The sequence below is a fragment of the Notechis scutatus genome, chromosome 4 (assembly GCF_049901735.1).
Source record: "Notechis scutatus isolate UNSWTSFEM ecotype Mainland chromosome 4, rNotScu1.2, whole genome shotgun sequence".
In the NCBI taxonomy this organism is placed as follows: Eukaryota; Metazoa; Chordata; class Lepidosauria; order Squamata; family Elapidae; genus Notechis; species Notechis scutatus.
The window spans coordinates 99890935-100017636 of NC_142012.1; the positions used below are offsets into that span (position 1 = coordinate 99890935).

The 126702-nt window shown below is 38.0% G+C and overlaps 2 protein-coding genes and 1 long non-coding RNA gene across 9 annotated transcripts; 1 reads left to right on the top strand and 2 right to left on the bottom strand.

The window, feature by feature from the left end:
* Window positions 1–22105: 22105 nt before the first annotated feature.
* On the bottom strand, window positions 22106–45154 carry KIF11 (kinesin family member 11). The gene is made up of 22 exons (XM_026670746.2): window positions 44762–45154; window positions 40947–41079; window positions 39104–39201; window positions 38950–39028; window positions 38589–38774; window positions 38369–38493; window positions 37900–37987; window positions 37111–37353; window positions 36291–36386; window positions 36018–36106; window positions 34237–34324; window positions 33438–33626; window positions 30443–30650; window positions 30095–30267; window positions 29397–29519; window positions 28485–28643; window positions 27450–27589; window positions 25939–26218; window positions 24187–24409; window positions 23883–24022; window positions 23592–23699; window positions 22106–22420 (listed from the first exon to the last, which is right to left on the bottom strand). Exons 1-22 carry the CDS (start codon window positions 44827–44829, stop codon window positions 22295–22297), a joined length of 3162 nt encoding a protein of 1053 aa, XP_026526531.2. The 5' UTR covers window positions 44830–45154; the 3' UTR covers window positions 22106–22294.
* A 10376-nt stretch (window positions 45155–55530) lies between these two features.
* On the top strand, window positions 55531–121632 carry IDE (insulin degrading enzyme). 7 transcript variants are annotated; one of them, XM_026670733.2, is made up of 26 exons: window positions 55531–55715; window positions 60781–60946; window positions 72737–72921; window positions 73781–73988; window positions 76005–76174; window positions 80460–80582; window positions 81834–81946; window positions 82173–82335; window positions 84430–84522; window positions 85796–85887; window positions 87798–87878; window positions 89584–89687; window positions 93160–93262; window positions 94733–94855; window positions 96628–96710; window positions 102100–102244; window positions 105032–105142; window positions 105860–105980; window positions 108477–108568; window positions 109669–109780; window positions 110502–110669; window positions 113216–113488; window positions 114341–114402; window positions 117664–117736; window positions 119490–119557; window positions 120779–121632. In XM_026670733.2, the coding sequence occupies exons 3-26, from the start codon at window positions 72762–72764 to the stop codon at window positions 120872–120874; spliced, it is 2937 nt and encodes a 978-aa protein (XP_026526518.1). In that variant the 5' UTR covers window positions 55531–55715; window positions 60781–60946; window positions 72737–72761; the 3' UTR covers window positions 120875–121632. The 7 variants fall into 7 exon arrangements, with proteins under 7 accessions (XP_026526518.1, XP_026526519.1, XP_026526517.1 ...); XM_026670732.2 differs by lacking the exon at window positions 55531–55715 and adding an exon at window positions 55739–55973; XM_087964222.1 differs by lacking the exon at window positions 55531–55715 and adding an exon at window positions 55949–56125.
* On the bottom strand, window positions 105099–112623 carry LOC148130842 (uncharacterized). Its single transcript, XR_015749359.1, has 2 exons — window positions 112556–112623; window positions 105099–105190 (listed from the first exon to the last, which is right to left on the bottom strand). It is a non-coding gene; the product is annotated as an uncharacterized LOC148130842 (long non-coding RNA).
* Window positions 121633–126702: the final 5070 nt, after the last annotated feature.

Here is a 126702-nt window from a genome sequence, read left to right on the forward strand (position 1 = left end):
GAAGGAAAACCGATTAACTAGACAGGTTATCCTTTGAAAGGTAAGGTTTCCAGGGCATCCTTTTTGGGGAATAGGGATAGAAAAGAGAAATGTTTGTAGATTAAAAAAAGAAAATAATTCAAACCTTGGAATCTCATGACATTCTCTTGCTTCTAAAATAAATCAATAAATTCAAAATGTAAAAAAAATGATAATCCCTAAAATGGGAAACAGTATTGTGTAGTTGTTACATAGATTTTGGGCTGTGGGGCTTTTTTATGGACTTGCCACCTGGGAGTAAATTATTAGTATATAAGGCAAATGAAGATTTATAGGACAGTCCTGTATTAGTAGTGGATTGCTGCTCTTGCAGATGATTAGATTAAAACTGCTATCCTGAACCTGAGGAAATCTATAGTTCAGGTTGCTAGGTAGAAGGAAGGAAAGAAGGAAAAAAGAAAAGGAAAAGGGGGAAGAAGAGGAAGGGAAAGAAAAGCCCCCCTCCCCGAGTCAAAGTCAGCTCTTGATTCTGGGGCCTATGTAATTTTCAGAGTTATCAATGTGGAATTGGCTTTCACAGCCCGCTTCAATTTTTTTCTATCTTCCCACTCAAGCCTACAAGCCTAGAATTTCCTAGTGGTCTCCCATCCAAATATTAACAAGGACTGGCCCTGCTTATCATTTTGAGATTACTCAAGTTCAACTAGTGTCTCTCATATATTTTTCCTAGTGCTACTGTTCTTTTCACAAGCATTGTGTTACAATTGCATTGTGGTTCACACAACATGCTAAGCCAGGGGTTTTCAAACTTGACAGCTTGAAGACTTGTGGACTTCAACTCCCAGAATTCCTCCTCCAGTCGTGTTAGCTCAGGAATTCTGGGAGTCGAAGTCCGCAAGTCTTAACCTTGCCAAGTTTGAAGACCCTTGTGCTAAGCCATAAACTGTGCTTTAGATTGCGGTGGTGGCTGATCTATAATCAACCAAGCAAAAACCAAACCGATCACGTCATGACTGAACTTGCTAAGGCTTTTCCTTTCCCTTTCCAGATAGCCCCAAATTTCTGTTGCCAAGACAGTTGCTAAATGGATTTTGCCCCATTTCAGAGCCTTTCCTGCCACAGTTAAGAGAATCGCTGCAGCTGTTAAGCTAGTAACACAATTGTTAACTAAATCTGGCTTCCCCATTGACTTTGCTTGCCAGCAGGTGGCAAAAGGTGACCCCCGGGCATTGCAGCCATCATAAATGAGTGACTGCCAAGCATCTGAATTTTTATTACATGTGCATGGGGATGCTGCAATGGTTGTAAGTGTGAAAAAGTCATGTCACTTTTTCAGTGTTGTAACTTCAAACGGTCACTAAATGAACTGTTCTAAATCGAGGACCATTGCTTTCTGCAGAAGGAAGAAACAAGTAGATTTGAGCAAGCACAATATATAAGTATAAACAAAATAAACACAATTATGACCTACCGTTACAAGTATAGAATCTGTGAATCTAGAGCACATGAACTTAGGTACTAAAGGTTTGTGCTGGCTGGGGAATTCTGGGAGTTAAAGTCCTCATATCTTAAAGTTGCCAAATTGCTCTAAACTCTCTCTCTCTCAAAAAAAAAGGGGTGAAAGGGTTGTTTGTTTGTTTTTCGCAAATCAATGGCCAGTCTTTCCAGACAGTCATTTTCACATATTTATAGAGTAAGGATGCCAGTTTATCTGTTAAGATCATTTTAACTCCGGCTCAGGGGCCTCTGTCAAAAAAAAAAAAAAAAAGGAAGCGTCTTATCTTTGCTGTTTAGGTCCTATCTTGTCCGAGACTGGCTCCCTTCCTTTCCAGAGCAAACAATCTACCTGACTAGGTGGTGCCAACTCATCGTGTTGACTTTCTCCTATAATTGCTGGTTTATCAGCTTTGCTCCTTAAACATCTCAATCCGCCGCAAATTAAAAGCAGAATAAACGAAGGCACAGGTGTATGCTCACACGCACGCACCACAGTGACGAAATGATCAACTAATTGGGCAATGTAATTGGAAGAGATGGCCCATATTCCTTCAATTAGAGAACCTTCCTGTTATGGTGAGGAGGGATTTGTGAAAGTATTGGCTAAGAGATTGAGTCAGTTATAAGAGGGTTCGTTTTCTTTCAGACAAAAAAAGCTCTCTTGCATCAGACTTTTTCTGATCACTCACTCACACACATGATGGCCAGAGATGAATGTCAGGCTTTAGCAGTTCAATCCCCAACACAGGCAGGTAATATATTTGACCCTGAAGATGGCTAGAGGGGGGTATTTGCAAAGGTTAAAAAAAAAATTAAGAATCAGAATAGAGCTGGAAGGGACCTTGGAGGTCTTCTAGTCCAGCCCCCTGCTCAAGAAGGAGATCCTATATATACCATTTCAGACAAGTGACTGTCTAGTCTCGTCTTACAAACCTCCCACGACTTCTGAAGACAAGCTGTTCCATTGGTTGATTGTCCTCCCTATTAGGAAGTTTCTCCTTAATTCCAGGTTGCTTCTCTCCTTGATTAGTTCCCATCCATTGTTTCTTGTCCTGCCTTCTGGTGCTTTGGAAAGTAAATGGACCCCATCTTCTTTGTGGCAGCCTCTCAACTACTGGAATACTATTAATCACATTCCACTGTGGAAAATCCCACTGAAATTATCACCATTCCTCCAACCCAAGGAAACTGAAGCCTGCCCAGATGAATATAATGCTTTATAGACTGTTCCTAGAAGATATGCAGGAAAAAATACAAGAAAAATAAAACAGAATAGGACTCGACCAGTTTTGTGCTTCTTAGCTATTTCCAGTTATGTGGAATTTTTGAGTGGCTGAATATTCCCCATGAAGATCAATTGTGAATCATGTCTCTGGAATAAGCTACAATTGGCTGAGTTTGTGTAGGTTAAGCTAAAGTCAGAGAAGCCATATTATGAATTAGTGCAATCTCTTAATCCAGTGGTTGCCAACCAGTGGGCCGGGGACCATTGGTGGTCCAGGAGAAAATTTTGGTGGTCCACAGAGAAATGTCACCCACAAAGCACCCCCCACAAAGCAATTAATCCAGGCTGCATGGAAACATAAGGCTGTGCTGCCCACATGGCCCATGGGAATGCCAGGCTTGTGTTCCTTGCATTGTGAATAAATGACTTAGTGAGGGAAGAAGGGAAAGGGCAGAGGGAGGGAACTTGCCCCACTCACCCACGCACCTCGCCTGGCCACCTGGCTGCTTCTTTCTGCTTCTTTCTTCTGCTTTTGGCTGTATGCAAGGAAAGCAGCAAAAGTATTTCTTTCTCTGCCCCAAACTCTGCCAGAAATGAATCTTTGGGATCCTGCAAGGCCTCCTGCTCCAAGAGGCTGTGCCGGCAAAGACTCATTTCTGGCGGAGTTTGGGGGAGAGAAAGAAAAACTTCTGCTGCTTCTGTTACTTTCTTTGCATGAAGCCAAAAGTCTCTCCCTCTCCCCGCCCCGGAGAACGGAGCTGGAGATGGTATCCTGCGATCCCAAATAAAGAATGATCTATCGGTAGGAAAATGGGGTGGGGAATTTTCCTGCAGACTTTTTTGGGGATTTTATTTATTTTATTTTATTTTATTTTATTTTATTTTATTTTATTTTATTTTATTTTATTTTATTTTATTTTATTTTATTTTATTTTATTTTATTTTATTTTATTTTATTTTATTTATTTATTTGATTTGCCAATTGTTTACAAGATAATAAGTATAAGTGTATACATAGTTGTGAATACATGAAATGGGTACATATAAGAAAAATAAAAGAAGAATAAGAGAAACAATAGGACAGGGACAGTAGGCACGTTGGTGCGCTTATGCACGCCCCCTACAGACCTCTTAGGAAAGGGGTGAGGTCAATAGTAGACAGTCTAAGGTTAAAGTTTTTGGGGTTTGGGGAAGAAACTACAGAGTCGGGTAGAGTATTCCAGACATTGACCACTCTATTGCTGAAGTCGTATTTCCTGCAATCAAGTTTGGTGCGGTTAACTTTGAGTTTGTATCTATTGTGTGCTCTTGTGTTGTTATGGTTGAAGCTGAAGTATTCATTGAAAGGTAGGACATTGCAATGTATGATTTTATATACCATGCTTAAATCAGACCAAAGACGGCGTAATTCAAGGTTTTCTAGTTCTAGAATTTCAAGTCTGGTGGCATAAGGTATTCTACAACGAGTAGAGGAGTGGAGAACTCTTCTTGTGAAATATTTCTGGACTTTCTCAATTGTGCTAATATCAGATACGTAATGTGGGTTCCAGACTGATGAACTGTATTCGAGTATTGGTCTAGCAAATGTTTTGTATGCTCTGGTTAGTAGTGTGATATTACCAGAGAAAAAGCTACGTAGGATTAGGTTAACAACTCTTAATGCCTTTTTGGCTATGTAGTTGCAGTGGGCTCTAGCACTTAGATCATTAGAGGTGAGTATTCCAAGGTCCTTTATAGAGCTTGGGTCATCAACAAGATCTTGACTATTCAGCTTGTATTTTATTTTCTGATTTTTTTTGCCAATATGTAAGACAGAGCATTTATTTGTTGAGATTTGAAGTTGCCATTTGTTTGACCATTCTGATACATAGTCAAGATCTTTTTGTAGGGTAGCAGTATTGTCTGTGGTATTGAACAGCTTTACATCATCAGCGAAGAGAACGCAATTGCTCTTAATATGATCACAGAGGTCATTTATGTAGAGTATGAAGAGAGTTGGTCCTAGAACACTGCCTTGGGGGACACCACTATTGACAGGTACTGAATTTGATAGGACGCTCCCAATTTTGACTATTTGTTGTCTGTTTGACAGGAATGCTTCTATCCAGTTATTCAGTTGTCCAGAGATACCATAGGATTTTATTTTTAGGAGTAGTTTGTCGTGTACCACTGAATCAAAGGCTTTACAGAAGTCTATGTAGATTGCGTCTATTGCTTTGCCCTGGTCGAGTTGTGTCGTCCATATGTTTTTGCAGTGTAAGAGTTGCAGATTACAGGATAGTTTTTTTCTGAAACCAAATTGTTTATTGGAGAGTAGGTTATTTGTCTCTAAGTGGAGGATGATGGATTGGTTAATAATTGATTCCATGACTTTACAGGTGATGCAGCATAAGGAGATTGGTCTGTAATTTTCAACTAGGCTTGGGTCTCCCTTTTTGAAGATGGGGATGACTGTGGCTTGTGACCATAGTTTTGGCAAGGAGCTGGTCCTGAAAGATTTTTCAAAGATTATGCTTAGAGGTTTGGCTATGGCAGTGGATAGCTTTTTTAAGAAGTAGGCACATATTCCATCCGGTCCAATAGATAGAGATGGTTTTAGATTGCGTAGTGCTTTTCCCAGGGTCTCTGGTCTGCGGGATTTAAAATTATGTGTTTAGTGGTCCCTGAGGTCCAACAGGTTGGCGACCCCTGAACCCACTTAAAAACCAATTCTGGCATCCATGGGAGTCAAGGTCCAATATCTTAAAGACATTCAGATTCAAATGCCTTCATTGGTTGCTCCCAAGAGTGACTTCCCATTAAGAACACAGGGAAATAAACCTGATTTTCCCATAATAGCGTTATTTGAAGGATGTTAACACAGCCTCTAGCAATAGCTCTCAAACAAAGAGAACCTCACTGGCCACTGATAGTTACAATGGAAGTGTTGCTTGCTTTGCTTACATTATCATGGACTCTGCTGGAAAGGTGTCCATCCGTGGTGATGTGAGTGACCTCTTGTGGTAGGTTTTGCCTTGATAAAGTGAGGCCAGATACTGCTCCTTTGGTTCACTTTGGAAGAATGCCAAAAGAGAAAAATGCTTTCCAGAAGCAGAAGTGAGCAATTGGCCATCTCTCCCAGAACTGGATGGTCCAGAAGAGGCTTACACGATACACTGAGGGAACAGAATAATGTATTTGCACAATCTTTTGCTGCTAAGAAGACTGTAAAACAAAACTCCTGGCTAGTTAACCTCAAGCATGAAAGGAGAGTTTTAATTACATCAAATTAGCCAGTTATGCCTCTTGTCTTATCTAAGAGGACTAAAGTGATGTTTTGTCAAGACTACTGCATTCTGGTATTTTGTTACGGCTTCTGCATATTTTATTCTAGATTCTCTTTGTACTTCTCTACACCACGCTTTGATCATACAGTTGCAAATACCACCTGGATTTTTGACCACTTCTTCCATAGAAAAACCTAATGGTTATATCTTAATTGCTGAGGTGTTCAACTTTTAAAAATCTCATTTACATTGCTATTTTTTAAAACTAAAATATATATTTGCCTGCATATATTATGCTGCAAAGTAGACCATACATCCATGTAAAGCTGTCCAATTCTAGAAATTAAAACTTTTTCAAAGAGAACTTCTGACATAGGATTGCTGCTAGGGCAAAATCCTTCCAAATCCTAAGATTCTTGGGGGAAGCCAAGATAATTAAGACAATTATGAACTAGTTTTATTGTACTTAGTGGACTTAGTGGACTTAGGCATCAATTTATTAGACCAGCAAGAAATATATTTCAGACTATTGTAATTTAAAACTAAATTACACATTCTTTTTAACATTATAGTATCTGTCTTTTTAGCATTATATATGTAGCCTAGCTATGTTTGCATAATATACTGAACTGAAGTCTGATAGTGTACATTATTTGTTTAATTATTCCAATTTTCTGGTTTCATTACATCCATTGAACAATACATTAAGCTTTCAGATGTGCTAAAATGTGCTTTATCAGGCTGCATCTGATTTTATTGGTTTATTTAGCCAGTTAATTATTTTTTAAAGGTATAACTACACTAAGTGATTACATATATAATTACAGAGGAATCAGCTAGGAAATTTAGAAATCTATTAGAGGTAGTAGTGGCTGCCAGATAGAATTTATTTTTCATTAATTGCTTCTTCATAGTTACTTATAATTTTGAGAAGTGAAATAGAAAAATCTATTTATGTATGTATTTATGTCATACATTTGTGTCTTATCCTCATCTGAAGAACTCAAGCTGGGCAGACATGCTAATTTTATAGCCACAGGTGGGGGCCAAGTTATTGCATTGGATCCAAAGTAATCAAATATGTTATTTAGTTATGTCACAAATGGCTGTGGATCTTTCCATTTAACATTAGTCCAGATTAGTTCACATTTCATGTACTTATTTCCCTCTAGTTATAGTAATTTATTTGTTTATTTATTTTACTTAAAACCTTTATACAGCTGTCCTTCCTTCAAGCAACTTTGGTTAGCTCCCAATCAAAGATTAAAAAACATAAAATCATACTGAAACCATAAAATTAAACCAATTAAAAAAATCAACAACAAAAATTTAAAAAAAAACATACAAACCACCCTCACAAATAGCAAATATATCATCATGGGTTTTTTGTTTTTGATATTGGATGGTTGTTAGTTTGTTTCTTCTTTTTTCTTTGTTTTATACTTTAACTTTGGAAATAAAAAATAAAAAAAATTATAAAAAACAAAAACCTTACACCAAACCAAACTTTTAATGTGTGATTATCTAGTCTTTTCCAGCCCTTGGGGGGCCAAGGCAGGTCCTCAAAACCTTTCCCAAAACGAAAAAGATGGTTGCAGAGTGTTCCATAGGGCTGGGGAATGGTCTTTATTGAATCCTCATAGTGTTGTAATACCGACACTAAAGCTAGTGTATGTTACTCCAGTTATACTATCATCTTAAAATGTTGGCTGAGTTACCCCATTTTCCTAAAGAAAAGTGTGTTAACTTGAGCCACTAAGATTTAAGGCATGGCTTACATATCATCACAGTGACTGATTTGTTTGTTTCAAAACCTTGACATGGTCTTTTGGCTTCATTCAATGCATGGTGTGAATCTAACATTGTAACGGCTTATTCAACAAACTAAACTAAACGTATTTTAGTTGCTGTTTAGCTGTACAGGGTGCCCCAAGGACAGAGCAGGTGACAGTGCTGTGTGAATTGCATTAGGTGCTGGTTTGCTTCTGAGTCCAATTCAAGGTGTTGACTGTGACCTTTAAAGCCCTAGATGGCACGGGCCCAAGTTACCTGTGGAACCATCTTTGCCCCCATTATATAGACCAGTCCCCTCTGGTCAGGCAAGGAGAGTATGTTGTGGACTTTGTCAGTTAAGGAGTTTTGACTGGCAGGGTCAAGGAAGAGGGCCTTCTCTGCTGTCACTCCTGCCATTTGGATATTCTTCCCCACCTCAGAGGTGAGGTCCCCCCCCCCCACACACACTCTCCTGGCCTTCCAGAAAAGGGTGGAAACATGGCTCTATGCCCTTACATGTGAGAAGCCCAGAGGAGCACACTGCTGTCGGGGTTGGTTTAGTGCCTTCGAGGGCCTCCTCCTGTCTTTTTAACTTTAACTGTTTAATTTTTTTTTAATTTTAATCATTCTATTCCTGTTTTAATTGCCTCCCACTGGAGTATAATGTTTACATAACGTTTTTTATGTTTTAATTTCACACAGTTCAGAGTTGCTCTGTGAGATATTTTAGGTGTGTGTATGTGTGTGTATGTGTGTGTGTGTGTGTGTGTATATATATATATATATATATATATATATATATATATATATATATATATATATATATATATATATATATGTTGTGATTCCGGCATCTGCTACAGGTTTTTGAATGACAGCTCCAGCGAGGAGGACTTATATGAATCAGCAAGTTCTAACGATGAGGAGGAGATGAATGCATTTGATTTGCAAGATCGGCTTGAACCTTCAAACTCCTCCACCCTTCAATTAGGTGGTCAGCCGGGAACGGGTGATAATGAGGAACAAATGTTATCTTCAGGTGAAGAAGATGATAATTTGGATGATTGCTGGGTAGATGTCAGGACAAGACGTCTCCTGACAAGGAGGAACCAACGAGGATACAGTAGGAGAGCAGACCAGCAATTAGACTAATTAGTTACTCTATAAAGGGAGAGATATGACTTTGCACTTTGTCCGGAACAAAGTGTCTATTTGCAAGAGAGAACTGAAGAGCACAGTTTGGAGGATTTTGATCTGAAATATCTTGTTGGGATTTGGATTTAATTCGTTGGAACTTCTACTTATTGGAATTATTTTGTGAAGGATTTTGATCTGAAGAATCTTGTTGAGTCTTGGATTTAGTTCGTTGGAACTTTTACTTATTGGAGCTATCTGTGAAAATTCCTGTTTGCTGCCTTTCTTTACAAGGACTGTTGCTTTCAGCCTTATCTGTTTACTTTAAAAGGTGGGACATAACATTTTCCTGTTTGCTGCCTTTCTTTACAAGGACTGCTGCTTTCAGCCTTAACTGTTTATTTTAGAAGGTGGGACATAACATTTTTGTTCCGGACCTAACAGACCATCTTTGCAACGATGGATTCAACTCAAATGCAACAATTGGTGGAGCAGCAACAGATGCAAATAAATCAATTACTCCAGAGCAACGTATCCCTTCAAAATCAGGTAACACAATTATTATCGTTCGTTGCCAATTCTCAAACTGTTTCAGCTGCAGCTGGAGTTCCCCCTGCACCCCCTGTGAGAAAAATTCCGATAGCTATGCCAGATAAATTTTCTGGGCAAACGGACATGTTTTCAACATTTTTGGGTCAGTGCCAATTGTATTTTTCTGTGAGGCCGGAGGATTTTCCAACCGATCGAGTTAAAATTGGCTTTATTATTAGTTTGTTAACCGGGCAGGCTGCCAAATGGGCTACTCCCTTATTAGTACAAGATAGTCCATTACTGGACGATTTCAGGGTTTATTCAACAGATGAACGTTATGTTTGAGAATCCAATTAAATCTCAAACTGTGGACAGAAAATTGAGGGATATTATTCAAGGTAAACACTCATTGCAAGAATACGTTGCAGAATTTCGCTTGTTGTGTATGGACTCCACCTGGAATGAACCAGCTCACATGGCAGCATTCCAAGAGGGTTTGTCCGACATTATCAAGGATGAACTAATTCATGCAGAGCGTGCTTCAACTTTGGACACATTGATTACTCAATGCTTACGTTGAAGCTCGCCTACAACATCGTGGGTGTAAACGGACCGTTGCAGAGCCACCTGTGTTTCCTCGTTCACGCACCCCGTCTATGAGGGTTTTCCAATCCAGAATTCCAGCAGAGGGAGCCGATGGAGATAGGCGCACTCCGCCCTCGTTTAACAGTTCAGGAGCGATCGAGAAGATTTCAGGAAGGTTTGTGCCTTTATTGCGGGGTTCGGGACATTTTGCAAATTCCTGCACTCGGAAGGGGACTCGTGGACCTGTATCAAAACCCATTGCTGGTCCGTCGGGAAATGGGGTAGGCCCGACCTCAGGGAAACCCTAGGTCGGGCACAGTATTCACTTTCATCTCAAATTGCTGAAGTTAATTCTGGCCCTCCTCGACATTTACTTTTGGACACTCGCATATTCTTGCAATCTCGGAAGGAGGAATCCCTGCCGTGGCATTGGTGGATTCAGGGGCTACGACTAGCTTTATGGATTATGATTTTGTAAAACATTTCAAAGTTCCTTTAGTGCCTGTGAATCCCCCATGCAGGTGGAAACCGTAGATGGCGCGAACTCAAGTCGGGACCTATTCGCTGCCACCCAACCACTGCGTATGCGTATTGGGGATCACGAGGAGGCGATAAGTTTTTATATCACTTCAAACCTCCATCTTCCTTTGGTGCTCGGAGTATCCTGGCTGCGTCTACACGATCCGTTGGTGGCTTGGGCGCAGAACGCTGTTTCTTTTCCAAGCCTGCAATGTGTGGACCACCTGAGACATGTCTGCGCAGGCCAACATATTGTCGCTTCTGCTGCCTCGATTCCTTCAGAGCTGTCGGATTTCCCGATGTTTTCAGTGAACAGGAGGCAGATCAATTACCACCACATCGTGTTTACGACTGTCCCGTGGATTTGATACCGGACGCTCCATTACCAAAGGGGAGTTGTATTCTTTGTCTGAGCCTGAACTAGTTGCACTTCGAGAATTTTTGAATAAAAATCTAGCTCGGGGATTTATTCGACCTTCGTCATCCCCTCTTTCAGCACCCGTTCTCTTTGTCAAGAAGAAGTCGGGAGAACTTCGTCTTTGTTGTGACTATAGACGCTTAAATGCTATCACTGTGAGAAATAGCTATCCTTTACCGCTCATCTCCGAATTGTTGGAGCGGTTACGGGAAGCTACAATTTTCACGAAACTTGACTTACGTGGAGCTTACAATTTGGTTCGGATGCGTAAAGGGAGGCGAGTGGAAGGCGGCTTTTGGCACTCGTTATGGTCATTTCGAGTACACCGTTATGCCATTTGGTTTGACCAACGCTCCTGCTGTATTTCAACATTTAATGAGCGATATCTTTCGAGACATGTTGGATAAGTTTGTTGTCATATATTTGGACGACATTTTGATTTATTCAAAATCTAAAGAGCAACATCTTCAGCAGGTGCGTCAAGTGCTTCAGCATCTTGGGAACATAAACTTTATGCTAAATTAGAAAAATGTTTCTTTTTCAGTCGTCTATCGAATTCTTGGGACACATTATTTCTCCTGTGGGCATTGCTATGGACCCCAAAAAGGTTGAGGCGTTGTGTAGTTGGGAAGCTCCTCGTCGGGTTAAAGATGTGCAACGACTTTTAGGATTTGCCAACTATTATCGGACTTTCATTCCAGGTTTTGCGAAGATAATGGATCCCATAACCCAGCTTCTTTGTAAGAAGGTTCCATTTGTGTGGGGCCTCCACAACAACAGGCTTTTGACACTTTGAAAAAGCATTTATAACTGAACCCATATTGAAGCATCCTGATCCGGATCGCCCATTTGTGGTCGAGACAGATGCTTCTAATGTCGCTATCGGAGCAGTGCTGTTACAAGCTTCGGAGGATGGCGCTCTTTTGTTTCCTTGCGCTTATTATTCTAGGAAGCTTACAGCTTCGGAGCGCAACTATACCATTTGGGAAAAAGAGTTGTTAGCTATTAAGGTTGCTTTTGAGACTTGGAGACATCATTTGGAGGAGCTCGACACAAGGTGGAGGTTCGGACAGATCATAGGAACCTGGAACATTTGACCACGGCTAGGAAATTGAATCAAAGGCAGATTCGTTGGTCGTTATTTTTGCCAGATTTAATTTCTCGGTTACTTACGTTCAAGTGGTCAGAACCGGAGGGCGGATGCATTATCTCGAAACCGGAGTATACTTATGCCGAAGATCCTCTTCCTTTACGGACAGTGTTACCACCGAATCTCTAGCCGTACTGCAGGAACCGGTAGATTTACGGGCCCAACTACGAGGCGCAACGTTTGGATGTGTGGGCGCAGCAGAGACGGGAGGACATTGGCCCAACTTCTCCATGGTCTTTTGAAGACGATCTGCTTCGATATCGGGGTTTATTATATGTGCCTACCAGACCGTTGAGGGCTCTCATCATGACACAATGTCATGATAACCCAGCCGCTGGTCATTTTGGATTACACAAGACCTTGCATTTGGTCACTCGGACTTTTTGGTGGCCTCGAGTTCGTCATGATGTGTCTTCTTACGTCGCTTCTTGCGTTCAATGTAGGCAGCGAAGCAGCATCCGGTGCACCTCCTGGACTTTTGCAACCCTTGCCGACTCCAAGTAGACCATGGGAGCGATCTCTATGGACTTTCTGACACATTTACCGTCTTCATCGGGGTTCACAACAGTGCTTGTGGTAGTGGATATGTTGACTAAAATGGCCCATTTCATTCCCTGTCGGAAATTACCATCGCGTCGCACTTTCGGCTCAGTTATTTTTGCAACATATCTTCCGTCTACATGGACTGCCTGATAGAGTGGTTTCTGATCGTGGGGTCCAGTTTACGGCAGAATTTTGGAAACAGTTAATGGCGGCTTTGCAAGTGAAAGTATGTTTAGCGTCAGCGCACCATCCGGAAACTGATGGCGGGACGGAGAAGGTGATTGGGATTCTTACTCAATATTTGAGATGTTTTGTTAATTTGCGACAAAGCGATTGGGTGAAATACCTCCCGTTAGCAGAATTCGCGTTTAACAACTCGCAGCATACCTCCACCTGTGTCACGCCATTTTTTGCAAATATGGGTTATCATCCGCGTTTCTTCCCATTAACTATGATGGATTCCCGGTTCCTGAGACCCGAGAGTTTTTGGAAGAACTACACGCAGTTCGCCTCTACTGATACAACAATTGAACAAGGCAAAAGAAGATTATAAGCGGTTTGCAGATCGGTCCCGTCGAGATACACCTCCGTTAGTTGTGGGTGATAAAGTGTGGCTATCTACAAAACATCTGAAGGTCGATCGCCTATTAGAAAACTTGATCATCGGTTTATTGGTCCGTTCCCGATTGAGGCAGTTATTAATCCCGTGGCATACCGCCTCACTTTGCCACGATCCATGCGTATTCACCCGTCTTTCATCGATCTCTTTTGATTCCTGATTCTTCTGTTTGTCGATTACGTGATTCTGCTGAACCGGGTCCGTTATCATTGCCTTCTGAGGAGCCTGCTGTTGACGATACGGTGGTCGGCGTCCTTGATTCCCGTTGGCTCAAAGGTCGCTTCCAGTATTTGGTCAGGAGGAGGGTAGATGACTCGGAGGTTTGTTCCTGGACGGATGCGTCTACACTTCATGCTCGGATCTGCTTCGAGACTTTCATGCACGCTTCCCTTGAAACCGCATCCGGATCGCCAGACCCGGGGAAGGGCCCTGCGGTGAGGATAGTGTTGTGATTCCGGCATCTGCTACAGGTTTTTTGAATGACAGCTCCAGCGAGGAGGACTTATATGAATCAGCAAGTTCTAACGATGAGGAGGAGATGAATGCATTTGATTTGCAAGATCGGCTTGAACCTTCAAACTCCTCCACCCTTCAATTAGGTGGTCAGCCGGGAACGGGTGATAATGAGGAACAAATGTTATCTTCAGGTGAAGAAGATGATAATTTGGATGATTGCTGGGTAGATGTCAGGACAAGACGTCTCCTGACAAGGAGGAACCAACGAGGATACAGTAGGAGAGCAGACCAGCAATTAGACTAATTAGTTACTCTATAAAGGGAGAGATATGACTTTGCACTTTGTCCGGAACAAAGTGTCTATTTGCAAGAGAGAACTGAAGAGCACAGTTTGGAGGATTTTGATCTGAAATATCTTGTTGGGATTTGGATTTAATTCGTTGGAACTTCTACTTATTGGAATTATTTTGTGAAGGATTTTGATCTGAAGAATCTTGTTGAGTCTTGGATTTAGTTCGTTGGAACTTTTACTTATTGAGCTATCTGTGAAAATTCCTGTTTGCTGCCTTTCTTTACAAGGACTGTTGCTTTCAGCCTTATCTGTTTACTTTAAAAGGTGGGACATAACATTTTCCTGTTTGCTGCCTTTCTTTACAAGGACTGCTGCTTTCAGCCTTAACTGTTTATTTTAGAAGGTGGGACATAACATATATATATATATATATATATATATATATATATATATATATATATATATATATATATATATATATGTGTGTGTGTGTGTGTGTGTGTGTGTGTGTGTGTGTGTGTGTGTGTGTGTATCTATATCTATATCTATCTGTCTGTCTATCTATCTATCTATCTATCTATCTATCTATCTATCTATCTATAAATTGAAAAAAATAACATATAGTAAGTCATCCCAGATGCTGTTTTCTAAGCATTAGAAACATTGGAAACAAGGCCTACAAATGGATACTATTAAAACCTGGGAAGTCTCCACATTCCTGGATCGCTCATCTGCTCCACTTGCCAAACTCTTTTTCATGGGAGAATTCTCCCTACCCCAATTCCTAAGAATCCTGGTTGCGATGTCAGATCTGGGAAGTATTTTGCTGTTTTATTCTCTGAGAGTTTAGGGACAGGCCTACCTTACTGTCTCGGTCATTGTGCAAATGAATATTGACACTAGGCAGGCACACCCTATAAGATTGGGTGTTGAAGTAGTGCAAATGCAGTGGCAACAGAGGCCATCCAATCTGCTCAAGAAGAGACAACTCAAAGCCGGAGTATACAATAGGTCTGTGACTTTGCTTCAATCCGATCGATTTTGTCCCATTTTTCAATCTCCAAACTTTGTACTTCTTCCCTGAGCTCCCGCGTTCATGCCTAATTTACCTTCACTGTAAAGAGCACCTATATACATACCTATATACACACAGAGATTTATATTTTGATAGGCAGGCTTTTCCCAAACTTTTGTAGATCCCCAACTACGGGAGAGTGACAAAGAAAAGCAAAGGATAACGCAAGAGATTCTTTACACTGTTTTCCTCATGCAAGAGAAATACACGTCCAGTATGAAGCAAACAAATTTCTGGCAGAAAATGGCAGCAACAGGGAAAAGAGGAAAAGAAAGAAAGGAACCCTTCATGTTTCTATATATAATAAGATAATTTCTGCACTTTTTGCATTTACGATCCTACCACTGGTTTATGAGAGCTTTACAGCTGCACACCAACCTTTATGACAGCAGCCATGCTTATAATTCGGTTTAATTATCTTTATCAAATTGCAGATGATAAATGTCATAGTGCGGCAGTGCAAATCAATTGTCAACATAAGTTATGGATAACATCTAATAAAATAGCCCTTTCAGTTTATGAAGAATAAGATTAGCTTCCGCATAATCAAATGTAATAAAATGTCCCCTTGCATTCAACCTTTTTTTTTAATGTCTTCCTTTATTTGAGATGATGCTCTATAATAAACTAATTCACTTTTAATCACTGTTGTTAGGGTGACTGTATATTTGAAAAATGTTTTGAAGCTTAACATATGTTAATATCAAGGGAACTGCTGGACTGACATTATTTTTAATGTTATCTTTCATCCAAGTCTATAGCAACCTAAAAATATTTAAAAAGGAAAGTTGTAGATTTCTATTTTTCAGTATTATTATACTATTTTAATCTTTTATAATATTGTGTTATCAAATGATAAACTGCTCAGAGTCGCATGATGGAGAAATAGTTGGCATATACATTTAATAAAGAAATATTTAAAAAAAAAATTAAGCCAAGAGGGATATATAGCTATGCCCTTCACCAAGGTTGCTGAATTAACATTTTTCATACCTTCCCATTTCTCAAGTTAGCTGACATGATTTAATAACTCCTTGGGAACCATGGATTCTTCTCCCAGATTTAATTATACTTGCGTGTTACATCACAAAGCAAAACCAAAAAGATGGAATTGATTTCAAGGTGTCACATTTCATATTTTTGGTGTCTTTTGGTTAGAAACAGATCAGACTAGCCTGCGGTTGATCTGTTGAGTTTGCATGGCATGTCATATAAAACCACCACTTTGCTTGCAAGTGGTATGGGTTACTCTATTGTTTTAGTACCAACGGTGGTTCACTTGATGAACTGTGAGAAAATAAACAGTAAACCATAAGATATGACTTACAACCCGTGATGGTTGGATTTGCACCATATGTAAAGAATCTCTTGTTGTGACAAAACTGATCAAGCCGCTCAATTGCTTAGTAGAATGTGGGAATGTGAAAAGAAAGCAGGAACCGTTGCTGTCTCCTTAGAATATAACAACCCCATAAGGGAGAGAATATTGCACCCAGGCTCCAGTTATGATGACTTGTGAAGGCAGTTCTGATTTTGTGAAGGCAAGCTGCTACTCTCAGTAAAGAGGAGCACCAGTGCCCTGAATTTTTATTGACTTATTTATTACATTTATATGCCATCCATCTTACCAAGCAGTAAGACTCTGGACAAGACAGCAAAAGCATGAATATAAAAACATTAAAACATTAAAATTAAGAGATTAGATACAACTAGGAGCCAGTACATGAGTGGAAAGGAAGTGGGGTCTTTTTTCCTTTGTCCACTTTATCCCCCTCCAGGGTGGTATGCCCCCATCGGGCCCCCAAACCAACCAGCAAAGCAAGGTTTTGAGGCCCTTTTTGGAAGGCTGAGGGTGAGGAAGGTCCCCTCTTTGGTGGCACAACATTCCAGAAGGTGGGGATCACAACAAGGGGGGAAAAAACCTCTTCTCCTGGACCATGCCAGCCAAAGTTCCTTAACTGATGGGGTTTGCAGCATGTCCCTTCTACCAGAATGGGTGAACTGAGCCAATCCCATTGGGGTTGAAGCAGTTCCCGGGCCCATGCTATGATAGCAATAGCACTTACTTATATACCGCTTTACAGCGCTAAGCAGTTTACAGAGTCAGCATTTTGTCCCCAATGATCTGAATTCTCATTTTACTGACCTTGGAAGGATGGAAGGCTGAGTCAGCCTTCAGCCTGGCGAGATGTGAACTGCCAAATTGCAGGCAGCCGGCAGTACTGCACTCTAACCAGCCAGTTCGCACCACTTCGGGAGAACCAGTTGTTATCTTTCTGAGCAGTTTGGTGAACTGTTGTTGGAAAAAATCATTAGGGCAGAGAACTGGTTGTTCAATTATTTGAATCCCACCACTGACACTAAACACTGCGCCACTGTGGCTCATGGTCTTTAAAAGTGATAACCAACATCTTGAATTTCATTTGGAAGCAAACTGGCAACCGATGCAGCATCCATTGCTAACATGTAAATGTTAAAAAGGAGTGGAGAGACCCAGCCACAGGCCGCAAAGGAATGGCCTTTCCTTCCCTATCAACACCAATTGGGAGAAACAGTGGAGAAAGAAGCCAAAACAGTGCAAAACTGCTCTGCCCAATCACAAATCCCGCAGCCAGCCCCAAAGGATACCTTGGTCAATGGTTCTGAAAGCCACTGAGAAGTCAAAGAGGGCAAGAATGGATGTACTAGCCCCATCCCACATTCACCAGAAATCATCAACAAGTGCAACCAATGCTGTATTTATCCCATAACTAGGATGGAAACCCAACCCAAGAAGGGTGGGTGATCTGGATAGGTCCATGGCTGCCATGAACTCTTGAGCCGCTTCTGAGGCCAACCCCAGGGTGGCAGGTTGAAGTCTCCTGGGACCATCAGCCCAGGGAATTCCACTGCCAACCCTGAGATGGCCTCCAGTAGCTCAGGCTGGGAGGTTGCTAAACATCAGAGAGGCTGGTACAGTAGCAATAGACCCAACTGATTCCACATGCCCAGCTTCAAGATCATGGTCTCACAGCCAGAAACCTGGGAAGCATGGCCCCCGGAGGCTAAAAGGGATTTCTGGATGACCACTGCTACCCCTCTTCTCAGTGGTCTTAGTGGTACCAAACCCTAAATCCATCTGGACATATCTCTGAAAGGGGACTCCTTCTTCCAGAGTCAACCAGGTCTCAATGGTGTATGACAGGTTGACTTGTTCTTTCACAATAAGGTCACAAAAATGGGGAGACTTGTTATTAGCTGACCTGACCTTTATCACTGTTTGATGACGAGAGTTGCAGAGGCAACACAAGGCAGAAAAATCAGTATTGAGGAAGATAATGAGTCTATGCGCCATGTGCCGACCTGTTGCCTGACAACCCATAGTATCTTGTGGCTGGAGACCATCACTTCCAGTGTGTAGTTTGGCCTCTGATCCTGACATACGGAGCTATTTACACATTAGGGCTATCAAGCAATAATAATATTAAATGGATATAAACATAGCCACAACAACAGGTGAGGATTGAAAGAGCCACCAAGCCAATAGCAGGCAACTTTTGGCTTAAGGAGCATATTTTCTCCACAAAAAGAATAATCCAGGTTGGTGCAAGTTCTGATCTGTTCACATAAACATGACTGTTATTAATGTCAAACAGGCAGATGGCAATGATGACACAAGGATAGTTATTAGAATTGTTGGTCAAGATCATCATATGGTCTTTGTCGGCAAGGTTACAGACTTACTCTAATTGTTCAGATTACGTGCAGATTTGAAAAACGCTTAAAGTTGGAAGTCTGAAAAGAAGAACAAGCCAAGCTGTAACTGACCGTCCCAGAGTATAATAGGAATGAAAATAAAATAATAACAACAAATGATTCAAAGTTTTGTAGATACCCAACTATCTGAGTGTTATATTCAACAATCTGCACCTCTATGGGATATTCTGAGTATTTTTAAATGTCTCTCTTTTTGTACACGCAACAAAATCAGTTATGAAACTTTTGATCCATCTACACATATACCCCTGCCGGTGGCCATCTTATTTAGCATGGACATGGCTTAGCTTAGACTAATATCTAGATCAGAGGTCTCCAAACTTGGCAACTTTTAAGACTTGTAGACTTCAACTCCTGGCTGGAGAATTCTGGGAGTTGAAGTCCACAAGTCTTAAAAGTTGCCAAGTTTGGGGACCCCTGATCTAGATTATAATTAAGCAGCTATTAGTCCTCCAAGAAAACAAAGGATGCTGGGTTGACTGCAAAGCAGACCCAGTCTTGCAGGGAGCTGTATATTGCTTTACTTTCATTATCACCTTGCATTAGAGTGATACATTTACAGGTTGTTTTTTAAATGAAGGGTCGAAATGAAGTGTTAACTTCCTTTACCTCTTCACACTGTGGCTTCAGACCTGATTGGGCCAATGTAAGAAAACCAGGGAACAGAAATTGGCCATCCACCAGTTGGTGTACAACTGGGATACTGGAAAGAAGAGGCTTTCAAGTTATGACTGTCATTTGCTATCAGTTGACTCAGATTTCAAGACTCCCTTAAGTTTATCAACAAGATGAATTGACTGAGCCAAGCATTTCCTGTGAATAAGATGGAAGAGTTGACACAGCTAGGTAAAATCCATAGGATTATTTTTTGGAATGGAGTTTAATTTGTTGGAAAAAAAAATAACGAACTCAGAAAACAAAACAAAAAGCTGGTTGGTGCCATCTGGAAAGTTTTGTTTGTTAGTCACTTTAAAAAATTGTGGTATAATCCATATAATATATATAAAATTCAATTTCAGGGCTAGGGCTCCATATATTACTCTGGTTCTGAGTCACAGCTGATTCCATAATGGTCATTCAGGTTGCTTAAAAGCCCAATCAGGACCACAGTTCATTTGTAAATAAATAATAATGCCAGGTTGGTGAGATAGGAAATCCTGCTGTGAGCTTAGTTGTTTTTCTTGTAGACGTTTCATTACCCAAACTAGGTAACGTCATCAGTGCTAGTCTAGCATATCACAAACAGTGATGATGTTACCTGGTTTGGATAATGAAAAGTCTGCAAGAAAAACAACCCAGTTCAGAGAGCACCAAGAACCCCCCATTTCAGCCGAGTTACAAATATTTTCCTTTATTGGAATCCTACCTAAGATGTCCCTCTTGATGCCTAGTGAATCATCCCAAAACCAGCTCACCTAAAATGGTTAATACTATGCGTGTCATGTGAACCTGGTCAATAGGATTCAGAAGCAGAGATTATAGCAATGATGGTTGTGTTTTTTGGAGTGTTTATCAGGGTATTCCCTTCAGCAGAGCCCTATGAAGATTCAACAAACTGAGCTAGAACAGAAATGCCAAGGGCTGCAAATTGGAACTCAAAAGCTTTGGGGATGCGGTTCAGAGACTCCAAGTGTAGTTGTCAAATTGTAATATTTAATATAACAAAAGAGGGAACTTGTTAAAAACATGACTGAAGAGTACCAATATCATTCCTTCTTAGGCGAATTACAATAATCCACATCAAGTGATCATTTTATGTAGTCCAGAACTTGAGAACTGTTTTGTTGAGATAAGCGATCCTAACAGACTTTTGCAGGTCTGTTTCCCCCCCACCTCCCTTTGCTTTTATGTGCCATGAGTGAAGGAGAAACCAGCCAAACCCTTTCCCGGGGTTCAAGGAATGCTCCTGGTCTTGTTTTTTCTTGAATGGTTTCTAGCATCCATGAATATCAGCTAGTAGTCAGAAGACACAATGAAAACTCCTTAATCTCACAACACAGACTCATCAGTTTCACCTGGGAAACTGTTAGCATCGTATTCCGAGCCAAATGCTAGGGAATTCCTGGAAGCTTGGCATTCAGACAAAATCAGCCACCAATTGATACACAGAGAGAAACCATATTTACATTCAAAAAAAGCTAAAAAGGAAACAAAAAAAGACTAGAGCACAGCTTCTCCAGCAACTAACACTTGGATAAGCAGGGACTCACACCAACAACCCAGCAGAAAAGAACAGTCTAATCAAGGAACTACAAAGGAGTCAGTAGTTTTTGCCACCTACCAGTTCCTCCCATCCTTTTGGCCTTCTAGAAGGGCATTAAAATTTGGCTTTTACCAGTTTGGCCTTGGGGCGGGAGGCTCACTGCTGGAGGTGACAAGTTAAGACCTTATCCCCATCTTGGCCATCTTAGTCATAGTAGTTTTTTAAAAAAATTAATCTGTGTAATTTTAATATTTTAATATATTTCAATTATTTTTCTCTTTCTTTTCTAACCTGCAAGCTGCCCAGTCACCTTACAGGAGAGATGGGCAGCATAAAATTTTAATATAAATAAGTGTAAATAATAAAAATAAAATAAAGCATGAGCAACGGAGCAAAGGTCTCCGATCCAGGTACGGGTTTAACCAGCGCACAACATGAAGCTGTGCAAAAGAACTCCTAACTCTAACCTCATGGTGGACAGACAAGGAGAAAAGGCCGCTCCACCTCTGATTACATGGCACTATCCCAGAAGCAGGCGCCATTTTGAAGAGGCCACAATTCATTGCAGCTGTTCCCCAGACACCTATTTCCAAGATCAAGATGGTGAGGAGACACGAGGCAGGTAGGAAAACAGGCCCAAGGCCTGCAGGGACCCTGAGAAGTGGGAAACAGAGCATAGAGTGCTGAGTGGGTAGGGAAGGTCTTGGGAGGCCCTGGGCAGACCACATGAAATTTGGGGAGGTGCTGCAGGATGGGCTTGGGCCAGGCCTGCCAGACCCTCCCCCCCACTCCTGAGGGTCTCCGTGCACCACTTAACAACTTATCGGGGAGAGCAGGTATAAGGATTGTTAAGTGAGGCTATCATGTAGGCACCTCACTTAATGACCGTCATGTCTTGCAGCCATAATGGACAGGCTCCATTACTGTCATAAATTATAAAGTGTTATTTCCCCGTCCCACTTATTACAAGTAATATATATAGTATATATATGAGACACATTTAAGAGATCTCTGCTCCTATCCCAGCTCTAGGTGTCAGCTGATTTTGCAAAAAGAAAAATAATGCCAAGACTACTAAATAATGTTAGTTTTTCTTTATTACATTTCAAAATCTGCAAACCATAAAAATAAAGCAAATTACATTTTATAAAAGGCATCCTGTGTTGATCTCTACCTAAACAATCTGGGACATTAACTACAAAGCCACGTGCATAACTCAAGCTGAGAAAGCTACCAAGGATGGAAAGAAATAAAAGCAAGATATTGTACATTATTAGTTGAGGGCTCTTAATGGATATTTTGATTTTGGGAAAGATGGAGTTCTTGAATCCTCTTCCTTGGCCTTTTCCAGGAAAAATGCTGCTTTGTTCTCTTTATCCTTTTTGATACTTCTTTTATGCTGTAAAGTTAAAGAACCTGCATTATTATTACTTTTATTAACTGCTGGATAAGTTTTATATATCAGTACCATTTTATAGTTGTGTCATCATTTTGGCAAAAATACATTGCCTCAGACAGTTTACTGGCAAACAGAAATACTCTTCAGAATACGAAAATGTCAAAACAACTTATCACCGAAAGTTTTTCAGGAAGCAAAACTTTTGGAAAAAAAAAGTTGTCCAGTGTAATTAGAAAGATCCTCTTGTTTGGGAAAATTCAGTTTTATTTACATTTCAGTGCAAAATATCTTTGAAGAATAAATTACTAAAGCACATGATGGCTTGATCTCTGGGCGTGAGAAGTGATGGAGCTTTTTAACTCTTTACTGGAAAATGTTAAGATGATGGCCACATTCCTTTGAAGACAACAAAAATAGACTTGGAGATGGACTTAAACATTACAACTTACAAGAAAGAGATGGATATACCGGATCTACAAGTGGAACTGAATAATCAGTCACAAGTCAAAAAAAGCATACAAATAATGTAACCAAAGAACGATGCGAACCATCCTTTTAAATTGAAATATAAGACATTTACTGGAATTACTTCATGGAAAGTAAAAACGGTCTTAGATCAAGATGGTAAGAACTTAAAGAGAAAAGCAAAGAAACTAGAAGAAAACAGAATTTTATCCAATAGATTTAAGGATGGCTGAGAGGAAGAAGGCAAAAAAAAAAACTATAAAATTGATTTATATGATTGTGGTAAAATAATGAGTTGCTATCATTGGTGATGTTTGATGATCATCTGGATTGGATTATTTCTCTTTTGGAAATGTTCAATGGTGTAATGGATGAATTTGTAATATTTAGATAGGAGACCTAAAGATTTAGTGATAGAAAATGTGGCGAGGCATGGAATGAAGATTTGGTTGTTATTTAAGAGAGCAATAAATTATTAATGTTGAACAGTATCTAGCTGCAGATTTTGAGGGAAGTTTTCTTTTCTTTTTCTTTTTTTTTAACCATTTTTGGCGGTGTTTCCTTTCTACACTATCTTTGAAAAAAACAACCCAACACATTCTTGTATTAGATTCCTTGTTAGTTTTATCTGTATAGTTCTTAATAAAATTTACTGAAAAAAAATATACATGTCTCGATCAACAGTCAACACATAGACATAAATTACCTGGAAGAAGGGCACACCATTAGTCTGAATACACAAGCTAGTCTCCAAGTAGGATTTTTCACTGCAAAGGCTCTCATTAGTTTCTCTTATCTCTTCGTCCAAAGAATCCTTGGGACAGACAACAGTTAGCCAGTTGTGGCAGTGTAGATAAACCATTTCTACAAGTTAAATACACAATAGAGAAGGAGCACTCCTCTGCACAGTTAATTTACTCTACAGCAACATAGCAGTTTAAGCACCACCTACTGGGAGAAGCAAGCTATTCCTCCATCCTTTACTATCTGTAGTTACCTCATCCAAGACTTCAGTAGCCTTTAGAGTAGCTGTCAGCTCCATCTGCTTTTGCCTTAATTTTTCAAGCAGCAGATCGCGTGGTTCTGTTTTCACCACCGTTACTGGGTAACAATAGTCCTTCCGCTGTGGAGTATTTCCTTTAGGTAAAGATCCATTTAAGAGATAATTAAAGCAGTGCACTACAAACTAGGGCCACAAAGTCACCCTTTTCTTATTGGATTTCAAAACTGATTTGAGGTAGCTCTTCCTCTTTTCTTGGCTCCCTCTAAAGTCTGCAGGGCTAATTCCCCCCTCCAAATACCTGTGGGGAGATCTGTTCTTAGTTCTTCAGTCAGGAAGCCGTTAATCTGAGTTAAACCATCCTCTGCTTTTTTAAGGAGCAGGTCTTTCTGTTTGGTAAGCACCTCTTGGTCATTCTGCAAGCGGTCAAGAAACCTCTTGAGGGCAACATCTTCAGCCTCTTTTTGTCCCCTCATGTGCTCTGCCACTTTGGCTTCTGATGTGTTACACTTGTCATGGAGATCCTGGAAGAAAAACATCTTAAGGTACTATGTTAAGAAACCAGATCTTCAATGTTATAAACTGCAGGTTTGACTGAATGAATCTTATTACTCAATATACGGCAACAATTTATGGTCCTTTCCAAGTATATGAACCACCATTATTTCAAAAAAGAGACTTTTGAGTGTGGGAAGACATGGATTGGGTCCTTCTTCCAGGCTTCCCTGATTAAAGGGAGACAGCCATCCGTAGCCATTCCTGGAAGAACACATTGTATCATATGGTCTAAAGCACGGGTATCAAACCCGATTGCGTCACAGGCCGAATCGTGACATATCACAATGTTTTTTACCTTTGAGGAGCTGGGGTGGGCGTGGACTGCGCGTGATGTATCCAGCCCATGGGCTGCCAGTTTGACTGGCCTGGTCTAAACCAGTGGTCCGGGGACCACTGGTGGCCCGCAGAGAAATGTCACCCCCAAAGCAATTAATCCAGGCTGTGGGAAAACAAGGCTGCGCCACCCACATGGCCCATGGGAACGCAAGGCTTGCATTGCGAACACGAGGTAGTGAGGGGAAGGGGGGAAAGGGCGGAGGGGGGGAAACTTGCCCCACGTACCTCGGCTGACCACCGGGCTGCTTCTTTCCGCTTCTTTCTTCTGCTGCTTTTGGTTGCAAGCAAGGAAAGCAGCAAAAGTCTTTCTTTCTCTTTCCCAAACTCCACCAGTAATGAGTCTTTGGGACCCCGCAAGGCATCCTGCTCCAAGAGGCTGCACCAGCACGACAAGTCTCACAAAAACTCATTTCTGGCGCAGTTTGGGGGAGAGAAAGACAGCTGCTTCTGCTGTTTTCCTTACATGAAGACAAAAGTCTCTCTCTCTCTCCCCCTGAGAACAGAGCTGGAGACGGTATCCTGTGATCCCAAATAAAGAATGATCGATCGGTAAGAAAACGGGGCGGGGGATTTTCCTGCAGACTTTTTGGGGGATTTTCCCAGGGTCTCTGGTCCGCGGGATTTAAAATTATGAGTTTGGTGGTCCCTGAGGTCCAAAATATTGCTGACCCCACTCTAAACAATTATATTAAGGTAGTCCTTGATTTACAACCATTCGTTTAGTGACTGTTTAAAATTACAACAACACTGAAAAAAGTGACTTGTGACCAGTTTTTCCACTTACGATTGTTGCAGTATCCCCAGGGTCACATGAACAAAATTTGGATGCTTGGCAACTGGCATGTATTTATGACAATTTAGACTGTCCCAGGTTCATGCGATCACCATTTGTAACCTTCCCAGCTGGGGGCGGGGGAGCCAGATTCACTTAATGACTGCATGGTTCACTTAACAAATGTGATTTACTTAAGAACGGTGACAAAAAAAGTTTGTCAAATAGGGCGCAACTCGCTTAACAACTGCCTCGCTTAGTAATGGAAATTTGGGGTTCAATTTTAGCTGTAAATCAAGGGCCATCTGGATATACCTGTCATAAAATTCTACGTTTAAAAAGTCTTTGATCATTTAGGTGTCACCAGGTGGTAAGATTTAGGATTACCTTATGCATGTTTTGTAGGTGTTTGTTCTGGCTGTTGAGAAAAGCTCTCTGTTGATCAACTACACAGCCTATCTCTGCAGTTGCCGTTTCAGCCCAGCTAGTTGCTTCTTGGCATGTGTTTCTCAAACCACTGGCCAGATTTTTACAGTGGTTGTCTGATTCCAGAAGTATCTTAACATTATCATGGCTGGATTGCCTGATCTCTTGGGAAAGGTCATCCAGAGCTGGAATCATCTTGTTCTGCTGGGAGGTGGTAGAGTTGACAAGGCCAATAGTCTGCCTAAATAAAAGGATTTAGCCACAGATTATTCGAGCATTAATCTTTGTGCTTTATTACATAGGCTAAGACTGAAGCAGCAGTCAAATAAGTGTTATACCTAAACTGCTAATTTCATTGAATGTTATTAAAGTCATTCTGGAAAAGCCCTCTATGACACTATCTTGGAGTAACAGTGGGGAACATACAGTATGCCATTTTTTCCCCAATCAAAATGCTAAAAGCAAATGCATGCAAGCCTTACTTTAACACCCTGAAATATATTTTGTAAAAGTGCTGCCCAATCCCTCAAAGATGTCCATCCTTGCCTTTGATTCTCAAAAGTGTTACTGAGATGGAGATCAAAGCCATGCAGTGCATAAAGGTAGTAGCTGTTCGTAAAACTGACATTAGTCAATAAAGGGGATTGGCAAAAGAGTCTATTTTATTTCACTCAATTCATTTTGACTGAATAAAATTCAACTTCCCATTTCCAAATATCTACCTTGACAATACAGTTATGCAGGTTTAGTCTGAAGCAGGGCTGCCCCATGGATGCTTGAGTCAATGATAAGGAATGTGATGAATCTGACTCCCAAGCACTGCGGAATATTAGAATAATCCTTCATATTTCAGAAAAAAAAGTACCATATTTTTCAGTCTATAAGACACACTCCCCACCCCAAAGGGGGTGGAAATCTCTGTGCGTCTTATAGACCGAATGTTGCCGAAAGCCCACCCACCTGCCAGCCCCCACCCGCCGGCCTCTGCCTCCCAGCAATTTGCCTCCTTGCAGCAAACAGCCTGGTCAGCTTCAGCACAGCCTGAGTTAGCATGAGCAGCTGATTGTCGGTTGGATCGGCCTTAGGAATACCGAGGATCAGCTGTTCCAGGTTGCGGGGATTGCCGCTGCCGATCGCCGCCTCTGTGCATCCCATTTCCAGCCTCTGCGCATCCAGTTTTCAGCCTGTTCCAGGCAGCAGGATCCCCGCCGCTTGGAATGGGCCAAAAAGGGTGGCAGCAATCCCTGTAGCCTGGAATAGCTCATCGTCAGTATTCCAGGAGGCTGACCCAACTGCCAATCAGCTGCTCGTGCTAAATCAGGCTGTGCTGAAGCTGACCAGGCTGTTTGCAAATTTCTGAGAGGCAAAGGCAGATTTTTTTTTCTTGCTTTCCTCCCCAAAAGCTAGGTGTGTCTTATAGTCCGGAGCATCTTATAATCCAAAAAATACAGTAAATTTAAAAGTTTCCTTACACAATTATATTTTCTTGTACATCATTAATATTCTTCTTTAGGTTTCCACCTTTCTCTAGGATTTGGCTGAAGTTCTGCTCAGCTTGGTGATCGAGCATGATTAGTTGATTTTGCAGCAAAGTAATAAGTTGGGCTGTACCCTAGTGTGAATCAAGAAAAATTGAACAAAAAATATTACTAAGGAAAAGTATACAAGTAAAATGGTTTGAAAACATGCAGGAAGCTCAAATTTATTCAAATGTACTTCAGATGCATTTTTCAGTTAATACTTAATGCAGAACAATAATTCTAATAGAGTTGAATATTTTGTTTGAGAGACAGTTCAGGGGCAAAAAATCCACCATTCAGGAGATACATGGGATGAAAGATTCTGCTATATATGGGCAAAACTCAATTTTCTGTATCCAGTCCACTTCCTGGAAGAAGCAGACTCACAACCCTAAAATGAAATTTATGGACAAAGACAACTCTATTTCCAAGTTACTATGAAGGATGAAACAAATATATATAGTACTGCTTATCCTGATTAGCCCCTTTTCAATAAGCAGATTTTCCCCTTCTTAGGGACAGCCAAATTCCTCTCCACACCTACATGATGTGCACAAGAAATGACACATTCACGTTTCTCCTTGATCTACTTGAACACATTTGACTTGGTATGTATATGTGACTTTAGAGAACCCGCTGTCCTCCAATTATTTTCAAGTGCAACTCTCACAATCTTTTATGTCAACTGGGCACAATAGCAGTAGAAGTCCAAAAAACTAATTACCTTTCTCTTAAGAAAGTCACACTGAACCATATGTAACATGCAATCATAATCACCAGGATAGAGAAAGGAACCATAGCCAGCAGAACCTACCAGTGTTCCTTAATCAGCGTAGCAATACATATTTCTCTAAGATCATTGTACTATTACTACTATTATTATTACTACTACTACTATTACTACTACCACTACCCTGTCACCCACTTCTATTCTAATAGGACCTCCTATTGGCTTGATAATTCTTGTGCCACAAATGGAAGAAATACCATTTTCTGTGCCATCTTGGTCAGTTCCATTTGTTCTTGCAGGCTTTCATAACTATTCTGAAGTTGAGAAAACATTTGGGAACTGTCTTTGTGTAGCTCACTCAAAGCAAGAGAATGATCATGGAAGAAGGTAGCCATTTCTTCTTTGTAGCCTGTAACCTTTCAGTCAGAAAAAGAGTTCACGTCAGTTTTCAAGGGCACATTGATATTGATTGACTTTTTCTAAACAATACTAGTCTGATATGTATAAATGTGTTGGAAGTTTTGTTTTTGTTTTTTTAAAAAAACCATGGCAAATTCTCTTTAGGTGGGACCACAGATGTCACTGCATGATAGCATATAAAGACATGCATGGCAACATCGTAACACAGACTCCAGATATAAGCATATGCGTGACAGGGGTTTGTGTTGTGATGTCACGATAATTTGTCCTCCTGCCAAACACCCACGAGCAGATCATCAACGACCTGGTGATTTCTCCAAAGACAAGCACGATTGAGGGAACTCTGTCTGAATCATCTTTAAGCTCCACCACTCTAGACAGCTGTGACCGTTCAGTGCCTTTCCCAAGGGGGCAAAGCATGAAACTGCTGAAACTGGACTACAAATGGTTTATAGTGCAAGAGAGGGAGGAAGGGCCCCAATGAAGACTCTGGCAGCTTGGGGTTGTTCTCATGGATTGGATTAAGTTGAAAGGCCAAAGCAGTGGGGGTTTTTTTCCCCAACGTTGGGAACTTTTAAGATGTGTGGACTTCAATTCCCAGAATTTTTCAGCCAGCATGGCTGGGGAGTGCTGAGTGTTGAAGTCCACACGTCTTAAAAGTTCCCATGTTTGAGAAACGCTAGGCTAAAGGTTTCTAATCCTTGCACTGGCATGCAACAATTATAGTACTTCAAGGTATGTTTTATTACCATTTCTGCCAAGGATAAATTTTTCTTGAAGTGTTCCTGCAGCTGAGAGTTTATACTCTGCACAAGTTGTACCACAGGAGTCAGACTACTTAATGCCTTGTCCAGTCCACATGCATGTTCCTCCTAGAAGAGCAGACCAGACAGTGAACTCATTGCTTCCAACAAAGAAGACATTTGAGATCCAAACAGAAAACAGAATTATGGCAAGTCTAAAGACATTATAACTGCTCCGAATTAGCTATTGTTTCTCAAACGTTAGGTATCGATAAGATCAACTTAGTGCCAAGCTTCCTCCAATGTAAGTTGCTTTCCCAAGAGCTGACATGGCACTGAATAAATCTCCAGTGAAATGTTATTGAAGACAATAAGCAAAAATACTCACGGATGTGCCAAATACACAATATTCTGTTCCTCCTGCAGAATTGCTTTCCAACAGCATTCTTACTTGCATTCTGCTGTAACATAGGGACTTGCCCCAAGTTTCTAATCATCAAATTTCCTAGCTTTTATGCTCATGACACTGGATGAAGAAAGGCTGTACCAAAATCAATCTTATTGTAGTCATGTCTACCTTGTCTTCATTTGAAAAATACACGGAACCTCCAACCCTGGGTAATAGGATCCTTCTTTTGTTTCAGGCTTATATTTTAATAGCAAATAACCAAAACATTATTCTACTTTATGTTACTTGTACTTACAATCATTTTCTGCAGGTCATCTTTATTTTTGGAGGTCAGCGTGTCCTGATTCAGCATTTTTTCGGCAACTAGGGACACTTCAGTAGAAACCATTTCCTTTACTGAAGTGAATGCTGCATCTATAGCTGCTGTGGTGACTCCAAATGCTGAAAAACTGGTGGACAGAAGATCATCTAACAAGAAAAAGATGTGTTATAACTATTTAGCCCAGTCCTCTTCTTACTAGAAGGCAACAGTGATTTGGTAACAGCTTTGATTTTTCAAACAAGTCTGAATCAAGGTTTTGGCAGGTCAGGCATAGTTGTGTGTTAACTTTATTGCCATGTGAAGTTGAATAGAAACACTTACTAACTGAGGAGGAGTAAGAGTTTAGCATCTCCTGCTGATTCTGATAGTTCTTTCTCACAGAGTTCTGGATTTTGTCAAAGAATGTATTCATGTGGCCCATAAAGGTCTTTTGAGCTTCCACATTATGCTGCTCAACTGCTTTCTTCCGATCTAATTTTGCATGCAAACCGGATACATCACCAGTAGTTTCTTTAACTGTAGTAAGCAGCTAAGGCAAGAAAAACAAAAAACAAAGATTGATAGTCTTCAAATATCACATCTCTCTGTCTCTGTCTCTCTCTATATATATGTTTTCTTAAGTTTTTGCGGGTATTTATATGTATGGTATTCAGCTTTGTTCGGGTATTTTCCCACGTCATTATAGTCAGACTGAAATGGCTGTGAAAGTCTGACTCACAGACGAACACAATACAGAAGCCTGATTATGGCAGATGAGATTCTGCCGAAACGTTGCTACAACTTTAAAAGCACAACTATAATGACGTGGGAAAATACCTGAACAAAGCTGAATGCCATACATATATATATCCGCAAAAACTTAAGAAAACACACACACACACACACACACACACACACACACACACATATATATATATATATATATATATATATATATATATATATATATATATATATATATATATCTGTGTTCTTGGCGTGTGTCAGCTTGTTTGGTTTTGGGGTCGGGGGGTGCGACAACTGGCGCAGCAGCCGTGGTCTGTTTTCTGGATGGTGGTTGTCCTTCGTTTATAGGATGGGCTTGGGCCTGGGTCTGATGAGGGGGATTGGCGGTGGTGTCCCATGTTGTTTTGGGTCTGGTGTTGGTTTTCATAGCTGGGACTCGTTTGTTGGTGAGGGCTAGCTTCCAGATGTCTGGTAGGCGGGAAGTATTGTCCCGTCTATTCATGTTATGGAGGTGTTTCTCTATCTCGATGGCTTCCCTGATTATTCTCTTGCTGGAGTGTTCAGTGTTGGATATTAATTTGGTTCCTTCGGAATTAATTTTTGTGTTCAAAAACGCAGTCAGAAGAGAAGAAAATACTTCCTCTCTCTTCCAGCACCTTAAAGCCACAGGACATGACCAGCCCTCACCAACAAACGAGTCCCAGCCACAAAAACCAACACCAGACCCAAAACAACATGGGACACCACCGCCAATCCCCCTCATCAGACCCAGCCCCAAGCCCATCCTATAAACGAAGGACAACCACCATCCAGAAAACAGACCACGGCTGCTGCGCCAGCTGTCGCACCCCCCCCACGACTCCAAAACCAAACAAGCTGACACACGCCAAGAACACAGACCCAGAACCCAAAGTCAAAGCCAGACTAAAACCCAGAATGCTACATCACAGCCACCCGCTCAGGATATCACATCAGAAAACTCAGGAAATTATACCACAAGAACTCAAGACGTTGCAACACAGCAAATGACTCAGGATATCACAGCACAAGACCAAGAATACCACAGCAATAAATCTCACAAGGTCATCACACAATCCATTACCCAAGCCGTTACTACACAGGAGGCTAATGGAAAAGAGATCAAAACACAAATGACCCAGGAGATTACAACGCAGGACCCAGGATACCACAACAAAAGAACTCGCAAGCCCATCACACAACCCATTACCCAAGCCGTTAAAACACAAGAGGCTAATGGAAAAAAGATCATTACAAAACAAACGACCCAGGAGATTACAGCACAAGATCCAGGATATCTCCACAACAAAACTCACAAGGCCATCACACAGCCCATTATACCAACATCAACTACATCAACCAATCAAGAGGCAGCAGCGCAGCCAACCAGCCCAGCACACCAGCCCCCCACCACCAGTATTTATAGAGACGGCAGCTCCAATCACACACTGCTTGCAGTGGCATGAAGCAGCACCAGCCTGAGGATGGCAAGTAGGACCTCACCGAAGCGTCGCCAAGATACTCTTAACAGGCATGATATTCCTCGGGGCCGGACAAAGAGACCCCCGCCGCGGCCCGGGAGCGCCCGCTGCTTTCCTCGCCGGGACCGGGCGTTGCAGGGCTGGTCTGTGGCTGGCCCAGCTCCCTTTCCTGCCGCTCAGCGGCCTCCGCTCCCGCCGGGCTCTGCTCAGGTATCCGGCTGGGGCTGTCAGGAGTTGCTACCGCCGGCAGCTCCATGCGGCTCCAGTCCGCGTTGCGGGAAGGGAAAGGCAAAACCAGGAGCCGCTGCTGCCGTTGCAAGCGCCGCCGCGGCTCTTCCTTTGCCTTTCCTTCCTGAGGCAACGCGGACTCACGTGAGCTGCCCAGCAACTCCTGACTCGGGCCTCAAGGAGGGGAAGGAGGAGAAGGGGTGGGGGGAAAGGAGGGCGATTCCCAAAAAACCGAATTCGATTTTAATCGGAAGAATATCATGCCTGTCTTAATCTTACATGGGAAAAGACCGAACACACCTAGACCTACATCCATCTATCTATCTATCTATCTATCTATCTATCTATCTATCTATCTATCTATACACACACACACTTTTTCCATTACATTTTCAAGTGTAAATGAAGAGAGGGAGTTACAGAAATATTATTTCCAAATTTTGCCTCTTTTGGCTTCAAAGTCTTTTAGACCACTGGTCCCCAAACTTCCCAGCTCTGTGAACCAGTAGCACCAGTGGTGTGTGTGTGGTTTTGTGTGCCTGCCACTTGTGCAAATGGAACTTTGTGCCTTGTTCCCAGCAGGCCACGGCCCAGGACCATGCTGTGGACCGGGGGTTGGAGACAGTTTTAAACTATTAATTGAAAAAGCATCAGCAAAATGACCATATCGTCCCCTCTTTCCTGATTGGCAAAGACATTCTGACTTCATCAAGAATGTCACTAAAAGTCCAATATTCCTGCAGAACTGTAAGAACTGCTGAAGCTCTTAAATGGTCCACCTTTGACCATTTTAAATACAATTCTCTTAATCTAGCAACCAATCTATTTTTAAAGAACAATGTTAATATGTTATATGGTCTGACCTTGGTAGCAGTGCCATGAAGTTTTTCTTCCGAATTCTCTAAAGAGGAGGCCACATATTCTTCTTCAGCAAGAAGAACCTTGGTGATTTCCAAGTCTTTCTGGGTTACTTCCAGCTCCATTTCCCTGGCTTGTAGGTCTGCCTGGCACTTTTCCATTTTATTTTTTTGAACAGTAAATAACTCAGTAACCTGCATCAAGACAAAACTGTGAATGGTCACTAAACGAACTGCTGTAAATTGAGGACTACCTGTGGTAGTTTTTCTGACTGCTGGCACTTTTTAAAGGTACTACAGCTTCTTGAAGCAATGTTCCAGCTTCATTTCCACCCCCTATCTCATATTTCTGTTAATTGTATTGTTTCTACTTAGGTAATGACTTTCAATCTGGTGGACCTTCAAAAACAAAACTAAGCGACATTGGATCAAAATTAATAATTTAATTCAAATAATCTTGAAATTAATATACAGTTCAGACCAGAGATTTAATGTTAGGCTTTAATGAATAAAGTGCTGAAAAAATCATGCGGTGTTTTACTTTTATACATAATGCTGGCATGACTGTATGTTCAGCACTGGAAAGACCCTGTGATACCTACTGTAGAGAAACATTTTGTAAGGTGACAGAACTGGCAACAATAGTTAAATCACTGGCTCTTGTGAAAGGAAAGCCACTCAAGAAATTCATCTACAACTGGAAGCTTTTCACATTATAATTTTTGTGAATAGATGAGCATGCTAGAGCTTCTAACCATATGAGAATCATCCCAAAAGATAAGAGAAATGTACTGGGTTCACTTACTTTTTTCAATTCTTCCTCCATGGCTGTGATTTTCTCAGTATAGTCTGCAATTTGCTCTTCCTGAATTGTCATTTTCCCATGAAGAGCACTGAAAAAAGTCAATGTTAACAATGATGTAGTCTTATTAATTCCAGGCCAAAGAATGAAATAACTTTAAGAGCAAATGGGAGAAAATAGCTGTTCATTTCTGATTACTAGATTGTTCTCTTGTTTTTCAAGCATTATGCTTAAAGTTCCTCGTACTGCTAACTATTGGTACCTATTTCTGCCTGAACTATGCATTTAATTTATTGCTATTTAATACACTAGGTACTGCTTATTAAAAATCTAAAAGCCGTCCATAAGAAACCGAATTGACCTAAAGTCAATTAGATTATACAAGTGTAAATGATCCTATAACTTACTTCCTAACAATTGAGCTAGGAGTTGTGTTGTTTTTAGCTATACCAGGCCTTCCATAAAGGGGAGTTTTCTCTTCAGTATAACTGATAAATCTTGCAGTATATTAGTTATATCCGAAGATGCTTTGAGCTAAGAGACTTATCAATCAATGAACTTATTCCTCCATTTCTATTCTTTGTTTCAGTTATGTTCAACATTCAACAGTTATTCAGGTTGCCACATTTACTCACCCAGATATTTTTTCCTTTTCCAAATATAAGATTTTATCCAATCATATTACCACTTCTCTTCTGACTCTGAGTGACCATGCTTAAAACCTTATTTTGCTGGTCCTCATCTTGATTCATTAAAGAGAGAATAAGTGGGACCAGGCAGTACCATATTCTTTGCACTATAAGACGCTCCAGACCGTAAGACGCACCTAGCTTTTGGGGAGGAAAACATGGCGGGAGGGAATCTGCCTCTGCCTCCCAGCAATTTTGCCTCCTTGTAGCAAACAGCCTGGTCAGCTTCAGCACCGCCTGATTTAGCACGAGCAGCTGATTGGCAGTTGGATCAACCTCCTAGAATATCACTGATCAGCTGTTCCAGGCTGTGGAGATTGTCACCACAGAGGCCAAAGGGTGGGGCCAGTGGGGCTTCGGCAACATTCACTCTATAAGACACACAGATATTTCCACCCATTTTTTGGGGGTGGGTGGGGGGTGGGGTTTGTCTTATAATGTAAAAAATACGATATATATTCTGTATTTTTAAATCTTGACATCCAAAAGGTTTAAAATCCAATTAGCTTGCTATCGAGTTATGCTCTGGGGAATTCCATTACATACTCTGAGATTCCTTTCTTTCCCAAATAATATTCAGTATTCCATAGTCACCAAGTATCTTAACTCACAGTGACTGAGGTTTTCCCTCTTTCAAAAAAAAAATAAAAATTACTGTATTTCAATATACCTCAGGGTTTTCCTCCAAAATGTTAGAACCTCATTTCTCAATAGCCAATTCACCACCTAAGCTTATGTTACTGAAGGAATTATTTTTAGAAAACTGCTCATAATGGGATGTTGCCCTACCCTTCTGAAAGTGGCCCTGATAAGCATCACCTGAGCTTTTTCAATAAGAAATTCTAGTTATGATTGCTTTGGAACAATAATGATGTATGAGGCAAAGGACATTCTTCTCAAATGTGACATTTGAGCTGTATCCCGTCCCTCTACCACATTCTACAAATTACACTTTATCCACATTCTGTCAGGAAACACTAAGTGTGTATGATCTTGCCCAGCTGGGGGGAGACGGAGCGTTTTGTTTTTTTAAATTAATCATTAGTTCATGTTCACCCTAAGCTGCCAGTTTTTGTGGAGAACCAAGTTACTCACTCATAATTTTCCAGAGAAATATAGACACCATGTTTCTCTCGTGCTGCAGTAAGATCTCGTTTTAAGCGTTCAATCTCTTCAGTATATTCCTGTGAAAAATATCAGCACAATGCTGGAATGTATCTTCTGAAGCATCTGGAATCCATAAATCCCATAAACTTATATTTTTGGCCTGGCCAGTTAAAAAAAATCCAATCAACTATCATGCATTCACACTGCAAGGCAGCAGGGAAAATTTAGAAAGCATTTATACTTAATGGAGGCATACTGAACCTTAATGAGGGCCCGCTTTGTGAGTTTCTGATTCACTTCAGGCTTATTCATGATATTCTTTGCCCTGTGGGCATATTCTAGAGTACTCAGAGTTTCCTGTGGTACAAAAGACAAAATAAATGAAAAATAAATTTGAATGCTTTTAAAAGTAAAAAAATACTGAGCGAGTCGTCTTTTTGTAGCCACTTCTGCATAAAAGAAAAAAGAATTCTTGAAAAATACAAGGAGGTTCACTCCAGAAATACCTTGCTGGGTTTCCCTATAAAGAAATGGCATTTATTGTGATCTATAAAGCATTCTACCAACTCTTCTGCTGCCTTGGGTTCTGAAAGATGGCATATAACCCAGAATTGCTGTATTCTCATCATTTATTTTTATTGCTTTCCTGTTTTACTATTGTTTTACATTTTTTATAATCTTATGTTCTACTGTTGTAAGCTGCCTACAATTGCCCTACAGTGAGGTACACAGCAAATTTAATAATAATAATAATAATAATAATTTATTAAATCTTTTTATTAATATGACCCATCAAAATAGTTTTAACCCTTGCAAGCCAAATGACAGATTTTCTCCAAGGTAAGTTGTCCCCAACCTGTCCCATCAGGTCTTCCAATGATACACACATCCCTGCTGTAATTGAATCCACCCATCTTACTGCTAGTTGTTCTCTTCTCTTTCCTTCCACTTGTTCAAATTGTTCTCTAGAGACCCGTCTTCTCATAATGCTTATTAAATCTTGTAAATTTTTAAATGTAATTTTATCTGGAAGTCCAACAGATGTCACTCATAACACACTACCTGAAAGAAAGCACCTTACCTCAAGATTGATTGACGCAGGAGAAACAGTTGCAATGATACATGTTTTTGTGCGTCCTCCAAGAGAGTCCTGAAGGATTCTGGTCAGTTTTGATTCTCTGTATGGAATATGTGGCGTTCTTTCAACAAGGGCTGTAATAACTCTACCCAGCGTCAGCAGAGACTGATTGATATTTCCAGCTTCACGAGCTCTTTTGTCAACTGCTCCAGAACGACCTATGTTCTCACTCCCTGCCAGATCAACCTATACATAAAAAAACAACTTGCCTAAGTCACAATCAGTATTTATACTCACAAGGAGAGGTCTACAAATTACATTCAACCTTGGTAACCAACAATTACTGCTAACCACTAACCAACTGAATATCAACACATCTATATCTGAGGGTATTTAGATTTACAATTCCCAACAAACATAGGTAATGTGGCCCGTAGTTTAGAATGCTATAATATGCAATCAATAGTTGGAGAATTACAAACCCAACAAGTTCTCAGTTACACCATGGGATGAGGGGAGAAGGTACCTCTATTAGTAGGTAGAAATCTGAGATGATACAGAATATGGGATTAAAATGTCAAATTTCCAAAAATGGAATTCAAATGGAAAGATCTGTACTCTATTGTCCTAAAGGGAAGGACACCTACTAGCATTTTTTAAAACCAGTCTGTTTATTGTTGCAATGTAACTTCCCTTCAGACTGTGGCCAAAATAACACGATCTGGTATTCTGCCATCTCTGTATTATTGAGCATAATCTGATGCGGTGCGGATACCATGTGTTGAAACTCACCAAGTTTAGCTTTCCAATTTTCACAAGCTCTTCTCCATCTGTTGTTTCTTTCATGTGCAATGTGATGGAAAACACTGAATGGGATCGGCTACAAATTGAGATAACAGAGAAATGTTCTAGTGAATATTATAATCTTTTTCCATGTGATTTTTTACCTGTTGGATACCAATCACAAGTAATAGTCAATCTGGTTGGATGTTAAACCAACTTCAGATCCATGACATCCCAAACAATTCTGAGAACAGAAAAGATGTTCTGAACCTTTTCCCAGTCTTCTAAAGTAAAGATTATATGACCATGAATTGACTGAAGTAAAATGTTAAGCACATTCATAAAATACTACTAAATTAAGAACACTTCACTGAGCCAATCAAAATGGGCCCCATTCAGTTGTTTGTGATTTTCTGCTTTACTTCTGCTTATGTAAAAAACCTGCTGTTGACGCCTTCTAAAATATTTATTTATTTACCTGGAATATTGGTTCATGTAGGTAGCAGCCGTGGTTCTTTTTGCTGCTCCTCTTTCTAGGATTTGATAAACTTCATCCTTGTTATGTACAGTAATTTCTTCTAAGCCCTTGATTATTACACCTCTCTGTCCAAAAAAAAAAGAAAAGCTGAAGTTACACATTCTAATTCAGAAGTTCATGACCTTGAAGGAGGAGACACATCTTCTTCTTTTTTTTTTACCTTGTTACGTGGGTCATCAAACAGTTGCAACCTTTCCCCAACATCTGGAGAGGGACTCAAAAGATCAAACAGCTCCTCATTGTAGATTTCCAATAAAGAAACTTTCACTGAAAATTCTGTACCATTCTCTGCAAGTTTTTCAAAAATTTGATGCAAGGTACGTGGAATTACACCTGCAAGTGGATCCTACAGAAAAATAATATCACAAGTATTAACTGCCTCGATTTAGAATCCAGTTCAGTCTTAGAATGTTAGCAAAAAAGTATGAGCAGATACTTCAAAGAAAGCATGGATTTGAGGTAGCTGTTAGAACATAAGAATGTATCGGCATTATACTTGGAAGAGACTAAAATGTTTTTACCTCTTCCCATGTATACTCTTCATTAGGTGATCGCTCCCCTTCCATAGTGAAGGTCTTTCCTGTACCAGTTTGACCATAACTGTATAAAAGAATTTGGAAAATTAGCTTCAATACTGTATTTTGGAGTACAACAAAAAATAAACACAATACTCACGCAAATACAGTGCAGTTATAGCCCATAAGTACTTCATCCAAAATTGGACATACAACAGTCCGGTACACATCGATCTGTTTGGCCTGGGCTCCAAAAACCTGTTTTATTGAATAAAAGAAACTATTCTTACCCTGAGACCAGACATAAATATGGACTTATTAAATGCTCTGAAGTCACACATATCTTCTACCTGAATTGGAATAATCTTCTAACAAGCCGAGGTTAAAACTATATTTCATAATTAGTTGCAAAACGAATATTTCAGAAGTTTCCTTAGAGAGAAGTTCAGACACAATAGTTACATTTTAACATATGCTTTAACATTCCAATAGCTGTAATGTAGCTTGTCTGGGTTGAGTTTGCTGTAATGCGTTAACTGTTCCATATTTTATTTTTAGAGTCGTGGTGGCACAGTGGTTAGAATGCAGTATTGCAGGCTAATCCTGCCCACTGCCAGGAGTTCGATCCTGACCCGCTCAAAATTGACTCAGCCCTCCATTCTTCCGAAGGTCAGTAAAATGAGGGCCCAGATTTTGGGGGGCAATATGCTGACTCTGTAAACTGCTTAGAGAGGACTGTAAAAATACTATGAAGTGGTATATAAGTCTAAGTGCTTTGCTAAATATGAGATTTAAGTGCAACCCCACTTTCCCCCCCAAAACTGGTATTTAAATCCGTAGCCAAAAACACTACCAAACTTATAATTTATAAAAATCAAGACAATATTTGCCTGTAATCATCTTATTTAATACAGAGACGTGCACAGGGAAACAAATTCAGGCAATTAATTTGAGGCAATCAGTTCAAGATGAAGAAGCAACAAAAGGAGCTAGTCCTTCAGCAGAACTGATAAAGTGAACTTTCTGTCCAGTTTTAGACATAAATCTGTATTGTTTATAAACAGTACTGACTGCTCCTGAACTACTTTATAGCAATTATACCAAGAAGCAGCAACTAATTTCTATGTGATTTGTTTCTTAGGTACTTTTAGATACTCCACTTAATGATGGAAAATCGCACCCCTTCGGTAATTAAACATTCCATTCTGATTTTTTTTTCTGAATAGATGTGCACAGTTAACTTTTTATTATGTTATGCTGTAGAGTCCAAACAGGGAAACTCTTTACGTTCAGAATTATTAAGAAAAGGGATTAGTCCATTTAATGGGCCACTGATGTCAGAAACTGAATATATTTCACAATTTTAAAAAGTTGGCCTCCTCTAAGAACCCTCCCTTTACTGGTCTCCAGTTTCAATAATACTGTCTTTCAATATATCTTTCTGATACTACCAAGATTTTCCTCATCAGCTCAGCAACTAACTCTACATTTGCATTGAAACCCAAAGTTCTGTTTAAAGATAGATTACTATATTGAGTTTTATGTGAAATTATAGCAACATGTATAGATTTTTCTTTCTGTTTCTCTAATAAATATCCTTCTTTATAATACACATTTGATATTTATTCTAAGAGACCTTCCCTATTTTATCTTTTCTCTCTCTCTCCTTCCCTCCCTCTGGGTGTGTGTGTGTAGACTATAGACATAACACCGAACCCTAGTTTGATAATACATCCAATACCAAGCTAGCACGTGTTCATGCTCTTAACAATTCCTCGGGCTTTCAGACATCTTTCTGACTGCTCACTATTTGCTCCTTGTTATTGAAGGTGCCAGGGCTTGAACATGGAAACAAATCCATCACCCCTCAGCATCTATGTTTCATTTTTTGCCTTAGCTTTTTGTGCAAATGTAGCACAAAATTTAGCATAGATGCTCCTAAACTGCCAAAATGGGGGGGAAAGGGCCCTAAACATTCCTATTAAGCAATGAGTAAGACTTACCATATCAAATGTATAGGTCTTCCTTGATGTTTTATCAGCCATTCCTCCAGTACGAACAAAAACTTCCTTCCTTCCATGGTCACACTCCACTACAGAGTAGGAATTAGCTTTGCGCTCAGATACATTGAAGGGCCTTTAAAAACAGTTTCCCATATGTTATTTGAAGGGAGTGTTTAAGCCTAGTTTCAAATCAGCACAAGACCTATAAGCCTGTTTCCTTTGCTTTTGAGTTAAGTTTAGTTGGCATGCATGCAGTACCATAAGATTCCAAAATCTGGAATCTAGCATTCCTGCTTGAAGATGGAACCAAGCAGGATCCTAGTATAACACCTTAACGATTATACAACACAGGGCTGATATTGTTCCTGTACAAAGTGCAGATCTATGTGGATCCTCATGGACCTGAGGATAGGTTTTACACATAAACCATCTCAAACTTCATTAAATGACAAAAATCTTCAATTTGAACTGCAGATGGTCCTCGAATTACAACAGTTCATTTAATGACTGTTTGAAGTTACAACAGCACTGAAAAAAGTGACTTATGACCATTTGTCACATTTATGACTATTGCGGCATCCCCATGATCATGTGATTTACATTCAGATGTACGACAACTGACTCACATTTATGACGGTTGCAGTGTCCTGGGATCATGTGGAACACCTTTTGCAACATTCTGACATGAAATGGCAAAACCAGATTCACTTAACAACCATGTTACTAATTTAACAACAGGGATTCACTTAACAAATGTGGCAAGGCAAGTCATAAAATGGGGCAAAACTCACTTAACAAATGTCTCACTTAGCATAAATTCTGGTCTCAATTGTGGTCATAAGTTGAGGACTGCCTGTATGTAGTCAAGGAACCAATCATCACTATGAAATTCACATCTAAGGCATAGATTGACAGGGAAGCTCTTATTTTTTTAGATATGATCCACATGAACCCACCAAATCACAGAATATCACCACAAAACATAACAGATAACAGATAACCAAAGTTGGAAGGGACCTCCTGTCCAATTCCCTACACAAGCAGGAGACCCTACACCATTTCTGACAGATGGGAGTCCAATCTCTTCTTGAAAGTCTCAAGTAATGGCGCTCCCACAACTTCCGAGGGCAAGCTGACTGAATCATTACAAATATATGAAGCAAATATATCTTGGCCCCAAAATTTAGAATGAACAGATCTAGTGATATTATATGGAATTTATCTGGAACCACCATGAAACAGCATATAATTTTGTGCACGCTGAAACATTACATTTTTTATTACCTTTGATGCTGTAAAGGCATGTTGGAACACTACTATTACTGTTAATCTTTTCACCACTCCTTATCACCCATCCCCTCCCACTTGACTTGTTTCCTAGTATGATTTGATTGTTGATTGTACCCTATTATTATAATTAACTGTTGTACATTATGATTCTTGATTCTTAACGAATGTACCTTTTCTTTATGTATACTGAGAGTAGTTACACCAAGACAAATTCCTTGTGTGTCCAATCACACTTGGCCAATAAAGAATTCTAGTTCTAGAAGTTAAAACCCACCCCTCTCCTAGGAAAATGAAATTCTTTAGGATATATTAAAAAGGGCAAAATATTCCCCCTAAAAGAGAAGTAAAAACTCAGAGAGGCAGAAACTCAGCCCCCCACCTTTGTCAATGGGCCATTAAGGCCTGGGCCAGTCTATTCTACATAACTTAAGATCTACCTTCTTCAGGTAGAGCCATAATAGGAATTGATTTAATGAAAGGGTTTTGGGCAATATATCCTAAACTATTTCATTTTCCTAGGAGAGGAGTGGGTTTTAACTCCCAACAGGCACAATGTGGATGCAAGGGATCAATACCATTAAATATTCTTTTAGAGATAAAACCCACCCCAAACTATTATCAAACAACAGCATTGAAAGACACTTTGGATTTCCATGATGCAAAGTAATGGAGCTGAAATATAGATTTTTAGATTTTGAAAATCCTTATATATGAGCCATTTAAAATTAGGATCAATTTATAGACAGCAAATATCTTCACTGTCTGAGCCAGAAAATTAATATATCTGGCCATTTTGGATATCATAACATTAATAACCTTCAAAAGATAGATGGCACATACACCAATTAATTTCAAAGAAAAAGCATAATTGTAATTACTTCAATTCTGTCTATAGAACATACTACACTTTGATTTTGAACTTCATGATACAATCATGACATAAAAATAATTATTCAGCATGGTTCATCAAAAAGATTCAGTTGATAACCAAAATCTGTTCATTTGAAATGTATGTACCGTTTAGGGTTTGTTTTTTGTTTTTTTTAAATGATAAAATGCTTTAGCTGGAAAGTTTTATATCAGCATTAACAAAAATCCCATCACAACAAAGATCTTACGCTTCATATTGCATAACTCCACACAAATTCTCTTCAGGTTCAAGCTTTAGCCTCATGCCAGTGCCCCCCAAATGGAGCAAATTAATTAGGCTTATGTTTTAGCCCAAAGACATGGATATGATTTGAGATCCTTAAAACAGATTTTACCCATATTAGGTTATTCTGATTTTTATATTTTGTATTGCTATCCCGCTCAGTAAGTTACTAGAGAATAACTACTGACTGGCAGCCATCAAAATGTGATATTTTGCCCATGCCATAAGGTAGTCAATGATACAATCCTTATAAAACTTTCCAGCTCAAGCATTTACCATATATTTTTTTATTAAAAAGCCTAACTACTACTGTGCTTTTTAAATTGGAGTCTTCAACAACTATTACCTTAGCATTTTACATCTTTCTGGAGAGAGAGGGTGAAAAGGAGCCTGTCACTCGTCCCAATTCAAATACATCCAAATAAAGAAGACATGTACATGAAATAACCTCAGCCCATACATAGCAGGACAATTATGTCCGGTCAATAATCTTTTGTCAAGTTGGAGATGCTGTCTCCAGATTGATCCCACTGTCTTCATAACTCTAATAAAAAAAAACTAAAACAAAATCACCTTTGGGAAGCTTAAGAGCACACTTTATGGTGAATTAAGTGCCATTGTTTCCTATGGAAGGTACTCTGAATACATCCTTCAAGATGCATGATAATAGGGCTTTACTCCCCTTTCAGTGAAGCTTAGGAACATACTTAATGAATGCACCTTATTATTGTTTCCAATGGAAAGTATTTCTGAAGGCAAATGAACACTGTATGTATAACTATTGTTCAAGAGCACACAATAACTAATGAGACTTTACTCCTACTCAAGCTTGCCTGCAGAAATCGTGGGGGCTCCATCCCTGGATGTTTTTTAAGAAGATAGACAGATAGACAGCCACTTATCTAAAATGGTATAGGTTCTCCTGCTTGTGTGTGTGTGTGTGGGGGGGGGCTGGACTAGAAGACCTCCAGGGTCCCTTTCCAGCTCCTACTCTAAGACTTGCAGCCCTCCTTCCACAAGCGGCATTGCGATTGTTATGACTGGGGAGGAACTAGATCCAAGATTGGTTCATCTTGACAGAATAGCCCCCCACCCCAATCCCAAATTAACGGGACGCAACTCCTCCATCCCGACTCGAGCCTTTCGATGAGCAGATGCTCGTCCTAAACGTGATCCAATCCGAATCCAGACCAGGTAAAGAAAATGCCCACGACTATAAGCCTGGGAGGTTAATCCTGATCGAAACCGAGTGAGGCTTTGGCGAAAGGAGGATCCAAGGCAAAGGGTGATGCCTCGCTTGGGCTCCCTCCTCCTCCCGCGTGAAGTGACAATCCCTTGGCCACCCGGAGGCGACGCCCCGTCAAGGACTTACCTGCACCTCAGCACCACCTGGATGTTCTTGCCTTTGTCCTCTTTCTTGCCGCCCACGAAAGAACTCATCGTCGGTCCGTCCCGGGATGAGTTCAGAAGGCGAGAGCCGGGGACAAAGACCGAAGCAAGCTGGGAAGGGAACCGGCGCTTCACCCACAGCGCGCGGGGCAGGCCTGAAGCATCCGTACTCCCGAAGGGAATCCCTTCGAGAGAGAGAGAGAGAGAGAGAGAGAGAGAGAAAAGAGCGCAGCCGCCTTCAGCGGAAACCGCTCTTTCCTCTCCTCAGCCAACTTCGCGAGAGAAGCGCGCCAAGAGCTTGAGCCGACCACTTTGAATTGCTCGCGCGGCGCGTCAGCCAATCGGCGGGGAGGCTACGAGGTTCGCAGAGGACCATGGGACTTTTATTTTTAAATACGCGTGAACTCCCGGAGATGTTTATGACATCATCACTAGGCGACGTAAAGGGTTAATCGGTAGAGTGGTATCTAAATAGGTTGTACAGGGGTCCGAGGCTTCGGGTGCTCTTTTTTTTCTTCCTCGCTCGCGGAATAAAAAGCAGAAAAGGGCTGGCCAGTGAGCATTGGAGGAAAAGCAGCTATGAATCTTTCTGACTCGGGCTTCTAGCATTTTTATTTATTTGATTTATTTGATTTGTCAATCGCTTACAAGATAATAGGTATACGTATAAACATGAGTAAGAATACAGGAAATAGGTACGATTAAATGGGGACAATAGGACAGGGATGGGAGGCATGATGGTACACTTATGCACGCCCTTACAGACCTCTTAGGAATGGGGTGAGGTCAATAGTGGATAGTTTGAGGTTAAAGGAGTGGGGGGTTTGAGGATGTAACTACAGAGTCAGGTAGGGCATTCCAGGCATTGACCACTCTTGCTGAAGTTGTACTTTCTGCAATCAAGTTTGGAGCGGTTTACATTGAGTTTGTATCTGTTGTGTGCTCTTGTATTGTGGTTGAAGCTGAAGTAGTCAGCTTGCAATAAATTTCATGCCGTGGTTGTTTAGAATAGCTCTGCATATTGGCTCATGTTTGTCCAAAGGTGCTTTTTCCGAAGGTGACTGGAGTTTCTTGTTTGTTTGGGTTTTTTTTTAACACGTTTCACTTCTCATCTGAAAAGCTTCTTCAGCTCTGACAGGACAGTGGGGAATAATGGAAAGATTTATAATCCTTGCAGACAGCTGGTGATCTGCATCCTTAGAGGATGGGTGAAGTACTTGAGAGGTTTATCTGTGACTTCAGAGTCACCTGAAGTTCCTGAGGTTCCTGTAGTCTGCAATTTTTCTTCTGGAAATCTATTCCTACTCCCACACCATTCAAATTGTATAGCTAAAAGTCTGTAGAGATTCTCAGTCATCCAGGTCATGATTGTCCCAAAAGTGCTTTTTCAGGAGGCAACTGGACTTCCTTGTTTTTTCTTTTGAAGACGATTATAAATCCTTCCATTCCCCACTGTCCTGTCAGAGCTGAAGAAGTTTCTTGGATGAGAAGTGAAACATCTTCAAAATAAAAAATAAGAAAGTCCAGTTGCCTCCTGAAAAAGCACCTTTGGGACAACCATGAGCTGGATGACTGAGAATCTCTACAAACTCATGTTTGTATTTTCATCCAAATATCTGAGATGTAATTCTCAAGGCTAACAGCCAGGATGCTTAGATTTTTTTATCCATCAGTTGCAATTTTCTGCCAACATACCTATTGGGATTTTTATAAGCAGATCATATAGCTCAGAGTTTTTCAAACCTGGAAATTTTAACAGGTGTGGGCTTCAAGCTGCAGGTTGAGGAATTCTGCGAGTTGAAGTCCACACATCTTAAAGGTTGTCAAATTTGAAAAACAAAATGACCTTGAGTTGGGCCTGACTTGCGGGAGTGTCTCCCTTTCTAAATGCAGAAACTATATTAGTGAATGGATTTTAAATTAGGAGATCAGGAAATAAATAATTCCATGATGCTATATCTGTTGAAGAAACTGTAAGCCTACGGAAAATTGATTGTGGAAAATAAGCATCAGCTTGATGAGGATGGAACACAAGCATCCTGGGAATTGTAGTTTTAGTTGCTTGTTTCATCAGTCATCCAAGGCAAGATGACTGACAATGAGACAAGAAGAAATTTTAGACTTATCAAACTGGTTCTCATATAATGTAATGTCAAAGCCTTCTCATGCCTCTCCTATGCCCAATTTCCTTGGTACACGGAAGTAGCTAGCAAAGGAGAGAGAAAGAAATGCAGAGTTTCTGTACAGATCATTAAGACAGAATGCTACAGAAGTGAAAGCTTTATTTTCACCTTTCTTTGGAGCAATCAAAGAAAAAAAAACCTAAGGGTTAATTATGTATTCGGAACCCACAGCATTTATAATATATTTAAATAAAAGAGTGATCAAAATCTCACCAAAGCCTGAGCAAATCTTTTAAATTCATCAGAATTATTTACTGATATTAAAATTATAGAGTATTAAATTTGTTAAAATTAAGATTTAAAGATATTTACACTTTCTCTAATAGCTACCTTGTATCTGAACCATATGTTATTTTAATTTATATTTTTATTTTATTTATGAAAATTTATATGGCCATCCAATTCATTCTCACTGGGCAGTTTACAAGGATAAAAACCCAGTATAAATATAATTAAAAACTAGTCTTCAGGGCCTTGTGAAAGAATATCAAAGTAGGGGCCAATCTTATCTTCATGGGAATGATGTTCCACAGTGAGGGAATCACCTTGGAGAAAGCCCTTCTGGGCCACATGAAAAACGGGTCTTTGTGGAGGATCGCAACTTCCTGATTCCCTTGATGCTGCCACACCGCCCTTGACGCTGCCCTCCACCGCCCCTGCCACCAATGTGCATCATGTCCATCCCCCTGCCCGATGCTGCCACTGACATGCCAGACTGGGATCCCCCCCTCCCCCCACAAGCCAAATTATAAAATGCTCAGGTCTGTGCTAAATGAACCTTAGGAGACCTGTAGCATTCCCTATTTCTCCACTCTGCTGGATCTGGAAGTTATGAGTGCACGAAGAACATAGACATAGAATAACAGAGTTGGAGGTCATCTAGCCTCTTATCTAGGATTGAACTCACAGCCTCCTGATTGTGAGGCGAGAGCTCCACCTCAAGGTCACTGGAGCTGCTGGGAGAAAAAAAAAAGATCCTTCAGATCTCAAACCATGTAGGCTTTGAAGGTAACCACCAGCATCTTGAACTGGATGCGGAAGCAAATTAGCAGCCATTGCAGCTCCTGCAGAAGAGATAATACATGAGCACATCTAGGCCTGCACAAAACTGTGTGTGCCACGGCATTTGAACCAACTGAAGTTTCCAAGTACTTTTAAAGGGCAGCCCCATATAGAGCGCATTGCAATAGGCAAGATGGAAAGTGACTAAGGTGTGGGTGGCTGTGAGCAAGAATTAATGGTTCAGGAAAGGGCTGGCACACAACTCACAGTTGCACAAAGGCACATGATTGAAAAATTACCTGCATGGAAAAATTACAATGTTTATTGTATTTTTATGGTACAGTTTCTAGGTGTGTCTATAAAGGTAAATGTTTGGAGTGGAAGGTGTCCATGTCATGAATCAAATAGTTTACAAGAAATAAAGTAAGTGGCTATACTACCAAGAACTTGGAACTAATTTATATGTGCATGTATAATACTTTGCACTCTAATATTTCAGTAAAATAAAGTAAGTGGCTATACTACCAAGAACTTGGAACTAATTTATATGTGCATGTATAATACTTTGCACTCTAATATTTCAGCTGGAATGCCACCACGATTGCTTCAGCTCTGCCTTATACCCTAATAGCAGAGGCGTGGTGCAATTTTCACTGAAGCAAGATTCACAGCCTTTGAACAGCATGCTGGAAATCTCTTTGCAAAAGGAGATGGGACCACATAGAATAATTGAATAATAGAAGGTATTTTGCTGCACCCCACCTGCTGGGTTCAGGAATATTTACATAATGGATATAATTTATGCAATTCATATAATTATAAAAATATTTCAAGTGTAGATTGGGACTATATTACTACAGGAACCCATTGACTGAATTTTAATATCACTTTTAATTAATTATTTAACTATATATGCAGATATTATTGCCCTTCCCCTCACAATATTAATTCCCAAGTTTAATATAAATTGTGCGTGAACACAATAAAAAAACCTCTCATTCTCATTCCCTCCCATACAGCACACATATACATGTGCACAGAAGACAGCAGGATTAAGCAAAGAGTCATGACATGGGAGAGGAATTTGTTGATGAGTACCAACAGGGTCCTACCCACACCAGGTGAGTTACACCAGATCCACTGGAAATGTAGATGTGATAACAGACATGAGTTTTCACCTGACCTACTGGTGACTTGTTTCTTTAGACAGCTATGTTCTATAGACTGGCTCTGATCAACATTGTTTTGGCCTTTTGTATGTTTTAGATCTGTACGTTCACTTGCATGACTGCTACTGTATGCAAAATGAGTTCAGGAGAGAAAATATACGGTTTTCTTAATTAAAATGTATATTCCTCTCCACTCTTGCTTTCTGAGTCTGTTTAATAGTATATTAATATAGTTCCTTTGTCTTGCTCAAACTGACCAATGCTCAGTTATTGTGCAAATGGTTTTGAAGTTTGCTGCAACAGACATGGGTGGATGACAAACAACAGCAAGTGATGCAAATCAGTAATAACCTAGTTTATTAAAACAGCTTATTAAAACAAACCCCAAAACTGCACTATATAAGCAGTTTGGCATCTTCAAATTGATACTTCAGACACATGGTAATTTTAAAAATAAAGTTACTTGGGAAGAGCCAGCATTTATTATGTCCTTGATTGTTCTTATCTGGTGTTTATTTTAAAAGTATCAGTAGTTAGTGTGACCATAACCCATTTAAGCAAATTTGAAGGATATTCTCTCCTTGTCTCTTTTCGGTTAGGATTCAGGCTGGCTTATAGCACTGAGTTCTGAGGGAAGAACTGACTGAAGTGGCCTCAATGACTCTTTCTGCTAAAGACTAGATGACGGCAACGAATATAAATCCTTGTATCCTGCACGATTCAGTCAGAACTGAAGAAACTCCTTGGATGAGAAGGAAAATGTCTTCAAGAAAAAACAAAGTCCAGTTGCCTTTGGAAAAAAGTACCTTTGGGACAACCATTACCTGGATGACTGAGAATCTCCATAGACATTCAGGACTAAAGAAATGACATTCCAAAGAATCATCTAGTGTGATTGGGCAGAAAATATATCTAGAGCACTTAAATCTAAGTGACATAGTTCTTAATATTAATTAATTAATTATAGCAGCCTCACCCAATATGGGAGCTTATATGCGGGAGAAGGTAGAACAGCAGCATTTGGAGCATAACAAGAGAAGGATGTGTGGGTTTTGTTGATGTGCATGAATCACATTCTTACTAAATCATTTTCATCTGGATCATCTTCCCTGTGGAACTGAATCATCCTTGACATTTCAAAAAGTATTTAAAAAAAGACATACATGTATATACATCTTATATCCAGCTGCCTGCAATTTGGCAGTTCAATCCTGACCAGGTCAAGGCTGCCTCAGCCTTCCATCCTTGTGAAGTTGGTAAAATGGGACCCAGATTGTTGGGGGCAATATGCTGACTCTGTAAAACTGCTTAAAGAGAGCTGTAAAGCACTGTGAAGCTGTATATAAGTCTAAGTGCTATTGCTATTATATGCTCTAGATGCACTGGCACAAAACTTGCTTATAGAAGGCCTAAGACCAAAGGAATTGCTTCAAAAATAAAGCAAAACCAAATGAACAAGCTGAAGATCATTTCTCAAAATCAATTTGGCACAGCAGAGACACATTAGACAGAACATGGTTTGGCAGTCAACAGCCCTATTTGTTTTCTTTGGAGTCTTTAATATGTGCTTTTATAATTAAAAGATAATTCCCAATTATTTTCAGTGGAAGCAAAAAAAATGAAGATATCCAGAGTGTCCAATAAAATTAAATTTTAGAAAGTGTGCAGTAGATGTTCTATAGCTCTTCGCTACCTTCACTTTTGGAAGGTGTGATGTTGATAACACCAGTGATGGCTGTTGCATAACCCTCCTCTATCATTTCCTCATATCTTTCAGTTTTGTGCACATGTTCTTTTTATTTATTTTACACTGGGATTTTTGCATTTTGAACTATTAAAGCCCACCCCCTTGCTTATTTTTCAGTTTTTGCTTTCACAGTGGAAGGAAGAAACATTTTCCTATTATTTGTATGAAGGCAAATTAGCATTCTTTATAGAAAAAACAAATCTATGTACATTTAACAAAATTGAACTGCAGGAAGGAAAACAGATCCTGAGGCAATATTCAATCTTCTAGAAATCCCAGTTCCCTTCCGTCCCTTAAGATGACCTTATGGAACACATTGTTAAAGATTTAATTGCAAATAGTTACAACTCACATTGGTAGAAAACAGAGGAATATTATTAATAGGATTATTTTTATTTTAAAAAAGCAAAAGAGCATTTGTAATAACATATGCTACAGGATAAGGATTGTTAATTTGTTTTACCTAAGATGCACTTTATTACTTTGAGCCTCTCCTTGCCATTTTATTACCACATATGGCCATAAGACAGGATTCTGAGGACTTATGAAATGGGTCAGAGGAAGTTTTGTGTATCTTGCAGGGTGTGGGTTATGCCTGTTCTATAATAACTTAGGAAGCAGTGCATCCGGGAGTGTGTGTTTCACCAATAATTTTTTAGTGATTAAAATATTGTACCCGATTATTATATTTTCAGCAATGTTGAACCCTCTGCCCACACAGCACCTATCCAAACTGTTGCCCTACTTAAATACTAATTGTTATCTTTAAGGTATGTCTTGTTTTTCATTGATGGCTTGCATGTTACCTGTTAAAATTCAATCAACTCGATGTAGCGCTCATGTTACATAAGCTAATTATACAAGCATAGAAATTAAGGGATGCACGGCTTAAAAGACAAAGTAAACATTCAGTAACCATTTCTACTTATATTATCCAGTTGTAATTAATTTACTTTGAAATAACTAAAGGCACATCTTTGGAGCCACCGTGATGGGCATCACCCTACTATTGGCAAAGTGGTATTCAAATTAATGTACTTCTCTTGCGAAGCTGGCCACTTCTTTCTAGCCAATGAGTCCACATAAAAATGGAAGCCAGTTGGTGCTCTTTCCACAATTTTTTTAGATTCCTTTCTCTGGAAGAGAAAAAAACAGGGTAGAAAATCTCAAATAGGCATTGTGCAGGGGAACAGTAAAGTTCCCCATCAGAGTAACTGGAAAGGATAGGGAAATGATGGAAAGGTCTTGTCTGCGTAAAGGAGAGAGAGGTCCAAGAGCAAGCAATTTCTACCTATGGAAAAATGCTCACCTCTAAACTCCAGAGGAAACTCTGCAAACTATTGAGAAGAAGCTGAATAAATAGGTACCAATAATTTGATTAGCTTTCTAACCCAATGGCACTAAATCAGAATTGCCACTCAGATCACAACCTCTTCAGGTGCAAGTATATAAGCACAATATATTACACATAAAGTGAGACATTCCAGCACACAATTAGCAAATGGCTGCCCTTATAGAGAAGAAAGTTGATAAAATACCCAGGCACAGCTGATTCACTGCATTTCAGCTAAGAAATAGTTCCCCAATCTGATGCAGTATCCTCTAAAATAGTCTATCTCTCCCAGAATTCAGTCTTTAACCATACTAGATTCAAAATTGTTTTGCTTTGCACTTAATAAGAACATATTTTTCATATTAAAATTGAATTCAATTCTAATATGAAAAATATACTCTTATTAAGTACAAAGCAAAACAATTTTGAATCTAATACATCTAAAATAAATAATTGAAAATTTAGAATTGAATTGAGAATTGATAAGATGGCAATTGAAAACAAATGTCATCTCTGCAAAGAAGAAATAGTACACCACCTAGTTAACTGCTGCAAGAAAATCTCAGACTGATTACAAACAATGGTATCACAAATAGCAAAATGGTGCACTGCATGAAGTAATACTTGCCTCCAGGCAAGACCTGGTGGAGTATGAATGAAGTAATAGAAAATTAAAAGAAAATAAAAAAGTTAATGCTCTGGGACTTTGCTATTATTTATTGTGGAAACAAAATATGTGGGAATAAGTTTTTATTGTTTAAAAATAGTCATTGTGCAAACTTTTGATGAGGGCACCAGTATCTGGTATCTATTGTACATTGCTGAATTCACATATTGCACTAAATCTTAAAATGGCTTTTAAATATTTGCTTAGCATGTTGTATGACACCAGCTATTGTAGATTATAAACCACAGTTATCTTACTTCTCAATCAGATACCTTGAGCTGGCATACCTTAAAGAATTAGTAACCAGGAAACCACAAAATACTGCACATAAAATACTGTATATTCAGTGTATATTTTTTCCTTATAGAAGTTCTTTCCCATTTGTTGCAATGGGAGTGACATCATAACATAAGAGTCTGATATACCGGTGGTATACATTGTTCCTAGTTCCTGAATGACTTTAGAAGAGTGGTAGAAGTAAGGTTTGTATACATCCAAGCCTTCTATTACATCTCAGAAAAGTATATTTCCAGTTTCTACTAATGGAGCTTTGGGATTGGGTGGCTAAGGTTGCTGTTTGCTGCTAGTTAGGTTTCTGTCTCTACGGTACATTCCTTTCTCACTCTGTTCCCACAATATTTGCAGTTGGTTGTGATAACATGCCCTGAAACTTTTATCCTCTTGATTACATGAATTCTCATGTATCATCAGAGCTGAAACATAGAGAACCCCTCTCCCTTCTGATCTCTAGCCAACCTTGATTAGAGCTATTTCTCTTCCTATATTTGTATTTTTGGCTTCTGAATTCCTTTTCAACTGGTCATCTTGCTCCTATTTTGGGCATCAACTTTTCTCCAGGCTCCAGAAAGGTAGTGATGAGAGCTGGTATCTGTTATTATAAATAATATTTTGTATGGGGAGGGAAAAGAATATTAGTACCATCCCATATTAAGAGTACTGTATTCTAACATGGTATTATTGCAGATCCTTATTTTGAGAGAAAGCAACCTTGTTAGTTCTCACTGCAGTGTTTACAAAATTAGGAAGGTCAGTCTCTATCACTTCTCTCCTGCTCTATGAAGGAGCGCAGCAGCTGCTCAGCTTCAGTTTTCTTTTCTCCAGGATTTTGCCAGTTGCATAATCATAGGAGAGACTGCCTCTCTCCTCTTTCAGACTATTTCTGGCCTACTCTTTTCCCCTGGGTTTATTTCCCATTAGTGGAAGCAAAATAGAGATTAGCTGTGGGTACAATCAGTTTTACTCTGGAATTAATCAGTGCCAGCTCAAAGAAGGATGGATAGTGCTTTCTTTATGGAGAAAATTTCTTTTTTGAGGAAGCAAAGATCCAAAATATTCCAAGGCTTCTGAGATGTTCCCTGCAGACCTCAACTTTATAACCTACAATTTCTTGAATCACCTGTGTTCATCAGCTTCAATTCATTAATAACATAATTCTTAATGTCTTGCATAAAGTTTAAAAAGTCTGTGTTAAAAACCTTTCTATTGCTTTTGTAGGATTCTGGATTCTTCCACAGATTGTCTTGTGGAAACATCGTTAGTTCTTCATGAAACGTCTGTACATTCAGTTGCTTGGGCTTAGACTGAATCTATCCTCAAAAATCAAATTCTATAAAAAACAAACTGCAATTCAGGACCAGATTCTAGAGACAAAGGGTCTGACATGTTTTGGAAACATTGTTTAATGAATTGTGTGTTTGATTCACTCCAGTTCTCATTTTATGACTACCAGTATACATTGAAAACAATATACACTTACGTATGTAATTGTTTTCATTAGTTTTCTACAAAAGTCAACATGAAACTTTACCTCATCTCTTAATTTTCAGGCTGGCTGTGCAAATTTCCAAGCCAAACATTTGGTGGTAATCCATGTGAAATTGCAAACCTATGAAGTTTATACTCAGTACCAGGGCTCATCCAATGTTTTAAGTTATTACATTTCATTTATTTCATTTTCCAGGAACCGTCCCTTATCATTTATTACATCAGCCCTGTGTAATTAAACAGCTCAAACTCACTGAGATAGTTAACCTTGCTTAAGAAGGCATCAAGAGGCCTGGAAGTAGCAGCTCCAAAAAAAATCCCCAAACACTCCAAAATTACACCAGTTAATTAACAGACTCCCATCTGAAACCCACTAGATGGGTTGAATTGAGTCCCTCCCCATCTTCATCAGTAGTGCCACAGCTCAGGAGAAAAACGGGTGGGAAATCATACTAAGCTATTGAGCTCTTCTACCTCCGGCTGTTAGGACTCCGTAGAGCTAATCCTCTTCCAAATTAAGGGAACGTGCAGCTTGAATTGGAATCGGGGCCCTCGAGCTGCTAACACTCAATCGAGCCGCGGGTCCACGGGGCCCGTTTCTAAGATTAGCTGCGCCTTTAGTAGTTCCGCGGGTGCAACTTGATCGTCTGGGCCTGGCCTTTTGTGTTTCGCGGGCACAAGGTGCCAGGGTGGCTTAGTGTTTGCGTGTATAGCTTTACTCGGAAGTAAATCAAGTGACTCGGACTTAAGGTGTGCAAAGGGCAGCTTTCTTCGTAACAGTCTTTGGATCGCGCGCTGTTTCTCCCTCTTGCACACATACACACATACGTGCGCGCATACACAAACACGCTCCCCAGAGGAAGGGTACATTCCAGAGGCCCTTTGCTCCTGAACTGCAGCCACCGCAACAGGCGCTGCCCGGACGTTGCCAGCGGGCACCCCTTTGGCTGCAAGCCGCCTCTCGTCGTTGCTCCTGCCGTCACCGCACGCCGCTCTCCCCGAAGCCGGCTACTCTTTTCCTCCCCGCGGGCGGAGCGGTTCTCGGAGCCAGGTAGGATCCTCCGAGCGCCTCCAGGCCTCCGTCGGGGAGCGCAAAATGGCGCCGCCGCTGGCCGGAGAACTGGCTTAGGCGCTGTTTTCTGTGAAGGGAGGGGCCGGCCGGGGAAGTAGGCCGGCTCGGGGGCAGCGGGCAGGGCCCAGAAATGCGGCAGCGACTCTCCCGGCTTATTGCTCTCCGAGCCTCCCTGCGGCCGCTTCCTTCAGCGCGCCGGCTTTTCCTGAGACAGCAACAGCAGCTCTTCCTTTGCGGGTACAGCCGCGGGGAGGCCGGGAGTTGGGCCTGGAGGGGAGCGGGGCGGCGGCGAGCGTCTCCCCGCCATGACTACGGTTGAGGAAGAGGTTGAGGGGGGAAACCGAGGCCGCCTCGAGGTCTCGCCGGGCTCTCCTCTCGCCCGTTCCCAGGTTGTGTAACCGACCTTCCGGGTGCGAGTGGGATAGTTGCAGCCCCTGCTTGGAGAAGGGGTGAATCGGCGCGAATGCGAATTCTCTGGCGAGGGAGGCGGGAAGAAATTCCCCACTCCCGGGGCCCGAAATCCTTAAAATGGGAGTTTGAAGGAGGGGAAGGTGAACGGCCGCCGGCCTTCTCCCCCTCGCCGTCCCCCGAGAAGCGATTCTCTGCGGACAAAATGGGTGGGATGCCATGCATGCAGGCAAGGTCGGTGGGCGGGTGCGAGTCGCGGCGGGTGTTTATATTGGGGCAGAAGGAATAGTAAAGGCGATATAAAGTGGGGTGTGCTGAAGTCGCTTCTCTCTGCTTTTCTGTTGTGTGTCTTGCCGCCCGGAGTCACATTTTGTGGGAGGAAGTTAACGTCATGCTGAACAGGTTTAACTGAGGAGAACTTGGCCAGAGAAGCATCAGATTTCATGGCTTCTTGTTAAGTATTTCTTTCCTTTCCTTTTCGGGTTTTTTTTAATAGAAAGGTGTCGGTATAGATTTAGATCTCTTTTGCCTCAGAAATCGAGGCTGAGTCATAAGACCGGAAAGTGTCCGCTTTTTTTTTTGGTGCATTTCTTTTTATGTTTTTCATGCCAGTATAATCGAAGCCGGTGTCCAAGTGAAACTGGTTTTCCAGATGAGAGTTTTATTCTTTTTCTAATTTCTTACACTTCTTAGAGTATGTACAATTGTTTTATATGGGTTAGTTAGTAAGTTTTCATGAAGTTGTCCAAATTATGCATTTAATCTTATGTGAGAGATATACAAATACACTGTTCACTTTTCAATAAAGTGAGCCAATATCAGATCATGAAGAAATATTTTCTATCCACTTTGCAGGTAAATAATTATTTGGACAACTTAATGAAAAAGGAGTAACACCGTTAAAAACTGTTAATTTAGCCTTACATATGTTAGGAATATACAGGACATTGTTATTTACCTTTATTAACAGCAGTTCTTCATTTTGAAGAGTATTATTTCTTTCTGTTCTCAGTTCAGGGAACTCCAGTGATTGACAGATTAAAAATGTAAATAATATGTCATTGGTCCTGTGAGGCAAATTTTAAGAAGTAAATCTCGTTAAAGTCAGTGGGTTTGCAATCATAAACTTCCACTGGAGTCCACTTTGAGCACCCTTTGAGCAGAGTGGTTGTGGAGTGGCTGTGTGGGATATTGTTATGCAAAAGCTCTGGTTTCTTTTCATTATTTTTCAGTTTGAAAATAGAAGCTACCCCAAGTCATTATAGAATTGTGTGGCCTGCAAATCCAATGAATAAAAAAGTTTTCATAGATGCTGACAGTTGAATTATTGTATGTTTAAATACCAGTATTTGGCCCATTTGATTTCTTATTTGAATACATCTATGGCTGTACATTGGTTAAGTGTAATAAAAGAACTAAACATTAGGAAGTTTATTTGCTTTTAGTAGAGTGCAGATGAGGAAGAATAGAAAGGGTATCAAACAAAAGGGCCTGGCCTGAGAGTGAAGATAATGGTACTAAACTACATAGTATTCTAATACACATAACAGGTTGTGTGGAATTTGGTGAATTACAAGTAACTATTTGGACTGCAGAAATTTCATTTTGTCATGCACCAAACATACGAAGGTTAAAATGTTATTTGTAGGGAGTGGAAAACAAGTGCAGATGTGATCATCTGTTAGTGAAATATTTGAATTTGTAATTACCAAGGAGTTGCCAGAAATAATTAGCATGATCTCACCCACATGGATTAATGACATTGGGTTTAATTACACTTAACAGTCATGTTGAAAGAGGTGATATTTCAATACTTTTATTGTGCATAACTTATTGCAACTGTAGTCCACCAAGTTTTATGCCATTATAAATATTGACAAGGAGGTATAGGAAGGCTGTGGTCTACATATTTGAGTTAAAATCCTCAGTTCTGGACAGCATTGTTGATATTGAGAAATGCTGAGAGTTGTCTTTAATATTTGGTAGGTCATAAGTTAATCACTCCTGAAAAATATCACTAGGTTGTCTTTTGACGTGTGCAGAAGCCACTTGGATGCTTCAAATGTCTTTTTCTTGGTCAGCCAATCAGAATCCTGATAGGTGTTGGAATATTGTGAGCCAAGCTAATGACAAGCATTTGCTCAATTTAATATTTTGATAATATGAAAATTCAGGTGTTGAATTTGGAGGTGAAAACATTAGTACTATTTGAAAATGTTTTAACAATGCTATATGAAGTGATTGAAACTAGGGAGCTAGTTTTATTCAGCTTAGGTGAACAAATGAACAACAGGTGGACACCTTGAACTGTATGAAGGGGTGTCACCCAAGAGATGTTTGAAGTTCTTCATTGTTGTGTTAGACACTATCAAAGTATGAGTAGGTTTGGAAAAGAAGTTGATAGGATTTTTGCTAATGGTTTAAAAACAGAATTAGAAAATCTGATATGTTTGTATTCACACAAAAAATTATTATAGGCCATTGATCACTTTCTATTTGAGACAGGTGTGTCTAACCCATGACCCACAGGCTGCATGTGGCCCTCAACAGGTAGTAATGCGGCCCCACAAGTTTGTAAAGTTAATTTTATTCTGTGATTGATATGTATTAACTGTGTTACATATTTTGTATGCAGGCCAAGCCAATTTATCTTCACTTAGTATAGCTCAGGCAGGCCAAAAGGTTGGACACCCTGATTTAGGCCCTGCTTTTTGATTAGATGGCCATAATGAAGGCCTAAACATAGTCTTCTGTCACTTTCCCAGTTGTAGACTTTGTTCCTAAGTTATTGATACATAAAAAGCAGACTGCACTTGCAGGAAAAGCACTAGAAAGAAAAAAATGCTATAAAATAAGTGGTTGAAATCTGACAGAAAAGGCAATTGTAATCAGTATCCCCATTAGAGAGACCGTCTGTTTCATTCTCTGACATTGAAATGTTAAATTAATTGGGCTCTAATGCAATTAATGAAACAGAAAAATTATAAATTAAGGAGAAGTAGTTGGAATCTAATATCAAACTACAGAAAATGTTGTAAGAAAAGTATAAATAAGAAATGTATTTCAAGAGTAAATTCTGGGTCCATGATATTTTCTATTCTTGGAGAGGAAGGAGAGTGATTATAACAAAGTATAGAACACAAGGTCATGAAACAACAGAGCAGAAAAAGTATGCAGAATTCTTTCCAATTCCTTAATAGCAGCATCCCTTTAAGTTATGTGATAGGAAAGGGTAAGTTTAAGAATGATACAGTGGGTAGTATTCAAAGCTGTTGTTTAATTGTTTCCATAGGGAAGTATTTTTTTTTTCCTGGAATGTTTTTCTTGCAATCTTCAAATGGATCTGTCCCATTTTTTAACTGGAAATTTGTTTTGCCAACTACTTCTGCCATATCACACTTGACCCTATTCTGTTTTGGAGAGCATCCTGCTGATGAACAAAGTTTCAAGCCCCTTTGCATGATTGCATTTCAACATTATGTGGAAGAAGTGGGAGACAATACTAATAGCTTGATATGATTACTATTGCCTGTTTTGCTGAAACTATGGGATTTAACACAATTCACTTGTTAAATATACAACACAGGCAAAATTAGATTGTTTTAATACATATTGTCAGGATCATGTTAGTCAGGTTATTTATGATGGGTGAAATTTACTTAAATAATGTATATAAGAATGGAATACCTTTTCACCCTCTGGCTATTCTGCACTAATAGCCAGCAGTAACTGTCAGGATGACTAGTGATGATTGACATTGGGAGTTGGTGTACTTCCAACATTTAATGAGTTATAGCTCCTCATTTCCACTCTTGGGAGATTTCAGTTCAGTTCGAGTATGTTGTGTGATCAGAGCTTAAACCATTAATCATAATGCCTGTGTTCATATAACATTGCTAAGATAAACTACAGTATGGTTTTATGTGATTCCTGATTCATAGCACACCCTAAGAATATTGTAACTTTTGAATAAACTTCTGAGGTTTATTAACCATATATGCTCACTCATAAAACAGCCAAAGATACAGCTGAATTATTTTGGAATTTCTATTTGCCTTGATACACATAGCAATTTTGAAGTTTTCATTGCTACACCCAATAAATTATCATGCTTTATATGTCCCCATAAAGCAATTGCCAGAGAATTGTGGACTTTGTGAATGACCATCTCTGCATTGTTGCATTATAGATGAAATCAATGAACACATATTTTTAAAGTGAAGCGTAATTCATTTTTCCTTGTGTACACTCTCTTATTGAAACCACTACATCACTTTTTTGTTTTCTTTTTCAGCTGGACTATTTTACTCTTGATTTTCTAGCTTATTGCATTTGTATTGTTCCATTTAATTTATCCTATGTTCTGTGAAAATTGCTTCTTGTTTGCCTTAACAACACATTCAGAATGCTAGTTTGACCAAACTCTATAGTAGCATTGTTGTTTATTAAACATATATCTGATTGTGCTTTATTATATCGTAAAACATTTTTGTAGTAATATAAATAACTTTCTTGGATAAGTGTTTGTGACAAGAATATGTCTATACATTACTTAGGAATAACTTGGTGATATATACTCACTTGCTCTTTGGATATAATCATGGCTATAACTACTTCTCATTTGATTCTTCCTTAGGCGTGAAGTGGTTGCAGAGGGCCATATGTCTTAAAATGTTAGATGGGAAGCAATTGACGTTACCAGCTCAACAGTGTGTCTCCTCATAAATACTTCCTGTGTTACAGTGCCAACTGATTCATTGTTGCCAACAGTACTATATAGTGAAACCACCAGAAATATAAAGGTATTCTATAGTGTAGCTTTTATATCTGCTTGTAAGACTATCTCCCTCAAATTAGAGTAGGTTTTAATTGATAAAAGCTAGTTTCTTTCAGTAACACTGTTATCTGTTTCTTGTTATGAACTCATGGAATCAGAGAGGTAGTTATGATTTTGTACAAAAAATGCAATTTTCATTAAAACCTATTAAGTCCTCTGCTTTCTTCAACCTTTAGCAAATACAGTCTATCAGTATAACATTTTAGGTGCAAAGCATAGTGAGTTATTTGTTTTCTTATCTTCCAATTCAAGTTACCAAGTCACATGTGGGTTCAATCAGTTATTCCTGCTGCATATTGAACAACAATGATTTCCCAGGTATTAATTGCTTTAATGTTTCCACCATTTAATTATTATTACTAGTACCATGATTTACCCCCCAAAATAGGACCTACCCCGAAAATAAGCCTTAGCCTGATTTACACGCTGGCATCTAATATAAACCCTGCCCCTAAAATAAGCCCTAGTGAAGGGGGTGGGCATGGTTAGCATAGGAGGTGAGCATGCGTGGGCCGATGGTGTCTAGCGGCAGCCACAGCCCACACAGTACAGGTGAGTTGAGTACTTGTGCAAGCATCAGGTGGAAGCAGAGGTGCAGGTGATCTGGACACGCCTGCGGGCTGTGGAAAGCTGAGCAGTGCTGAGATGGAGTGGCAGACGGCCACAGGATGATCATCTTCGCATCTCTCAGCTTACCTGCAGCCTGTGCAGTGTGTTGGGATCACCTGCCTTTCGCTCTGAGCATTGGGATTTCCTGCCTTCCGCTCAGTGCCTTCGGCTCTGCACAGCCCAGAGTGTACCAGCTAAGGGATTGGCAGGCTGCAGCTGCTGCCGGATGCCATCAGTCCCCGCGTGCTTTCCAGCTTTTGTTTGTGCACTGCAGGTGGAGTGCCCAGCCGGGCTGATTACCCTGAAATCATGTTTCCCCCAAATAAGCCCTAGAACTTATTTTGGGGCTCAAAAGAAAATAAGATTGGGTCTTGTTTTGGGGAAAACATAGGTAATATTAATATACTGCCTGCCTCTTAGTGACTTTGGTTGATTTAGAAAGTGTTTTAAACATTAAAAACAAAACAAAAATGAAAGGTACAAATGGCAAATATGATAAAACCAAGAATCAAGAAGTCCAGACAATCTAAGAGGGCTTCAGTCATCCTCATCAAAGTCCTGGGCATATTGATTACACCAAAGCTCCAACATGCAGGTGATATCACCTAACAATTTCATACAAATGTTAAAAACATACAAAGGAGGCTTGGGAAATGACCCCCCCCCAATCAATATGAGCAGAACCAGACCTGGAAAAAGGAAGAGAACCACTGTAAAACATGGTCCCTGATTCCCAACCCACAGAACTGTCTCAGAAGGATACTGTGGTCAATGATGTGACAAACTGTTAAAAGATCAAAGAGCACAAGGATGAATGCACCACCACCACCCCTTCTCTGGCACAGATCATTTGGAAGTGTGATCAAAACTTTCCCAGTACTAAATCTCAGCCTAAAACCTAACCAAATCTATTTCCTCCAGGATTGTCCAGTTGATCACTTTCTCAGCAATCTTACCCAGAAAGAGAAAGTTGCAGACTACATGATAGTTATCAAAAATGATTGGTTCCAAAGATAACCTCTTTAAGGAGCATGTGGTAAATTGCTAAGTAATACCAGAAAGTTAACATTAAATTAGTACATTCAGCAGATTGATATGCTGTTGAGACCAGCTACTCTTAAATAATGAAGAAAAAAATATTTTTTTATTGACTGACAGGGCACAAATTTAATGTTTATTTTGGGAAATATATAATTAATTCAGTATTCACCTTCAGAAGAATCATTTCCAAGATGAGCTGGTAATTTATAGTAGAAGAACTGGTATTTAGAAGAAGGACTCTAATTTGGTAAAATTGTGACTAATGAAATGTTCCCAAGCTTTAGTTTCCATTTAAGTCAAGACAATGATTTTTATTGGCTTCAAAAGGCGTTGCATTTCTTTTTGTCAGCTTCATGAATTTCTCACAAATCAGCAATTTAACTTCTGCTTACAACTCTCCTATGTTGTGTTAATTGAAGACTTGTTTTAATTAAAAAATGAGGTTAACATATAGGTTGAAAGATCCCATATGTATCCCATCAGCAGATTCTCTTGCCAGACTTGAGAATATCAGCATTCAGAGGCCATTCTTCTAAAACAATATTTGATGGGCTGTCTATAGCTATAGGATACCTTGGGCAAAGCCCAGGATTTCATTTTTTAAAACAAATACTTTTCTGCTGGGGGGTTTTCAAGTGAAAAAGTCACTATTCTGGTGGCTTTGAAAAGTGGAGGAAAATTGTTTCATTTAATCATATTCAACATTAATGTACTATAGTTATTTACTTAAAGAAGAGTCTTGCATAGCAGTATTACTTAATGGAGTAGCCAGTCACGTTATGTGTGGATTCAAAATTTAGGATAGCTCTCACAACCCATTACTATTTATTTCTTAATAGGAAAATAGTTTTTTATTTGTCCTTATGTTTGCTGATAGAGGAATACAAAAAGGAACCAAAAAGACATACAACTGGCTATAACATAGCCACCCTTTCAATATTATTAATATCTTTCAATATTATTAGTTGTTGCTTGGAAGATGTTGGCTGCCTGCTTATTATAAAACCTAAATAGATGTTCTTTTTCCTTCCATTACCAGTTTTCTCTTTCCCTTGATTTATCTCCATCCAGTTTTGTCCGCCTGTTTCCCTCTTTTCATTCCTAATTCAGAAATTGTCACAATTTCACCAGCTTCTCTACCTTGTTTTTTCCTGAATGCTATTACTGGACAAAGAAGAATTTGCCTATGCATACTTGCATTTCTGTATGTGAAATAGTGTGTGAAAAAAATGGGAAAGTGCCTTCGGAATCAATATTGTGAATTGAGTACCTTATTTTATAGGAATTTAATTTTAGTTAGTTATTAAATCGAGCAATAAAATATTTTTGTTCTGATTGCTGTTTGGGGTGGGGCATGGCTTCGTTTATTTACAAGTATATCACTTTTGGGGTAAAGGATGGGGAAAAAATTGGGCACTGCAGGATTTTCATCTGTTAATTGTTTACTGCCTTCTTTTCCTTTTAGAGGGGTCATTTTAAACTCTGAATAATCACATTTTGAATAAATATGTTAGCTGTAGAGTGCAAACTGGATTAGGCTGAAAGTAAACATTTTAGTCAGTAAAAGGTTAGTCAGAATTGTCATTTGCTGCATCACCCTTCAGTGGCTCTTATATGTCATCCAAAAAATTCAGCTGTTATTAAATTTATATAAAATATATTCATTGCTAGCATCTCATTGAGTAACAAGGGGTTCTGAATTCAGGATAACTTTTGCTAGGTGTATTCAAATTACTTTTAACAATTTTCATTGTCCAAGGAGCTTGGTTTTAGGAGATTACAGGAGTGCATTTATAATAAATGTAATTATGTCACTCATCTTCTTTAGCTCTTCATTCCAAACATTGGCCAGGACATCTAATATATTTCTTGGATGATATTTTGGAATTCTAAAGTTTTCATGAGTTTCTGATAGTGGATAATTCAATTTTGCCAACCCTCTTTACATGTGCCTCAGGCTGATGTAATGATGCTTTAGTTCAGCATTTGAAATGTAAGATCAATGGAGTCTATATGATAATAATGATAAGCACCAATGTATGACGTTGAGCAGACCCAATTTGCTAACATCCTGAACTTCACTTGCCTGAATGAACTCTGCTGAGAATGTTAGCATTATTCACTATTATAAATTAGTGGTTCTCACACTTCTGAGTTTCTTTCATCATCATGCTCTCTGTTAGATGCTTGCTGTACTGGCTAAATTCTTAGGCTATCCCTGGATCTAATATAGAAGCTTCCACAATAAGGCCAGTCTTATAGAGGTCTGTGCAACTTCTCTTCCCCAAATATGATATGAAGTAGACTCCATCCAGTTAAGTCACTTAATTTAAAGGTTCCTAATAATTGAAAAGGAGTTAAACAATTTCTGAAAGTGATTAAGAGATGTGGCCAAGTGAACCTTACGTCCAGACTGTGTTATGGCTGTAAACTTGATTTCAATTTGAATTCCCAGCTGCTCACCCATGAACCAAAAAGCCTAAATTCCTGCAGTCTGCTCACAAGGAGCAGTTCTTTGAAGTAGTGGATTATTTTAGTAATCTCTTTTTTGCAGAGAGACTTCATTGGCCAAAAATTCACCATCTGGCTGCCAATCTCTGCTGCAATGACATACCTGTTCCTTTAGAGACATCTAGATTATCATGGATCAGAATAGAATAGAATAGAATAGAATAGAATAGAATTCTTCATTGGCCATGTGTGATTAGACACACAAGGAATTTGTCTTGGTGCAAATGCTTTCAGTGTATATAAAAGATACATTCGTCAAGAGTCAAGAATCATAAGGTACAACACTTAATGATAGTCATAGGGTACAATAATCAATCAAATCATACTAGGAAACAGTCAATATAAATTGTAAGGATACAAGCGACAAAGTTATAGTCATATAATCACAAGTGGGAGGGTTGGGCGATAAAGAGTGATAAGATTAATAGTAATAGTAATGCAGACTGTAAATAGTTGGACAATGTTGAGGGAATTATTTGTTTAGCAGAGTGATGGCGTTCTAGAAAAAACTGTTCTTGTGTCTAGTTGTCCTGGTGTGCAGTGCTCTATAGCGTCATTTTGAGGGTAGGAGTTGAAACAGTTTATGTCCAGGATGTGAGGGGTCTGTAAATATTTTCACAGCCCTCTTTTTGACTCTTGCAGTATACAGGTCCTCGATTGAAGGCAGGTTGGTAGTAATTGTTTTTTCTGTAGTCCTAATTATCCTCTGAAGTCTGTGTCTGTCCTATTGGGTTGCAGAACCAAACCAGACAGTTATAGAGGTACAGATTATAGACTCAATAATTCCTCTGTAGAACTGTATCAGCGGCTCCTTGGGCAGTTTGAGCTTTCTGAATTGGTGCAGAAAGAACATTCTTCGTTGTGCTTTTTTGATGACGTTTTTGATGTTAGGTGTCCTTTTTATGTCTTGTGATATGATAGAACCTAGAAATTTGAAGGGGGGGGGGGGGGGGGGGGGGGGGGGGGGGGGGGGGGGGGGGGGGGGGGGGGGGGGGGGGGGGGGGGGGGGGGGGGGGGGGGGGGGGGGGGGGGGGGGGGGGGGGGGGGGGGGGGGGGGGGGGGGGGGGGGGGGGGGGGGGGGGGGGGGGGGGGGGGGGGGGGGGGGGGGGGGGGGGGGGGGGGGGGGGGGGGGGGGGGGGGGGGGGGGGGGGGGGGGGGGGGGGGGGGGGGGGGGGGGGGGGGGGGGGGGGGGGGGGGGGGGGGGGGGGGGGGGGGGGGGGGGGGGGGGGGGGGGGGGGGGGGGGGGGGGGGGGGGGGGGGGGGGGGGGGGGGGGGGGGGGGGGGGGGGGGGGGGGGGGGGGGGGGGGGGGGGGGGGGGGGGGGGGGGGGGGGGGGGGGGGGGGGGGGGGGGGGGGGGGGGGGGGGGGGGGGGGGGGGGGGGGGGGGGGGGGGGGGGGGGGGGGGGGGGGGGGGGGGGGGGGGGGGGGGGGGGGGGGGGGGGGGGGGGGGGGGGGGGGGGGGGGGGGGGGGGGGGGGGGGGGGGGGGGGGGGGGGGGGGGGGGGGGGGGGGGGGGGGGGGGGGGGGGGGGGGGGGGGGGGGGGGGGGGGGGGGGGGGGGGGGGGGGGGGGGGGGGGGTGGGGGGGGGGGGGGGGGGGGGGGGGGGGGGGGGGGGGGGGGGGGGGGGGGGGGGGGGGGGGGGGGGGGGGGGGGGGGGGGGGGGGGGGGGGGGGGGGGGGGGGGGGGGGGGGGGGGGGGGGGGGGGGGGGGGGGGGGGGGGGGGGGGGGGGGGGGGGGGGGGGGGGGGGGGGGGGGGGGGGGGGGGGGGGGGGGGGGGGGGGGGGGGGGGGGGGGGGGGGGGGGGGGGGGGGGGGGGGGGGGGGGGGGGGGGGGGGGGGGGGGGGGGGGGGGGGGGGGGGGGGGGGGGGGGGGGGGGGGGGGGGGGGGGGGGGGGGGGGGGGGGGGGGGGGGGGGGGGGGGGGGGGGGGGGGGGGGGGGGGTTTTTGTTTTTTTTTTTTTTTTTTTTTTTTTTTTTTTTTTTTTGTTTTTTTTTTTTTTTTTTTTTTTTTTTTTTTTTTTTTTTTTTTTTTTTTTTTTTTTTTTTTTTTTTTTTTTTTTTTTTTTTTTTTTTTTTTCCTTTTTTTTTTTTTTTTTTTTTTTTTTTTTTTTTTTTGTTTTTTTTTTTTTTTTTTTTCCTTTTTTTTTTTTTTTTTTGTTTTTTTTTTTTTTTTTTTTTTTTTTTTTTTTTTTTTTTTTTTTTGTTTTTTTTTTTTTTTTTTTTTTTTTTTTTTTTTTTTTTTTTCTTTTTTTTCCTGGTTGTGGGGGGGGGCGGGGGTTTTTTGTTGGTGGGGGGGGTGGTTGGGGGGGGTGTTTTTTTTGGGGTTTTTTGGGGTGGGTTGGTGGGGGTGTGGGGGGGGTTGTTTTTTTTGGGGTTGGTTTGGGGGGGGGGGGGGGGTTTTTTTTTTTTTTTTTGTGGGGTCTTTTTTTTTTTTTTTGGGGGGGGCTGTGGTTTGTTTTTTGTTTTGGTTGTTTTTATTTTTTTTCTTTTTGGGGGGTTTGGGGGGGGGGGGGGGCCCGGGGGGGGGGGTTTTTTTTTTTTTATTATTCCTTACTAGAAGGGGACTGGGGTTTTTTTTTTTTTTTTGGTTTTTTTTTTTTCCCTGGGGGGGGGGGTGAAAAAACAGTTTCTACTGCTGATACTGTGTTGTCTAGTATTGTAAGAGGTGCTAGTATGGGAGGGTTTCTCTTAAACTCTACCACCATTTCTCCGGTTTTGTGTGTGTTCAGTTCCAGATTGTTCTGGTCACACCATGAGGCAAGTTGTTCAACCTCCTATTTGTATGCGGATTCATTGTTGTCTCGAATGAGACCAATCACTGTTGTATCATCTGCAAACTTCATTATTTTAACAGGTGGGTGGTTTGAGATGCAGTCATTGGTATATAGGGAGAAGAGAAGTGGAGAAAGCACACAGCCTTGGGGGGGTCCCTGTGCTAATTGTACAGGTATCAGATGTGATTCTGCCGAGCTTCACCTGCTGCTTCCTGTCTGTTAGGAAGCTTATGATCCACTTACAAGTGTGTTCAGGTACTGCTAGCTGGTTTAGTTTAGTTAGAATAATGTTTGGAATGATGGTATTGAATGCTGAACTGAAGTCTATAAAGAGGACCCATGCATAGGTATTTGCGTAGGTAGGTACCTATCTAAATGATTCTGGATAGTTAGTAATATTAAAAACAATGAAACCATATTCAAAATTAAACAAAACAGCAGCTAAGAGAAAATAAAAAACAAACAGCACAGCCAGGAAATTTGATCCATCCAACATTCAGGCTCCCAAGTTCTAATATAGAACCAAACCTTTGAGGCTTTGTGGAAAGCCAGCAGAATCAGGACCAATCTGATCTCCAGATTTCAGAAGTTGGGCACCAGAACAGAAAAGGCTCTATTGAGTACAGCCTAATGGCAACATCACCACCCAACTAACTGTGTTTTACTGGTTGTTAGATATGTGTTGTATTATTGGCTTTAACCTAGGAACCAAACTTTTGTTGCAATTTTTGTAATCTATGTTATGATCTACAATGAAACGCTTTTGATGTGTGGGCCATTATAACAGCTATAATTCTCTAAAGCACAATTTCTGGTCTATGGCACATGGCAAACAGTGCTGGGTAATGTGGTGTGGACTTCAATTAGTATGAGAATGAGATACTAATTCATAACAGCAAAAGAAGAATAGTGCTAGAAAAGCGATGTATTTTTAGTATCTGATAACAATAAAGTTCAAGGCCAGTTGCTATCATTTTTTAAAAATCTAATTTTGGATTGTAAACATACTAGTTTTAAGCATGTTTCCTTCGCTTCAGGCTGTTGTTGACTTGTTTTCTTCCCAAAAAGGAAACAAAAAGATTTCTTGATTTTCATAACTGTCAGGAAAATGATTGGGAGTTGGTATTGAAGGCTATCTACTTTAGTCAATTTTATCAGACTAAAAGACTGTGATTTCTGTTTTCTGTAGTTCAGTATTTATAGAAATTTTAGAGGATTAACAATATGCTTATCATATAAACTTTATGTAGTGATTTCTCACAAGATTCTTGTTTTCTTCTGGGAATGCTGACATACCTAGTTTTCCTAAGATACCTATGTTAGTAACCAGGAAAATTCAAAGGAGGATGAATGTCAGACTACATGGTTGAAAAATAGATTGAAGGTCCATAGTTTTAGATTTTAATTCTATACAATTGATGTTTCTGGAAATGGATTGTTATGACATACTGTATTGAATGATGATGACATAGCACATGTAAAACTGATACCATGGCAACTTTAAATGTCTACACATTGGGCAGTATCTGAAAGCTATGAAGAACCTCCAACAAAGGCAGCCAGGGAAAAATTGTGTTTTTGAAAGAAAAATCATTGAGAATGCAGAGCTTGCTGTGCTTTCAACGAGTGAAGTAAATGACACGCTGATAGGATATAATGTCTGTGTGTATCCTACTGATATTATGGCAACCTTTATTATTGCAGCTCTTTAATTTTATCGCAATCTGACTCCCTTCTCAGTTTGATTCTTTCTCACATCAGACTACCATCCCAGCTGGCATAAAATGTCATTATAAAATACTTATTAGACAAATTAGAAGAAAGAATTTTGCTTTATTGTTTGATTCGCTATGTAGTTCAAAATGAATTTAGCTGGAAAAAAACGTGTATGTGATTTTTAAGCATAGAATTCTAATGTTAACAGCCAAGGTCTGTTTTATATATTTGGGTCGCCTATAGTAAGTACAGTGCGGAGTTCCAGGGATCTTTAATGAAGAGCCTATACCATAGAACTCAATTTCATTGAGGGCCACATCAGGGTTATGTTTAATCTTGGGGGGGCATGGCCAGGGGGGCATGGCCAGGCGCTTGACATCACTCATTGGGGGCGCCTATGGTGGCCCGAGCGCTCTGCCACTGAAAATGGACTCCCGAGCTCTGTTTTTGGCTGCGACAGCCTCCTGCAACTGTCTGCCAGTGAAAAAATAATTTTCGCTATTAGAGGGTTTCAGGACGCCGTCGCAGCCAAAAACGGAGCTCGGGAGCCCGTTTTCACTGGAAGAGCCATGGGCCGATCCTTCACTGTTTCCAGGGTGGCCCTGCAGGCCAGATCTAAGCACCCCATGGGCCAGATCCAGCCCCCGGGTCTTGAGTTTGACACCCCTGCCATAGAATATAGATTACTTTGTTGTGCACTCAATTATTAATAATTTTGTGACTAGTGAAGGTAGAGCGTAGGAATATGGAATTTAATTTGCTATTCATCTAGTTTTAGCCATGAAATATTTTGCTCCATTACTGCTGATGAAATTTACCATTTTGTTTCTATTTTCGCCCAGCTTTCTTTTTGCTTAACTTCTTAATTCTTTTTAATACTTAATTCTTTATTACTATAATAGAATAGTACAGTTTGTAAAATGCAACTATTTGATTCTTTCTTTATATTTCTTACTATAGTGTCATAGAATATGAGCAGGTTTTTTTCCCTGTGTGGAATTATTTAGCACTTTTGTAATATATTGCTTTTCTGCTCTAGAAAGCTGATGCATTTTGCATTTGTCTTAAAATTTCAGGATGGCGTGCTGCTATCATGAAGTAGATAGCTGTTGGGAACAAATAATTCAGCACTTTGCAAATGGAAGTACAAGTCATTTAGATGATTTAGGAAAATTGGTAATGTTTTGCTAATATTGTTAAGTGATAGGATGAAGAAGATATGCTGTTTTCTTCAGAGTTATAGTTTAAAAGTTAATCTAATATACAAACAACAAAACCAGGCAATAATGTACAAGGAAGAACAGCCCCACATTACTCTATTCTTCTCATTTTTATCATTGTTCCTGCATTATATCTTTTTTTACACACACACACACACAACACACACACACACACACACACACACACACACGATAATCCAAATAAAAAGTTTATATATAAAATATATATTTGTTTTATGTGTGTGTGTGTGTGTATAAATTTTACTCAGATTATCAAAATATGAAACACAAGTGAAAATAAAAATAATAGGGAAGAGGGAGGGGAAAAAGGAAATAAAAGTGTAAGGGAAAGGGGGGGAAAAAAAAGAAAAAAGCGTTAACTTCTATCTTTTTTCAGTATGGATTGCTTAACAAATTTTGGGTTCAATTGTGGCCATAAATCGAGGACTATCTGTACTTCGTATATACTAGCATTTTTTATAACAATAATAACAAAATTATAAGCAAATCCCAAAATAACGCAAACTTATCTAATCAGCAAATCCCAAAGTCAAAATTTCATTTTTTCTGTCTGGAGCACAACATCTAGAAGAAGTATTCCTTTATTATATCTAAGCGCAGTTTAATTAGCAGTAGAATATTGCAAGAACAAGCACTGAAAATGTGATCGTTGCATTTCTTGAGGTTCAGACAAAGGCATAATCATGCAAGGAATCCTGCATGAATGACCCCAGTGTTCATGTGTGCTGCAGTTAATTCCTTGTAAGTGCAGGTCATGAACTGAATGGATTTCTCACTGATCCTTGCAGGAGAATTTTGGCATTATAAAATATGTCTATCTTGCTCAATTCACTAGTGTTCTAACTAACCTTAAATTGTTAATTTGGGATTCAAAGAGCCATATAAATCTAAGCATGGCCTGCTAAAACAAATGATAAGTTGAGTGCTATTATACTATGGTTTGAGTGGAGTAGTGTTTTTATTTAGGTAATTAATTGGGCATTGTATTAACATTTTTATTTAACTCAGAATTAGCTTTGGAAAACAGTCTTATTATTAATCAGTAGTTAGCAGGGATACAATTAAGGATAAATTACAGTACAGTTGAAATGAAACAATTGTTAAGCAAAATTTTGCCCCATTTTACGACCTTTCTTGCCACAATTGCTAAGTGAATCACTGCAGATGTTAAGCTAATAACACAGACGTAAGATGAATCTGGCTTTCCCATTACTTTGCTTGCCAGATGGTCACAAAAGGTGATCACATGGCCCCAGGACACTGCAACTATCATAAATATGAGCCAATTGCTAAGCATCTGGATTTTGATCGTGTGATGATGGGGATGCTGCAACAGTCATAAGTGTGAAAAACAGTCACAAGTCACTTTGTTCAGTACTGTTGTAACTTCAAACGGTCACTAAATGATCCTTTGTAAGTCAAGGAGTACCTGTAGCCTGTAAAATGATTTACCTTAATAAACTGAATCCATTACGATCTTTTTAAGTCCGTGGATAAAGTATTTTAGATCTGGAACTGTGTTTGGAAGTTGTAGTAATGTATTTATCAGAATTTGCAGTCCTGGCTACTAGCTTGGCTGGCTTCAAAAAGGACTGGACCTCATAAATGGAAATAATCTGTGCTAGATAGATAGATCAGTGCTATCAGCCTGTGGTGATAGCATGAATCCCTCTGAAGGCCATCTCTTGGGAGATTAGAGGACTTTCTTGTGCAATTGGTTAACTAGATTGGTAAGACTAGATTGCTGAACTAGGCCAGAGTTAGGCCAGAGTGATGCCGTAGGACACTTACTTATATTCTTATGTTTGTAATATTATCTTAAATTATTTGAATCTAACTTTTCCTGATATCTTCCTATTTTCTTTAGGCTTCCGCAGGAAATATACTACAAAATGAATGATCTTGCTATCAAAAGAATAACAAATGAAATTATCAAATCACCTGAAGATAAGCGAGAATATCGTGGATTAGAACTGGCAAATGGCATCAAAGCAATGCTTATCAGTGATCCCACTACAGACAAATCTTCAGCTACACTTGATGTGCACATAGGTATTTAATCAAATGTTTTGTTTTGGTTTTATATTGTATGATAACACAGGGTCACAAAATCTTTTACGTACGTGACTTAAGTACAATTATAAGTTTGCTTGCAAATTTCACTAACATTTCCCCCCCAAGAGTCAGTGGTTCAAATTAGAATTGATTTAGTCAGATTTGTATGTTTGCTGGGCACAGCCTGAAGATTTTCATGTTATTTTATAAACTTACATGTAGCAAAAGACCACCAAGAAATTAGATAAAAAATATAAGTAATCATAGGTTACAAGAAACAAACAAGCAAGCAGGAAGAGAGTAAAATGGTAATAATAGAAATCGTAATGTAATAGTAGTGGATCCAGCAACTTCTAATTGTGTTTATTGTAGTATAGAATTTTGCTTATATTTTTCAAAAAGCTTGCAGAGAATGAAATAAACCACTAACCTAATAGCAATGTTTCTAAATATTTTCCTTTTATTTTTATGTAAAATAAAGTCTTGATTGACTTTCATGCAGTTTAGTTAACATTTCTTTTTTCTTTGCAGTTTCAAATGCTTGCATATCTTCACCTTTAATTTGTTAATAGTATATATTACTATGACTTCAGTGGAGATTTACGTGGAACTATTAATACTGAAGAAATTGTGTAGTAGCTCATATAACTAGCATGACTTAGCTGCAGAGTAAATAAATCTACTTAATTTATTTCATATGTTGATCTTTTTTGAAGTAAATAAAGTTTCCTATTGATTTTTTACAACTCTCCTATTTAAAAAAAAAATCAATCTAATTATAGAAGTTCGACAGTATTTCTTCAATAAAACTGAAACATTTATAATGGCTTGTTATATTTCTTTTTCTCTCCACAAGGATCGTTATCTGATCCCATTAATATTCCTGGATTAAGCCATTTTTGTGAACATATGTTATTTTTGGGAACTAAAAAATTCCCCAAAGAAAATGAGTACAGCCAATTTCTCAGTGAACATGGAGGAAGTTCAAATGCTTTTACCAGTGGAGAACACACCAACTACTATTTTGATGTCTCACATGAACACTTAGAAGGTGCTCTTGATAGGTAAGCATATCGTAATTATTCAGTGAGTATATCGTTGACCACTGTGTGATTTTTTTTTACTGTGAAGAAAAGTTCTATTTAATGTACTCTGTACTTCTAGCATAACCTTTATTAGGACAGTTGAAATTTTAAGTGAACATAGTTATAATTCTTTTTCATACAACTTGGAAAATATTGAATTTTGCAAAAGAAGAAAAAATATATGTATCCCAAGATAATATTGCAAGATCCAATCTGAGTCAATTATCAGGTTTATTCTTCCAAGCTTTCGGGCATGTGCTGAAGCTCATCCTCATGAGGATGGGAGAATGGGCTCCAGCACAAGCCCTAAAACTTGGAAGAGTAAACTTTTGGTCCCAGTGACTGACTCAAATTGGATCCGGCAATATTAAATTTAGTGTTAACTACAAGAAGCTCTCATATGGAAGTAGGAAGACATTTTTACTCAAGATTCTGTTCTATCACCAGGGAATTCTGTCCAGTTTAATTTTTATTGACTTTTGTTGGATTAAAAAAACCGACAGTGAATATTCCCAGGTTTGCTATTATATATATTTCAATAGTTGCTTTCTGGTTTTTCAACTGGTCAGGTTTTATTCATCTTCCCATAGGATAGAAGCTACTTTGATTCTGACAGCTGGGATTTACGTTTTCAAATCTAAAAATTTTAAAATATTTGTTGTTGTTTTTTCATAATAAGCTTTGGGAAAATATTGATATGAAACTAATATGCACTTGCTCAATACAACTGTGTATGTATGAAATCTATCATTACATTTTATTAGGTAAATTAATGCAGAATGGATTACTCCATAATCCACTTCATCCTTTTTGTTTTCTTTACCAAGTTGCATAGTGAAATTTTTTTTAAACTTCACAATTTATTCAGTTAATTTAATAAAGGGACAGCTTCTATGGAGTTTGGATTATTTCTGCTTTTTTGAAGTAATCCTGAAATAATATTAAAATTATATTCAAAATGTTAAAAGTTTTTTTCCAGTTATTTAACATTCATATTTTATATATTAAATAACTGGAAAAAGACTGTTAATGTTTTGGATATCATAGTAAAATGTAAGATGTGATATATAAGCCCCCTGATTGACATATAAAAATAGTTTTCCAGGAAGAGTAAACTCAGCAGTGCTATAATGTGTAAGACTTGATGTCTGGGTTTAAATTTCCTTACTGCTTTATATAGCTGTGAACTTATTTCTGGTAGTCCTTGTTTAATGACCATTTGTTCAGTGACTGTTTGAAGTTGCTATGGTGTTGAATAAAGGAGCTTACAGCCAATCCTTGAAATTCAAGCTGTCACAGTATCCCTGTGGCCATAAGAGCAAAATTTGGGCCCACCCACATTTTTATCACATTTCTGTCGCCACTTGATTCTCATGGGGAAAGTGCTGTGGAAATGTCCCAAAGATTGTCAGATGAGAGCTACAGTTGGATAGGTGTGTGCTTCACCTGCCAATACTTTATTTTGTGTGGCAGCCAGCTCCTCTTTTGCGCATGGGCTGGGTTGTTCTTTTGGGCATATAGCCAGATCCTTCTTTTCTGCACTAGCCAGGGCTTCCTTTTGTGAAAGAAGGACCTCGTTGGTACACAGGAGGACAGTCTTTTCATGGTGGCACAGCTGGGGCCATCTTTCACAACAGGCCCTTTTTTGTATGCCACCCAGGTCCTTCTTTCAATAAATGTATGCTGGGATGTTCCATATGGGTTGCAAATGCCCATCCCATTCTAACCTCACTTAAATTGATAATAATTTGTGTTCCATATGAAGCAATTGCTTGAGGGTGATTCTGTGATTTCCAGCTGCAGTGGTCCAGTTGGGTAAATTAATAGAGACATAAGCAGAGGTAAATATCAAGGATGAACTAAAGTTATCCATCCTGAACTAAAATCTAAAGCGGTGTTCTATACTCCTATACTTATATTTATTATTTTAAACTTCAAAAATGTTATTGTATTTCAGTAAATTAATATGGAAAATATGGGACTTCCTTTGTATAGGTTTGCCCAATTTTTCTTGTGCCCCCTCTTTGATGAAAGCTGCAAAGATAGAGAAGTAAATGCTGTTGACTCTGAGCATGAGAAGAATTTAATGAATGATTCATGGAGACTATTTCAGCTAGAAAAGGCTACTGGAAATCCTAATCATCCATTTTGCAAATTTGGGACAGGTAATTAAGAATGCAATTTTACATTATTTGGTTTATTTGGCTATGAGGATATGATTCCTCATAGTTCAGTTACATTCAGTTATCATGCAAATTAAAATATATGACATATGTTGTAGAATCTTATTGATGATGCAGCTTTTATATTTATGATAATTAAATTTCCTTGATTGAGCAATGGAACTGACTTGTCAGAATAGAGCTGGAAGGGACCTTCGAGGTCTTCTAGTCTAACCCTCTGCTCAAATAGGAGACCCTATACCATTTTAGACAAGTGGCTGTCCAGTCTCTTCTTAAAAACCTTCAGGGATGAAGCACCCACAACTTCTGAAGGCGAGCTATTTCACTGGTTAATTGTCCTCACTATTAGGAAGTTTCTCCTTAATTCCAGGTTGCTTCTCTCCTTGATTAGTTTCCATCCATTTTTTTTCTTGTTTTGCCTTCTGCTGCCGGAAAATAAGTTGACTCCTTCTTCTTTGTGGCAGCTCCTAAAATACTGGAATACTGCTATCATATCACCCCTAGTCCTTCGTTTCTCTAGACTAGCCATACACAACTTCTGCAACCATTCTTCATATGTTTCAGTCTCTAGGCCTTTAATCGTCTTAGTTGCTCTTCTCTGCCCTTTTCCCAAAGTCTCAACATCTTTTTTGTAATGTAGTGACCAAAACTGGATGCAGTATTCTAGCCATAGTCTTGTGAGCTTTTCTGGATGTTTGCTATTCCTGCCAGCTTAGTCATCTGCAAATTTGATGAGTTCCTTTTCTATTCCCTCATCTAAGTCATTTATGAAGATATTGAAGAGTACTGGGCCTGAGGTAGAGCCTTGTGGTAACCCGCTGCTTACTACCCTCCATGTAGATGTAGTACCATTAAACACTACTGATTGAGTATGGTTTGTCAGCCAGTTATAAATCCATCTGGTGGTGATGTCTATTCCACATTTTTCTCACTTACCAAGAAGTAGGTAGTGGTCTACTTTGTCGAATGCCTTACTGATATCTAAGTATATTCTGTCCACAGCATTTTGAGGTCTACTGATTTAGTCACTTTGTCAAATGAAATAAGATTGGTTTGGCATGATGTTTTTAACAAACCAATGCTGGCTATATTCAAGATCAGACAGGTATTTTCTTACCATTTTCTTGCTGATTCACTGACAGTGGAAGTAAGAAAAAAAGGAAGGGAATGAGAAATGGAAGAAATATCTAGCTATAAGTAATTTTAATAAAATTCAATAAGTATTATCTTGGCCATCTATTCATCAGCATTATTTATTATATCAGGACAAGTTAAACCATCAAAGGATCTAAACCAGGGGTATCAAACTCGCGGCCCACAGGCCAGATGCATCACACCCGGTTTAGCGAAGGAGAAAAAAGTCCCGATATGTCGCGTGACGATGCAAGTTTGACACCCCTGATCTAAACCATAGTCTAAGTTTATGATACGCATCCTCTGCCATCCGATCTTGGGTGTGTAGATTCTGGTGGGAGTAAGGTTAGGGATTCATAGGTTATGAACATCTTGAATTGGCTCTGAAAACAAACTGGCAATCAGGGTAGTGACCCAAATACTAGTGTGATGTGATAACATTGGGCTGTTCTCATTAACAAGTAGGCAACTGCATTCTGTACCAGTTGCAGTTTCCAGATAGTCTTCCACTACAGCCCCTTATATTACCATAGCTAAACATGAAGTGAGAAGGGCATGAGTGACTTGCTTTTAGTGGTTGTTCCAATAATAGATTTAATTGGGACATTAGCCAAAATTAAGTAAAAGTTCTCTTGGGTATGGCTTCCACATGCTCTTTTGGTAGGAACTGTTAATTTAGGAGTCCCCCAAAGTTATGGATGAGCTCCTTCTGGGGAGTATGACTCTCTTCTAGACTTAACTTAAGGTTGGTACTGTTTTGGAGTCAAGTAAGTCTGAATCAATTGCCACTGTATCCTTCTTGGGTTAAGTCATCCTGTTTTTCCACATCCAGCCCTTGTAATCTTCAGATACCAGGTCAAGACCTATACTGCCCTCATTCAGTATTATTGGCTAAAAGTTCATTTTTGTTGTGTGTGCTATTTGGAAAACTCTTTTAAGTTGTTTTTTTTTCTTAATGTTTGAATTTTCAAAAGCAAAGCAATGCTAGATACCTGTATTGCAGGTCATTATATTGTTATTATAATAATAGTCTGTAATCAAAGTGTGTAGGCTTGATGAGTTAGTTACGTTTATTCATACTTGAATATAATTACAACCGTTCATAAACAAAGATAATTGTTTTATATTTCTGTGTTCTCATTATTTTAGAAATTGTCTTCATATTATTTGCTTTATTGTTTCTTGTTTTAACTTTACCATTATTATAGTATATCATCTAGGAGTGACAGCTTTATTTTGTATAGTACCATAGTAATGTTTAAGACAATATGTTGGAAATAGACATTATAGCCTTGGTTTCTTCTTTTCACTACCAGAAAATTGTAGAAATATTACAGAGTTTCACATTTAGACAATATATGTTTTTAATCTAAATTCTAGAAATAGTTCTCCCTGCATTAATACAGAAGAATGTTAAAGTAATCATTGCTCAAAAATAAGTGAGTGAGCTGCAAGGACAGCCCACCACAGTTTATTCCCCAACTGTCCTTCTCCAGTCATTGCCTTCCATTTCATCCTAGGTTGTGTTGGGCTACCTGCCCCAATCAGAAGGGACCTTCCCATGGAGGATCATGAAAAAGCAAAGAGTTTTTCTTTTCTTTTTTCATTTTACATTCATTAATTAAAAACTACTGCACAATGTTAAGATTTTTTAAGTGAAGATTTTTCTAGCAATAGTGGACTTTTTCCTGACAAACTACATGACATCGGCAACAGTTGTTCCAGTTTACCCTTCTGGTCTAGCAGACAGAAATAAAAATAGAAACTGTAGTGTTTTCAGGTTTTTTTTTCCCTTCTCACCATACATTGGGAACAAAGCTGAAGAATGGATCCAGATAAATACTGATTCTAAAGCAGACTCTATTTTCAGTGGGTTGCAACATAGGAGACAAGCAGGTTATGACAGCAATGCAGAAGAACCCTTCATTTTAACCTTCACTATTCCTTGACCAAGAGACTATAGTGCATAGGATTGGGAAGGAATTTCACTTAGTTGGCTTAAGAAAAGACTGATTCATAATAACAAAGTTTTCTTAAGATATCCCCATATCTAGGAATTTGGGGAGCCCTATCCATTTTTTTAAAGTTATGTGGCTTTGTCCAGATGGTCCTATTTCTTTAAGTGTTTTTTTTTAATAGCCTAAACCAGGGGTCCCCAACCGCCGGTCCGCGGACCGATGCTGGTCCGCGGAACAACTCTTACCGGGCCGCTGGTTGCTGGGCGCCGCCATCTTTTTTTGGTAAAAAAGTGCTTCCGGTGAGCTTTTCCGGGTAGAAAGCTCACCGGAAGCACTTTTTCATCAAAAAAAGATGGCGGCGCCAGTGCTTCCGGTGAGCTTTTCCGGGTAGAAAGCCATTTCTACCCGAAAAAGCTCACCGGAAGCGCCCAGTTGATGCCGGTACCGGGCCGCGGCGCCCAGCTGATGCCGGTACCGGGCCGTGGCGTCAAAAAGGTTGGGGATCCCTGGCCTAAACCATTCAGAGTGCTTTTAGAGTCAGGCAGCATCAAAATCCAATAAATAAGTACTGAAATTATCAAATTATAGATAACAAATTTTCTCAATACATTAGGATCACAAAGCATAGCTGAACGATAGGTTCACAGTTCATATACCCTGAGAAATATGCTTAACAAACTAGGGTTTGCCTGCGTAAAAAGAAATCATTAGCCAATTTCTTCTTTTTTGCTTTAATAAACCATGGGGTTTTTTTTAATCAGGAAGACTGATTGATAAGTGCATAATATTTTTTGTTCCATCTCGGTTAGAGGATGCTAATTAATGACCTCTACGGGTAATGTAGAGATCACTGCAAGACCTCTATTATTTTTAGTTGGTGAAAAATTCAGTTCTACATTTCGAGTTGCAAATTATTTTTCTCAATTCATATCACATACATTTCATGCATCTAACAGAACTGCCACGATCTTTTGGGAAACATGCATTAGGAGCTCCATGCCTATTGACCACAAGATACCCAGGAGTTTTCCCCAAGCTCATGGGATGATCTGATGAGTTGAAAAATATACTCATCAACTTCCCATATGATTGTGCAGTTTATGAGAATACATGCTTCTTTCCCTGCTATATCTTTTTTTCTCTAACACATTCTTTATTTTACTCTTGCTTTATAGGGAACAAGTACACTTTGGAAACTAGACCAAACCAAGAAGGAATAGATGTAAGGCAAGAGCTTTTGAAGTTTCACTCCACTTACTATTCATCAAATTTAATGGCTGTTTGTGTTTTAGGACGGGGTAAGAATGGCAAGCATTGAGAGAATTATTTTGAAGTATTTAAATGTTATTAATATTTTATATAATAATAAATCATTTAGGAAATTAAACAAAAGCAAGCTTCATGTTCAGGAGTAAAAATCACATTCCTGGTTATAGCACATAAAAATATTAGAACACAGATACAAAGCACTTGGTATTATTTTGCAGATTTATTCTTTTCTGCCTTCTGTGGCTATTAGCATCACTGCTCTTTCTCTAAATTCATGTGATATCACAGTTTTTTAAAAAAATCATTTTACCGTATGATTATAAACCATGATTCATTTTATTGTTTCAATATAGCAATCTTTATATGAGATTATTATCATTGTATTATTTAGGTAGCTTAAAGTATCAAAAATAGGGAAAGGAAAGAAACAATTCTGTCATTATTAAGTAAAATTTAGAATATCAATATTATAAGCGTATTCGGTTTTTCATTTGAATATATTAAAATATATTTTATATATTAATCAAGAACCACTACACTCACATCAAAGTATTGTTAATGTGATAATAGTTTTAATCTAAAATAATTTAAACTCATTTAAATTTCCATTGTATTGCTATATTATTGATATAAATTAATAAAAGGAAAAAAGATAGGCAAATCAAATTTAACAAAGATAAAATATCTGCAAAGTAAAAAAAAGGATAATAATAATAACAACTATTACTATTGGTTTCTCATTTGTTTGCAATATTTGTAGACATTCAGACCCCTTTAAAACTGAAACTATACATGGTTATGATCACCATGCTCTGCAGTGTGTTTGCAAGTTTGGCCTCCATTTTGTCATACAATATTTTGTTCGTTCTGTCTCTGTATCATACTAAGAATTTGTATATGTACTCTTAATAGGTGGTCTTCGTGTTACATGAGCGTTTTAAATTGGGGGCGGTTTCCCTTAACATCCCTCCTTTCTTGAGATCTGATTTTATTTATATTATGTAGTGTAAAATACACTGACTGAATTCTGGATACAGAATTTCTGCAATAAGAAATATGTACTCTTAAGTTTTTAAATGTGTGGTTAAAAGAGAGGTTAAGAAGTCTATAAATGATCTTATTTTGTATATTTTTCCAATAAGATATCTTCTAATGTATAAGAGCTACATTATCAGAATTCCCAATAGGTAGAATTCTGGAAATTAAAATCCAACACACTTAAAGGGCCTGGAATAAATGATGCTGCTGTTAATCATTAGTGATTTCATTCTTTTTTGCAGAAACTTTAGATGAGCTAACCAAACTGGTAATGAAGTTATTTTCTGAAGTAAAGAATAAAAATGTTCCAATACCGGAATTCCCTGAGCATCCCTTCCAGGAAGAACATCTCCGAGTGGGTTAACATTCAAAATTACACTTTTGTTAAACAGTAGATGTAACAAGATAGTACTGGATATTTTCTGAAAAGTGGAGATTGTTATGTGCAAGTTCAACCATCTGTTTCCTGAAATTATAGGAAGTATTCCTAAAGTTGATGGTTTTAACCTTTATCTTACAAGGATAAAAAGTTTTAAATAAGGCTTTCCTGCTTTCTTTTTTTTTCTTTTTTAATTTTACAGCAACTTTACAAGGTGGTACCTATTAAAGATTTTAGAAATCTTTATGTCACATTTCCAATACCAGATCTTCAGAAGTACTACAAATCAAACCCTGGCCACTATCTTGGTCATCTTATTGGGCACGAAGGTCCAGGAAGTCTTTTATCAGAACTGAAAGCTAAAGGTAAGGTAATTCAACGTTAGCTGATGTGCTACTTGCATTAAACTTCTTGTTGTGGAAATGCTTCTGCAGATTGCCTTCATGATCTAAACACAATTTATCGCTCTTGCCCTAGGGTAGGGTCTATGATTTGAGAAGTGTTAACAGATGTCTAGTGGCAGGGGTGGGATTCTACCGGTTCAGACAGGTTCGGGCGAACCGGATGTTAAAGTTACATCTGGTTCGCTGAACCAGTATTTCAACCGACCGTCTGGCCCTGCCCACCCCGCCCCTCCCAGGAGTCTCCACACGATGCAAGTAAGTGCAGGGCTCGCGCGGAGGCTCTGGGAGAAGAAAAACGGGCCTTCTAGAAGACTGGAAACGGGCCTGTTTCTAGCTTCCGGAGAGCCTCCAGAGCCTGGGGGAGGCCGTTTTCGCCCTTCCAGAGGCCTCCGGACCCTTGACAAGGTGAAAAATGGCCCTCCTGGAAGTACCAGAAGTCTGGAAACTGACCTGTTTCCGGCTTCTGGTGGACCTCCAGAGCCCAGGGGAGGCTGTTTTTGCCCTCTCAGAAGCCCGGGGGAGGCCTCCGGACTCTTGGGAGAGCAAAAAACGGCCCTCCCAGAAGTACTGGAAGTCTGGAAACGGGCTTGTTTCTGTCTTCTAGTGGGCCTCCAGACCATTCGCAACATGGATTTTCAGTTATTTATTTTTAAAGAATGTTCCTAGTAACTGTTATTTCTTCCTGTGAACGTGCGCATGCACGCACACACACACACACACACACGTACATCAGGACTGCATTGTCCTAGGTAACCGAGAGGAAAGCCAACAATTTTGTGTTAAAGTATAGTCAGAAGGATAGACTTTTGGTTTAAATTTTCTCAGCTGGACAAGATTCCCTCTAAAACTTTTATGCAGGTGTAGGACAAATATGGGAATGGTTGTTAAAAAAAAGGTATTGGTAAACAAGCTGTTTTCACTCACTGTTAAGAATTTATTCTTGGAGACTTATGTTCTTTGAAGTCATCCTTTACTGTGTTATAAGACATAATTCTATATATCATTTCATCTATATCAAATGAAAAATTTATGCATCTATGCAGTGATTATTATTGCATATCACGCAACCATACATGTATAACATAGCTAAGTGTGTCTATATCTAATGAAAACTTTTTGTGTATTTTTTAAAATGGCAAAAGGTAGGAAAAATGATAATAAATTATTTTGCAATATTTTAATTTAAAGTAATCCACAAAGTATTGTGAAAGCAATTGGGTTTTGTTTTTGGAAATGCAGTGGTTCAAAAAAATAAACGAAGATGTGAAAAGGTGACAAGCTTGTCCCAGGTCAGGCAAATGCTGATTCTCTAAAACCCATGAACACGATAGAAGTCTGTTAAACTAATTACAATTAGACTTATATATTGCTCCATAGTGTTTTACAGCACTCTTGGAGCAGTTTACAAATGTCAGCATATTGCCCCCAACAACTGACCCCATCCAATTTCTGAAGGATGAGTGGTTGATGCTTCTGCTTCAAATTAAAAAGAAAAGCTTGTCAAAATTTCATGCAGCAAAATTTCTACGCTTTGATTCCCTCCAATTTTCTTTTGATATATTAGAAGACTAAACACACAATATAGAGCTTCCTAAATTACACTACAAACAAGCTGATTTCTTCTGTTTTCACTTTTTGCCTTGTTTTTCTTAAACAAGTTTTATTTGTGAAATAGTTAAAAACATTTTAAAGCATATTTGTCTAAATGTGATGGACATTTTAACTCTACATATGCCAAAGGAATACTGTACATAATATATTTTAAAAACTAAGTGTCTTAATGTTCATGTTTGGATTTGCCTTGTCTTGACTTCAAAACATAAGTTTCATATTCAAAATTGCTGGTGTCATTGTAGAAGTGTTATTGGTACAAAATTTCTGGAAATTCATTACTCCTAATGGTCACATTTTATCAGTTCCATTTATGATATTCCGTTGTAATATGTGAAGGCTATTAACCAGAAATGTATATATTGTCAGTGTTTGCTTAAAAATAATATAACTTTTTTAAAAATTCAAACAATGTTGTATATATATGATATGCTTTTATCATAGGCTGGGTAAGCACGCTGGTTGGTGGACAAAAAGAAGGTGCTCGAGGCTTCATGTTTTTTATTATTAATGTGGATCTTACTGAAGAAGGACTGTGTAAGTGGATCCCTTCAAATCATTTTGCTATGTTAGAGCTTAAATATCATTTAAATGTCATTTCTCTTATAAGACCTTCTGTATATCCCGCTCTGAAAAATATCCTGTAGTGTAGTAAAATGTAAACATTTAATTGGCTTTAATCACATGCAGTTTCATAGAGACAGGTACTCCTTGACTTATAACCATTCATTTAGTGACTGTTTAAAGTTAATTGACAGCAATGAAATCTGTGACATGACTGGTTTTCACATTCACAACCATTGTATCATCCCCATGGTTACATAATCAGAATTTGGGTGCTTGGCAACTGGCATGTATTTATGACAGTTGCTCTGTCCCAAGTTCATGTGATCACCATTTGTTACCTTTCCAGATGGCTTCCGACAAGCAAAATCAATGGAGGAAACCAGATTCACTTAATGACTTTGATTCACTTAACAATTGCAATGATTCAATTATTAACAACTGTGGCATATAGGTCATAAAATGGGGCAAAATTCACCTTACAGCTGTCTTCCTTAACAATTAAAATTTGGGGCTCAGTTGTGGTTGTAAGTTGTGGACTATCTGTACTATAGCAAGAAGGATTTTCTTATTTTTCAAAATGCTGCTAACAGTTCTATGTGCTTTTTCCTGATCTTACAAATGTGATAATTCCTCATGTTCTAAATCAGTAGTATCCAAATCTGGCAACCTTAAGACCTTTGGACTTCAACTCCCAGAATGACCTAGCCAGCCATTCAGTTTTGGGAGTTGAAGTCCACAAGTCTTAAAGTTGCCAAGATTGGACACCCCTGTTTTAAACACTGTTGGCAGTTAGAAAGAAAAACAGCTCCTGATAATCAAATTGGTTTGAAAACTACCTGAAGCTATGCATGCATGCATACACCCAACACCTTCTTTCCCTGGCCTTCCTGAGCTTGTGCTATACTACAGTGGGCACATAAACTGCACCAGGCCTCCCATTGCCTCCCCAATCCCACTGCTGCGCGCCTGTTTTCCGTACCTGGACTCTTTCCACTTGCCAGACTCTCTCTCCACTTGCATCTGAGGTTATGACAACTGCCAAGATTGCCATCACTAAGTGATGCAATCATGCAATATTGCATTTTCCAACTGCATTATTTTACAATGGAAATTCTGGTTCTAGTTGTGGTTGTAAGTTGTGGATTGCCTGTATAGTAATACGGGAGTTGTAATCCTAGAACTTTGGTGCCACTTTTGCTTTGACCTAACAAAACTAAAAATCCTGCATTTTTTTCTTGTACAGTACATGTGGAAGATATTATTTTGCATATGTTTCAATATATTCAAAAATTACGCACAGAAGGACCTCAAGAATGGGTTTTTCAAGAATGTAAGGTAAGATATCTTTACCAAATTATTTTCTATTGGCTTAAGGAGAATAATAAAAGTCTATCATTTGAGCAGGTACCTTAAATATTCTGGTTTGGTATTTCATGTTAGTGAATCTTAGAAAACCTATCATGAATAGAATATTAAGCAAGTAGCATCAAAATCTACAAGGGCTACAAAAGATTTTTTTTAAAAGGTTTTTTTTTATTCCCAAAGAGGTGAATTGATATGTCACATCCAGTACTAAAGCTGTTTGAAGCTAAAACATTAGCCCAAATATTCTATAAAGCTCAGAGGGCCTATATATGAAGAAAAAGACATTTAGAGACAATACACACTAAGTTTTTAAAGATTTTTGTGGCACCGTGAGGTATCCCCAAGATAGTATCAGGCTTGAGTCTGCAATGTCAAAAATTGAACTGGAGCATGGAGAGCATTGGTGACATACTGGTTAAAGATCAGGGTTTTTTTCACACAGTGTTGCTACAGCTAATCTTTATTAACAATTACATTTCACTGAGAAGAAAAGCAATAGAACAAAAATTTAAGAACATCTGGAGTGCCTCTAGATTCCTTACAAATTCAGACAATGTTCAGATAAAAAAAATGGTAATACAAAAGTTGAATGGCATGGAGTGTCATTCCAAACTCAGTTCCCTCTCTTGAGCCCTGAAAGCAACCCAGGCATGGGAATCCGCAAATACCTTCCTTTAGCTTGAGGAAGGACCTTTTCAGGGCCAACAACAGCCCTGAAAGCTTCCCATCCACATCATTGTGATCAATGCCAACTTTTCTGTCTCAGCACTTTTGGCTGATCATTCCAGGGAAATTGATCAGTCTAACATGTCTTTTACTATTGCAACTGTTACTGTATAAGGATCTTCAATAAGGCATTATAGTTTCCCCTTGTATTACATTTCCCTGGTAGAACAAATATATACCCTCTTTTTACTTTTAGCCTCAAATTTTGAAGCCACTGTCTGATAACTACATTTATTGTGGCAGCAGTTAAGACAAAGCAATAGTTAACATCAAACTATATGTTGTCCAAGAATACTATTTTTGTCAATAAGGATTGTCACAGATCTGGTAGAGATCACAGCCAGGGCAAAAAATTTTTTTACTGAATAACTATTACTATTATCTCATACTAAAAATACTCATATATCCAGAAAAAGAATTTCTTTGTGAAAAACTGAGCTTAGTAAGTATAACCTATGCAAATATATAGCAAACTACTGAATTCAATGGTGGTTACCCATACATTAGTTTGGATATTCCTATAAACATAGTCTGAATGAATGAACCTCTCATATATAGAAATAACTATTTTGAAACATTTTCCCAAGTAGTATTTTATGTAGGTAACTGTTCTGTATTAATTAAACTAATACAGCCTTCTCCAACCTAAATGCCTTCCAGCTGTTTGGATTTAAAATCCAATAATTTTAAGCAATGGCCATAGTTCTCAGAAGTGCCCAGAATTGCAGAAGACAAAAATAATAATGAAATAACATTTTTCAAGAAAAATGTATTGATATAAATATACATATAGTTTATCAAATTGCTAATGATCCTATTTTAATTCTGAAAAATAGTACATTTTTAGGTGATTCAGAGAATTGGCTCCATGTATTCATTTCAGCTTTAAAATAACTTGTACTTCAAACCTTGTATTCATTTATCATTATTATTGGTGAGATGTTTTCTTTGTATCTATATAATGCAAAGAATCATATTTTTATCCACTCTGGAACATTTATAATAACGTAAGCAGTCTTCCAATTCCATTCATGTGATTAATGATGAACAATAAAAATCAAACTAAATCTATGTTTAAGAAGAATTTTCTGTGATTTAAAATATGAAATCTGCATCTGCAAGAGTATTTTATCTTATTTTCTTTCTTTTGCTAGGATCTAAATGCTGTAGCATTTCGATTTAAAGATAAAGAAAGACCCCGAGGTTATACATCAAAACTTGCAGGGATGCTTCATGTAAGTTGCAACTTGTAGTAGAGCTATTTATGTTGGTATATAGCTTAGAATGTTGTATTTAATATTGTATTGCTTCTTAATATTTCTGAGACTTTTGAGAAAAGTTATTGGTAACAATGGGACTTGTAAGCAAAGCTTTGCTTTTGTACCTCAAGTAGACAAAGGTTGCTAAGATTGGCAGCAGGAGAAACAACAGGGCTGTGTGTTACTTTGAATGCTTATCCATCTCTCTGCAGGATTCAGGGCTCCAATAATAAAAGCAGGGTCAATGGACTGTGTGGAGTGTTGTATTTGGGTTCTCTGAGTGTATGTTTTGAAGTAGAGGTGAGAGAGAGGAAGAGCCAGTGGCAATTTCTGGTTCTTCACATGGCTTCAACCCTCTCTTTGTTCAGCTAAATGCAGGACTAAATCAGGGTTGCTACTATAAAGAGTGGTAGTTGTTGATGGTACGGTGACCAACGTCCTCATGTGGAGGACCATGAAATAGGATTGAGAGAACTGTCCTGCTTGTTGCTGAACAAATTTACGACATTCCTTTTCCAATCAGAAGTGATTTGATTTTACATGTTTACCTGCTTAATAAATAATTAGCATAATGTTACTGTGAACTAAAATATTTATTGCTTAAACAGTTTGATGTTAAAAGGTTACATTTTTTCATTATTGTTTGCATGACGTATTGAGTTTTACCTTATTTTAGTACTTTCAATGTGAGTCTGATGCCTGAACATCTAAAGTGCACGTAGGGCAGGGGTGGGATACCAGTTCGCACCTATTCGCTAAATCCGGTTGTTAACATTCTAAGCAGTTCGGAGAACTGGTTGTTACTGGCCTAATGCTGTAAGGAAGGCAGGAAGGAAACATTCTGGTCTTGCTTACAGAAACTGCCTCTCCATTAACCCTTATCACATTCTTGGCAGGACTAGACTTCCTGTCTCAGCTTCTCTGGGTTTTTTTTCCCCCTCCTTTGGTGGTACTTTGCTTGTGTGGAGTGACCATTCAAAGTTACAATGACACTAAAAAAAGTGACATGACCGTTTTTCATACTTATAACTGTTGCAGCATCCCCATGGTCACAAGAGGCCAGGCGAGGAGATGCGTGCCTCGATGTGAGTGATGTTGAGTTGGCCACACCCAGCCAGTTACATGACCACCAAGCCACGCCCACCCAGTCACATGACCACCAAGCCATGCCCACCGACTAAGCCATGCCCACAGAACCGGTTGTTAAAAAATTTGAATCCCACCCCTGATGTAGGGTAACATTCTCCCAGCATCTTATTTGCAATCTTCTAAGCCCATGTTAAAGAATTCATTTTAACCTTTAAATTTTTGAACATCCTTCCCACAATTTCAAACTGATGTTTCCTAATTTGGGCAGTTGTAAGAGGCAAAACACACACACACCAGTTAATCCTCCCTAGGACTTACAGCATCCATTTTGTCCTTGAGTAAATTCATGGTTGTTATCAATAGAGAGACTTGAGCTTGCTACTCTTAAGAGTTACCATACAATTGCAGAGATATCCTCTAGGGGTCAGCATTTACTTGTTTTTATTCAATGTCAAGCCTATATTAGAATAGATGTTTTTTCTTCTGATCTGTTAATAGATCTTCTAAGTAGCGCCAATTCCTTGTTTCACTGTTATTGGGCATTTTTAAAACCTTTTTCAGTCTAAACTAAAAGTGTAACATTTTATTTTAGTACTATCCTATTGAAGAAGTTCTTGCTGCTGAATATTTACTTGAAGAATTTAGGCCAGATTTAATAGAAATGGTATTGGACAAACTGAAACCCGAAAATGTCCGGTAAGATGTATTGCCATATGTATTACTGTGATTTATAAATGGTACATCGTGATGCTTATTGAAAGATAAAGATTATATTTCTTCCCCAAATAACAAGGATTAGCATTCTAAACTAATTCCTCATTTGCCTCATTTTAAAATGTCTTTAGATGTCTTTGTGAAGACATTGCATGGAATAATAATTTGGGAGCAAAATTTGGTAGTAATTTTTATACTGTAATGAGAATTACATGCTTTTCAAATGTGATTATTTTAAGGAAGGGATTGTCATTCAATCAGGCTGTATGATGCTTTGAATCTGGTTTCAGAAAGATGCTTCTAAAACATAAGTGATCAGAAATGCAGTGCCTGTCAGCTGGCAAGAGCTCCTGGAAGCAGATATAACTGCTTTAATGAATTTCCTACAGGTGCTGCATTTCTATTCCTGCAGGCTCTGAAGCACCTTTTGAGAACAGAATCCAAAGCATTACATTGCCTTTCTAAATAAATTCATCACTGTTTGTTCACTTATGGAAAGGGAATTCAACCTAATAGGTGTGACACTGGACTAGAAGTGAGGGCAATCTGAAATCTAGTCTTGGCTGAGGCATGTAAGCCAATTGGCTCACTTTCTGTCAGCCATAGAGAAAAAGAAAAGCAAACCATAATCAAAAACACTGCCAAGAAAACTGCACAGATTTGTCTAGGTAGTCAGCAGGAGTCAAAACTGACTCAAAGGCACCCCTCCCACTTTCTATATAATACTAATTTGCATTCATTCATAATGCTTTCACTGTTAGGTATGATTAGGAGGTGTGGCTGAATAAACCCTGAGAAGACTCAAAATAAGCAGCACCTGCCTCCCTCTTTTATGAATCTACTTTTCTTGTTTTTGTTATGATTAGTGTTTACCTTCCAAGTCAGAACCAGGGAATATAATTTGAAGTCGATTTCCAATTTGGTTGGGGAGTTTCATTTCTTGGTTTGAAAATTGAAAAGCTTTGCTTTTAAGTAGCAAAAATAAAAAATAAAAAATAGAACTCAGCAGGAAAAAGGGAAATTATAGCTCATTCATCATGCATTCATTTATTCATTCAATTTGTACCCGGTGTTACTTCAGCTGAGGGTGGTGTACATAGTGCTCCCTTCTTCTATTTTTTCCTCACGAGCAAACCTTGAGGCAGATTGGGTTGGAAGAGAGCCCCAAAGTCACCCTTTGAGCATTACACCAGATTTCTTTTGAGGATCATCTGAACTGAGTCATCATATCTCTTTGACAAAGGAGAACCATGAGTTCCCTTTTCACATGATTGCTCTAGAGCTGAAGGGCACCACTTCCTCCAGCTTGAGTCTCCTCCAAATTCTGTGTAGCATGACAAAGGACACATTCCAAATGTTTCTGGTGTGTTTGTGTGTGTGTAGAAAGCTTTAAAAGGTCAAACTGGTACCTTAACTCTTAAATACACCAATGTTGCTATTTAAAATCTCCCAATATAAAAAAAAACCTCTACTTTTTTGTCCCTGGTAAGAGGTATTTGTTCCTTCCTACAGCCTGCTTCTTGAAAGAAACGGGTATTGAAAAGAAAAAAAAAAAGTGTGAAGAGAGAATGCCTATTGATCTTTACTTCTACTGGTATTTGTGAAGTCTGCTCATTTTGCTGCCTCCAACAAATGATTTGTGAGGGAATAGAAAACAGGAAAAAAATGGTCTGTTCTTGCTCTGGTAATATTGAGGGTCTGGAGGTTTTTCCCGTTCGTAATACAAGAAAAAAAAATACTCCTATCAACCGATTTGTTGTTTGCTTAGCCTCAGTTGCATTAGCATTACTAATAGAACATGTTGCTCTAAATTTGTCCTACAGTTTCTATAATTAACTGAATGAAGGCAAAAAAACCAAACAAACCAGCAATTGCCCAGTGGCAACATTTTTTTTTTCATTGGCAATGAGTAAATTTATATAGGGTATGATGATAATTGTGTTATCTTAATGTTCACAGTCTTTATAGAATAGCCATCTATATTGTAAAGATAGACTTCCCACTGTTGTGTAAATAATTTACTCTCTCTTTTATTGCTAAAAATCTTGATTTTTGTGTGTGTGGGGGGGTACACTAGAAACATTTAGATAAGCAGCATTCTATCAATGTCAGTAATGGAGCTGTTACCATGGAAACTAATCTCAAAGGGAAATAAAGCTTCTCATGTTACTCTATTGTGCTTTGTATTCATACATAAAATGCAAAAAGGCTATGTGGACTGTTTATGGCACAGAAGATGCATGTTGATATTTTATTTGGCAGGGAAGAACAAGTATAAATTAAACAATTGTTCCACTATTTGTTTAGTTCTGGCCATTATTATAAGATTTAATTTGTATTTAATATTCAAATTGATAAATATTTTGTCCGTCAAAATGCCTTACATTTTGCCAATCAAGAACTATTTGTCTCTGAAATGCAGAACAATGTTGATAATGAATAATTTCTCTTGCATGTAATGTGCTGCAAAGATAATACTGATAATTGCCTTTTTTTTAACTGGAAAAGAAAAATAGAATCTCCTTATTAACTCCTCGTTTTACTTGATGAGATACTTACTTACTAAAACAGTTTGGAATATGGCAGAGAGAGATTCTGCCATGGATGGCCTAAAGCATTTCTCCCCCAAAGTATTTTATTTAAAATGGCTGGAAATTGAATTGAATCTTGAACATTGCATAAGCTTATATCAGCTGAGGATCAAATTCAGAAATTGTTGTTTAATTTAAACCAATGCCCAGATATTTTTAGGGGCAGAAAGGGTTCAGAGGCCATGTAGTCCAGTCCCTTCCTTGGTGCAGGTTTTGTTTTTGTTTTTGTCTTAGTCTTTTTTCCTTTACACTAATTCTAATATTGTTCCTCTTAGCAGATTTTAACCTAAGAATATAAATAAAACATAGAATTTCAGGCTATAGTTACAGCTTAAAGATTTTATTCTGCTTTTATAATTCATGAAATTATGAATTGTTTTTCCTTTAAGTTGACAAAAAAAAACCATAAGTCTCTACTAAATACTCTATAACAGTGGTTCTTAGACTGGGGGTTATTACCCCCCAAGAAGTAATTTGGGCATATATTGGAGCAACTTGTAATTACTTATTTGTGAATCCAGGATCCAATATACTGTTGTATAAAACAACCAAGTGGTTTTTTTGTGAGAGCAATGATATTATCTGAAACTGGAAAAAGAAGCTGTTAGGTCAAACAATGTACGAGCGACTGTTCTATTATAATTTATTTTTTTTCACTCAAATATCAGAGTATTAATATAACAAGAGGAATTAACATAATTCTTTTAATATGAATGTGAGCAAACAGTACATTATAACAGGAATATTAAAGTGTCCTAATACAAATTTCATTGTGATAAAGCAGAATTATTTGTTTCAAAGATAGAAAATGTTGATTAGGTTAGTTACATAAATTATATAGTTATGTGTATTTTTATTTTTAGGGTTGCAATTGTCTCTAAGACATTTGAAGGAAAAACTGATAAAAAAGAACGGTGGTATGGAACCCAGTACAAGCAAGAAAAGATTTCTGATGAAGTCATTAAGGTATGTTAAGAGCACTGATAGTGTCTTGTTAGTGGTAACAGATCCAAATATGTGTTTAAAAAATATTTACAGGAAACTATTTTGAATATAAATATTAGCTGTCACTTGTATATGTGCAATGCATAATTTGAAGTTTTTCTCTACCAACTTTAGTTTTATTTGCATTATGTTGGACTTCTTGTTCTGCATATTAGTGTTCCTTTAAAAATTAGATATTTTAAATATAAAAATTTAAAATATTTATTTTCTTAAACTGGTCTATCAAAATCTTACTTGCTTATTTTGATCTTATGTAGTCCAATGCAAAGAACTGAAAGTACAAAAAGTCTGTGTTATTAAAAGAAAATATTTTACATGCAAGTCTGCCTGCTGGTCTAAGAGGAAACCCATGCACAGTTTTGTAATGCATAATAGTTAGCTTATTGCATAGGAGCCAGTTTGATCGTGTTTAAGGTACCAGGACAGAAAGCAGAAGACCATGAGTTCAAGTCCTACCTTAGCTATGAAAGCCAACTGGATGATTTTGGGCCAGTAACTTTTTCTCAACCCAAGCCATCACATAGTTATTCATACAGTGTTTTCCCCGAACGCCATCATTCTGCTAAACAAATAATTCCCTAAACACTGTCCAACTATTTACAAAGTCTGCACTACTATTACTATTAATCTTCTCATCACTCCTTATCACCCATCCCCTCCCACTTGTGACTGTATGACTGTAACTTTGTTGCTTGTATCCTTACAATTTTTATTCACTGTTTCCTAGTATGATTTGATTGTTTATTGTACCCTATGACTGTTATTAAGTGTTGTACCTTATGATTCTTGACGAATGTATCTTTTCTTTTATGAACACTGAGAGCATTTGCACCAAAACAAATTCCATGTGTCTCCAATCACACTTGGCCAATAAAGAATTCTCTTCTCTTCTCTTCTCTTCTCTTCTCTTCTCTTCTCTTCTCTTCTCTTCTCTTCTCTTCTCTTCTCTTCTCTTCTCTTCTCTTCTCTTCTTGTAAGGGAAAATAGGAGGATTAAACTTTGTTGGCTATGTTCACCACTTGAGTTATTTATAAAAGTAATAAAGGTGGGATACAAATAAAATATAAATTTCTATATCTTTAATGTTTTTAACTACTGAAAATAATTTGTGTAATTGAAGCTGACAAAAGATAGCTATTTTCACGGTAATATTTGTATGGAACAGTTTAGTAATCCAACACAGTGGTCATAGTATGGAAGCAATCCTCAGCTTATTCATGTCATATTCTACATTATGATTACAAAGAATATCAAAACAATGGACTGTGGAGAGTAACAATCATATATCAAATATTGCAATATGTTACTAACCAGTTATAATTTCGATTACAATTTTGGGGAACACAAATATCTTAAAGATGATAATAAGCAGGGTTTCATTGCAATTTCTTTTTTTAAAAAAATACTCCTCTTTACATTTCTTTTACACAGAAATGGCAAAATGCTGACCTTAATGGGAAATTCAAGCTTCCGATGAAAAATGAATTTATTCCTACTAACTTTGAAATTGTATCTTTGGAGAAGGATGCACCACAGTACCCAAATCTAATTAAGGTATATTTGACTTCCATAGTTAATAATAGTGAATGTTATTTAACACTAGTGCTGTACAGCTAGTTCTGAAGTGAATCATCAGCTCTATTCGTTTTCATTAAAGTTTTTAATTTGAATTTCTAATGTAATTTTGAAATTTAGTTCCAGATCAAATTGTACAATCCAGATCAAATTGCACAATGCAGACAACCAGTTTGGTCTACTGATAATGGTACTGAAATAGAGGAGGAAATCCTGAATTCTAATCCTGTCTTATTCATGAAGTCCATCTGAGTGACTTTTGGGCCTGTTACTGTATCTCAGCCCCAAAAAGATAGTGGCAAGCCATTTCTGAAAATGTTCCCAAAAAATCTGTAGACATTTGTCCAGGAAGCAAGTCTGACTTAAAGATTACATATATACATACTGTATATACATGCACATATAAAATCTGTCTCTATGCCTGTGTGTGCATCTGTCTTACTGTATCTATGGTATATATAACAACCTTCATTTTCAAAACTTAAAAAAATGAAAGTTTTCTTTTATTTAAAAGTAAGCCTTCCATAATACTACTTGAATCCTTACTGAAATTAGTTGGGAAAAAGAACAGAAAATAGTTGATCGAACAACCTTTTGAAAGAAAAAGAGGCACGTTAATTTTTTTATACAGCAGTCAGGTTTAAAATGATGTGCTATTAATGGGCATTCATATTAGGTGGTATTTGGCTGACCCTTTACTGCTAATAAATATTCTATTTTAAATAGTGCTACATATGAAATTCAAATGGACAGGAGTGTATAAATTCCCCTTTTAAAGAACAATTTATCTCAATATAATGTGAATCAAATCTCTAATAAATAAACTCTAACCTTATTTAAAATTCACCTATCGTTGTTCCATCACTACCTATTTTCTTTCTCAAAATTATGGTTGGTAAAACAATCAGATTCCATCCCTGTAGATCTTAAGATCTGACTTTTTTTCTATGTAGATACAAATATATGGACAAATGTAATTATACATCGAGGGAATATTTATTTGGTAGTTGGACATATAAGGCACTCGGGTCCTAATAGCTTCTCAGTGGTGGTTATACTCCATATAGCAATCGGATCAAAAACCACATTTAAAAATACAATCCAAAATATCCTGGATGCCACTGGCAATAATTCACATACATACATTCTCCTGCAGGGAGGAACAAGTTAACCTGTTAACCCCCCCCCCCCCTAAGCCAAGCCATCTTGCCTTTTTGAAAATTCAGAAGCATGAGTGCTGTTTTATCTCTGAAGAAATGATGTTTCCAGAGATAGCCACTGTGATGCCCTACTTCATTGAATTTGATGATATTATTCATAAGAGAAAGACCTTAAGCCATAAATCACTAGGTCCCAAAGATACACATATCCCAAGCCATCCCTGAATTGAGGAAATTGGTAAGCAGTACAGTTCTTGATGCTGGGTGTTACCTGAATGAACCAGTTAATCCACATAACTTGCTTCTGCATTCTGACTTCACCTAATAGAGTATGTTGCTATAATTCAGTATAAAGGAAGAATACAAAGAAGTGGGTACTGATAAATTCCTCTATATTCTCATCTAAAGCTTTGACCTGTAACATCATACACTAAAATTGGGCAACATGAGAAAAGGGTTTTACTGAGCCTTACTGGACTTATTCACATTAGGTTATCTAGAGTGAGCTCTGGCTATTTAATAAATAGTAATCAGATTAAAATAATGAGAATAGAGGCTTTTAATGGAAAATGTGCTTTTTCTTAAATGCAGGATACTGCTATGTGCAAATTATGGTTCAAGCAGGATGACAAATTTTTCCTTCCTAAAGCTTGTCTCAACTTTGAATTTTTCAGGTAGGCAAACATGTCTATGTTTATATTTCTTCACATTAAATATGGTAAGTTATATAAATATATATTTAGTAAGGAGAATTTGTGTAATTTGGAACCCCCATAGAATTGCTTTCTTTGTATAACCAAAATTTGCCTATCGATACCTTCTGCCTCAAATCAGAATTTGATATGTGCAGCCTTTTGCCAGAAGATGAAAACATGATCAAAGAGCTTTTACTTGAAAGCAGAGGTCTGCATTCTGAACCTTTTACTTGAATTCAGAGGTCTGAATATTCTTCTCTCCACTCCCTTCAAAACAGGTCACAATAAGTAATACCCAGATAAAGCTTTTCTGCATATAAAAAATTCATCTTGGATATGTGCATATGAACTTGCTTGCAGATAGAAATAAATGTATCTTTTGTTAGATTTCTTAACAATAGGACAGATGTGTAGCCAATGTGATTATTGCCTTCATTTGGTTTATTGTTTAGAATGTTTTCATCCTCAGAGATGATTCAGAGATTTTTTTCAAGGGATCTTAAATTACTGAACAATGACATGTTGATTGACCATATTATGCAAATGTAAAAACATTAATTTACAAATTAATAGTGTAATAATTTATTATCAAGTTAGCTGTTTTTGTCCAGAAGAGTAATACTTCCATCTTCCATATACCTACATACATACACATGCATTCAGTAAAGAGTAATAATATGAAACTACTGGCTTTAATAATTTATAATTATAATAATTACATTTGGTTTATTACTCTATAATGGGGAGGCATAGTGCAGAAATTCTAACTTTCATTGCCTACACCAATATGTAAACTGAAAGACAATTATACTTAAATATTTGTACTTTTTCTTGATCTAAACTGCTAAACTGTTTACATTAGGAAAAAGTTTACATAAAATGCATTCCAGGTGGGAAAAACATATTGCGATAGAAAAATTTGCATACAACAAATGCATATATTAAAAAAAAAAACTTGACAAAATCAGTAAAATAACATTGGAAAAATGAACAACGTTGAGCTTCAGATTTGAGCATCATTAATATAGACAATCATTTTTCAGAGAGAAGAAAATCTATTTTTGTGTTGATTTTGGGAATAGGAGATTTTGGAGTACTTCAAAACAAGCAAGAAAATTGCTTGTTTGCTGGTAGAAAATACTACAGTACTTTGAAAGTCTCTTTGAATGTCCAGTTCCTCCTGTGTATCGGCATTATCTACTTTTTTTTGAAATTACCTCCTTCCAGTGAATCTTTTTTAGAACAAATAACTCTGTTCTATCTCCCCACTGTGTATACTTGAATTGTTTTATAGTTCCCAACACATAGATGTAGCAAACCAATCTTCCAATACATTGCCTCATTTATATACCGGTAGTGATTTAATACTAAGTTCAGAATTTATTAATATAAGCTTACCTTGTCTCCCAGGAAAAATTAGAAAAATTATTAAGCTTCAAAAAGTTGATATTGCCCATTTTTAAGATCTTTGCCTTTGAAGAAATATAGAAAAAAAATCTGGATGATTTAACATCCTGAAATAGTAATTTCTGTATTACAGAATATTGTTTGTCTAATGAGACATAAAACAGATATAGAAACTATTCCTTAAACTGAGAGTTAGTTTCTGCTGAGTAGTCTTTTTATTGTTTCCAATATTTATGGTTTTACAAAAGGAAGAAAAATGTGAAGATTATAAGAATCTCAGTAGTTTAAATGAGAATAAACTAGATAAGATAGAATTGGACTGATAAACAGCTCATGTAAAAGTGAATTCATTTATTTGTTTATTTATATAATATAATCAATTTGTCTACAATACCTTTTTTCAAATAAAAAACACTACTTCTACAGGTAGCCCAATTATTGGTCATTTAATGGCCATACAGAGTTACAGCAGCCTTCAAAAGGGTGCTTTATGGCCCATAAAACACTTCTGGACATTGTGAAATGTGGTGTCCTCATAGTCAAATGACATCATTTTGGCCACTTGGCAACCCATTCACATTTATAATTGCTTGCAGTGTCCCATGGTCATGCAACCCGACTTGCAACTTTTTTGCCAGTTTCCTGTGTTTTTTGCCAGTTGACATAGGTTAGCACTTAGACTGCATGATTTGCTTGACAACTATGTGATTTGGACTTTTGACTGTTGTAAAAATGGTCACACAATTGAGTCCGATCACATGGATGCCTTAACTTACAATCATCATTCTGGTTCCAGCTGTGATTGTAATCATGGATCTCAGTGTGAAATGTAGTGCAGGAATGGGCCGGATGAAAAATATATTAGAAGATGGGATAGTTGCAGCTTTAACTGGAACTTGAACAAAGAATATCATTGCTTAAAAGTTATCACAGCCTCAAAAAAAGTGATTTACAACCTTTCTTCACACTTCATGGAATTGCAATTTAGGCACTTGGGAACCAGCTCACATTTACAATCAGTTGCATCGTCCTGCAGTCACATTGTTACAATTTGCATTCTTCCCAGCTAGTTTCTGATGGAAAATTGGGGAAGCTGGCTTGCTTCACCACTTTGCTTGTTTGTTTGTTTGTTTGTTTATATCCTGCCTTTAAACAATTCAAGGTGACAAACATATCCAATACACCTTCCTCTTCCTATTTTCCCCACAACAACCACTTTGTGAGGGCGGTTAGGTTTAGAGAGAGTGACTGGCCAAGATTCATCCAGCTGGCAACAAATAGGGTAAAAATGGTTGTAAAATTGGGTTCATTCAACATGATGACCTGCTTTATGACTGCATTGATTTACTATAAAATTCTGGTTCCAATTGTGGTAGTGAGTTGAGTACTGCCTATACATTATTACAAAGTGGAAACCATCAAATAATCATCATATGGTTGCAAAACCCACAAAGCTACTGTGCATTCAATCTACTGAGTTTTTTTCAGCTTTTATTGATATGAGAGTTTTAAAGGTAGGTGTGTCTGCTTTCCATTGGTTATCTGTTTGCAATAGGTTCTGTGATTGTAACCTGCCTCTCTCTTGACCTTCCATATTGAGCATCAATGTCTTGTTGATTTCCATATACTGAACCATTGAACAAGATCTCATCTGCTGTTAGGAAAAAGAACATGTTGGTTTTCCAAATTTCATCAATCAAATTAATACAAAACTTCAAAGAGCTATTTTGGGATTTCAGATTGCCCACAACAACTAATGTGTAACCTGCCTAGGTAACTTAGTTAGGCACAGTAAAGCTCCACATTAACTAAATGTACATTTTGTCTATTTAAAGCTGCTAATTAAGTATAATGAGATGTGGCCTAGTGGTTAAGACCTGGGCTTGTCGATGGGAAGGTTGGCAATTCGAGATGCAAATACTATGTGATGGGGTAAGCTCCTGTTCTTGCCCCAGTGCCTGCCAACCTAGCAGATTGAAAGCATGGCAATGCAGGTACACGGCATTGGTTTCTTAATCTGGGCTATCCTAGAGGGCTGACAGTTGAGAATGAGTGTTCAATTGAGTGGATGTTCTGTCATTTACTAGGTGCATGACAGCAATAAGTTTGAGAAACACAGCTGTAACACTATTCAAACTTTCTGAAAGGGAGTCCCATTAAGTACAAGATGATTAACTTTTATTAAACATAGAATAGTTTTGTCCTTTATACATTTGTGAGTGAGGCAATTTTCCTATGACTTTCAGGGCATTTCCATTTTTCTTAAAAATGAAAACATATTAAATAAACAGTTTGAAATGTTTAAAAATGTTAAAATGTTATATTTTAAATTTGAAGCATATTACCAGCCCTCAGTTATTATTAATAGGTATTAAATTGTGCATCTTGTTTCTTTTATTTGTGATAGAGAAATTATTCCGTAAAATTTTTATAACTATTTCAATATGACAACTTTGTATTCTCTTAACTGCTACCTATGCAAATAAGAAGTAGAAGTTAGACTTCCTTGTATAATAAACTGCCTTATTCCACATCAAGTTGTTGGTATTATTGTTGCTTGAAACATGACTTGAGTCTTTGAGTTGTCTTTATCATAGTATCTGCACAGACTATTTTATCTCCCTGGATATTGCAAAAATATATTGGTAACTTTTTAAGTATGACAGATTAACAAAAACATATTTTGTATGCTTAAAATAGATGGTTGCATTTTAGCAATAAAAACCCACAACAAGTATTTTTCTTAGACTTTGAATCCAATTCACTGAGGTTTTACTGAGGTGATATGTAAGTTAAATGTGGATTTATACTTCCTTTCTGCAAAAAGCATCAAAGTGTAGAGCAACCAATTAAATAATGAGCTGCTAAAGTAGCTTTTAAAAGCTAGATTTAGAAAAGCAGATTAATATGTTTTGTAAAATCTGCAAAATATTGGTAATTATAACATTAAAATATACAAACACTGACATGGGCGGTATATAAATTTAATAAATACATAAATCATAACTTAAAAATGCTCTCCACGGTTTGCTATTTGTGCATTTAAAGCTATTTCACGCACACCCAGCAAATCAGTCTTTGCAAGTAATAAGACAGATATAAAACGAGACTTTTAATCTGTTTATCACAAGCATGAACTTAGAAGAACTCAGAACATTTGCAGGCCATCCTGGCAAATTAGTCCATTGGATCATGAAGAATTGCAACTGCACAACACCAATCATATCTTAGATAGGAGAGTTCTTAAGCCATTCAGGGATTGGACCTTTGAAGTCAGATCAACAGTTTGATTTGAGATCAGATGAATAATTAGCACATAGTGCATCTCTTCCAACATGGATATTTCAAAGGAGGTTCATTTGCTTCTGAAGCAGATTCAGTTTTCTAGTCTAAGTACTTGACCAGCATCACCTCCATCTTGTCTGTCTATAATCTCAGATTGTTTCATCCACATTCAGCCAGTTGTCAAGTTCAAGGTGATGATTTGTTTCCTTAGTATTGAATGACAAAAAACCATCTGTTAGTGATACTGTTTTCCAAAATTCTAAAATGACCTATTTTAACTGTTTCATATACCTAATAAATAGTATAGAAAATAAAACATCATAGTTTCAAATAAGTATTTAATAAACAACATCTTTTAGATATGACCAAACTCAGTGCATTTCAAAAACTAGCAAGAAAATACCATGATCAGTGGTAATAAAAGCATATTATTAACTGGGAGTCTAATTTGAAATATGTTCAGAATAGATGAAAGCCCAGTTCCACCTTTACACATCTAGAGTAGTAATGCTACCGATACTCCATTTTTGTATTTTTCTATTCATGTATTAATGGTATTCATAACAGGAGGTGCCAACTTTTTTTTTTAACATTGTACCTTGAGATCCAGTATTGAGGTTCTATAGAATTGGGTATTATTTATATCAGATATTTTACTTTTAACATTTTCTTCCAGCCCATTTGCTTATGTGGATCCCTTACATTGTAACATGGCCTATTTGTACCTTGAACTACTCAAAGACTCCCTCAACGAGTATGCATATGCAGCAGAACTAGCTGACTTGAACTATGGTCTCCAAAATACCATCTATGGGATGTATGTAAGTACCAACATCAAGAAGACTCTTAAGAGTCTTAAATTTACTTCCAGGAATCAAGAAACAATTTGATTTGCTGGAAGCATTTTAAAAATGATTTTCCCAATTGTGGATCTAATTTTAAAGTTCCTTTTTCAACCTTGATTTCTAATTTCTCATAATTTGGATTTTACATGAACTATTCTTAGTCTTCAAGATTTCCATTCATATTTAGATTTTTTTCATTTCATTTTATATCATTCATTAAATTAATGAAATTAAATGAAATATAGCCCAAATTGGAGTTCAGGTTCTACTTCTTTCTTCCAGAAATTAAATCATTAATCTTATTGAGGAAACAATTTCCTTACTTTACATTAGTATTTCATTCCCAGAAATATTGGTTATGAGGCTGCATATACATACTCTTCAGTCATGTTTCTTCATCCATTATCATGTCACGAAGTATCAAAGCATCCTTTTTTTCTTTTTGTTAGTCGCTACCTTTATGTTGACCCACTCCATTGCAACATGACATACCTATTAATGAGGTTGTTGAAGGATGATTTAAAAGAGTATACATATGCAGCACGCCTCTCAGGTTTGAGCTATTTCATTGCATCAGCAATGAATGCAATACTTGTAAGTAAGATGGAGGAGCAGAAAGAAGTGAGATGGCTTGAGAGTTATGCACTTGGAAAATGCTTGCTTTTTCAATATTTTTTTTGCATAACAGTTACCAGTTCTGTATCCTCTTGCATCTCTCTTGTCTGGAAGTGTCTGGAAAAAGATGCTTGGAGTGCTTTTTTGTGACCATATAGTGCTTTGAAATACATTTGTAATTTGCATCTTTATTTAATATCCTGGAAAATATTACTTTGACTTTTTTAGACTTATCAGTCTTTTAGATACTTTACACTAAAAATAGTGGTGTTAGTCTAACATGTTTATTGAGACATGAGCTTTTGCAGGATAGAGTCTACTGTGTTAACCATTCACTGAACTAAATACCACTAACTGCATTATTGACTGTAGAAAAATTGCTTGTTAGGGTCAATTTGAGTATTATAAATTGAGCTTATTTATTTTTACAAATAACAATTTCTTGTATCATCAATTCCTGAAATTTTTGGTCAAATATAAAATATCTATTTTGTTTAACATTTTAATTGTCACTTTGAAATGTTTAACGTTATTTGAAGATAAGATGTTTCAAAAGAAATGTATATTGTATAAATATTGTATAATATGGAGTGTTACAAATTGAGTAAAAAATTGGGTTCTCTTTGAGCTTAGTTATTTTCTTGCAGAAATTTTATTACCTGGCTAAGAAGCAGTGCAAAGAACAATGGAGTATGCTGGTTGTTTGTAGCTTGCCCAGGCACTTTTGCTGGGGTGTGTGATTTTTTTTTCTTTTATGGTTTCTTGAATAGGATATTGTTTCCTCCATGATTGTTTATGTGGTGCTGTTTTTTTCTTATTTGTGTGTTGGTTGCTAGATGGCATGTCTTCTAGGCTACTAGTGTCTATTGAAGGCTGATGTGGCTGAATATTTAGCTTCCAAGATTACCTTTATTAAAGAACAATCAAGGTGGAAACATCCACCACAGGCAGGGCAAGATACAATATACACAGCCAGCAAACCTGCCTGCCTCTGGTGGTGTTCCCTAGCCTGGCAATGAAATATCTGCAAGAAAAAAAACAAACACCTCAGCACCAAAAAACTAACAATTTGACTTTAAGCCTCTTCTGTTGCAACTAAAATACAATTTAAACATCTTAGTTTCAATTTAAACTTGAAGTACTGTACCTAATAAGGCAACCTGCATGCTAAACTACTTTGCTTCAGCAATGTTACTGTATCTTTATATTTTTGGATCACAAACTGGGATCAACAAAGATGAAATAGGTTCTTAATTCATCTACCATGACATTTTCATTTTTCTTGTATCATAAATATTCATTTTAAAATGCTACATTCAAAATTGTGTTCTACTAAAAGATGTACTTCAGTATTTATGCTTAATTATTTCTGTATTACAATATAACAGCGGATGTCCAACATACTAGAAGAAGGAAACATCCATTCTTCACTTATGTATGCAAACACTGCATTATTCAGAAAGATTAATAATGATAATATATATTATTAACATAACTTTAAATGACAGTGTTAAAACATTTATATGGTTTGCAATTAACCACTTTATGAAGTACCGTAGTTTAGTAATCTGTCATATTCATGAATTAAATATTCTGATATTCTGCTTTACCTTAATAAGAACCTTGTGAACCAATGTTGGAAACATTGAGTGGAAAGTTTTTCTTCCATATTTTTCTGTAATAATAAGATCTTAAAGTACCTTTAGTCTTTATTTAAAGGGAAAAAAGCTAAGTTTGTTTACTCTTCCCTTAGACCATATCAACATCATTTTTTAAAAAGTACTGGTTTTTATCCTCACAAACCATTTGGATACCACTACATTAAACTTTGCTCTGTAACATGGTACAATATATTTTCCATTGTAATCTAAATCCCACTATGTTTAACATGACTGTTTAAGTTCAGAGAAAGAAAGAAAGAAAGAAAGAAAGAAAGAAAGAAAGAAAGAAAGAAAGAAAGAAAGAAATCATGATAACATCCTATATGTAATGCCGTGCAATTAAAGATTAAACTGGATTTCTATTGATTTGAAGGAGAGAATTATCCCACATTAGTTGGTGCCTATTGCTCTCATTGGAGATCTTTTTTTTTAATGGATGGAAGGGCTACTTAAAGTATACAACTACTTATGTATTCTCTTTGTGTAGCTTTCTGTAAAAGGTTATAATGACAAGCAACATATTCTGCTGAAGAAGATTATTGAGAAAATGGCTACCTTCGAGGTTGATGAAAAGCGATTTGAAATTATCAAGGAGGCCGTAAGTCGTCTGAAAAGTTTGATCCTATTAGAATGAGAAATGCCCTATCTATGAAAAAAAAAGAAAGGCATTAAACATAAATTGTTCTGTTTCTGTATTGTAAAAATGAACATTTGTAGAAAAGAGCAAGACGGTGGGCACAATGCATAATTCTAAACTAAAGTTAGAATCCTAAATACTTAACGGGGAATGATCTTCACTAATCAGTGACTTATTTCTGAGTAGACAATGTAGGCTGTGACCCTAAACCCTTCAGTTTACAAAGGGCTAGGAATCCATAGTATAAATAAATGCTCACCATCCCATTTATTAGAGATGGATTTTTCACTCATGGCATTGTCTTTCTGAGTCTCCAACCATGCCCTTTTGACCATTGAAAATGTTCTGTGATGCTTTGGTTTTTACTCTGATTCAGAGAGTGGGGAAAGACTGAAAAATAATGTATTCATTTTCCATTCTCCAGACTTCAGCTGCTTAGTCTATGCAAGTATTTGTTTACAATTATTGAGCCCCAATATTAAATGCTAACCTTTGTCCAATTTTAAGGCTGTTTTATTAACCAATCTCACTTCCCGATTTCATGTCTTGATGAAGAAGGAGCCATAGTTTCTTCTATATTTTATTTGAATGGATATTTTGAGTATAAAAGTGATTAAATCAGTGAGATTTATTGAAAAACTACATTATTTTGCATTGGCCTTTGTTTTACTTTAATAGTATATGCGATCACTTAACAACTTTCGAGCTGAACAGCCACATGAGCATGCAATGTATTACCTTCGGCTCTTAATGACAGAAGTTGCATGGACCAAAAATGAATTAAAAGAAGCTTTAGATGGTAAGGTTTTGCCAAATCTAAATTGCTTGTTTTCTATGTTATTTGGTAAGTTAATTTGGTTTACTTTAAAGGAAATATGCCCTAAGGTCGTGTGGAGTATTTGGACATTGTGATTGTTGTGTTGAAGTTGAAACAAATATGGAGAATTTGCGAATTTAAATTTTAAATAACTTTTAATTATTAAAGTCATTATCCCTGGAGTTTAGTGTATCTAGAATAAATAGATGGGGAAGTTTAGTAAAATTATCCAAATAGAGTTCTAATTACAAGTCAGAATATTATATGTGCAGCTTGAGGAAGAAGGTTCTGGCAAACTTCATGTCTGATACATATACTGTAGTTGCAAGGAAACAAGTCAGTCTCTCCCTCCCCCCCTCCCCCCCATATAATATATGTACCAATGACATGAAGTATCCTTCGGTAAAAAGCAATGTTTAGATAAAGTGCACAGTGTAAATTATATTTATATAGTGGTAAGGTAGAAAGTAATAAATGATGGCATGTTTTGTGGTGATTTACATGGCAATGACAATAAGTCTATAGCAGAGGTGTCAAACTCAAGGCCTGTGTGCCGAATGAGGCCCGCAATGTGGTCAGATCCAGCCCGCAGGCCCTCCTAGTCTACCCAATGCTAAGAGGAAAGATCAGGCCAGTGTGGCTTCGGCCCAATCTAGCCAATGCAAAGAAGAAACATACCAGCAGTTTGGGGAGTGGCGTTAAATTGGCCATGCCCATCCGGTCAGTTGGTCAAACCCACCCTATCGGCTAGACCCACCCGGCCGTCTGAGGTCAACCACAGCCCTGATGCACCCTCAATGAAATTGAGTTTGATATTCCTTGGTCTATAGAAATCAATTTATGTGTTTCAACAAACAATTCAAATTAATTTTGGATATTGGTGCCCATTAGTTTTTTTTAGCTATTATTTAAATTCAGTTTTCTTTACAATTGGGATTGAAGTATAGCTGTCCCCTTACTACCGGTATGTATAGGAAAAGAGTATGGAATCTACTAGATAAACATGATTTATCTAAAAATGCAACAATGTTCTCTTGCTAATCTCATCCCATATTCATCTTAGTATTAGAAAACTTTGTGAGTTAGAGTTGACTGTTTTCCTTTCTTTCCTCTACCTAGTTTGTGTTTAGTTTTGTTTTTCTACCTTTCCCACTATGCATGTCTATTATAATAGAAAGTTGGTGAATCTGGACTATGCATATCATTTTTTGTCTATTTAATGATGGCTGATTACTTCAGGTAAATTAAACTGTAGTTAGAGGTCTAACATAAAATAGGCTCTATCAAAACATGTGAAAAGATTGGTATTAGAATGCATATCCCACTGAATGCATTACAGTATAGTAAATAGCATCTAGATAAAAATGTATATGATTGGTTGCACAGTCAGCCAGATGTTTAGACTGGATTTGGCATTTTTGTCCACCTACTGAGTCCTTCCTAGGGACGTGGGATAGGAAGATGTTGTTTAATAATAATAAAGATATGGACTCGGGATGTACGCTATTCTAAATAAAGCTGCCTTTTGTAATTGTATGATGATGATTTTGTCAATGCTGATTATGTTCAAGTGGTGCTCTAGTTGTTTTGGGATAGCACTGCAGGCATTTATTGTTATTATTATCTGCCTTGGTTTGGTACTACTCAAGGCAGCATACATAATGCTATTTTCCCGACAATCAAGCCAGTCTGATGAGTTGGCTGAATGAGAGACTGAACTCAAGTCACCAGATGACCTTCATGCTTCAGGAAGCACTAGAACCCATGGTCTCTTTAGATTTCCAGTCTAATACCTTGATCTCTACCCCATATGTTTGTCTGTGTCTGTCTGAAAGAAAGATAGATGCAAAGGTGTGTAGGTATATACCTGTGTAGGGATGAATGTGCCAGAATTAAAGGTAATAGCTGTAACATAGCATTCTTCATTTTCGTGCCTTCTAGACACATTACACTACCATTCTGATAATTCTCAATTGTGGCATTTGATACCCATCATAAATGAGATTCCCTAAGATGTGGAAAGATACTTGTGGCATACACATGTGTGCTAAAAATATAATATCAAAATAACCACCATTTTTAATCACTGTTACGACTATGTCAGTGCAGTTATGTACTTTTCAAGAGTGCTACATTTTTTTACTCAGTAACAGCTTGAACTTTGTCTTTGATCATCATGTGAATGATTAATTTTGAAGATGGATGTATGCTTAGTTTGATTGCACTGAAAGTCGCCTTTTTTGCCTTTTTCATATTGAAATCTGGGTCAATCCAGATATGAATTCTGAGCAAGGCATACTGTGAGCGCAGCAAGATAGAGTTGGAACATTTCCCAAATATGAATATTGTTTTTTGTTGATTATATATTTTTTCTACTTAAAGCTAAGAAATACATTGTATTTTAAGATAATGTGTTTGTTTCTCTCTCCTTCAAATGGAAAATGCATTTGATTTTAAATATCTACATATCTATTGTAGATGTTACTCTTCCTCGCCTCAAGGCCTTTATTTCACAACTGTTGTCACGGTTACATATTGAAGCACTTCTCCATGGCAATATAACAAAACAGGTTGGTTTTGATGTGCTTTTAATGGATATTTATTACCCATTTTTCCCAAATCTTAGCTTTATGTTCTAATTTTAAGTAATCACCGTATTATGTGTAGCGCCTTAATGTTCAATATTGCAATATTAATGTAAATTTATCATATCAATAAATTGGAGGATAGTTATATAGTATTGGCACAAGGTATATATTTTGCAAAATGGGCATTATAGGTTTCATGCTGACAGGAGCTAACTTCAGTTATTTTTGATTTGCATCTTACATATGCTTTCATCTTCTACAACAATTTGGATTTGTGATAATTACTTTTTCTAATATTTCTGCAAAATCCGTTCGTTTGGATTGAAGCTTATTACATTTAATAGGATTTATTTCCAAATAAATACACAATTGAAATGTGAAATGTTTCTTTTATGATAAAATTGTAATGTCAGACTTTTCACCATTTCTCAGATTGGTCATTGGTGCTATATAATCTTAGCATGCATCTGATTAGATCTTCATTTTATTTTGTAATTTTTAAGTCACTTTGTTTCTCTTACAAATACTTTTGATTCTGAATTCATTTAGCCATCTTGTTGTTAGCTTTTGTGCCTGATAAAATAAAAGGCATTTTGGCATTCATTTGTATTAACACTGTCCCGTTCACATGAAGCAAATAGGATCCAGGCGTGAGGCTTAAGCACTCCAGCGCCTTAAGGAAATGTTAATTCAAATAAATCTGCAAAGTGCTCTGTGCACAAAACTGGGAGAAACAGAGCAATATAAAATGATGTAGCTCATGCACGTCAAGGAAGGTGAGACAGATTTATCATAAATGAAAAGGATGACGAACCAAAGAACAATTTCATCTTAAACTGTTAAGAAGCTAAAAACAGAAATTAAGTATATAATGAGGAATTCTCCCTTTTATTTCTGATGCTGAATAGCATTCATATGTATGGTTTCAGCTTTCAGATTTAATACTTGCAAGGGAGCTTCTCCTTTCTCATTCCTAATTTTGCTGTTGCAGTCAAATCTATTACCCTTCTGCTGTTGTCACAGATAGATAAAAAATGACCATGCAATGAATAAAATCTGCAATGAATTTCTTCTTTTTTCAGGCTGCATTAGGAGTTATGCAAATGGTTGAAGACACGCTTATTGAGCATGCTCATACAAAACCCCTGCTTCCCAGCCAGTTAGTAAGATACAGGGAAGTACAGCTGCCTGATAGTAAGTGGTTTAGCTTATCAGCTATAAAATACTTCATTTAAAGTTTCAAAGTGCATATACTATAGCTTGCAATAAAGGACAATTATGTCTTCAGCTATTTTTGTTTTTCAGAATTTGTTTAATTTCAAGTTTGTGCTGCAGATAAGTGAGAATCAACGCCATGATTTGCTTCTTTGAAAAAAAAAAAACCCCTAATCATGAGACTTATCTCTTTCAGTGTGGTATAAGAAAGAAATGATATTAGTACCATCCAGCTTACTTAAACTGAGTGTGGCGTATATTGTAGTAGGGCAGTCATACTCATTTTCATGATGTGCAGATTGAAACTGTTGTATACCATGAGCTTCCTTGATACTTGTTTGGAATATTTGTGCATCTGTTCAATTGATTCTACTAAAAATACTGTGGTGGTGTGCTTTTGTTCCACACATAGAATAAAGGAGCATTTTTTTAATCTGGCACCTGGGGATGTGTTTAGACCACTGATGCTAGAATTGCAATCAGCCTGTCTTTTCCCAAGGTGCCTGGGAATTCTAAAATTGATTATATATTTAGGAGATGCCAGGTTGCACAAAACAAATAAATATATTGGACTTGGATACTTATATTAAATAATGTTCTTTAGTGCTGTACTTTGCTAGCCTACACTAAATAGAACATAAAATTCTCCTTCAGCCTAAAATACTTTTGTTACTTTTGCACACTCTTCATTTTTTCTTAGGAGGATGGTTCGTCTATCAACAGAGGAATGAAGTTCATAATAATTGTGGGATAGAAATATATTATCAAACAGATATGCAAAGCACTTCGGAGAATATGTTTTTGGAGCTCTTCTGTCAAATTATCTCAGAGCCTTGCTTTAATACTCTGCGCACTAAGGAACAATTAGGTGAGCTTTTGTTTATGTGTATCTCTGTTAAGATCACTATATATATATATATATATGTTTTCTTAAGTTTTCGCGGGTACTTACATGTATGGTGTTCGGCTTGGTTCGGGTATTTTCCCACGTCATTGTAGTTCTTTTAAAGTTGTAGCAACGTTTCAGCAGAATCTCATCTGCCATCATCAGGCTTCTGTATTGTGTCCGTCTGTGGGTCAGACTTTTACAGTGGTTTCAGATTTAAATTTGGGGCAGCCTATTGCTGTGCCAGAATGGTTTTTTCTTCATCCTGATTGGTTGGGAGTCTTGGTCTGTGTTTATTGGTCTCGGAGTTTGCTGTGTTCTGCTTGTTGGGTGTTTCTTTACCGATATCTTCTGTCTGTTTTTGCTGGCTACAAAAGAGCCAAAAACGACAGAAGATTTCAAGCAGAACACAGCAAACTCGAGACCAATGACCAAGACTTCAGGATGAAGGCACAGCAATGTGTTGCCCCAAATTTAAATGGAAACCACTGTAAAAGTCTGCCCAGCGGACACAATACAGAAGCCTGATGATGGCAATGAGATTCTGCTAAACGTTGCTACAACTTTAAAGAACACAACGGGAAAATACGCAAGAACACATTATATATATATATATATATATATATATATATATATATATATATATATATATATATATATATATATATTAAATCAATTATTATAAGCTAATTTTTTGCTGCAACTTTTCATTAACAATTCCACCTATAGCACAACAGATGATTAAAGAACAAATGATCAGCTATTTAGGGCTGTGTGGTTTATTCATTTAACTGATTTTGCTGCATTTGTACAACACACAGTCTCACAAAACACTGTAAACTAAAATATGATTGTGGTTGGTTCTCAATAAAACTGAAAGAAATGGTGTGAAGCAGATTCTTCTGCAATGGATGCTTTTTAAATCAGATTTTCATATTGTGGATTCATAGCAGTCTTGCAATAGTTTACATTAAAATCAATTCTAAGACAGTGTATACTAAAATATCAATGGTAAAGTAATATTTGTTTATATTCTGCTTTTATTATTTTTATAAATAACTCAAGGTGGCAAACACACTCAGTATTCCTTCTTCCTCCTATTTTCCCCATAACAGCAATCATGAGATGGATTGGGCTAAGAGAGAGTGACTGGGCCCAGTCACCCAGCCAGCTTTCATGCATAAGGCAAGACTAGAACTCACAATTTCCTAGGTTTGAAATAAAAATAAAACATACTAAAAGCACAATAATTGAATCCTAAATGATCTCTGGAAAAATTACAACTTCATCTTAACTAGAAGGCAATCAATTTGGGACTAACCAAATCTTTAGGGACAACTTCTCTGCAAACTAGGCAATGCCATTCAAATCAGTGCCCTCATTCAAATCAAGATTTATCACTTATGTCATATTTAATATCAAAATAAGAGGCTGTCTAAATTTGAAGAATATTACAGTATATAACTCCAAAAGAGGCTACACATGGAGGGGAGATGAACATTTTCATTAGGTTGGAAAAACGGAGTCCAGATCCTGCAGGTCTGAGTTCTGTTCCTACAGCCTGCCAGAGCAGTTTACTTCCACAGATAGCAGGTAGATGAACTCAGCAGGTAGCTCTTTTGCCCTGTTTGTTTAATGACCGAGACGATCACTTAACAATCACAATCAGGAGTGCTGGGATTACAGTGGTTCAGTGAAGCAGCCCCATAGATGTCTTGCTTAACAAATGCTTTACTCAGTGATCAAAATTCCAGTCCTTGTAGTGCAGTGGCTCTCCTCTTTGTTAATAAAGAGTTTTTAACGTAGTACTAAACACTTAATTGCTTGAAATAACACAAACACTGGTTGTATCCAGTGGGAAATCTTACCTGGCAAGGTAGGATGGGATATGAAAGGTATGGAGGTTGGGTCTTTCTCAAAAAATTAAACTGTAGTATGAAACAGAAAGTTGAGTTAGAAAAAGATGTTTGTGGAAATATTTTATTATTAAATTTTTTAAAATCCTACCTTTATTAGTTTGTTAAAGCAACAGACATACAAAATATTCCTTCCTCCTATTTTCTGTCCATATTTTATTTTTTTTAACATCAATTATAAGTCAGAAGATCGTTGTACTATCAATGGTTGTTCTGGAAAACAATCTAGAAGTGCCATATTGTTTTGCCTCCAAACTCACACTCCTGCAGTAAGTTTAGCTTGTCACAGTCAAACCACAGCTGATAATGATGCTGTGTCCTTCATTAAAACAACTTCTGCCAATATTTCTAGAATAAAATTTAAAATTATCAGTTGGAACTCACATAAATGCAATCTCCTGTGCCGCCATCTCACCAGAAGTCCAGTTAACAATTTGATTTTAATAACTATTCTAAAAAGTTGTGCTAACATTCAATGTTAATTTAAAATTTTAATGAAAGGTCAGGATTCAAGAAAAGAAATTGAAGCCTTTTTTTCTCCTGACAAAGAATAGTAAGAGATTACAACTGCAAGAAATTACAATTGCTGATATGCTGACTCCCCCCCCCCAGGTTACATTGTGTTCAGTGGTCCACGAAGGGCTAATGGTGTCCAAGGTCTGCGGTTCATCATCCAATCAGAAAAGCCCCCACACTACTTAGAAAGCAGGGTGGAAGCCTTTTTAAAAACCATGGAGAAATCTATAGAAGATATGTCCGAAGAAGCTTTCCAGAAGCATATCCAGGCTTTAGCAATTCGCCGCCTTGACAAACCAAAGAAACTATCTGCCGAGTGTGCAAAATATTGGGATGAAATCATTTCTCAGCAGTATAACTTTGATAGAGGTAAGAAAAAAAAACTAAGATTACCATGAGCCAATTGGAAACAAGAATATTAGAGATCAACTGAAATCCCACCTTCCATGATAAAAATTCCTATTGTAGTTTTAAAATTAGTGACAGTCTCAACACTGGAATATGAGCCATAGTGGCACAGTGGTTAGAATGCTAAGTACTGCAAGCTACTTCTGCTGGCTGCAGTTTGGCAGTTCAATTCTCACTGGCTCAAGGTTGACTCAGCCTTCCATTCTTCCAAGGTGGGTAAAATGAGGACCCAGATTGTTTGGAGCAATATGCTGACTCTGTAAAACTGCTTAGAGAGAGCTGTAAAGCACTGTGAAGCGGTATATAACTCTAAGTGCTATTTCTATTTTACCCTTTAAACATTTTGTACAATTCTGAATTATTACAGAAATCATTCAAGAGAGGATGGTAAGACTATTTAATGGGCTAAAGCTTTCAGACTACAATTGGGGTTATTTAGTATGGAATGAAGGATAAAGAATGACATGATTGAGGTTTATAAAATCATGCAGGATGTAAATAATGTGGATAGACTGAAGTATTATGATGGAATACTTGTAGCACAGGGCTTAACTTTGGGGTCCATGATGCTGTCTGAGCTTAGTGGTTTTCTTGCAGATGTTTTATTGCCGAAATTGGGTAACAGCAGTGCTAGCTAGAGTGAAGTATTAAAATGCAAGGTTATCCATTTAAAACATTATATTCTCTGCCAGCAGTTATGGCAACGGACGCCAAGTTGGATGATTTTAAAAGATTTGTTAGCCATGGCTATGTATTGCACACATCAAACTTGCATATTTTGTACATACTAAATTTATTAACTTTGTTGTTCAGATAACATTGAAGTGGCATATCTCAAAACCCTTACTAAGGATAATATAGTGCAGTTTTACAAGGTAAGTTGATCCAGCTTTTGGTTAAATTATTATTAAAAGACATATTTGTAATACTAAGATATAATCTATAAAGATTGTGGTAATTTAAGATCATATGGATGAAATATTAAAATATTGGCATGCAAATTCTTCTGTATACGCCATATAACATAGCATATTAACAGTTATTTCATTGATTATCATTTTATAAAGGAAACATATAATGGCTTATAAATAGATATACAGGAAACATCGAATACCAATTCCACATTTTTAATGATCTAATAATTTCCATTCAGATGTTAATAACTAAGGTTCTTAATAAATGCTTTATTATGCTGCTTCTTTCAAGAGCTTTAGCAAGCTATGGGGATTCTAGTAAAAGGTTAACTATTCAGCAAAGAAATCAATATTGGATGATATAATGTGTTGGTATATTCAGAATGCATTTTCTAAACAAAGATTTGACAGAATGATTTGTTCTGAAGGTGATATGGAAATTATTTTTACTTTGCATGTTTGTTTTTGAGATTTGCAGAGGTGCTATAGTATCTATCGTGTAAAAATAAAAAAAAAGTAGTTATAGTGTGATAATTTAAAATTAATGTTCTAAACAGATTCAAGGTAATGTGTGCTTTATTTTTATACACCATTATTCAGTTGTATTACTGAAGATCTAGCTATGTAGTTTATGGGGCGATTGACGTTAATAAGAGCTTCCAGTGAATTTTTCTTTCTTGCCTTAGGAATAGAGAAACCTTGCAATAATTGTTGAATGCTCATTTATAATTATAATTATAAATTATAATAATATAATATAATAATATAATATAATATAATATAATATAATATAATATAATATAATATAATATAATATAATATAATATAATATAATATAATATAATATAATATAATATAATATAATATAATATAATAATAATTAATATAATATAATATAATATAATATAATATAATATAATATAATATAATATAATATAATATAATATAATTAATATAATATAATATAATATAATATAATATAATTAATATAATATAATAATTATAATTATAATTATATCATAATAATTATGAATGCTCATTTCATTTGAAGTAGTGCTAACAAAATACTGACTACTATTGTTTCTAGTAGACTTTTGATTGCCAGAGAATTAAAAAAAAAATTAATGTTTTGTTAGATTATCTGATTACAGTTGTGGATAATTCTGATTTATTCCTTTCCCAGCTAAATCACTTAATGAAGCGTTTGATGAGCTACAAGCTAGATTTATTTTTTTACCATGTATTTAATGTTTCTCCTAAGCATTGGTACATGTTTTTGGAAGTAAGCTGAGAAGAATTATTAGTTCTTATAACATTTTGACTTGCAGCTCATTTACTAACTGTTCTGAATTTCATTTATTCATGTAACGTTTGTTGAATCTGAACATTTTCCTAGTAGAGGGGCTGTACTGAAGAAAGTAGGAAGGGTTGGCTTTCGTTAGGAAAAATAAAGCTACATCATGAGCTTAGATAATATAACTTGAACAGCGAAATCAGATGCAGTGGGGATCTTGTGCCATGTATGCTCTTCCTGTTGGTGCTCTTCTTCCTGTTGTGCTCTTCCTGTTGGTATTCATGGTAGCACCCAGATCATTCGTCATGCAATATTAAAGGCTCCTTGGTGGATTTCAGTTTTAGCTCTTTTAAACCTAGGGGCAGCAAAGAGATAGGTGGGGAAAAACACTGTAATGGAGGTCAGCTAAGATTTTTTTCTTTCCACTTTGATGAAAAGCTATGAAGGGGAATTAATGGGACCAGTTAGCTGATAGAAAACAGGAATTTAAGCCACTAAGAGTGTCTGTAAACACAGATCCCAGTGAAATCATCATCAGTCCATGAAGATTTATAAAGTATTTTAAACACAGCGTGTGAGAACCTAACCTGTACAGTGTCTAAGGGCTTTAAATTGTAGTGCATACAATCCATTCACCATGCAGCATTTGTTTTGGGCCTTAAAGAACTTAATGGTGGCAAGTATGCATCTACCCCTTTTGAAGTGTGTGGGGGGGGGGGAGGCAAAACTTGTTTGGGCCCTGCTGTTGGCCTTGCAGAAATGCTTCTAATTTGTTCCCACTCAATCTTATGCCAATTTGAAAGATAAAAATCTGTTGAATTTTATGCCCCCAAATTAGCCATTGGTGTTTGAGTAAGTAGATCTTCCCAAGAAAACCAGAATTTTGGCTTTAAGACCCATGAATTGAAAGCTCTTCATTATAGAATTCCATTATGGCCTGCAGACTTTTTCTGTGAGCAAAATCATTGCTTTGCCATCATTGTATTGCCGCTGAGTGCCTGTTACTCTGTTTCGGAGGTTCAAAATTCTTTTTCGTTAAGGCAGCTACCATTGAACTGGCTTTGATAATAGATAGGGGCTACAATGCAACCTCTTTCAGTTCATGTCTGCAGGAAAGTGATCAAATCTATTACATCTAATTTGGTTGACTGTATTCTCATACTGCATCCTCATGTTATTCTGGCAAACTATTTACTTAATCTTATTTGTCCAGCTCACTCATTTGTAGAGCCATTTCTTATCTCACTTCAACCTCTTACACTTGGCAATATTTGAGGAGAAGTAGCATAGGACTCCTTTCACCAAGAGATGCTGTCCTTGAGATCAGAATGAACCTGAGACCCCTTAACATGTGCTTTTCTGACATCTTTTTTTTACATCACTATACATGCAGAAATACCTTTGCCACTCCTTGACAAAAGCCTAGGATTTTTTAATGAGGGAGAGGCTGTCTGGGTCCTACTCACAACCAGAACCCCACGATTAGCAGTAGAATTGCTAAATTTCTTTCTGTAGCAATTTCCACAGGAAGACATAATATGTCCTAATTTTGGAGCGATGATATAATGAATCATCTTCATTCTGTTATGTTTTTGTATTCTTATTTTATCCCATTATTTTATCTTATGTTTTACACATTATTACTTCATTCATTCTCTGGTTTTTAGTCTAATTGTTAATGTTTTATGTTACTATTATACTGTTTTAATTGTCTTTAGTCACTGTTTCTTTTTCTTTTTTACCTGGCTGGTCATTTACCATAGTTAAATAAATTTGATTTGATTTGATTTAGCATTAATATTTGTCAAAAATCCTTTGCTTCAGGGTGTAGTTTGTTTAGCTTATTTGCATGATTTCTTCCCATTGCAAAGATGGAATTCTGTCTGGGTTTTTACGGAAATAATTAACCCTAATTTATTTACATGTAGGAAATGTTGGCAGTAGGTGCCCAAAGAAGGCACAAAATATCAGTCCATGTACTAGCAAGGGAAATGAATTCCTGTAAGTACCAAATGCATGTATTTCCTCACAAATAACCTCTGTTCAAGCTGGCCCCTAAAGATTGCTGTAATGCAGAACAAACATGCTGTCATGTGACTTTTAATGGATGAATAGAAATACATTCATTGATTTACATGAATGCCACTTAAATTATAAATGTAATAGTGAAGCAACCAATTGCATTAAAATATACCACTCACAATCCATTTATATGCATGGAAATAATTATAAGATGAAAGTGGCAGCCATACTTTGTAGAATTGGTACTGCCCAAATTAGATCAGCTGTGATCTGTTGTAGCTGAGTTTGTTGTTATTAGTGGTGAATGCTCCAGAGTGCTGATGCAGGACTTTCTGTAGAAGTCAGAATAGGAAATAGTGATTCAGCAGTACTGTTGTAAAGTGCTCATGGTGAATTGTGAAATTACATTAGCACGAATGCCGTAGGACAGGGGTCACCAACCTTTTGGACCTCAGGGACCACCAAACTCATAATTTTAGATCCCAGGGACCACTAACCGGTTCTGTGGGCATGGCCTAATTTGTGGGTGTGGCTTGGTCATGTGACTGGCTGGGCATGGCTTGTATGTAAATTATATTTATATAAATATTGATTTTTTTATAAAAAAGAGCAACTTTTACTCAAAAGCAGGCAGGCAGATTGAGTTGTTCACAGAATCACAGATTCATTCAGAAATCTATCTATCTGCCATTGGCTAGCTCAGTCTGTCACATAAAATTTGCTAGCAAGCAAACTCACAAAATTAACTCACAACATACCATGCATGTAAATATTGATTTTTTTTTATAAAAAAGAGCAACTTTTACCCAAAATCAGGCAAAGCAGGAAGATTGAGTTGCTCACAGAATCATTCAGTGATCTATCTATCTACCATCGGCTAGCTCAGTCTCTCAAATTTGCTTGCCATGAGTCTGCACTGAATTTGCTTGCAAGCAAACCTTCAGTCCTAAGGGAGGTTCGGCTGTGCTGAGCCGAAGATCTAAAGACTAACTAGAAAGCAAGAAATCCAACCATTTCCTGCTTCCTAGCTAATCTAAATCTCTCGGCACAGCAGAACAGATGATGGTCAGAAAAAGGAAAAATAGTAATTTAGCAGGCAGGTTTACCGGGTAAGGAGTGAGTGGGCGGGGAGGGTTCCCATGGGCCATGTGGGCAGCGCAGCCGTGTGTTTCTGTGCAGTCTGGATTAATTGCTTTGCGGGGGGTGCTCTGGGGGTGAGATTGTTCTGCAGCCCACCAAAATTTTCTCACAGCCCACCAGTGGGCTGCGGCCCACCGGTTGGTGACCACTGCCCTAGGATATCTGTGAACTGTGAGTTGCTGGCAGAAAACAGTTTTCTTGAAGTTTCCAGCTCTAACTTTGTAGAAATTCAGGTTGGAATTTGATTACAAAGTCCTTTCCTTACATTCTGCCACAATCTGGTCATAATTCAAAACTAGAAACAGCTGAGGGTATATCCAAGCATCATTTTGCCAAAAGTATCCTGTTACCAACAGATTCAGCAATGAAAGACTTGTGTTTGTCTCCTTTTGAGAGATATTCTGCTATATTACACATTGCCGTCAGACACTTGCATATGAGTTTCAGCAGGCAACCATCCTTTGTGACTGTTATTTTGATACAAATCTGCAAAAATTCCAACAAGGAAAAATGCATATCTTTTATCTTTTAAATATATGTTATAGAGCTCTTTATTAGTCTTTAAAATATTATTGTTATGATTATTAAATAGGTCCTGTTGTAGGAGAATTTCCAAGCCAAAATGATATAAGTCTAACACCAGCACCACCACTGCCACAGGTAAAAAAGAAAGATATTTTCATTACTATTTCTAAAAAAGAAATGCCCAAAATGCCATCTGGTTTGTGCAGTTCTAAATAATGTTTGAATTATTAACAGTTGCATTTATCTGACATGCTAATAAGTTGATGATTAAGATTTTGCAATCCAGACTTCAACAATATATGAAACAGGAATTATGAAATGTAAACTTGGGTTCAAAGGAAACAAGGCACACAAGATCATATAAATCATCCCCAGTGAATTCTGGAAAAGGCAAGAGAATTCCAAAAGCATCTGTTTTTGTTTGATGGGTTATATAGAGGATTTTGATTACATCGACCATCACAAATTGTGGATAGACTTGAGAAAAGTACACCATGCCAAGTGCCTACAGAAGAATATTTATGATGACCAAGAGAAGCAGTTAGAATTTATAAGGCCCCCAAGGATTCAGTATCAGATGAAGTAAAACCACTTCACTTGGGCATGCAAGAATTATTGGAGAGAACCATGGAAAAATGGAAATAATTAAAAAAGAAAACAAGTTGAATAGATGATATCACTAAACAACAGAAGCATAAGCTTACAAGAAGCACAAGAAGCAGTTCCTGGCACACAGTCTTGATAAAAAGTTGATCAGGTCACCCAAATATAGAAGCAACTAAAAAACAAGCACAACCAATCAACCTATTTACACTGATTAGGCAACTAGGTGAATGGCAGTATAGTGAGTTTAACTCACAAGCAATAGATCATTTATCATTGTCATTTTTGCCTTAATTGAGCACTGGTTCGGATTTCAGCCTGTCTAAAATCCCTTTTTTAGTATTTGCTTGTTAATTCATTCAAATGCTAATAGTCAGCTTCTCAGTTGGTCATTCTAAGCTGTCAGCAATTTTTCCTGAGATGATTTCCTGGTTGCTTCAAATCCATCTTTTAGCAATAATACTGCAGGTTTTACATACAGCTTAATGTTTTCACTCACATTGGCACATAGAGTGTTTTTGTCTGCAGATTGCATCTTATTGTTACATTGAACTTTTATACACTAGAGGACACAATCCTATTTCAGAAGAATTGGGTCCAAGTCTGATTTCTGGGTTTGGTTTTTAATGATGGTTTTGCAGTTAAAACCTGTGCTTTTTTCAGCTTTCAGTGATTCTGCCTGTCTTGTGCAGCATATCAGTAGGAGCATGCTTGGTTCTCAATGGCTATCTTTCTAAAATGCTTTGTTTACAGCCAGCTGTGATTGAAAACATGACTGAGTTCAAACGCAGCCTACCACTTTTCCCTCTGGTGAAACCTCATATCAATTTCATGGCCGCAAAACTGTGAAGAATCTTGCTGGATGAAGAACTGGAAGCGGATTAATATGCCTTCAGTGGATTTTCCTAATGGACAAAGACCTTATCCTTTAGGACAAGTGATCCAGGATTCCTGATTCCTTCTAGGTTCATCCAGCATCAGTGCTGCAATAGGGATACAGCAACTTAAGCAAGTATGCTCTAGTCATGTGTTATATGTTTGTCATAGAGCCACTACCAGAAACTAAAATTAAGTGGTATATATGAAGATTTGTGTAGGTAAATGGTATATTTTACAATAATGTGGCCCTTTAAAAGTTTAGTTTGCATGGATTGTGAAGAAGTTTCCATACCAGTCTGATCTTCACTTGCAAATCATTGCTTTTTTTTTAAGATCAGCTGTTTTGGAAGCGTATTTTACTGGACAAGAAAGAAAATATTATTAAAAGGCCATATTGATGTTTTTAAAGGAAGCATGGGGTGATACCATTTTTTTAAAAAAATTAGATTCTTGGAAGTAGCCATTTAGATTCTATGTAAAAATCAGTGGAAAGGGGGAGGAAAAAAATTAATAAATATCTTTGAAGAGTTATTAGAAAGGTCAAAATAGTTTTAATCTTTATATCTGTTTGAGAAGATTTTATATACAGACTAGTAAAATGCTGGAAACACTTGGGTAGCCATGTTTTTCTCGCCAAGAGTGCTACTTTATGTTTATAAACTTTGCGTTTTCTTAGGGTTGCACTGATAATGTCTCTTTGACATAAATAAAATTACTATGGCATTCTTTTTCTCTTCCAGTTGTCATGTACTGTTTTAGGGCAAATCTAACAAGATTTTGGTATACTGTATTTTTTGTAGTTATTTAAATTGTAGGCAAATATTTCTCCTTTATCAGAAACTCACAGTGTAATATTTGCCTGGATCCCCTGCATACTGTGTGAATGTCAAGTGTGGTCATCTAGCACAATCAGCCTTACACACACACACACACACACACAGTCTGCACCTTCCTCAGTTCATGAAGACTTGTTGCAAATTCTCATGCCACACTGAGCTCTTTCTAGGAGTAGAAACTGGGAACTAATACACGGTTTCAGAGTTCATGCACATCAGCAGTAACTATCAGTCTAATAATGCAGACGTTGAACTTCCCCCATCATTTGTCTGCTGAAAAGAGCTCAATATTTTAAATGCAGCCTAAATTCTTAGCCTGCGTCACTTTTATGTGGCACTTCAGGCATCTTTGACTTACGACCTGTTGCTTAGTGACCGTTCAAAGTTACAACTGACAACTTAAATTTGAAGTTCTGACAGTCAGACCCCCTTCCCAGTCATGTGACTGAACTGCAGGTGTTGGGCAACATGCTGTGTTTGCAGCATCCCATGGTTATGCGACTGTGTTTTACAATATTTTGTTGTAAAACTGTCCGTAACAAACCATTGTTTGCTTAATAAACACAGCCTTCTCTTAACTACTGCCATAAAAGAGTAAAATTGGGCCTGTGGCCTGTTTTACAACTGTAACAACAAATGACCATAATGGGCAGACTCCATTACGGTTGTTTCTCAGAGACTGCTTGTAATACCACTGTATGATTTGCTATTTATGATTCAGAGCAGCAACCATTTGCCAATTGATTTTGAGGAAGGAAGGGGAGATAATTGTGCAAAAGAAACTGGAAACAAGTATAATTGGAGTTAGTATTTTAATTATCAAACTTAAAAAACAATCAAGTTTTTGAATGGTTATGCCACTAAAAGCACACAGAGAAAGATCAGGTGTTCGTGTTAAGTGGTTAGACATGAGGACCTTAACACTCAAATATTAAAGGCTTCAAAAGATGAGACTAGAATGTGTGTATTGTTAGGGTTACACCACTTATATGCTTTCGTTATGATTAATTCCACTGATGCCTTGATTATTGTAAAATGTATGTTACATCTTCTGGAAGAAACACTATAGAGAGCAGTTTACATTAGTGTAGAAAAATAACTAAAGAGAGAACATAGAATTAACTGAAGAGCTATATAATTATTATATTTCACCTTGATGGGTTAATTTGAAAATGACAGCATATTCCTACATCATATACTTGAATGACTGAAAGGTACTCTTTCATATCTCAGAGGTTCATCATTTTGTTACTCAAGAAGATGTACATTTCAACTAGTAGACAAAATAGGAGCATTTTAACCGTAAGCTTCAAAGATTCTCCTTTATTGGGACACGATTGGTACATTGTCCCTTAACATCAAAACAAACTATAAACTGATCTGATGGCACCTGTCAGATGCTCCCTTCCCACTATAACAAATGGCAATTTGTTGAAGCTACATAGAGGGTTTTGCAGTGCTCTGAAGTCCATTAGCAAGAGATCATTTGGAATGTGAATGCGAACACAATGCTGTTTGCTACTTAATAGAACAAGAGTATCTACCCAGCTATAGCTTCAAGATGCATGTCCTCTTGTGGAACCCCCGTTAAATCTGTAGAAGAATTGTTCCAGTTATCCAATAAACAGTGCTTAACATAATTGTATCAAATTATTTTAATTCACAAAGCATGAAAAACATGCAACAACATTTATGGCAAAATCCGTATAAAGATTTATCTTTTTATATAGTTCCCCCCCCCCCCCCAAATTTAATATCTTTGGGTGTGTTTTACATTGCAGGATTACTCTTAGGAGTCCCAGACAATTTGGTAATACTTAGTGAAAATTCTGACAGTCGTAATCCTATCACATCTGGAGAGTGTTAGAACTGGTAGGAGGCTGTCCTAGAATAACGGTACAAATTTGCATAACTTCCTTTTTACTGAGTCTACTTCTAGTCACATTTTAAGACAGGGGTGGCCAATTTACTGCCCTATTGAGTTCTACATTGCAATGAAAAGAGAACACCTATCATTGGGGCTGTTTTTGGTGATTCTCATCTCTGATTTGTTTTTCAGCTGAGAGGAAAGATGCTATAAGTTGAGCTTGAATAATGTTCATTGTATCTATTTTCACTCATCTTGTCCCATTTCTTAATAATAAGAAAATGCTACTTTGAGTTCGGAGGAAGAAAGCAAATCAATCAAATCATTTTATAAGATATGGACCTCTGTCTGCAAAAAAGCAGACACACACAAATATTCGTTCCTGGATTTATCTATCTGATACAGATACCTAGTCTTCTACTTACAGCCATTTGTTCATAACAAGCATTAGAAATTAGAAAGGGACTTAAACCTGTGCCTAAATTTAAAGCTGTTGCAGCGCACCTGCAGTCACATGATCAAAATTTCACAGCAGAGATGGCTAAATTGACTGCTTTGATTAACGAAAAAACCACAATTACTTTTGTTTCTACTGGACTTTGTGCTTGAGGTAGAAAAAAGTGAAACTTTGATTTTGGGTTTTACCAGTTAGGTTTGTTGTTATAGAAATGGCTAGTTTATACTAAAGTAAAAAGTTGAGGTTTGATGCTATTACCTTATTCTACTGCACCAAAGGGAGTTGGAAGTCAACACCTTTTCTTTCTTTTTTCCCTTTTTGTTACCCTTTTCCGTTCCCTTCTCCCTTATTTTCCTATCATTTTCTTTTATATTTTTGTATTTTATATTATCAACTAATAAAAAAATAATTGGCTGCTTGGCAGTTTGCCTGGACTTATGACCCCTAGAGCACTCCTACTCCCCCCATCTATCTACCTCCCCCATCGAGGGCCTTTTGGCACCCTGCTGCTGTGTGCTTCGCCACCCCAGCTGACCTTCACTGCTATCCTTCTTCCGCTGCGAACGTGCCCAGCCTGGACGCTGGGCTGTATGGGGCTGGTTGTTTGTTACAGAAAAGGAAAAAAAAATGCACAAAGGGCAGCAGAGGTCCAAAGGGTCCCTTTGCAAAGAGCTCCCAGGTGGGGCTGAGGCTGGCTTTGCATTGTGAAAAAGGCGTCTATGACAATTCACCACGGCCAACAGGACAATTCAGGACAAGAGTTACAATAATATCTGTTGTGGTTCGCTGGCAGCCGGTGGGGATGGTAGAGGTATTGGACAGTGAGAACGAAAGGGAACCAGTCAGGGAGTCTGGCGAGGACTTGGATGAGGGTCCTGCGTCCAATGCAGGGATGGGGCCAGGACCATCTGGGAGTGGGGTGCTGCCTTTGGAGTCTGGCAGGAGCGAAGCAGAGGACCCAAGGGAGCCTGTTCCCAGTGCGCGTGTATGCAGGGCTGCTAGAAGGAGAGAGCAGCTGAAGCAGCAGAGGCGACTCAGGAGTAAGGCTGTGAGATGATTGTCCCTCCCGTAAGGGATAAAAACCAGCCCTCGGTGATGTGCTTGTTGCAGGAAGTAAAAAATTTCATTAGATTCTGATTTCTCATTGAAGCCTTGCAAATTTTGGTTTGTTTTTGCTGGAACTTCTTTCAGTATATATTATAGTTAAGGGCAGCCTTCTACAATGTTGAAGGCAAGAGCTTATCTCAGAGAATTGTTTCTAATGAGTTTTGGCTGGGAATGCAACAAATTCCCAGCACTGCTAGGAAGTAGAAACCCAAAACTTCAAAAATGGTTTGATTTTTACACTGTTTGTGTTTCCTTAATTTGGACGAAACCTGGGTCAGAACAATATCAAAGAAATGATGGAATAGAATCATTACAGAAAGGATGCAAAAGGAGGGACAGAATGAAATGTGAATGGCAAAAATTAAAATAATTTTATTTATTTTTTAAATAAATAAATAATTAAATAGAATTGTTAAACTGTTCCGCAGCAAGTTGTTCATGGTGAGTTGTCCCGCAGTGAGTTAGCCATGGTGAGTTGGCCACAGCAAGTTGGCCAATCCTGTACAGCCCAGGAGCTTGATGAAAAGGAAAAGGGACCCTTTGTGCTTTTTCCTGCCCTTTTTTTGCTGTACAAAGTTAGCTCCACACAGTCCAGAAATGGGGCGGTGAAGGTCAGCTGGAGTGGCAAGGCACAAGGCGTAAGGAGTCTTGGAAGGCAGGGTGGCAAGAGCAACTGGCATTTAATGGGAACGTCTGCAGCTGCCTGGAGTGTGGCACACAGCCCGGGAGTTGTGCAGTTCTGTGGTTGCTGGGTGGATAAAAAAAATATTTGATGTAGTTCAGATATTCACCTCTCAATAACACCACTCAGGAAGACCATCAGCCAGCTACATTAGGAGATACAGCACAACTCTCTCACACCCAAAAGCCTTCACTCTCTGCAAGGAAGACCCTTCAGACGTCATATCCCAGGTCAATGTCAACAAGATGTTTTCGTTCCAAGTTGTTTCATGAAGGTTCTAAGCCAGTATTCCAGAGCCTGGATCCTTTTTTAGAACGATGGGTATACCATTTTTTCCAGGCCAAAGACCACGCTTGGTCCTCAAGCATCGTGGCAGGAGCTATATTTCAAACATCAGTGAGCATTTTTAAAAAAATCATGATGTCTGTTTCACTAAAATTAAAAACAATAAAGGTGGGATAAAGATCAAATCAATAAAATTAATATGGTGACGACAGGGTGCAGGTGGCTAAAATGGAAGAGATTGAGGGGGGGTGTCAGAGACAATCCCTTACTGAGACTCGGGGCTGGAAGGAACCAAGCACGGAATGGCTTGAAAAGATGATAATTGCCAGGATTGCAATTGCTAAGCGATGTGGTCGTGTGACGTCTCACTTTACAACCGCATCACTTAGTGACCAATGTTCTGGTCCCAATCATTGTCAAGGATTACTTGTGATTACCTTCACCTCTCATCTCTACATCTGCCTAACAAAGTTGTCTTTGTTGTTGCCCAATATACCATTACTAATGCTTTATCTATTTGTCAAATTAGTTAAAAATGATATGTACTGTATGAGGTTTTTTTCA

Coding starts and splice junctions, on each gene's coding strand:
- KIF11 (XM_026670746.2), bottom strand. CDS start 44,829: ATGAGTTCTTTCGTGGGCGGCAAGAAAGAGGACAAAGGCAAGAACATC. Junction 39,202..40,946: donor AGACCTATACATTTGATATG/GTAAGTCTTACT, acceptor TCAATAAAACAG/GTTTTTGGAGCCCAGGCCAA. Junction 28,644..29,396: donor ATTTATCCTTGGCAGAAATG/GTAATAAAACAT, acceptor TCTGACTGAAAG/GTTACAGGCTACAAAGAAGA.
- IDE (XM_087964220.1), top strand. CDS start 55,867: ATGCGGCAGCGACTCTCCCGGCTTATTGCTCTCCGAGCCTCCCTGCGG. Junction 82,336..84,429: donor ATCAGAACTGAAAGCTAAAG/GTAAGGTAATTC, acceptor CTTTTATCATAG/GCTGGGTAAGCACGCTGGTT. Junction 108,569..109,668: donor ATGGCAATATAACAAAACAG/GTTGGTTTTGAT, acceptor TTCTTTTTTCAG/GCTGCATTAGGAGTTATGCA.